This window comes from Varanus komodoensis, unplaced genomic scaffold, assembly GCF_004798865.1.
Source record: "Varanus komodoensis strain SLA01 unplaced genomic scaffold, ASM479886v1 scaffold2, whole genome shotgun sequence".
NCBI classification, from domain to species: Eukaryota; Metazoa; Chordata; class Lepidosauria; order Squamata; family Varanidae; genus Varanus; species Varanus komodoensis.
Genome location: NW_025335568.1, coordinates 8925437 through 9069615, shown reverse-complemented (window position 1 = coordinate 9069615; position 144179 = coordinate 8925437). Strand labels below are relative to the sequence as shown.

The 144179-nt window shown below is 44.9% G+C and overlaps 2 protein-coding genes across 7 annotated transcripts; one reads left to right on the top strand and one right to left on the bottom strand.

Annotated features, from left to right (window-relative positions):
- Positions 1-57461: 57461 nt before the first annotated feature.
- Positions 57462-78129, bottom strand: MRPL1 (mitochondrial ribosomal protein L1). 3 transcript variants are annotated; one of them, XR_006414627.1, is made up of 10 exons: positions 78065-78129; positions 76838-76931; positions 73258-73507; positions 71141-71224; positions 70039-70110; positions 68277-68388; positions 64990-65090; positions 62148-62229; positions 58305-60452; positions 57462-57899 (listed from the first exon to the last, which is right to left on the bottom strand). XR_006414627.1 is itself a non-coding variant. In XM_044429468.1 (9 exons), exons 1-9 carry the CDS (start codon positions 78099-78101, stop codon positions 60238-60240), a joined length of 1047 nt encoding a protein of 348 aa, XP_044285403.1. In that variant the 5' UTR covers positions 78102-78129; the 3' UTR covers positions 57462-60237. The 3 variants fall into 3 exon arrangements, 1 of the variants encoding a protein (XP_044285403.1); XR_006414628.1 differs by lacking the exon at positions 78065-78129 and adding an exon at positions 77577-78036; XM_044429468.1 differs by having other exon boundaries at positions 57462-60452.
- A 5833-nt stretch (positions 78130-83962) lies between these two features.
- CNOT6L (CCR4-NOT transcription complex subunit 6 like) lies at positions 83963-143549 on the top strand. 4 transcript variants are annotated; one of them, XM_044429455.1, is made up of 12 exons: positions 83963-84328; positions 115733-115854; positions 117407-117593; positions 118910-118995; positions 121133-121222; positions 122842-122910; positions 125103-125260; positions 127790-127944; positions 128933-129084; positions 130855-131082; positions 138372-138574; positions 140120-143549. In XM_044429455.1, the coding sequence occupies exons 2-12, from the start codon at positions 115743-115745 to the stop codon at positions 140330-140332; spliced, it is 1653 nt and encodes a 550-aa protein (XP_044285390.1). In that variant the 5' UTR covers positions 83963-84328; positions 115733-115742; the 3' UTR covers positions 140333-143549. The 4 variants fall into 4 exon arrangements, with proteins under 4 accessions (XP_044285390.1, XP_044285391.1, XP_044285392.1 ...); XM_044429456.1 differs by lacking the exon at positions 83963-84328 and adding an exon at positions 84568-84750; XM_044429457.1 differs by lacking the exon at positions 83963-84328 and adding an exon at positions 115132-115474.
- Positions 143550-144179: the final 630 nt, after the last annotated feature.

The following is a 144179-nucleotide window of genomic DNA, read 5'->3' as shown; positions in this document are numbered from 1 at the left end:
GATGACTTATTGCATTGTTAGCAATCCACTTTCCTTGAGTAGAAGAGCATTCCACAGCGGGAAATTACACCTCCTACTAGGAAAGGGTGACAGTTTTGTTCAGTTCATGTTTTGATGCAAACTTACCTAATTTACACTCCCTGAAGAATCCAAATGCAGCTGAACCCTGAAATCAGCACTTTCCCAAACACTGAGAAAGTTCACCTATTTAAAAATGTGCATATTAGGAAAAAATATGCATGAAACACACCTGCTGCAGGGAAATGGGTGCTATAAACTATGGAGGGAATGCAAACATTTGAAAAAATATGCAAAAAATGCATATGGTAGGAGAAATGCACAGGAAAAAACTGCTTCTATTTTCATGCAGTCTTTTAAAATCGAAGGTTCCCAAGTTCCCAAGCTGCTGTGGAAACTGGATGGAACAAACTGCCGACACCCAACAACTTGAGTAAAAGTAATCCCATCCCTACCTTCTCTTATGTCACATCCTCCTCTTAGTTGATCCAGCCAAGTATTACCTGCTCGTCCCTCTCCAGGATCTGAGCTAAGATTTTATCAAGGTCAACCACCTGAGTTCTAGGGCTGCTGAGGAGTGAAGCCAGGAGACGCTCCATGCCAGTGAGCAATGAAAGGCGCACACGCAGCAAAGCGAGATAAGCCAAGCAGCTTTTCCGGAAAGGACCCAGGGACCTTCAGAGGATATAATGTAATAGAGATTTGACAAATGCAGCCCATCAGGCTTCCAGCTTGCTTTCCCCGCCAGAAGCAGGCTGTTGCCAAAGCAGAGGCCTCAGCAGAGAATGATGCGACGTTTTTCAATCTGCCCCTGAAGGCCAACCGCAGGAGGATGCAAGAAGGGCCCTTCCAGGGCAGACTGAAGAGGTGCTATTTCTCTTATCAAGGTCTGTGCTATCTCAGCCGGAGCCATTTGAGGGTCTGCACCCCAGCAGTGGACAGGACCAAACCCAAACGGCAGGTGAGACTCTTGCCCTTTGTCCAAGGTAAAAAATACTTGGAATCAGATCCTTATCGTGGCTACCGGTCCTGATGGCTGGCTGTTTGCTGCTTCCACTGCCTGCCTATGTGTCCTGCTTGCTGGGGAACATGGGTAGGAATGTTCTCTCGCACTCACACCCAGCTTGTGGGCAACCAATAGGTCACTTTGTGAATGTGGTGGTGGACCAGATGACACTTGGTCCGATCCAGCACATCTTGTTCCTTCTGTTCCTTTCACATCCCAGGCAAGGTTCCCTCCAGAGGTATAAGGGGTGCAGCGGTGTAAAAAAATCAAGAACCCACACTAGGGCAAGTGAAGGGGCTTCCACGAGTCCAGAATGAGAGACTGGAAGGCCGGGGAAGCCCCACCCCAATCCTGTCCAATATCCAGGGAACAACTACAAGACTCCTGGAACTCCACAAACAGGAGATGAAGGCATCTTCAAGGCTGTCTTTCCCTCCACTTTCCTTCCAGGCAATCAAGACAAACAACAATTGCAGTTTTTCTCATGTTAAGCTGGCCGGCTAGGCTGACTTTGTGATACAAAAGGAGCACTGCAGAAGTCATTAGCAAAGGACACCAGCAAAGTGAGGATGCCAGTGACTGGGGAAAGACAGCTCCTGCTGAGAAGTGGGTTCCGAAATGAATCCCTCTCCTCCCTTCCTAACCAAAAGGGGTCAGCTCCACCCTCAGGGCGGTTCCCACCATTTCTGGGCCGGGTGGTAGGATACTACTCAGCTGCTCTGCCCCTTTGATCTGATACTGGAGTATGGGGCAGATCATGTTATATTCACCCCCTGTTCAATCGTGTTCCCTAGTTCTTACCAGCCTCTGGGCTTAGATCGGGGCCTGCTAGCCTTAGCATTTCAGCTAGGAATTACAACCCTGCCTCTTTTTCCAGATCTGATTCAGATTCTGAGGCAACAATGCTGGAATATTGCCTTTTGGGAGAAATCAAGCCCAAGAAATCTACAGCATCATCCTTTCATTCATATTCAGCAGCATAAGCTGCTCGAAAGATGGCATCGAACTGTCTTGACGAGTAACCACTGGTAAACTTATCCTCCACGTACTTCTCCAATCCCTTTTCAAAGCCACTTATAAGGCATGGATTACCACCGCATCTTGGAACAGTGAGCGCCGATTATGTATTTTCGTTTGCCTGCCATAGCTCTCCTGCTGCCAATCAGACTCTGTGCATGGGCATTTGGGAGACATCTCGCTGGCTACTGTGGGAAGAGGACGCTGGTGAGTGGGGTGGACCATTGGTCTTTCGATCCAGCCGAGCCCTTTTAAGTTTTTCTAAGCGGTGCTGAAGGCTGGATGGGCAGTGTTCTTAAACAGGTTGCTCACATGGATGCATGCCTTTGAATGCCTTTGTCGCCCTTCCGCTGATTAATGGATTGCCTGGAGTTTACATTTTTTTAATGGGTCTCAAAGCTGGTAACGGTCTCGTATGACAAAGACAGGGCACTTCTGGCTCAAGGACCAACTCGGCCCACAGTTGAATTTCTACTACTTTACTACCACTTTAATTATCTCCTGAATTAATAATAAATTCATAATATTTAAGAATCGTCTTCCCCTGGCCCACAGTTCACATATTTATAGTTCCAAATGAATGGCACAAGCAGAGCTAACCTAAAGCAGCTCTTAGGTTCCATTTCATGCTTCATCTTTTGGGGATGAAATCAACCAAGCAGAAGAAGAGAAGAGAACTTTAAACAGCCCTGCCATTAGTACAAAAATCCTGACTCTAGTCCCCTGCTTCCTCCCTCCAAATAAAGCAACTTTCTCTTTACCCTTCCTAGATATTTAAATTGGCTGTGAAGTGTGAAGGACCCCATGTGCTAAACTCAGGCACTTGCAGCCGTTCAAATTCAATATGCTTCCTCCCACCCGGTATAATTTTAATTAGTTCACAGCATGACATGATGCCATGATGCCTTCTCTCTCTTCCTCTCTCTCCTAGGTCACTTGAATTTAAACAAGTGACTTCCAAAAATCCCTGATCATAATCTTGCCCACAAGTGGCTTCCCACTTCAATTTCTTTGGCTGACACACTGCAATTAAGAGACCAGAAATAAGAAAAATGCAGCCCATAAAAACTGCGCATTATACAGAAGCGTGACATCGCAGAAAAAGAGGCTGGAGGTTATCTATGGTGATTGGGTATCCAGTGAAGAAAACCACTCCCTCACAGCCCAAACCTGGGCAGCATGGCTTGTAGGAGGGCAATGCTGTTGTTTTAATGTGCGGTCAAGTTGTCTCCGGCATATGGCAACCCTATAAATGAGCACTCTCCACACGTCCTGTCCTTCACAGCCCCGTTAGGCTCTTGCAAACTCAAAGCTGGGGCTTCCTTTATACAACCAAACCACCTCCTTTTTCGTCTTCCCCTCTTCCTTCTCCTTAAACGTTCTCCAGCATTACTGTCTTCTCCAATGACTTCTGCTTTCTCATGATGTGCCTGAAGTACAACAGCCTCAGTTTTGTCCTTTTTTGCTTCCAGCTCTGGCTTGATTTGATCCAGAACCCTTTTGCTTGTCTTGCTGTTGGTCCAAGAATTATCAAAGCTCTCCCAGCATCATGGTTCAAATGCATCCATTTTCTTCCTCTTCACTTTCTTCACTGTCCAGTTTTCACACCCTTACATTCTGATTGGAAATACAGTTTGGATGATTTTGGTCTTGGTCTTGGACCTCAAACTTGATGATCTTTTCTCGTTCTTTCACCACTACCCTTCCTAGTCTCAGTTGTCTTCTCATTGCTCGGCTGCAGTCTCCCTTCGAATTGATAATGGAGCCAAGCTTTGCAAAATCTTTCACAATCTCAATTTCTGCATTGTTGACATTAAAGTTGTGTGATTCTTCTGTAGTTATGATTATAGGAAGATTGTTTCCCCCTCCCATACCATCTGGGTTTGAGAGACACAACAAGCTGCACCCAGGTGCGAATTTTCAAATTGGGCACCCTTAATGGGATAACGCCCCAAATAATGAGAGACAAGATCCTCAAAGGATTCCCCTTTGCATTATTCATCTGCAAGGCGTGGGGGTGTGGAGCAGCGAAGGGGGCTCGCAGGAGGGGTCCATCCACTTGCAGGATGAATCGGGGCCAGCATAGTCCAGATGAGGTCATGGGCCAGAAGCTGCTCTCCCCTGCTCTGCCCCAGGCTTACTCAAAATTTGGCCTGGGTCACCCGCCAGTTGAGCTTTAGCTATTGCTCTGTTTGTTGGTTGCCCCTCAAAGGACCCAGGAGACAGTAGCCCCGAGGCCTCCAGTGGTAAGGCTGTGGGGGTCCTCCTCAGAATCCAGCACCCTTCTGTCCATCGGACTTCTTGTTATCCTCAGCCCTCACTTAGGAAGCAGGTTGAGGTGGCAGGAAGTGTACAAACACTCACAGAATTCCAGTCCTGCAACCAACAACCTCCTTCCGCAACTTATGCAGTGCAAAAACCACAAGGTATCCCATGCAGAGGGAGAACCCCAGTGGTGCGGCATTCACACAGCTCCCTTCCTGGCCAGCACCCATGCAAACACTGAGCACACCTGGTGCCAGGTTAACCTACGGCTGCAAGAAAGTGGGCGGGAGTCTGGGGAGCCAAGTCCAGTCCAGAGAATCCCTCAGCTTCCCCTTCCCAAAACAGACACCTCACACGCCCCTAGTCCTTGGGAACAGCTTTTGGCCCAGACCAGGCCCCCCGCCCCTACGGATTTTATCTGAGATTTTATTTTTTTACATGAACTGGGAGATTAGCATTCTGCCCTCCCCCACCATCCGCATCTGAGTGCAAAACGGCGGTTTTGTGTTTCAGAGCGCAGGCCTCACCTCTCTCTTGTAATTAGGTCACTGCACAAGATGCTTTTCCCTTCGTTTCACCTGCTTGCCTCCTGGGAAATGAGCGTCTGTGCTCAGTCGCGCTCGACAGCGCAGCCGATCCACGAAGGGACAGCCCTCCGCCTCGTGGGGACCGTTTCATGGGCGTGCTCCCAATGGCCTTCCGACATTTCAGCCGGGCCCCCCGAGCTGGCATTAGCTCCATGCATTCCGGGGGTCAGTCGTGGTGCTACAACCAATAAGGATGCGTGGGGCCTCTCTGGAGCCTGGTCTGCATCTGCCTATCAGACACCTTGCAGGGCGCATCCCTCGAAGGAAGAGAGCCAACCCTGGGAGACGTCCATGAGTGTCCAGCAAGTGGGTGCCTTCCCCAGCTGCCGTTCCAGGCAGCCCACCTCTCACCCCATTCACCCCTGAGGCAGGCGGGGCAGCATGTGGGGTACCGGGGTGCAGTGAGCAGGTGCGCCGGCCACCATGCTTATGCAGAGCATGGCGCTCCATTCCTGGTTGGCCCCCCACAAGCTCTGGGCGCACTTGTCCAGAATTTGAGCAGCTGCAATGAGGACGGAAGTCTAGGAAGCCAAAAACCAGGGAATCCAGTGGAATTTTTCCGCCCAAAGCCGATTTCTCATACTTCCCTAGCAACCAATGCCTTTATTCTTTTCATTCTTTATTTACAGGGAAAAGTTACAGCTTTAAAAAGTAGTGGACCACAATAACAGTGAAATGTAAAAGACAAAAATATTTAAAATTATAAATCTGCAGCTTGGCTTCCAATAGGGAAAAGCTTGTTTAAGAAAGAATGTCTTCGGAAGAGGTTGAAAACAAAGTAACACTGCTGCAAGCTCAATATTGGCTCAAGAGGACATCCACAACAAGGGACTTGCTAAAATCTCTACTTAAGTGATCCAAACACACCTCAGAACAACCTAGAGAGATGTTCTCTGTGGACCTCAGAGCCTGGACAGGCAACTGAGAAGGCAATTCTCAAATATCCTGATTCCAAGTTCTTTAGAGCTTTAAGCATCACCCAGAAAAACTTCAACTTGGTCCAACAGCAAATTGGTACCCGGATCGCTCGGCGAAGCTGTTACATGTTGAACCGGGGCGGACTTTGGTAGCTGCCCAGCTGTGATCCTTTGAATTAGATGCAGCTTCTGGACCTCAAGATTGAATTGCACTTGATATGGTAAGCAGCAGCGACCCAGCCTTGAAATGACTGGCACCTAGGCCAATGTGGCCTGTTATCCCTGTGAAAGAGCAGCCAAGCTCCATAAAAGGGTCTCTTGAGCCACCAAAACCGTCTGGTCCTCAAGCAACGAAGATGGATGCAGATGCACCACAGACGGGACACCTGTTCTTTTAGGAGTGCGATTCCACAGACGCTCAGGTGTGCTGCAAAGGTACGGGGGAGGTATGCACAGAAGCATTTCTGTTTTCCTTCCCATCATTCACTTTAAAAAATGAAGCACTGGTCTTTTATGTGTGTGCTATGTTGTCATATAAAATGGAATTATTATGAGATATTAAAATGTGTGTCTTAATCCATAAAGCAATTCTCTTCTGATTAATATACAAGATTATCCTAAATCCTCTTGGGAATCTTCCTTCATTTAGCACTTTTTCCTTCATGTCATCAAAACAGAGACGCTCCTGCAGTTGTGGCAAATTATAATATGCATTTTTATTCTTTTGAAGCAGCGTTTGATTTGAAAAATACTTTCTGCCTAACTCCCTATTCTTTTAATGTTTTATGTCAGTCAGCACATTACGGGAAAAAGCCCCGCATCAAATAAAAAGCATTTGTGAAGGGGTTAGTCATCATCATTATGTTCATAACTTCTTCACTGTGAGCAATTCATTGAGCACTTTATGGTAAGATTCCTGCCCTTGCTGGCAGGGCCATGAACAAAAATCCAGAGATGTTGAGATGACTGGCTTTCATTTTTGACGTGGCGATCCACTCAATAGGAAGCCAAGGCCTTTTTGGAATGGCTGGTTCAACGCAGCTTTTCGAAAATACAGCACCAGGATGAAATGTTCCAAAAGGTTTCAAGTTTCTTATCATTCCTCAATATTTCCAGCGAAACTCACCAACGTTCCTCAAAGTCCATCTTGCAGCTCATTTTGACTTGAGTCTCTATCAAATTGCAAGCTTTGCTTTATTCTTTCCAGATGAAAAATCCATATGTATTTTCATGCATATGTGTTGAAATGTGCTCATCAGTTGTGCACATCTTTGAAATGCATGCATTCTTCTCCCTTTGATTAAAGTGTATTTATGCTCATTTTTTCAAGGGTATCCATTTTTCCATGTGTCTTTTCAAACAAAAACATGCCTTTTTAAAAAAAATACTGCAAATCACATTGCGAGCTCAGAAATGTACAGACTTCAAATGGCAGGCTGCATCCTAGACCACTGTAGAAGTGGATGGTGTGAACGGGATAAATCCTGATTGAAAACACCCTGGAACAAATTCCTTTTGCCTTGCCAAAATGGTAGCTGGAACTGCCGACACTTATATAGCCCCAAAGCAGCAGCCACAAGGGGGAGGTGTGAACAGGCTGGGGGGAAGCAGAGGATGCACTGGGGTGCATAGAACACCCAGCAAGAACTCGCTTGGTTTCAATGGCTTATACCATGCGAATGGGTCAGCATACAAGAATTCCAAATAAATAAATAAAATAAAATAAAATAAAATAAATAATGCTCCCTGACTGTGGTGGAGGGAGAGGGGAGTGGGAAACTGGGTAGAAGTGGGAACGTAATGGAACAAAATATTCCAGCGGAAGGCATGGCTGGCTGGCTAGCTGGCGGCTGAATCAAGTGGAACACTTCACTCACTGCTCCCCATTTTATGCAGACCTGGCAGCAGTAGGAACAACACAGTCCCAATCTGGCACTCCCCAGATATGTTGGACTATGACTCCCATCATTCTTCTGAACGGTAGGAGTTGCAATCCAACACATCTGAAAGTCATTGATTCAAAAAAGGGTAGGCTGTCTATCTGTAGTATTTTCAAACGCTCAAAGCACTTTGTGTACCTTAAAATGACAACAACCCTGTCATGTGGATCAGCTCTGGGAACCCCACATGGAGGAGGCGAAGAGACAGCAGCTTGCTTTAAAGATACCTGGGAAGTTCATGGCACACCAAGAAAAACACATCAGGAGAGTCCCAAGTCAAGAAAGGGGGCCCTGAAGATTAAAACAAATTTAAGCTGCTTTTTGTTAGGTTTTTCTCCCACCTCTTACGCCAAGAAGAAGTAGCAGCATAGATGGGTTTTCCACCCCACCTTTATTCTCACAACAACCCCAGTCAAAAGGGGGTTAATATACCTTCCTGAAGCCTCATTACTGGCAGTCAGAGAGCCTTAAACTAAAATATGCAGGGATGCTTGCTCCATCCCACGGGAATGCAGGCACGGGGGACTTTTCCGAAAGTGCATTTGGCCCTTGGGCCGAAAGAAGCTTGACATCCCTGTTTTGAGCAGTCGAAGTTACAAGCACAGCCAGGCAATAACTCCTTGCGAAAGCACTCCTCAAAGACAAACCTGCCAGCTGCTCAAAGGGAGCAAGAGGCTGGCCACTCATTTCTGCAAAGCAGCTAAAGGGGAGAGTTAAAATAATAACAGCAACCAAGCAAGCAAACAACTGTTGAAGGTTAAATACATTGGGCAGGTTCTGCTCAGAGGAAAAAGAGCCCGAACACAAGCTGACCCTTGGTATTTAGATGAGCGGCTCACGAAGTCAGGTGAGCGACGGAGGGTGCGGAGCCATAACTGTTTTCCTTGCAGGGCTCCTCTTGCCTCCAGTTACAGCGCCACAGGTGCCAGAGTATGGGAGGCTTGAAAGCGAAAGGGCATCCTTTCCAAAGCCCAGGTGCCCATCAGTAGGCAGACAAACGGGGGCCAGCACTTAGTCTGACCTTCACGGACTTCCTTTTCTTCTTGCTTGCATGCTTTCCAGTCACTCATGCTAACGGGCTTCGCAGCACAGCCAGCGCTTTCCTAGGAGCAGGGCCAAGGCCTCTCCTGTGACCTGTATAAATCTCATCCAGTCATGGATGCTGCTTCCACTAAACAGGGAGAGGACAACAGCATTCATAAGCTGGGAAACCTGCTCAGCTCTGGCTCCTCTTCTGAAAGTCCATCAGCCCCAGCGTAAGGGCTAGAAACTTTGGGGTGGAAAAGCAACATTTCCAGCATGTTGAATCTCACACTTACAGTGAATTTACACTTTCGTGCATGGCTGTGGGCTTCTGAGTACACACAGCTCTCTTTATATGGCAGGAGTATGACATAATTCTAATTTCAAAAGTCTTCTGCACGCAGTCAGAACAGATCTCCGGAAATTTTTTGTCGCTTTCCTACAAGCCCACTTCATTTAGGCTGGACGTGCACATGGTGGGCATGTCATGAGCGGAGCCAGCTGGAGCTGGGGGTCAGACTAGATGGCCTGGGAGGACCCTTATGACTCGCCTGTTTCTATGTTTCATGAGAAGAGGGAAAGAATGACAATGGGGTGACAAAAAGAGAAAAACAGGACTCCAGCCACTTTTGACCCTGGTCCTGCCAACCACTGGCTTCATCCCCATAAAAGGAGTGCAGCCCTCAACAGAAGGTCACCTACCATGAGTTACGGTTTGCAAAATCCACAAAAGTTTATTATTTTCATTTAAAATATTTGTATCCCACTTCTCAGCCAAAGAAGGTGGAGACGGAGGAGGAGGAGGAGGAGAAGGAGACTTCCATAGTAGTTGACTGGAAATCTAAAAGATGTAACACACAAGGAAGAAGGGATGGGGAGGGAAGAGGAAAACAATGAAATTGATTTTCAGCAGGACTAGTAGAATGGCTAAACCCCTGGATTAGTATAAGGGAGGTATCTGTGCTGCTTTCTTTCCAAAGGGACTGTGTGGGTGAGAGCACTAGTGCACACAGAAATATTTCAACCTTTCAGCCTTGGAACTAAAGGAAACCAACAAAGTGACAAGGTTCCCATCTCTGCTGTCCCATCCATGACTGCATCGATTCCACTGCAAAGCAAGAGGAATGATGCAAAACTGCAACACAGCAAGAAGGAGGGATTCCAGTGGGAGACAGCACAGGCCAGCATTTAGGGAAGGCAGGGGAGGGAAGCTCCCATCCTGGACAAGCTGAACTTAACAGGGTGAGCCTGGAAGCTTGAAACAGCAACATTATTCAAGAGCAGAGGCAGGGGGAAGATGCCCAAGTGATTCTCAGAGCGTTTTAAAAGCACGCGTGTGATTTCAACCTTCAGCTGTGAGATCGTAGGTCATGGATGCGTCTTATTAATACCTGTAAAATAGCTGCCTTCATTAAGCTAGGGGAAGGAGGCAGGCTGCAGAGGTCTCCTCTCACCTGGCAACCCTCCAGGTATGTTGGAGTGCCACTTCCACCATCCTTCCCAGCCAGCATTGGTTGGGGATGATGGGAGATACAGTCCGACACATCCGGAAGGTGCTGGGTTGGACGAGGGTCAGGTTAGCCACTGCTTCACATCCCAGGCTGGGGCAGCCATGGGAAACGCATAACAAAGGGCAAACTCTCGGCAGAGCTGGGACAGAAACACCAGGCCCAAAGCCTTCTGCTGTCTGCTGCTGCTGTGGGCTATGGTGGTGCATTCCCGAAAGGCCAGAAGCCTGGGCCGCGGGAACCCCATGAGGGCAACGAAGGAGGGGGACCCGGAAAGCAGCTGCTGCCGTGAGCACAAGATACCGGAGCCTGGCGCCTAGGCAGCCTCGCCCAGCAACGCCGCCATGTTGGAAGAACAGACGGGCAGCAAGGTGTGCCGAAAAGGGCCCACCCTGGAAACATCCTGCAAGTACTGCTTCCCCCGCACCTCCATCCCTGGGGCCGTACCCAGTGGCAGAATACATCATCTGGATTCCAAGCTCAGTCCCCGGCTAGGGCTGGAAAAACCAATACACAAACCCTGGAGAGTCACTGCTGCCCGTCGGCTCCAACAGTGATGGACCAGAAGGACCAAAATCCATCACCACCGGTTGTGCGGGCTGGGCTAGGACTGATGGTGAAAGCTGAGAGGCCACAAATTGCCCACCCTGCTGCAAAAAGCAAGGCAGATCCAAGCCCATTCTGGATTCCATCCTCGAATTAGCCTCAGTCTTCCTCCTGCAGCATCTGGAATAGTAACACTAACCAACCACGCAGGGTTGCTGGAAAGATTACTGGAATAAAGCATGTAAAATATTTTGGACGCCATAATATGGATTTCTAGGATTTCAGAACCATCTCTCTGCAAGGAAAAGGGGATGGCCCATTAGGATGCTGAAATGTGTTTCTCTTAGATGTAGTTTTGCACAATTTTCTGCCTAATATACAATGTTTTACAGTACAAAGTTTCCCCTCAGGAAGCAAGGTGTATATACCGTATTTTTCGCTCTATAAGACGTACCTGACCATAAGACGCACCTAGTTTTTAGAGGACGGATCCATGGAAAGCTTCCTGATAATCACAGGCACATTCCCCATCACTTCCCCATGGGCTTCATTAAAAGACGGGTTGCCATTTGAAAACACACACCGACCTGTGATTAACAGCTCTCACCTGCGCCGGGGGGAGGGCAGAGCAGGGCGCGCCGAGCACGTGCCGGCCAGGTGTAATGCAGCCGGGCCGGCAGCGTGCCAGTGGTGGTCTTCCGGGCGGCGCAGCGGCGGCAGGTCTTCCCGGCGGTGGGGGTGAGCAGTCCGTCTCTCCGTGCGGCCGGCAGGTTAAAGCCCGTGGCTCCTCCTCCTCCACACCACTCCCTCTGAGCGGCACAGCTCTCACCTGCGCCGGGGGGGCGGGTGGAGCAGTGCGCACCAAGCGTGTGCCGGCCAGGTGGTGCCACGTGGGGCCGGCAGCATGCCGGTGGTGGTCTTCCGGGCGGTGGGGGTGAGCAGTCCGTCTCTCTGTGTGGCCGGCAGGTTAAAGCCCGCTCCCCCTGAGCGGCACAGCTCTCACCTGCGCCGGGGGGAGGGCAGAGCAGGGCGCGCTGAGCACGTGCCGGCCAGGTGGTGCCACGTGGTGCAGGCAGCCAGCAGCGTCCCAGGCGTCGGGCGCACACATATTCGCTCTATAAGACGCACAGACATTTCCCCTTACTTTTGAGGGGGGGGAAGTGCGTCTTATAGAGCGAAAATTACGGTAATGCATTTCCCACCAATGTGTGTACTTTTATGCACGCTTTCCTCTAACATGTGTTTTGGTATTTTTTTATTCCAAGCACTGCAATGCAAATACCAAAGGAGAACCGTGTTCCTACTAACATATTGATTTGGAAATGTAAATTTGGTAAGCAAACAGAACAAAATCCATCCCTGCCCCGCTCCCCACCCGCAAGACTTGCAGACTGCAGATCTGATGATTGTGTGGGGGTGAAAGGAAAGCCATTAAGAATCTCTGCATCCAAATCTACCATCTGAAGATATTTTTTTCCAAATGGGAATAACCTGTCCAAACAATGACCAGATGAAGAACGGTATCGGGGAGGAGGGAGGTCCCTCCTGAATGCTCATCAAAATTCTGCAGCTACTCCATGGAAACTATTTCAAACATGAACCCAATATCCTTTTGTCTTTTTCATGGATGCTGTGATTATTCTGTGCCACCAGAAATTTCAGTCCTTGGATGATCCCATTTGGCTGCCACGTCCCCTGGTAATTAAGGTCATCTTGCCTCTCCCCCTGCCCCCCCCCCCCCCAAACAATCTCTGGATCTGTGGGAAGAAATAATCATCTCCCTGATCTTGTTATCCTCCAGCTTTTCCATTTTGATCAGAGGATGTGGAAGTGGAGACTCGAGCAAGGAAAATCCAGAAAATCTGCAGACATCGCCAAGTTCAAGAGCTGTAGCGCCCACAGAGTTGGACTGGGAGAGACAACAAAGATTTACAACATAATAACCAAACGGGCACAGCCTTATTGAAATAGATGGAGACTGTAACTGCTAAACAGCTTTCCCTTTAGAAGATGTTGCTTGCTTTGCTAAGGTATCTTTTATTCATCACAGTCAAGCCTGTGCATATTCTTTCTCCCTCTTCCTTCAGAGTTTGGTGCAAGAAAAGAAAAGGCAGCAGAATTCTAATATAAATTATGTAGATTAAACATATCGGCATATGTTTACTTCTTTTCCACCATTTATTTTGCAGCTGTACAAGACACAAGTTTCTACCCACTGGCCTCCTTAGTGCCACCTCACCTCTGCCATAAAACACAAACTTTAAAAGCAAGGGAGAAAGAAAACAGAGATGATCAGAATCAACATCTCAGTTAAATCTCCAAATAATGGTACACTGAACAAAGTCATCTCCCTCCAGATAAGAGAAAGAAAATATATTTGTAGACTGCAAACAACAGAGGGGACTGGAGAAGGGCTAATGTTGTCCGTATCTACAAGAAAGAAAGATGAACCTGGGAACTATAGTTAGTTTGACATCAATCCCTGGAAAACAATTCTAGAGCAAATTATAGAAAAGTCTGCAAATGCAATGAAGACAATGCAGTAATTACTAGATGCCAACATGGATTTCTTAAGAACAAATCCCGCCAGACTAATCTAATTTCATTTTTTGACTGGGTAACCTCCCAAATTGACTGTGAGAAAGCTGTGGACATAATCTATTGAGACATCAGTGAAGCCTTCAACAAAGTGCCACACGACATCTTGATTACTGAACTAGCAAAAAGTGGGCTAGGTAGATGGAGCCACAACTGGCTGCAAAATTGGACTCAAAGAGTGCTCATTGATGGGGCACCCTCAAAGTGAGGAGAGGTGCGGGCCACAGCCTTCCGTCCTGAGACCAGTACTCTTCATTTTTTATTCAAGATTTAGACTAGGAAGTACAAGGGTGTTGTATGTACATTATGCGTAACCACAAGACAAAACATCTTTCTCCTCCAGGTTGCACAGCCATTTTCAATCAAGACTCCACCTCCACCCACCCATCTAGGCTGGTGCCTTCCAGACATGTTGGACTACAATTCCCATATGTGCCAGGCTGGGGAAGCCTGCCACAAAAATGATCTGGGTAGTGGGGAAGGGAGGGAAGGGGAAAGGCAGCCAAGTTCCAAAAAAGGCAGAAGCTTGCAGATTTCCAAGTCATAGGAACATCAGAGGCCAGACCCTTGGTTCATCTAACCCAGTATGGTCAATATTTATTTATTTATTTATTTATTTATTTTATTTAAAACATTTCCATGCCACCCCCATTGCAACAAAGCCTCAGGGCGGCTCACAACAAAAACATACAAAATTATGCAAAAACCAAGTTATACACTAAAAATATTAAAACCTGGTGCATCTCGGCTTAAAAAATTTTTAAATCCTACATAATAAATTAACACTTAAAATAAGTTTTAAATAAAAAGGTCTTAGCCTGGCGCCGAAAAACAAATAACAACGGTGCCAGGTGGACCTCTCTGGGGAGCGCATTCCATAGGTGGGGCGCCACCGCAGAGAAGGCCCTCCTCCAAGTACCTATCCTCCTAATTTCCTTCACGGAGGGTTCCCGGAGAAGGGCCTCTCCCGCAGATCTCAAGGGGCGGCCGGGCATATATGGATGCAAGTGTTCCTTTAGATACCCAGGGCCCAAGCCGTTGAGGGCTTTATAGGTCATAACCAACACCTTGAATTGGGCCCGGACTTCAATCGGGAGCCAGTGGAGCTGACAGAGAACTGGGGTTATATGAGAACAACGCCCAGTCCCCGTCAGCAGCCTAGCAGCTCTATTCTGCACCAATTGAAGTATCTGGACCGTCTTCAAGGGTAGCCCCACGCAGAGCGAGTTGCAGAAATCTAATCGGGAAGTTACCAGCGCATGTGTCACTGTCGCCTTGACTGGCAGCAGCTCTTTGGCTTCAGAGCAGCTCTCCTAGCCTTACCTGGAGATGCTGCAGCCGAAACAGGTGCCTTGCCCTGCACTGGTACCCTACCCTCCATATGCACTGGGCTCCAGTCAGATCATTCAGAGCCAGGTAGCTGGTGTGTGAGAGCACACACACATACATGAAAAGAAGAAAACATTCACAGCAACCATTCCTGGACTGCTGAAGAGAGCTTAACCATTTCTACTTGCAAGACAGAAAAATAAGAAAGGCCACTGCAGCCTGAAGGTGGAGAAGACACATTGTTTTTAATGCACAGCTAAGGCAAAAACAACTCCCTGCATGTAGATAGCTAGTGCAACAGGAAAAGGGGCTGTTCTCCCTACTGTGCTAGCTGACTACTTGAGGAAAGGTTTGGTTTTATTTTGTTTTGATGAAGAGCAATTTCAACGTGACTTTCAAAAGATGGACGGGGATTGTGTGGACACTGGCCTTTCCACTCCACACAAGGCATACACTTTTGCCCTCAAAATCCTCACCTCCGGCCTAGCTGACAACCACAGACTTCACATGTCACAATCCTTCGAAATAGGAGGGCATGTTTCACTAATGCTTTTGGAGAAGCCCAAATAACTCCGAGTACACCACCTCCGCTTACTTTTTTTGGCAGAACCACTGGCTTTAAACAGGATAAGGTGCCTTAATTACAAATCTGTTGGCAAACCGCTTGGAAATTTGAAATTTCTTCACCCAAAACTGCAGAGATTTATATCTGGAATCCGCTGGCAGAGTAAGGAGTAGGAAGAGGACCCTCCTTGCCTTAGTGGGGCGTCACTGCCACTTACGGGAAAGGGCTACTTCGTCCAGTTCAAGCCGATGTCCTGAAACATGGATGCACCGTAGAAAAGGGCAGCTCATAAGCATGCATCCGAAGTGAATGACACCTACACACACTTCCCGGTGCCCTTAGCCAAGGACTTTCCCGCCTGGGAGCCTCACTGTCTTCATTCACCCCTGCAACCCGACTGCAGCCTACATAGGTCTACCTCTGAGGAAGGCTCAGAGATTGTCACTGTGACCCCACGCTCTTTGGGGAAGGACTCCAAATTCTACGGAGCTCTGGGAGCCAATTCTACTGGGAAAAGGCAGTTTTTCCCCTGGTTTGTCAAAGGATTGTCCTGTATCTGGAAGCTCCCTGTATCTCCAAGTACCCCAATCCCTATGAACAGAGTAACAGACCCCACCGGGCCTTCCAGACACCAAGTGACGTCACTAGATGTGTAATAAAGGTTTTGAGGGCCAGTCTGAGTGTGGCCTGAGGACGGGGAAGTAAAAAGGTAGAGGAGAAACGAAGAAATACATAAATATGTTTTGGAAAGGAGCAGCATAAAGACTTGTACCTGTTCCTTTTGCTTCCACTTCAACAACTGTCCAGAATTGCTCATATAAAGGCATTTTTATGGAATTCCCTTCCTGGAGGCTCACCAGAGCCCCAGCTAAAGCACATGCAGAAATATCGTAAAACTGTTTGATGATCTCTGCAGTGAGGCCTAATTTCTAAAGAGACATGGCACAGATAAAGCTTAACTGAAAGCCCTACCTCTTAATCCCAGGCATGCCCAAGCTGCCTCGGGATACACAGTGAGATTTATAATGTGTTTAATGCATGCTCCGAAGCAGTCTTACCATTAAGCCAGATAGTCTGGGGCCAAGGCGAGGCTTCAACAAAGACGAAGTTAAGCCTTAATTCAAATTATGCTCTGAACGGGGAGGCGGGGCATGGATGAATTCTCCCACAATGATTCCCCCGTAACCAGCCATTTGACCTTTCTGCTTTTCATCAATAAGTGAGGAATCTTAACTGAGCTCAGTGGGAAATCGGCGACCTTCTTAAGTCTCAAGTAGAGCCGCGTTGCTCAAGAACACCCAAGTGAAGAGCGTTATTAATCCAGGCGACATGAAACAATCCATTTCAAAATGCTGCAATCTCACATTCCGGGCTGTTCTCAGGAATCCCATCAGCCGAACCTTGACAGGCAGAACGGCCTGCGCATATTCGATTGATGGATGCCGCTGAGGGCGCTGCTTTAACCCCACGCAGCCGGTCCAGCCGAGGCACCTCACTTGAGATCTGAGGGAACGCAGGAAGCATCCAAGATGTCCCTGTTGCTTTACAGTTTATTGAATGCAATGGTGAATGTGGAATATAAACAAGCTGAGGGAACACTTAAGACTCTGCTTACCTGTGGCCACAGTGGTACCCTGAATAGGCCAGGGGATACTTTGCGGGCCTCCAAGGTTACCTGAGCAAGCGACAAATCAATGCTGAGAGCAAAAGGCAATGCTTCTCACCACCGATATTCTAAAGTTCCTTTCCCTCAGTGTTTTAGAGGCTCTAGCCGTGCTCCCTGGGTGACAAGTATGGAGGAAAAGGTCAACAAGAGGATTTTAGTTTCAACAGAGAAAATGTTAAAGAATGAACATGATCTTCTTGTTGGTATTTTTCCGTGGTCAGTACTTTACTATGGAAAGACCTCCAGGTTCAAACCAGAGAGGAGGCTTCAGTCTCTCCTGGGATTAATTTTGGAAGTTCTGAGACACAGGGGAGAGTGGGATGAACCTGCTTCAGTAAGGCAAACAGTCTCTGCTCACAGCAAAAGCAGCCCTCATCTAAAGACTGACTAGGAAGGCAGCTTCAAAGCCATTATCTCAAGTGCTCTTCCTAACAAACTGAAGGTCACAAGGCTTTGTTGTAGCTCCAAACAACTCTTCTGGCTTTTGGACATCAGGAAAGTTCACTGCATTACCCACCGAAGCTTAAACAACCTCCTTGACATCCTTCTTCCAGTAGCGGCCACCCAATCTCACCATGCATAGGTGATAAGATTGTTTAAAGAATGAAATACAGTAATCGAACAGGTCTTGCTTATAAACATTGGTGTCCAGTGTAGAAGCAGCCGAGAAATGCATTGCCATATTGGAGATCCAGGGAGTCTCTGAAGCATAAGGCAAGGTCCTCCTTGCTCACAGTCATTTCAAATGCAGAGGACTAGGAAAGGGAGACATCTCACACGCCTCTTTTGCATCGAATATTGTTTTTCAGCATTTGCCATGGTACCCACAGCACAAATGCTGAGGAAGCAGGTCCAGACCCATACAATCAATCCTCTTTATAATGTGCTACCTTCAGAATGACACAGAAAAAGTAGCCTACTGAAAGGAGAGTAGCTGGCAGTCGCCTATTCATCTCTTTTATTTATTTCGAGAGGAACTGCTGGAGATGGTGGTGCGGGGACAGAGGACAGCGGACATGAGGAGGAAGGGAAGTGTTTCACAAGGCTAAAGCACAGAAGTAATAAGCGAGAAACAAGCAAGCGTGCAAGTGCAGGGAGTTGATCAAACAGGGACAACCCGAGACGCCATTCTTAAGAGTCCATCAGAGCCACTGCGGTGTGCTTAAGAGTCCATTCCTGTTGCAGCAGCAACCCGGACTGGGATCTAAGCTCGCAGACTGTTTACTCTTTGTTCACCATCAAATATTACCATGCATTCCCAGAAGGTGTTTGCAAAAGCTGGGGGTTGCATGGGTCAGAGAACTTCAGGCCTGCAACTCTGGTCCCCAGCCTTCCTGGGGACCAAACCCAATCCAACGGTGGTTGCCAAGATGGCCCTTCCCCATCCCCCTGACTGCCAATTCTTTTATGGTCTCCTGGTTTTGGCATACTTTTTCTCCATGCTAAAATCTGAGATGTTTCTTCTGAAGCAAGCTATGGTATTTTAGGAACTTTGGCCCCACCTGGAGGAAAGGGGTCCTCTTCTCATATAACGGCCCTCCAAGGCTGCTGCCTTGGATTCAGAATCAGGACTGGAAGAAGAGGCAGGATTGGAATGCTCCTCTGGAATGCCAAGGCCAGCCGACCCAGAGATGAGAGACGTGACCCAGGAGAACCAGACAGTCTCAAGTTCTGAGGGAAACTCCCGCTGCGCATTCAGAGATGAGTGGGGCAGTTTAAACAACATCAGTCCAATTGTAAGGTTTCAGGTAAAAAAATGGAGACCAATTATTGGCGATTGGCCCATAAGTGGGAAGCGCCACCCACCAGGCAGAAAAAGCTCCCTTTGGTTCGAAAGGGAGGTGAATTGTTCACTTTTGAATCAACGTTGTACCATGATGCTGCATTTCCCTAATCACCCATATTCTAACTTCACTTGTGTCTGCTGTTCTTGACTTCTGCAGTCTTCTCCTTCTGAACGACAAGGCCAGCCTAGCTCATTAGCTTTATCGTAAGAGAGGATTTAGTTAGAAAGCGCTGTCCTGATCCACTTGGAAGGAGCGGGGAGGACCAGCACGTGAGGGCACCCCTTCTACCTGTGGCTCCATTCACCATTGAAAGGTGGCCCCTGAGCACCTGGCCACAAAGGGATTCCTGCCTTCAGGCAGAAAGAGATTCAAGAGACCCAGTAAAGGCATTTCAGCTGGCACGGAAATTGGATTGTGGGTGCTACCTGACAGTGAGGAAAGAATTCTCTCCTTAGCAACTCTGCTTTTAAAGAAGCAGCACAACACAGAGGGAGAGGAAAGCTCCTCGGCTTGAGGCCTTGGAAAGGCATTGCCAGTCCAAGTAGGCAGGGCCGGGCCCCTGGAACCACTGAACCAAGGACAACCATGCCAGACATCACACTTCTGAATGCAGGATCCCAACCCTCTTGGGAGCTCCCATGTTCACCAAGCGAAAGCAGAGGTGGGAAGGACACCAAGAAGCCGGGTTAACAGGAGGAAGAGGAGGGGTTAACTTTATCTTGCTGAGTATTTGTTTTTAGATTGGACTTGGTTTGCTGCTAGCTTATTGTTTTGTTGGTTGTTTTTATTGCTTTATTGTGTTTATTTCCTCCTGTTCTATTTGTATCTATATTTGTTTTATCTATATTGTATTTTAGTCCAGTTTGTTTATGGGTTTGGCTCGCTATTGTTTTTATTTTTATTTTATATTGCACTGTGAGCTGCCCAGAGAGCCTTTGGTTACGGGGCGGCAAACGGATGTGATAAACAATCAAATGAATGACCTCTCCCATGCCTGCTAAGTATCTCCTGCACATGTCCCTACAAAGGAATCAAATTTGAGCAAAGAAGCAGGCAGCTGGACAAGCCTGCCTTCTACCCTCTGATTCTTCATGGTAGGTGTTCCCCAGTGACCCCATAATAGTCACGGAAAGCTCAGCCACACTGGCTTTTTTACAAAGAGCAGGCATGTGTCTGCACGAGTCTCAGAGACCCCCGTCTGCTGCTCATGAGCAAGGACTCTCCACTCTCCAGTCCTGCGGGGTCCAGACGCAAACACATTCCAAGTTTGGGGGGCTAGTTGGGGTGTGCAAGGATTTCGTCTGGGGTTGGGAATCTATTGGCTTCCCTGAGCTTGGCCCGATTTTGCAGAAGCCCAGAGGCCGAGATGCTGGCAAGGGTTTGTCGGGTGCTCGCTACGAATCGAGCCCCACAGATTGTACAAGCTACAGTGCCTTTTGAGCTGCTGATGAGGATGCAGAAGAAGCTTGTCGGCTGAACAGCTGGGGCTCATCTCTCTTTGGAAGACCCGGCTGAGCACAAGAGGAAGCCCATGAAAGCTCAGTGGGACGGACTCCCATGCTATTATTGTGCTCCCACCGCACTGCAGGTGAAGCAACCCTGCATTCAGAAACAGGCACTGGCCTTCTTCAAACTTTTGTGCGTTACCTGTTTATCATTGGTTGATTCATTTAAAATATGTATATATTCTCTTCATCAAAAATGTATTCCTAGGCAGGTTTATGATAACACAACAATTAAAAATACATCCCCAATTAAACTAAAAAACACAGAGATAACAAGGAACAGATTCAAATTGTAGAGATAGATCATATTTTCAAAAGCCCATGTGAGGACAATGTTTCCGCCTGGTGTCTAAAACATCTGTTAATTTTTTTCAAGTTTTGTAACTCTTTGGGCTTCCTTGGGTTTCAAAAAAAAAGAAGACAAAATCACTATTTGTTTTTTATGTTGGCCACAGCACTCTGGTTTAAAATAAAAATTGAATTGCTTAGAGGCTCACTTACTTAGGTTCATAATAAGAACTAACCTATAACAAAGAGCTTTTTGGCAGCTTAAAGACTAACAGATTTATTTTGGCATAAGTCCTCATGAACTCTGTGGACTACTTCATCAGTTCCATGGCAGTGAATTTATAAAGTTATATACAGTACAAGGGAAGAGAGATTGTAAACAGTAAGATAACACATCTTGTGACAAGTGGTGGGTTTTGTTCCCCCAACAACAACCCAACCTTCCAGGTTCAAAGGTCAGACAACAAGCCAGGAACAGTCGGTGCCTTCTATGCAAGTCTGGAGAGAGAACTGGCCTGCAACTCCCAGCAAGCCCCAGTCAGCCATGGTGGGAGCTGTCGGCCCTGGCTCTGTCTAAACATGCATAGGATTGTGCATCTAGTTGTTGTGCTCAGGGGGACCAGAAAAGCACAAGCCACCAGAATGGCTCATTCTCACTTATTCATTAACATGCCATTTTAACAAACCATGGTTTGTTGAGATATTCAAACCAGGTCACTAGATACTCCCTTCAACATACCAAAGCTCTAACAAGCCAGGCCCCAGGTGTCGGTCTAGGGAGCTTGGGACTGCCAAACTTGTAATATCTGAAAGCAACACAGCGCTGGCAATCCCCACTGTTACTTTCTCTGTAAATTCAATCTATGGCTTCCCTGCCCCTCTTCTGCTTTTTGTCTATTGCAAACACTGCTTATCAAGGAGTTCATTTCGATCAGCTATTTGCTTCAGAAAGCACTGAAAGCTCTTGAGATTCTGAAAGCTTGAAGAAGAGGCATTTATAGCTGTGCTATTATTTTTCCAATATTGAAAAAAGCAATACCACAAAACCCTTTTTACTCACCTTCTGTGTAGACGGGCACGCCTGTTCTTCTTTCTCGTTAAACACACACCTTGACCTGGCTAAACCTAGCAAGTAATAACATGCAAAGAAATACCAATGCAAGAGCACTGGCGCCCTCCCTTTTTTAATGCGGCACTTCCTACTGAAGCTACCTGGTCCATCAGCCAGTCTTAGCATCCACATGAAAATAGTCCTTGTCTGTTATTTCCGCTGACCCTCCCTTTGTAAAGTCATCTTCTTTTTTTTCCTGATAGAGCGTTAAGAACGTCTGTTTCAATCTGGGAAGGAGAGGTTTCTTCGCTTCACCAGGATAGAGTACCAAATTTAGCCCTACTTGGTTTAGAAAAAAAATTACAAGTAGAGCAGGGCCTGGCATGATACTACATTTAGAAAATTATGCACAGTGTGGAGCTGCATGTGGACAAGCTGGATAAGAGGAAGCTTCTTCCTCTTGCTCATAATATTAGCATCCAAAACAGTCATCCTATGAGGCTAATTGGTGGGAGATCCAGGAAAGAGAAAGGAAATACTTCGTTACAGTTAAACTCTAGAATTTGCCTTAACAAGATACAGTAAAGCTGCCAATTTATGTAGGGCCAGACTGCAAATTATGCTAACCGTGTTACAGGTACTGCTGCGTAATCATTCTCTTCTTGTTGTGTAAACACATGCAGGCACAATTCGGATCAGGGCCACTGTGTTCAGGGAAGGGAAGGGTAAACCTCCCTTTATTTATATAATTTATTTAATATTGTATTATATAAATGATTCATGGCCGTGCACACTTGAAAACAGTAAAGAGAACTAACATGCAAAGCTATGCATCACAGGATTAGTGTAACATGTAGTTTGGCCCTGAGAGGAATTTAAAAGAGGATTAGACAAATTTACCAAAGACAACAGGATATGACCAGCAATGGCTTCTTCACCCGGGATTGAAGGCAGCATGCTTGTGAAAACCAGCCTCTGGGAAATATGCATGGGAAAGCACAGGGTGTTATCCTAGACACACAGACTAGATAGGCCTTTGGTCGGTCCAGCGTGGCTCTTATCTTCTTCATATTCCAAAATATGCTTTGGCATTTCTAACCATAGGATCCACACATGGCAAGAATGGAGAAGACCATTTCCTGAACACCTGAAAGTGCAACAGGCTGACACTGCACATTAATGTGGAGAACATGCAGTCCTCCAAAGATTGTAACGCTCCAACTCCCATCAGCCTCAGTCAGCAGAGCCAAGGGTAAGAGTCGATGTGAGCTACAACCCACCACCATCTGGAGGGCCACAAGTTGTCCACCCCAGAATAGAGAATACCACTGTGCAGATATGGTCTCTTTCAGCCAAGTGGATCAATTGTATTTCCAGAAGGTTGTTGGGGCATGCTGGGAGGTGCTGAAGGCAAAGGGGATAGGACTAAAATAAACAACCTCCCACCGCAGCATATTTCAGTCAAAAGGTCTGGTAAATCATCCTTAGAAGGATATTTCAACCTTTCAGAAGACACAAATTCTGGGAAACGTTCCACAGTTGTGGGAAGTGAGTTAAGATAGGGCAAGGGGGTGAAGAAACACCAGAGGGCTGCACTGGGATCATCCGAGACCCAAATTTATCCCCTGAGGCCCTGCAGTCCATAGACCAAAGACAGGACTCCATATAAGCTGTATTTCTGCGTTCAGTTCCTGTAGTGATGAGTCGGTTTCCATTATGTCTACCCACATTTGTAAAGCTTTGTGGAGAGTAACTAGCACTCCATCATAAGCGGAGGGTTGAAAATCCATCACTTAGGCTACACAACATGATGAAGGGATGCTCGGTACGTGTCTGGCATCCACATTGTCTTCCCCACCGAGAAAGACTGGAAGGGGAAAGGAAGAACAACAACAAAAGACCTGCATGTATCACCCACATGTCAACAGACAGCGATGACATCCAGACGTCTCATTTCTGCACCATCATAGCACCGGTATATTGCAGTACTTAGTGAGGCAAAATGCAGAGGAGAGAATTATCTGCTGCACGATTTATTAGAGTTGATGGAGTGTAGGCAGATTTCTCAATCGCCTTTAAAACACCGTGATGCTCCACAGTATATTTTTAATGGAAACAAATGCATAGAATCTGCTCCAGCTTTTCGCCAAGCCATCCTCCAAACACAACGCGTCGTAAATCAATTTCGTCTCGCTCCTCTCCCCCTGCATGGGAGAGCTTTCAAAAGGGACAATGTCAAAGTTGGGAAGCAACTGAGAATTCATGTTCCTAAAGAAATTTAACCCTAGAAGTGTTCCTAGACAGACAGCACCAACCAGCTTCCTGACCAAGAAAAGGGAATCCTGTTAATCAACAGTACTAAATTGATTTTTTTTTAATTCAGTTTGTATACTGTTCAACTGGCAGTCACCTTCACAGAGATTTCCAATTGTGGAAACAAGAATGAATTGCATGCTGAAACACCTGGAGCCAGACTTCAGACGGAAAAGGTTTGCATTCATACAGACACACCTAACTAAAATAACAACCAGAACAATAAAAACCTCAGTAAATTACATATTCCAATATGAATTAGCCAGCAGTAACATAAACAGGAAACTCAAATACTTTGGCCACCTAATGAGAAGAAAGGAATCACTGGAGAAGACCCTGACGCTGGGAACAATTGACGGCAAAAGAAGAAGGGGGCGGCAGAGGATGAGGTGGCCAGATGGAGTCAGTGGGTGGACTCCAAGGGATGGTGGAGGACAGGAGAGTCTGGAGGAGTGTTGTCCATGGGGTCGTGATGGGTCCGGCATGACTTTGCGGCTACCAACTAACATAAACAGGGTAACAGATTGAAGATGAAATGCTAACTGGAAGAGGCATGGGCTGGTACCTAAATGTATGCAATGTATACAATGGAGACAGAAGGTGTCTCTCCATGGAAGGGCACTCTACCAAAAGAGGACTAATACATAAAAAGGCTCTTTCCCTGATGTGTATCTCCTGCAGCAAAAATCATAGCCGCCATAGTGATTGTAATGATTGTAAGCCGTCCTGAGATGCCATGCATAAGGGACAGCATATAAAAGTTTTAAATAAATAAATAGTTTTAGATGGTTCTTGTTGCACATGGCATGAGCAGAAACCAATGGACTTCATGCTTGCCTCCATGTGCAGGAATGCTGAGGCCAATTTCAACACTCCAGCCAGGACTGTGGAGCCATCTTCCAGATCTCTGAGAAGTTAATTCAGTTATTCCACTAAATACTAGGGAGAATTTAGGGGAAGGGGTTCTCTCAGTCCAACTCTAGCACCCTTGTGCATCTCCCATACAGTCAAAAAAAGTTGACACACAGTCTGGATTTACGGCAAAAAAACACAAATCATCGTTCATCACAATTCTCTGTGGAGGGGCCTGGTGAGGAAGGTCCACCAGTCTCATCTACCCTGTGGGTTTCAGGTGCCCCGTGTCAGCTCTATGCAGATGTGACGTGAACCAACACACAAAAGGTCAAACAGCACCCGAGATGATGGCAGGCTGCAAAACTGCCCAGAAATGACCAAAAGATTAGGGGAAGGTTAGCGGAAACTTCACTGCACGGCAAACCAACCTGCCACGTTCCAGAGGCACTCATCAGAAAAGAGGACAACGATCAAGCATAAAAGGGCGTGCTGACCAAAAGAGGGCTCAACCAAGGAGAATAATCTCACAACTGGAGAGACTCACAGGCCAGGTTTGACCAGCATGCCACGGGTTCCATGCTGTGCTCTTGGGACATCTGCCATCTTCATTTTTAGACTAATTTTCAGTACGAATCAAGAAAGCGAAGCCAAATACCCCACCCCACACACAGACACACGCACACACTCACAGGAGCACCCATGGCCCCCATTCTTCTCCACCACCCCCCCCCGAAGGAAGGAGGTATGCTACCAAGCACGTCAGCCACTACTTTGGTTCAGGCAGGGCCATCCGAAGTCATGTTGCCAACTGAGGAAAAAACAAGATGGCTCAGCAAAGGTTGTGTGGAACACACTGCTCTGTCCTGCAAAACCTCACGGCCAGTTGGGACCGCCTGAAGCAGCTCTCTCACTTACAGATAAAGCCAACCTTTGCTCGGTGATGCTAATGAGGACTACGATGGCATCTGATTAACCTCTTTGCTGCCAACCTTTTACGGCATGCCTTTCCCCTAAGATTCCAGAGCCCAAACCTGCACGATATTCTTTGGCAGAGGTGGATAACCTCTGGACCACCAGATATTTGGACCTGTAGATCCTTTGCCAATGGTTATATCGGCTGGTAAGAGTTGCATGCTAAGCCATATATTTGACTACATAGAACTATTGTGGTGAGGATTGCATTTGCTCAACATTGGAGAAGCGAAGAGCCACCGACTGAAGAGCTGATCTTTTAAAAGATCTTGGATTGTGCGGAGATGGACAGATTGACGTTGTCTCTGAAGGAGAAAGAAGAGACCTACTTCTATCAAACTTGGACTATTTTCTATCATTGGTTAGAGAAATGGGACTATGCATAGAATTGAATATGGTTGTTGAATGGTAATAAAAAAAAAAGTGAGATGTCGACCCAGTATGTCTGATGTCCTGAATAATTGTTGTTTTTAGTTTTCGGATCTATAGAGAAAATAATAAAATTTGATTAAAAAAAAGTTGCATGCTGAAACACCTGGAGCCAGACTTCAGACGGGAAAGGTTTGCATTCATACAGACACACCTAACATTTTCTTCAACAACATGGCTCATGGTGCTTTCTCATATATATCAGCAACATTTCATGTCATATAATCTCAGCTTTAGCAATACCAGCAGTCAACATAAAAATATGGAGGAACCAAAAAAAGAGGGAATTTAATCTTGTTTCTCAAAGCTTCAACATATTTAAGCTATACCACAAGACGTATTATACCACAGGGCTTGAAATAAATTATAGACACCTATAAGTATACATGTGCAAATGTCTCATTTATAATAGGTAACATGCATTCAATTAAAAGTTGCCATGTAATTTAGACATACAGTGTATTTATAATCAAATCTAAAGTAACAAAGCAAAGTTTAGCAAACACAGACCAGCCTCTTATTAACTTTCAGATCAATAAAGACCACAAAACTATAAACATTTACTCAGCTGCTAAGTTCTACTGTGTTCAAAGGAGTTGATTTCCTCAAAATTGTGTTTAAAGTCTTCATTATTTTTGAAGATTACACATGAACACTTCAGCATAAAATGCAAGAAAAGCAAAACTACAGTTGAATAGCGGCTGCACAATAAATGCTTGTTCAGTGTGCCTTTTATGGGAAGAAATATTGGGGCTCCCTTACTGTAAAATCTATGAGTCCCCCTCCCAACTCCATACACCTATCTCAGCTCTTCCACAAGACTATCAAACCCAATAGCTGAGGGGATCTTCCCAAAAGGTAAAGGGGCTGGGACCTCTCTGGTCTCAGTGATTTGAGGGCCAGGCTTTCATTTTGAGGAAACTAGAAACAGCTTCAAAGATGAAACCCCATTCAGTTAATAAAAGGAAAACAAATTCAAGGTGGGCACGGCAGGTAACAAATAACATTAAATCTGACCTACCTCAAATGATGACCCTCGGAAAACACATACACCTGAAAGACCAAAAAGGAATTTGCATTAGATGGATGTAAAACCAACGTGCTAAATTAGAAAGTGCTTTTTGAAGCAGGAGTTTCAAGGTCCATGTGACAAAGTGGTCCATTTGCTGCGAGGAGCAATTGGAACACCTACCCTGAGCATCAGGAAGACTCAAGGTTGCAGCTGGAAGGCCTGAACCTGGTGCCTGCAGGTAAAGATTCAAGCTGCACATCACCAACCACGCTCCGGTCAGAGAAACCAGCTCCAGGGGACCCCACCAGAACAGCAAAGACGCCTCTACAGCAGTGATGGCCAGAGAGGACGGTGTGGTCAGACCAACAGCACTCCTGCTTCATTCCACAGCTTTGACTGACTTCCAGCTGAACCAGCACCAAACAGCAGCCTTTTGGGACAGAGACTGAGGCCAGTACCCCTGCAGAGCCTCCAGATGCTCTGTCAAGCCCCATCGCTCTTCCCAGCCTTGCAACGGTTCATCTGCCTTCAAGATCCAGGCAGCAACAAGGAGGAAGGCCTTGGCCTTGTGCACCCTCCCTTGGGGTGGCTGTGAGGATGGGACCAAGGAGGAGGAGCAAGTCCACTGAGATAGGGAGGCCTCTAGAGTGGCCAGGTGTCCTAAACTACAAAGGGCAGTCTTCTTTGGGAAGGGCCACCTCTGCACCATTTGGAAGCATCCCCATTTGAGGAGGTGCCCAGTTCCAGTCCAGTTTTGAGTCCCCCAGAGTGAAGGGCGTGGCAGAGACTTTGGAGGTGCCCATTCACAGGTGCCCATCTTATCCTCACGACAACCCGCTGAGGGTCTCTGACTGGCCCAGGGAGCTCCATGGTTGAGTGGGACCAGAACCGAGATCTCCTGAGTCCAGTCCCGCCCTCATAACCACTACACCACACGGGCTCTCAGTGTACTGTATTTCTATCTAATGAATATTTCTCATACCTCAATTTGCATCACGATGTATAGATTAACATATGCAAGTCTAACACATATTGATGTCTTTGTTTACCCATTCTTTGGTGATTATGTGGTCCGTCAACCCTCTCTACCCACAGAAGGTCTGCCCAATTGCTAGGGCCACATCCAGTTTTGGGCTGCCAACACACACACACACACACACACACACACACACACACACACATAAGCTAACCCTTCTAGCTAACCCTAGACATGCACATGGTGGGCATGTCATGAGTAGAGCCGGCTGGAGCCAGGGGTCAGACTAGATGTCCCAGGAGACCCCTTCTGACTCACTCAGTTTCTATGTTTCTCCAAGTCTGGAACTGGGAAGGAGAATGTGGGATTGTTCCTGGTCTTGCCAACCTCCTCCAAACGCACAGTACAGCCTGCGGGTGCATCCCGCTCCACCGTGGAAGAAGCAAAGCTTAGCTGCAATAAAAAGCAGCAGGTGGTGGGAGAAAGACCCCTTGCTGGAGACCCTGGAGAGCTCCTAAAAACCAAAGACCACTCTCCCCTCACCTGATGTACCCCAAAAATGTTGTACAACAGGAGCCATCCTCCCCATGAGATGGTGGCTGATGGAAATTGCTGTCCAACAAATCTGAAAGGCACCGGGTTGGGGAAGGCTGGAGTGGACAATAGTGGGAGACATGGACCCTGGCATGGGGAAGCCTCCACTGCCCCTTGACCTCTCTGCTGGACATTCATTCCCTCTCCACTTCCAGCACAGCTTCTCTTCTCAGCCAGGTCCCCTCCAGTGGTGCTTGAGAGGCACCTGAAGGGAAGGGCATGCTCCCACACAGAGTCTTTCATTCGAGCAGCACCCGAGACAGTCTGAGGAAAGCGACACAATCCCATGCATGTCTCCTCAGGAAAAAATTCCACTGAATCCAGTGGAGCTTATTCCCAAGCACTTCACGGCCTTTGCAAGAGAATCCAGACAATCTTGTCTCTTCTCTTTCCAGGGTGGCTTCTTTCTGGTCTTGGTCCAGCCTTGGGAATTTGGGGCTTCAGACTTTGAGAGGGGAGAAGTGGGGGTGCTCACCTCAAGGCCACTCTCCCCAGGTACTGAGGCAAGCTCTAGGAATAACCAAGATGTACAGCTGTTGGGTGGGGGGCAAAGACGAGGCTGGCATGACTCTCGACCCCATGACGCAGAGTCGGGAGAAGAGGGCTAGCCAACTAGAGAGACGGCTTACAGAAAAGAGGCATGCTTGCTTCCAAAAGGACACCCCCAGACAGAGGGGGCCCAGACACAATCTGGTTGGATTCCAGAAGCAGTTGCTAATTTAGGTCAAAGACTACTCTGTGCATGCTCAGAGATTCATTCTGTGGTGATTGAGTTCATTGGGTATACTTTGGTCAGTAAGGAGCTTTTGCAAAGGTACAGTCTGTTGCTTCGTATGGGTGAAGGAAGGAAAACCGAGCTCAGGACACCAAACAGCAAAGAACCCAACAAAAATGAAATGTGCAGACCGATAGGCTAAAGCAAAGTTTGGGAGTAACTGAGGTGAGAACATCTACATCCCTTTTTCAAACCTAATTTTTGGCATTTTTTAAAGCATCATTTTCTTCCTCAAAAATCAGCTTTGTCTTGCTGGCCCACCTCCCGCACCCAGTAAGTGCAAAACAACCCTGCGTCTGTACATACACGACTTCCGCCAGAAAAAGGCCCAAACATTCAAAGCAAGAGCAGCAGGGCAGGACACAATCATTTTCAAGGGACAAAAACAGCAATGAACGCCCATGGTTGATTTGGAGGTAATTTCATTTCTATGGGACTGAGAGCATGGTTTTAATATGCTTTATACTGAGAGTTAATTTTAACCTGCATTCTTTTTAAGTTAGAAAGAAATGCAGTGTTTTTTTCACCTTTTCCAAGAATAACAACATTAAAAATCCAATTTAATTTTAATAAATCATCCATGTTATGCAGCCTGCTTCAGGGCTTGCAGATCCTCAGCCCCTGCACCATTCCATCTTCCTGTTCTCTACGGGGAACCTGGCTTCTGCCCTGCCATTTGTGGGCAGGTGTTTTTCCTCCACTTGGATGAACAGTGAATGAAACGTGGAAACAGAGAACTCCACACACTATTCAGGCGCCTGGGAAGGGGAAACACGGCATACAAAGTGCCTCCCCCTTAACCACCTCCTCAAAAGCACTTAATGCAGACTAGTTGGGCATTAACAGCCTTTAACCAGCCTGTCGTAATCACAGGGTCGTTAAAGGGTGGGATTTCTTTTCTTTTCTTCTTATTTGAAGGAGCCATTACTGGCGAAATGGGAATTTCTAATCAGTGATTATGAATCGGAACCACAGGAAATAGTTGTTATGCTGGATTAAATCAATCTGAAGGAAAGACAGCTGCATTCCACTGCTTTTATTATGCCCATTTGCAAAACACCAACATTCGAAGTAGCCTTGCGCCAGATAAGGTGGCTTGTCCATGGAGCCCAAGTCTGTCCATTCCAATTGGCAGCACATGCACAGAGACATCTGGCAGAAAGAGGCCTGAACACGTTACCTGCTCTCTATTCCTTTAAATCAGGGATGCCAAGTTTTAAACGGAACCTGAGACTTGCCATCTTTCATAAGACTCATGCTGGAGCAACCAAGGTTCCATGAATCTCCTACCCACCAGCTTTATGGGATGACCCTAAGTTCCAGTATCCTAAAAAGACCCTAAGTTCCAGTCTCCGCCCCGAGGCTTCGGTGAACGGGGCGGCACAGAAGTTCCCTAAATAAATAAACAGCAAAAGGACTCTCTCTCCATTTACCACACATGATCTTATACGCCCGTATCATGTCTCCCCTCCTCTCCTTGTCTTCTGAGCTAAACAGTTCCAGCTCTTGGAAAATGGTTCCTCACAAGGATTTGCTCCACCCAACCCCTTCCTCAATTTAGGCACCCTTTTCTGCACTTTTCCCCAAATCTACAATTATCCACTTTTAGGTGACCGGATCTGCACCTGCACCTAAATGGGATCACATCACAGATGGGCCAGTAAGATCAAGGCAGCTTTGTTCTGAATTCCATTCCAAAATATGCCTCCCGTGGAGTTTTCCCTTTTTCAAAGACTGGGTTGAGCTTTTCATGGAGCAGTCCACACAATCCCAAAATCTCTCTCTGAGACAGGTGCTGCTAGCTCAGATCCAAGCCATTTATACCTGGAATTTTCATCCCACTGTACATCACTTTAAGCTTACTGTTACGGAACTGCACTGGCCATTTTGATGCCCACTCTCCCAGTTTGGAGAGATCTTTTGGAGCTCCTGACAATCCATTTTTGCTCTAATTGTTCCGCTTACATAAATTTGTTTACCTAAATAACTTGGTACCTTCAGCAAACTTGGCCACTTCATTGCCAACTCCTAATTCTAGAGCATTTAAAAATAAATTGAAAAGAAGTGATTCCAAAAGGAGCGTTTTTCTCAAACTGAGCTAGTATTTCGTCCATGTCACAAAGAAGAAACTGAGAGCTTGCAACTTGGCCTAACACAATAATGCATTCCTAAGACAGCTTTAACTCAGGATCCCAAAATCCAAGACCAACCGACATTCTGCCTATGGTGCTATGCTGGATTTTGTGCAAACTGGATCCTTTTATGAGCACAAGAAAAGTCATGCCGAATCAGACCAAAGGCTGCTTTGCCCCATCATTCTCTTCACACAGCCCACAAGTACTAAATGAATGTGATACCAACGGGTAAACGTAAATGGAGGTAGCAAGTAGCCATCAGGACCAGTAGCCAAGGACAGCCTTCTCCCCATGAAGTTGTCTAACCCCCTTCTGACGTGACCCAAGTGAGTGGCCATCTCTGCCTCTTGCAGTCATGAATTCTGTAATCTAACGAGGCGCCGTATGAAGAAGTATTGTTGGGAAAGAGAAAGACAGTTGCTCTCGGCGTGCCTTCCCAAGGCCTCCTGAGTGGGACCCAGAGGAGGAGCAGGGGAAGGTCTCAGAGTGTGGGCCAGTTCCAGATGTTGGGATGAGAGAAGCGGAGGTGCTTATCTCAAGGCCATGCTCAGCTGGTGCACAGGCAGCCTCTCAGAATAACCAAGAGGTGCAGCTACCAGAGGGGGCTTGGAATGGGGAGTTTCCCAGAGACAAAGTGGGTACGGCTCTCAACCCCATGATACAACATCAGCAAAAGAGGGCTACCCAGTTAGAGAGCTGGCATGCGAAGAGGAGATGTGTCCATTTCCAAAAGGCCCCTCCCAAAAGGATGGGGCCCAAAAATACTCATAGAGAGAGTTCCTAGAGATAAATAGCCAGTGTGGCGTAGTGGTGAAGAGCATGGGACTGGGACTCAGGTGATCCGGGTTCTAGTCCCCGCTCGGCCATGGAGCCAACTGGGTGACTTGGGCCAGTCACAGACTCTCAGCCCAACCTACCTCACAGGGTTGTTGTTGTGGGGATAAGATGGAGGAGGAGAATGATGTAAGCTGCCTTGAGCCCTTTGTAGGAAAAAGGCAGGATATAAATCGGAAAATAAATACTAGATTGCATTCAATGAACTGCTCAATGCTTGCTCAGAGACTCTTTCTGGGTGTTTGTGCTTCTGGAAAATGAAGAACTCTTTGAATGAAAGGATTGTTGCTTTTAAGGTATGAAGGGAGGAAAGGTAGCTCCCAGCAAGGACTTTCTCAGATCCGTCCTGAATCGCCTACCATTTAACTTCCTGGGATAACCCCATTTGGTTCTAGGATTACAAAAGAAGCAGGAAAAAATGTTCCCCTGCCCTGTTTTCCACACCACAGTTCCTGATTCCTTTCGGCTCCTTTCACCCTCAGGCTGAACGCTACAGGGTCCCAGAGCTACCTTTCATCCCTGAATATCAAACAGGTAATCATGATGTACAGCATAAAATCACGTTTTGATGGCTGAGGTTAGCAAGCAGAGCTCCCGAAGAATGAAGGCACGGGGAATTTTGACAGGCATCATGTCAGAACGTCCAATTCCATCAAGCCTTCCATTCCAAACCTGTTGCATGCCAGATGCACTGTTCATGGCATATAACCATAAAAACTGCCTTTCCAGATCAAATCAGAGTCCTTCGGCTTTCACGTTTCCCTTCTTTCCCAAAGCAGCTGGCCAGAAGTGGAGCCAGTGACTTGTCAATTATTGCTACCACTTCATATGCCTCTGAACGAAATTTATCTCCCTGCCTCTTCTTTTTTCCGTTTTCAGGGTTAACAGTTAACAGACCTGACCTTCCCGAATGAGGATGCATCTTACATGGCATCCCCTGCAACTTAATCCTCATTAGCACATTAGAGAATTTCCTTTCCATTTCCCTGTAGACAGAGAGTCTCTTCACTTTAAAAAATAGGAAATACTCAGAGCACAAACAGCGGTGATTTTAAGGCTTAATCATAGTCCCATCATGACTACAAGAATTAAAAAATCAAAATGGTTTGCTTCTACTACTCATTCTCTACTTTGTGCTGCAGGAGAGCTTTGTGAATGCCCTGGACAGACGGAGAGGCAAACAAGCGAGTCCGAGAGCAAACCAAGCCAGAGCCTTTCCTGGGAGCAAAAGTGGAAAAACTGAAGCTACACTTTGGACGCATAATGAGAAGGAAAGGCTCCCTGGAGAAGACCATCCTGCTAGGGAAAGTTGAAGGCAAAGGGAAAGACCAAACAGAAGATGGCTTGAGTCCATAAAGGAAGCCACAGCCTTGAGCGCTGGAGGGCTTTAAGTCACAGGGTTGCCACAGGTCAAAGACGACTTGATGACACACGGCAACGGCAGCAGTCTCTGACCCCTTCATCACCCCCTCCTTTTCTGGGTGCTTGTTTGCTTGCTTCCCCAGTTGCAGGGCCAGTACCAGAGCCAGTGTTAAGAGCACGGGACTGGGACTCAGGCGATCCGGGTTCTAGTCCCCGCTCAGCCATGGAGCCAACTGGGTGACTTTGGGCCAGTCACAGACTCTCAGCCCAACCTACCTCACAGGGTCTTTGTTGTGGGGATAAGATGGATGATGTAAGCTGCCTTGAGTCCTTTGTAGGAAAAAGGCAGGATATAAATCCAAAAATTAATTAATTAATTAATTAAATAGGGAAACTGGCTGTGGCGTCCTGGACTTCAGCCCCAAGATCTAGTCCCATCTAAATCACTACTAGTGAAGAAGAGTTGGTTTCATTTGCTCAGTCTGTACATGCAACATTCGTTCCTGTATCAACTCTACATGATTTGCAGCAATTCAACAAAACAATACGCAACCACAAACGGTCCCATACGACAAACTCAGGGACATAAGAACCAATTTAAGGATCCATTTAGTCCGGTATTCTTGCCCACAGGAAGCCCACAAGCAGGTCAGGCGTGAAATAGCACCCTGATACCCATGCTCCCCAGCAACTGGAGCACATAGGTGCACTGTCTCTGATACTGCAGGAGGTGTATCAGTAGTTGTATAAGTATAAGCCCCTGATAGCCGAATCCTGGCCAATCCCCATTTAAACTTCTCCCTTAGATGAAAGCAGTGCCGGCACTTCATCCATCTGAGCCAAAGGATTATCCCCGCAAGATCCTCTCCTGCACCATACCATACCATGTCCTAGGATCAAGCGGCTTTCCCTTGCCTCTGGGCACGCCTTTGATGAGCTTTCCCAAGCATCATCACTACAAACAGGCTGTCCAGGGCCTTGCCATCCACCCAAAAGCAACACTTTCCAATGTGCAATCCTGCTGCGCATCACCAGATTGGAAGAACTCAACAGCCACCGATCATCAAACAACGTCTATGCCCATGTGGAGCAGCTCCGAGTTCCAAAGCAGTGCGACTTGAAGCACAAACACCCATCTGGGTGTGCCTTTCGGATGCAGACCTGACCATGAATGACTGTGGAAGGGTTAAATAGGTGAAAGAGTTTTTATGCACAATTGAACTCCCAGGTTCTGGTGCCAGGCAATCCCTGCTTTTTCTCCTCAAGGCAGCCCTGAGATGACAATAAATCCTTCTACTCTCCAAAAGCAGTCGGAGAATGGAGGTGGGGTAAGGAGTTTAGAGTGGAGCAATGTCAGCTGTAATGTTTATCGCCCATTGCCTTGATGGATTATTTTCCCAACAAACCAGATGTCTAAAAACCGGTGCTGACATAACTCCTGCAGGCACAAGCCCTCTCCACACAGGAACCGCTTCACGCACATTACCAATGTCCAACAGCGGTAAATGAAAAGTTTCATTTCCTCACAGTTCCTGGTTCCTGCAGAAAGGGTGCCAAAACCTTTGGCTAATTGGCAGCTTCCAGATGTTAAGCTCACTTGACTTTGAGAGCTTTCGCACACATCAGTAAAAGCTCCTCTGAGCCTCTTTGGTTTCTGCGTGTATCAATGCTGTTAAAACGCATTAAACGACTCCAAGGAGTCTTTCCAAACAAGAACATGTTTCTAGATGTTAATGGGTTACACAGGTGGCAGAGATGTGGAAAACTGTAGAGGCGCCTGCATTTTGACATGCTGACATTCACACGGCATCTTGCCCATGTGTGCCATGCATTTAACCCTCTTAATAATTTAGAAACGGGATGATGCGAACTGTGGGGTTCAGAGAACTGTGTTTCAGCCTACAGCGTTCAACCACCTACCTGCCAAACTGCACTTCCTGAGGGGATACTGAGTTTTGAAGTGCATGGCTCAGAAATGTTCAGGCCACAGTAGCCATTCCTGTGCAAGTTACACAGCACATTCGCTATCACGAACTGAGCTGCTTTACGGGACACATTGCTCCTGTTTGCATTGCAAGATGACGGACGACGGGTTCAGTTGCTACTGTGCCTGTGGGCTGATTCCTGGACCCGGGGAACAGCAATGATCCCTGGTTCTATCGCTACGCTCCCAGGAGGACAGGGAAAGAGCCCTGCCTGGGAAAGGTACTGGCGGTCTACTTTCCCTTTGTACCTTGATCCGATCCTACAAAGCACATCTTTACCTTCTCAGACAAATGGAATGTAGAGCTGGGCCACTGAACAGATTGGTTCTTCCCTAATTTCAAGGGGCTGAAAAACATCAGGGCCGGCCCTACCATTAGGCAAAGACAGACAGCTGCCTCATGTAGCCATGAAAAGACAGCGAGTCATTTAATTTTTCTAGGGTCATAGAACGCAAGTCTGGCACTTCCTACACACTACACATTAGACAGCTGCCAACCTTCCTGGGCTTTTAGCACCTACTGAAAACAAACTTTTCCCAAGAATCATTCCTGGGAAAGTAACCCTGACTTCTGCATCCAGTAACATCATATGGCATTTAGTTGTGACCCCAGACTGTTCTCTCTTGCACAGCCCTTTAAAATGTCTGTCAATGTAAGTGACCCATTAACAGGGTTAAATGCGTGCATTGTTATGTCCTGGGGACTGAGGGAGTGCAGAGAGGCACAAGCAGCAAAATATCATGGGCTGGTCCTACCACGCTAGCTTTAAACTGGCCTTCCCCAACCAGGTGCCCTCCTGATGTGCTGATTTACAAGCCCCCTGGCTGTGCTGGATGGGGATGATGGGAGTCGCAGTCCAACACATCTGGAGGGCAGCATCAGGTTCTAGAAGGTTGCCTGAGGCAGATCTGTTGACCTCAGGGGCTCTGGCTGGTTGGAACGGGGGGGGGGGTTAAATCCAGACCGTGCACCATTTTTATTTCTTTATAAAAACAGCCTCCTCGCCACGCCTGGTCAAAGTAAGTTGAGCAGGGCAGGAAACCCTCGCCCTGGAAACTAGCTCAGCGGCACAAGTTCTTCCCAAACGTGAAATCGATGAGGTCGATTCACTTTTCGCTTACCTTCAGCCTGACGGAGCAAGACGGCAAAGGCGGCGGCCAGGAGAAGGAGACGCGTCCACGCTGCCGGGAAATCCATGGTCGAGCAGGGGCTGCTCCCAGGCGAGCCCTCTTCTCCCCACAGGGCTCCGCTCCCTCCCTCCCGCTCTCCCTCCGCGAAACCGGCGGCAGGCTCCTCGCCTGTCAGCATGCAAAGGCGGGGAAGACCGGAAGACCCCCCGGCGAGCCTTGGGGTGGGGGCTCAGCGGCCGCGGAAGGGGCGCAGAAGCGCTCGCAAGGCAAGCCCCCGGGGCTCCCACGGGGAAGGGGCAGAAGGCGGCGGCCGCGCTCGCTTCGCCGGAGAGGGACCCCGCGGGAGGATCTCCCCGGCCGGGCGAGGCGCAGGGCAAGCGGCGGCCGTAAATCAGCCGGCGACGGGCACCTTTGCGCCGAGGGACGGAGAGGGAAGCCGCCGCCGCCGCCGCGCCGCTCGCGCTCTCGCCGCGAAGCGGGCAGTGCGCGCGGGGCGCTTCTCAAAGTTGTCCGCCGCCCTGCAAACTTCCCCCGGCCGGGGCGAGCGCCGGCGCAGCCCCCATGCGTGCTCGACGCCCGGGGCAAGGAGAGGCGCCTCGCCCGCCCCCGGCCCCTGCCGCCCTCCCGCTTTTGAAGTCCGCTTTGGCCACGCGCTGACGTCGCCGCCGGCCCACCCGCCCACCCACCAGGGCGCCCCGCAGGGGGCCGGGGCTCCGGCCGACGGACACGCGCCGCCCGCGATGCGCGGGGGAGGCTCCGCCGCCGCGCCCCCGCAAGCCCCGCCGAGCCCGAGCGCGGCGTGCGACCTTCCGCGCTCGCCCGCCTGCCTTTGCGGCGCCCGCGGAAAACTTTGGGGCACGCCCGCTGCGGCCGCAGCCGCCCGACCTCTGCCGCCCGGGAAGGTGGGCGCGGAGGCGCGCTGCGGCGGGGCGGGCGCGGAGGACGGAGCGGTCCGGAGGCCGAGGCAGGCGGGATGCCCCGCGCCCACACCCCCTTCCCGCCTGCTCCCCGGCAGCGGGCGAGCGCGTGCGGCAGGGACCCAGACGCGTGCACACGCGCGCCCTCCCCGCCTTGAGCTCCCGATCTGGGCAGAGGCCCCCCCTGCGGCGGGAGCGTGGAAGCCGAGCGAGGCGGGCGCAGGAATTGCACTCTGCAGTTATTTGCGAAGGAGGCACACACAGCGAGGGATCTCCAGGGCGAGCAAAAGATTAACAGAAAGCCCCCGCTCCTCGGAGCAGAGGCAGGTCCTTCCTCCCGCCCCCCACCCCTTCCGATCGAGCCCCCTCCCTCTCGCGTGCAGCCTCAGTGCAAAAATGGACCCGGGAACGGGGCTGCCGAGGAAGGCTGGCAGATTCCAGAGGGTCACGTGGGGGGAGCGAGCGCGCGCAACCTGATCCCCCTATTCCCGCTGCAGAAGTTTATGTTCCGTACTTGCCTGCTTTTGTCTGCGATCGGGTCGCAGCTGGCCGCGGAGAGAAGGGGAAGGAGGGTCGCGAGCAGCATCTGGCCAGGTGCCGCGGACACACCCTTGCACCACCCGGGAACGGCCACGGCGGACCCTCTGCGAGAGCCTGGAGGGGCTGGGTTCTGCGGTCTACAACTCGAGGAATCTTTCCAACCGGGGCACTAATTAGTGCGTTAGCACACCACTCTTCCCCATGCGTGGCTCAGCTTTGCAAGGCGAGAACTCTGGAAGGAGCGACCGCCAGGCTTGTGTGGTGGGCCCCCCGCCCCGAATTGATTTATCAGAGCCACGAGTGCCAAAAGAAGGTGCTTTTTCTCAGCTTGATTGCCAGGCAGGAGGCAGTTTCCAAGGGGGCTTGCTGTTGAAGAGAGGTTAACTGTGCCTTTCCCACGTGCTTCACCCTCCCCTCCCAGAATCTCATGCATAACAATCAAGCTTATGGGAGGAAAACCCTTGTTTGGAAGGATCTGGGTCAAGGAGCACATTCACTGAATAATTTGTTTTTAGTGAGATTATTTGGATGAGAAATCGTTTGGCTGGCTTTGCCTCCCATATTTCAATAAACATAGCTTTTTCTATATTTGCATATTTAGATATAAATTAGCATATTCTGATTGTGTGCAGGTTTGCCTCCTCTGGACCTGGACCTCAAATCATTGAAGAGCCGAGTTAACACCCAGCATGGACCCCTGCAGTGCACTGGACTAGATTTGGACGTAGGTTTGCTACGCAAATCAAGCCAGGTGCCTTCCAGATGCGTCGGGGTACCATTTGCAGTAACCTGCCACCAGCCGCAGAGGACACCAACTTGGGAAAGTCTGATTCAAGCCACAAGCTTGAACGACCTCCATTGCCTCAAAAGCAAACAAAGGAACGCAGGAGGGGCCATCGTCATGAACACACAAGTCTGCACAGCACGAGCCAGAAGGCAGCTCTCTCAGCCCCACATTGTCCAGGCCCTGATCCTCCAATCTCCCTGAGAAATGCAGGAAGAGGGTACCACCCGACAAAGGGACGTCCTAGAGACGTTCAAGTCCAAGGCTATGGCCGTATCCCAGCAAGTTCAACGATTTCCTACCCAAAATGCACGAATCAGGCGCTTGGGCATCCGATTATATTTGGCATCCTTCCCTGCAGGGCCAGGGACCCCCTGCATCTCTCCTCTTTCGCTCTCTTTCTTTGGGCTGCAATGGCTTACAAGCGAAGCTCTCCAGCTGTGCCCTGCTGTTCGCTTCGGCAGTGGGCCGGCCACTGTGATCCAGGGCGTCAGGCCACTTCCGAGATGCTCCTGTGCAGCCACATAGTGGACACACAGACTCTGCCTTGCCCTGGAAATCTGCTGACTTGTTAACACAGATGTACCTAAACACTTCCAGCTTCTCTCTCAAAGCCAGTGCCCACAGAGTTTTGTGCAGTCCTCACATGTATACACGCCAGTGTATACACACACACAAGACACAACAGATGGACATCCAGTTTCTGGTAAATATCTCCCGTGTCCACCATCTCCCAAGGCAGACCCAGCTTTTGCCACAGGAAGTGTCTGCTCAGATTTAACTGCAAATGGTGGGAGAGGGTTCTCGGCATGCCCTTGGGAGCAACAAGGAGTGGGCTTGTTCCACCTTCTGCATGACAGCTCTTCAGATGTTCATTTGAGTTCTAGCCCAACTTTTTCTTTTTTAAAGAACGCAAAGCGGCTTCCATCATTCTCAGTCATATCTCTGCAACAACAACCCTGTGAGGTAGGCTGTGCTGAAAGACTGGCCAAAATTCACCCAGACACAGACTGGCCAGAATCACCCAGTTGGCTCCGTGGCTGAGTGGGGGGGGGGGGTAGGCAGAACCCAGAGACCCCAAATCCCAGCGTGACACTCTCACAGAATTTCATGGAAAGAGAACGCTCGGGCCATCCTTTGCACACTCCTGGAACAAGAGGGAAGGCACAGGAGTTTGCAGTGAGATGTGGTCTTGGACAGCCATTGCCGTGTGCTCGCACAGGGCCTTCCCAACGGGCTGGGCCCCCCAGGTGCTATGGCAACAGAGGTAATAATTAACTCTGCATCACCACCAACCCCAGCTCCTCGCTTGGGGTTTCCCTCCCTGCTTTGCAGTTCCCCCCTCCATCCCTGAAAAACACTCTGCAGGCCTAATCCCCATTGCAGGGAATAAACAGTCCTGGCAGAGCAAACTGTCCCTTTTGGGGAGGGGTTTTTGCCGTTTCAAGTTTAATAAACAAATCAATTATTTCCCCCCTTGCCGCTGCGGGGCTTTAATAAATAAACTGTTTCTCGTGTAGCAAGGCATCCATTTTGGATATTAAGTACATGGTCATTAGCTCTCCAGAGAGAGCCCAGAAGTGAATTTTCATTTCTTTTGAAAATGCATCTAAGCATTAATGTCAGGGAAATAGAATCACATCGCCCCTGCATAATGGTCTCCTGGTAGAGCATGCATGCTGCTTAATGGAAAATAAATGTCAGGTCAAATCCAGGGCATCTATTATCAAGGCAGGAGGTGCTGATCCTGTGCCAGGTCTGAATTCCTAAGACTGACTTTGACTTTCAACTATATCAAGTGAATGGCTGGCAAAGGATTGCCAGTTTTCATCTGGAATCCAGCTTCAGCACACAGAACGGTACCTAAACCTCTGAAGTCGTTGCACTGAAATTATGGGACCTCCTGTATAGCTGCCTCCCCCCATAAATAAATAGAGAAATGCTGATCGTGTGGAATCAAAGATTAAAAGGAAATGAAGGCAACAGAGAAGAGTTCATAGCTGGAAGGAATTAGTAAACTGCAGTGAGGTTTTGAAATCTGGCCCTTGAGAAGGCTCCGGGACCTTTAAGGCAGCCTTGTGAATGACCACTTGTATGGTCCCCACTGGTGAGTAATTATTATCTCCAGGGGACCAGGCACGGACATTGCAACTGGAAGAAAACGGTTTCTTTCCTTCCCCACTTTCTTAGGATGTTCTTGTGCTACTTAGGGCTTGTGGATGTTCATGCTGGTAAATGGCTGTTTGTGAGCTAGTTTGTATTAAGTGCTGCTTATTAAAATTATTTATATCTCAACTTTTCACTCAAGGAGTTTCCACAAAAATAAAGAACAATATAGTCCTAAAAGCAGAGGACACCATAGTAGAAACTTTAATCAATACCATTATACATACAAGAGCAGTAAAACAATAAAGCAAAGGAAAACTGCACTGACAGGCAACTAAAATAACATTATCTTTCACCAAAAGGCTGTGGATTAAAATCACCTTCCAAGCCAGGGTCCATCTTATCTTGCAGCAAAAGGTAAGTACTTTCTGTCTTTCCCAGCCAGATACTCAGCATGGCCGAAAATGATGGAAGTTGCATTCTAACTCATCTAGAGGAGCCACGCTGGGAAAGGCTGACCTAAAATTTACAGTAGGGCACTATTCAAATCCTAATGAAGGAGCTAGAAAAGATGATCAAGCGTAAGGATGTTTCACTGGAGGCCAAGACCAAGACCATCCATACTCTTTTACTCGTGATCACTATGCATGGGTGTGAAAACTGGACAGTGGGAAAAGAAGACAGGAAGAAAATTGATGCAGTCAAAGAATGGTGCTGGAGGAGAAACATAGAAACTGAGGAAGTCAGAAGGGACCTCCTGGGCCATCTAGGCTGGCCCCCAGCTCCCACCAGATCTGCTCAGGATATGCCTATCATGTGCATGTCTAGCCTATCCTTGAACAGACTTTGCAAATACCCTGGACAGACAGAAAGACAAACAAGTAAGTCCTAGATCAGATCAAACCAGAACCTGCCATAGAAGCAAAATCAACAAAACTGCGTCTGCCCTACTTGCCTGCTGAAGGCAAGACTCACTGGAGAAGATCATCATGCTGGGGAAAGTTGAAGGCAGAAGAAAAGAAAGACCACATAGAAGACGGACTGACTCCATCAAGGAGGCCCCACCCTTGGATTTAGAAGAGCTGAGCAGGCCATTTCGGAAGCTTTCACTGATGGGGTTGCCATTAGAGAGACCCAACATCCCATCACGAGAACCATCCAAATCATGTTTGACCACAGGAAAGGCATGCAGCTTCTAGTATGCATCAGCTGGGGAGGGGGGAGGTTTGTCAGGAGTTAAAGGGGCTGGTGGGTGTTGGGAGCTGCAGGAGTTATTTCTCTCTAACTGGGTAGGAACACACCCTTAAAATAGTGTCTGTTTTTGCCCTAGGATTACAGTTTTCCCCCAGTACTCCACCCCTCTTTATTGAAGGCTCCTCTCTCAAAAGCAATGCAGGGAACAAAACCATAAGCTTAATGCACTGTGGCTACATTGGTAATTGACCGTTTGCATGATGAGTTGTGGTGCTTTAGAACAACTATTTCTCATTAGCAAGCAGCAGGCTATATTAATTGCAGCAAGGCAAGAGTGGAGACAACTGGGACAGCAATAAAGAGCACTACCCATTTTTAAAATATGAAACTCCATTAATACTTTGCATATTGCTTAGAAGATGAATTTCCTCCCATTCAGGAGTAAATCTGCCATTCAAAATCTTATTGGAATTTTGGAAGAATTCAAGCTGGTTTAATAAAAGGTGATGCCTTTTCTTATGTGTTGTGTTTCATCCAGTGGACTCAAGTCTGCCTCCCCATTCTGAACAGCATCAAAATATCTCTGTCTCCTATTTGCTTGCCTGTTCATATGTTTTAGCTCAGAAGTCCAACATCCGGCGCCTTCTGCATGTACTGGATTGCAATTTCCATCATTTCCACTGTGGTGATGAATGAGGGTAGCGGCAGTCATCTGGAAGCCACCAAGTGGAGGGAGTCTGGTTCAGCCAGATGTAAGACTGGATCACTGAAACTTAGAGCCCCTGAATAACTAGGGGTTCTAGTCCTCTCTGTTTTATTCATGGGCTTTTAAGAAGCAGTGTATCAAACGGGGACACTCCTTATATGTGTCGGATCCACTTTCATTTTCATTAGAACCCAGAACTCCACTCCAGACCCAGGTGCACAAATCATTTAATGCACAGATCTACTCCTGGTTCCCCTTCCACATTCTTGATGTCAGCAGCCTGATTTAGGAGTGAAAAAAGCTTTGTTCAACTCTCGGGATGTCAGAACCCCTCGCTGATTTCCTGCAGATTTCCTGCTAGGAGAGCCCAACCTACCGCCTGCCCTCTCCTGGCATAAATAATCAAACTGTCAATATCACAGAGTTCAGAATTCGCTGACTTGAGAAGAAGAAATGCTGAGCAACGGATGCAGATGAGGATTCCCTGGCTGTATAAACATGAATGGCTGATTCAGGCCACTGTTGCGGAATCAATATACTGAGGAATAAATTGGTGTATCTCTTATGGCTCTCCCTTTGCTCCCTCTTTTCCAAAAAAATCTCCTGTTCCAGCAACTCCAGATCACTGCCTTCTGATTGCACTGCTGTCTTCCCGTGGTCCGTTCTTCCACGCCATCTCTCCATCTTGCCACCTGCCTCAATCCTCTTTCTCTTTGCTCCATTTCGTTCTCCCAGCAGGTCCCTGCACACATCTCGCAATTGCCGGAGCTCCAACAGCTGCAAAGCGACAAGCCCAGGATCTGCTGCTTGAAGACAAATGTACCGGGCATCTAGCAGCGGTTTCGTGCTGCTGGGGAGACGGACTCCGCCGTTTCTGGCTTGGCGCTGCTAACAAAACATGGAGACTGTTAAGGCATGAATAAGGCCCGACCCACTGGCTGCACATTGCAAACAGTAATTGCAATGCATGTGAGCTTGAAGAAGAGGGCAAGAAGCAATTAGCCTGTTAAATACACACCTGGCTCTGTCTCTTGCTTGTCTCCATTTTCGTACGGGTTCTCAATGTCACTTCTAAACGGGGCGCTTAGTGAATATGCCCTCAGCGGACCCTCGTATCTCAGCCACCTCACCATTCGCTCACCTCAGTCTCCAGGCCCAAACCACCACATGTCCAAGAGGGCAGGGTGGCTGGGGTCCTACTTAGGTTGCACCCTTATTCTTGATAGGCTGGTCATCACAGTTCCACATAGTTGTTGTTTAGTCGCAGAGTCGCACCTGGCCCATCATGACCCCATGGACAACGTTCCTCTAGGCTCTCCTGTCCTCCACCATCCTCTGAAGTCCACCCAAGCCCACACCCACCACCCCAGTGACCCCATCCAGCCACCTCATCCTCTGCCATCCCCTTCTCCGTTTGCCATCAATCGTTCCCAGCATTAGGCTCTTCTCCAGGGAGTCCTTCCTTCTCATTAGGTGGCCAAAGTATTTGAGTTCCATCTTCAGTACCTGGCCTTCTCAAGAGCAGTCAGGTTGATCTCCTCTCGGAATGTCCGGTTTGATCTCTTTGCAGTCCAAAGGACACGTAGTTCAGTGTCCTTAACTGAATGGCCCTGGTGCTGGCCTGCATACATTGCATTATTCAGAAAAATGGAAAGGAAGCAGAGAATCCTGAATTTGGAGTAGAATTCAGTATCCTGAGAAGTTTTTTACTCGAACAAAAGTCTAAGTTGCTATTCCTTGTTGCTGTCTAGTTCTCAGTAAAGATATGCAAGCAATGCTTACTGTGACCGCCAAAGCCAAGGGGGACACCATGTGTGCATGTAGGGGGTGCAGGGGCTGGGAGCATAAAATCTCCAGCGGGTGGGATTGGGGTTTGGGGTCCTGATTTCTCCTTTCACTGACCCTCCTTCCATGACTGACTGCTCCTTACACACCCCACCATGACACAGAATTCTAAAATTTACACACCATAGTTAAAAGCCTCAGAGAGTAGAAACTGTTCATACGTGCTCCATTTGCAGGACTGAATTCCAGTGGTTCTTTGGTGCAGCGTTTGAATTGCTTAGGTACAGACAGCTCTTCTGTGTGCGGGGTCCAATCTTTAAGTTTGCCTATCTGCCCCTCGAGCCATTCGCTGGGATGCATTTCGGTCACACCTAAAAAGCAGTGCATGAATGCGACACACAGGCCTGCAAACGTGCCTCGTGCGGGGAAGCTAAGATTGATTGCAACTCAGCAGCGTGTGCAAAATGGTGAGAGCCCTGTGCTGGATTCCGGCCGTGTTTTCCCAGGGAAAAGAGAGGAATAGGCAGGGCCAAGAGGGGCACGGAAAAAGTCCTTGTCATCAGCAGTCCTGGAAGAAAGGTTCTGCATGGACAAGCAGGCCACTTAAGACTCACCTGACAAGCCCCTCCGTGACAAAGACAACCTGCTTTTTAATAGCAACTGTCTGCTAAACCGGAAGGCGAGCAAAAACCTCTTTTGTCTGGCTGTTTTCCTTGGCACAGGACAGACATTCGAGATAAGGTCTGAGTCTGTCGTTGCCACGGGCGGCAATTGTGCCTGTCCTAATTCGCAGCTTTTGGAAGGAGAGCGAAACGAGACCAGCAGCAGAACATGGCAGCCCCGCCTTTGAAATGGTTTCCCAAACACATGTACCTGGGCACTCGTCCTGCCCGCAACTAACCGCAGGTGGGTTTGGCTGTTACGGATGCCTGTGCATGGCTTGGGAGCATTATCAGGAAGCATGGGGGACCGCTGTGTTGCAGTTAATTACAAAACAGAAGGAAGGCGTTCAGTTGTGATTAAGTCACCCAGGTGGTCCCAGGCAGACCCATGAGGCTGTACACTGGGCTCGGGGTGGGGGCGGGCGGGCTATACCCAAAGTACTGCTTCGTTTTTCTCAACGTTTTGACCAGCAGAATGTGCAAGGGCAGATTTGCCGAACGGAAGCCACCAGACTAGGGCTAGGCAACCCTCCAGCTCTGGGCTATCATTCCCAACTAAGAGTAGCTGGGGACTATGGGAGTTGTCATCCACAACACCTGCGGGACACCGGTTTAGCCTCTCTGGTAGTTAAACAAACTTAGGAGCAGAGCAGGTTCAAAAAGGCCCTTGTCCCCAGGTCCTTGCATGTACAAAGCATGCGGGATCCACTGTTTGGATCAAAAGGATTGTATGAGGGAAAGAACAAGAGACATAGCTTGCTGTCTGACACTGAATCACACCAGTGGGTTGTCTGTCAGACTTGTAAGGACTGCCCCTCTTTCCTGGGTCCGGACAGACTTCATGCTTGTGGGACTGCCTTTGTTTCTGTCATCAACCTGAAGACACCAGCTAAGCCAGATAGGAAAATATGGTGGCTCAGCACATAGCCTAGCTGCCTGTCTGTTGGGAAAATTCAGATAAATCCTGGCAGAAAAACGTTGCTGATACGTGCCTTTGTGTTATAAAATCAAACCTGTGTTCCTTTCTCAGAAAGCACCCCAATTCCAAGCCAGGTTACTGTTTAGCATTTGCTGTTACGTTAAGGAGTGGGGCCTGATGGCTTCCCCAGGAAGCTGCCAGGGCTATTGGTTTGCGGATCAGTAAGGGCTGCCAGGTCAACAGCATTGCAGTCACCCTCATTTGCATGCCAAGACTCACAATAATCCTATGATCATTATGTTAATATCCTGCAATCAAATGCCATTGCATTGAGCCCCCTCTGCAGACCTCTCACCTTCTTCTGACCGTGGCCAGGGCGACTTCTTTTATATTTTCTATTTTTTATTTATTTTATATTGTTAATTTTAATTTTATATTGTTATTTTTGTATTTTATTGTGTTGTAAGCCACCCCGAGGCTTTGGCAAGGGGCGGCATAGAAACGTTCAAATAAATAAATAAATAGATAGATAGATAGATAGATAGATAGATAGATAGATAGATAGATAGATAGCCTAGCTGCTGGGCCCATGTGACTCAGAAGCTATAAAACACTCTGTATATGTTCTAAAAGCTGGTAGTTGGTGGTGGAGACCACTACCCAGTAGCATGCTGTCCTAAGTAACTGCAGGGGGCCTGGGTGATCTCATGCATACAGATGCTGGGGTTCAAGGTGATTCAGCTTTCCTCGTGTGAGTCCTGGTAATTTACTCTCACCATTAGTAAAGAGACTCTGACGTGTAATATCCCACCTTTTTCCTACAAGGAACCTGAGACAGCATACATGATCCTCCGCCTACTCTCCATTTTATCCTAACAACAACCCTATGAGGCAGTTGAGGCCGAGAGTCAATGCATGGCCCAAAGTCACCCAGGGAATTCATGGCCAGGTGGGGACAAGAGCCCGGTTCACCATCCAGCACTTGAACCCCTAGCCCACACTGGTTCTCCAGGCAGTGTAGAGCTCCTGGCAGGGGTCCTACCTGGGCATTCCTTGAGATGTTGGAGAGTGTCCTTGCGGTTCCAGGAAACTGCACAGAGAAGCCACAGCTCAGTCCGCATGACGCGACTGACCCACAAGGGTAAGAAATCACCATGGTTTCTCATGGCATGCAAATCCGGCCAGTGAAAAGTAAAAAAATAAAAAGGTGCACGATAGAGAAGTATTGAGTGGGGTTGGAGCTCGCTTTCTGGAAACATTCAAGACGTATCTTCTGCTTATGAAGAAATGAAATATTTTTGAACTGAATTATACAGCAGGCTGTGTGCATAACCTTCTTCACTCCCACCTCCAGACATCACATATATCCTTTTTCCACATAAATCTATATTCTACAAAGACTTTTAGGTGCTTATAGGAGCTAAAACAGAAAAATATACCAGCATGGTCAGAGTACCCCACCTGCTGGAAAGTTGCTTATCCCTTGATGAATGAGAAAAGCCAGCATGTTTTGCGTCAGGTTTCTGGTGCCTAAGGCTCCAGTACTGTCTGGATGGGTGTGATGACACGGAACGCTCGTGAACATCACAACTGTCCAGGGAACAAAGCTGTCAGAGTATCTTTGCAGCCTGGCTTTCTGTTTCGCCTGCATTAAAAGCATGCCCCAGGTGAATGGACAAAAATAGCAGTAACATTAGGACTGGGTGGAGGAAGGTTGAATTATATACATTGTTCTGAGCTCTCCAACACATTCCTTGGCAGAAAGCTTTCAGATTATTGTTTATTATAAACTATTTTATCAAACTAGGTACTAGCGAAAGAACAAAATGCTGTTTGTCTTTTGAGTGCATAAAGAAAAGGCAGAAATATTGGTGGTTTCTTCAGTTCTTACTGAAAATGAGTATGCAGTTAAGCTTGCCAGATCCATCTATTATATATTTTCCCCAGCAATGTGGCTCTGTGATGTTTTAGATTATGTAATAAAGCTGTCAAAAGGCATTATCTGGCAATATGAGCTGTCACATTTTACCTGGGATTCGTAGGACTTCAGAAGTATCAACCCCAGTTAGGGTCAAAACAGAAGAACCTTTGGTCCCCCTAGTCCAGCCTTCTGTCCACACCGTGGCCCATCAGCTGCCCATGGAAACCTACAAGCAGGACATGAGTCCACAGCACTCTGCTGCCCATGTTCCCCAGCAGCTGATGTGCACAGGCACACCACTTCTGAAACTGGAGGTGGCATAGAACCATCAGGTCTAGTAGCCATGAATAGCCTTTCCCCTCCGGGAATTTCTCCAGTCCCCTTTTAAAACCACCCGGACTGGTGGCTACTACTGCACCGAGGGAAGAAGGATTTCCTTTGCTTCGTGGGATCACTCCAGGTTCTAGTACGGGAGAGAGAGAGAAATGTGCTCCTCTTCACGTTCGCGCTGCCCTGTGTCATTCTGGACGCTTCCATGCCGTCTCCTTTTCCTTGCCATTTTTCTAAGCGAAACAAAGCCAGCGGATGTGACCTCTCTTCGGAGGGGAGTCGCTGCAGCCCCTCCCTCACACCTGATGTGATCCTCAATGCATCGCCAACAACTGTATCGGGGGTGGCCGAGCGGAGGCTGCGGAGCCGCATGCGGCTCTGAGAGTTTATTCTGCGGATCACCACCTGGGGGCCCCACTGAGCACTCGCCTGTCACTCACAGGCACCCATTTGTGACTCTCAAACATCTGATATTCATCATATGGGACTCTTGCATTGAGCAAGTTTGGCCACCCTGAATTATATCATGGTTTAAAGGCATGTAATAATAGGGATGGAGGCATTGGGGCTGCAGCTAACTTGAAGGGGAGGGTTAACCCTTCCCTGTGCAACCACAGAACTTAGAACCTGTCCCATGTTCCGGGTGGTCTTAGGGGAAAAGATCCCATTGGTGTACCTTTCCTTTTTCTCCTGTATTTTACTCCAGTATGAGACACGGGCAAAAATGGGGTTGTGGCAGGGCAGGGAGACTGTAATCACAGACCCGTGCTACGGCCATAATTAAAATCATGTCCCTTCCCTGTTCCATGCCCACTACTATTTTTTTTTTTTTTTTTAAGAAATGCAATTAGTGCTTAAGAGTGCAGGATTGGGGCTCAGGAGATCTGGGTTCAGCCATAGACTCTCAGCCCAACCTACCTCACAAGATTGTTGTGAGGCTAAGATGGAAAGGAGGAGGAGGAGGATTGTGTAAAGCATCTTGAATTCCTTGAAAGGAAAAAAGGCAGGATACAAATATGCTAAAGAGCACACAGCCTGATTTCTAAATTGGTCCATAGGAAATCCTCTGAAGAAATAAGAAATGGATAAGGGTTACCCCAAGCATGCTGAATTCAGCAGGTTTAGAGGTATAAGATCTGGCCTGTAAGATCTGGGTCAGAGGTCCTTCTTTGGGAGCCCTCCTTGAAGGAGATCAGAAGGGTGGCTACCCAGAGGAGGGCCTTCTCTGTTGTGGGGCCCCGGCCATGGAGTGGACTCACCAGAGAGGTGTGCCTGGCACCAATGCTTTTTTCCTTTCAGCACCAGAACAAAACCTTTTTATTGCCCCAATATTTAAAATGTTAGTGTTGTTTTTAGCATCGATTTTATATTTTATGCATGATGCTGTGTCCTGCTCATTTATGTTATCGCCACCCTGAGACATTCTAAAGGGCAGGATACAAAAATTCTAAATAAATAAATGTAAAAGTTGTGATGTTTAAAACTGCTGCATTGTGATTTCCATTCCCTGGTAACAGGGAAAATACTTGGGGTAACTGCACCCCTTGATGAATGGCACAGGACCCTTCCAGGTTGCCCAGAAGTCTCAACCCTCCTTCAGCCCCAGTTCTCCCACAACTATCAACAGTTGGTTGGTTTGGGGGCTTTGGTGCATTGCACCCCCAATTCTGAAACACTGAAGTGCCCCCCATGGGCTAGATACTGGCCACAACTGCTTTAAGCAGAAATATGCAGGCATTTGTGTTTATTTGGGGCAAGGACACTGAGATGTGGCCCTCAAGAGAATTCAGTCCTTTGGCTGAAAAAAGTTCAAGATTGCTGGGTTCTTCTCTGACCCGTGGGAACAGCTTCTCGTGCAAGGCCCACAAAGCAAAGTGTGCTGGGTTAGTTATCAAGATAGGACAAAGTTCCCAAAACATCCGGACAGCACACACCTGGCCAGATGCAGCATGTCTCCCCAAGATGCTGCATCCTAGATTTTCAGTCCAACTCTTCTTTAAAATCCCCTACCCTGCCGCCTCCTCACCACCTGGGCTCCCAAACACCAGCCACCTATGCTTCCGCCAATCCCTTACTGCTAGCATGCGAATAGCAAATCCGGGGGGTGAATGTGGACCAGACTGCAGGCCACACAGCTCATTGCAAAATGCAAGAGAAGTATCGGCATGCTTGGAGCAGTCCCAAAAGCTGCAGAAGTATCCCCCCAAATAGCTAAGAGTAACCCCTTCCCCCAGTCCTGTGGGTCTGAGCATGCTCTGAAGCCATGACTGTTGCATGCTTGTTGGAAACAAAACAGGGGAATTGGGAGAGGGAATATGATGTTCTCCTTGGAGGAAATTTATTTTATTTATTTTAACTTATGAACTTATAAGTTGTAAGTTTCACTTTCACTTAAGTTTCATTTAACTTATAATTTATTTTAACTTATTTTATACTGTTAACTTGTTTTATATTGTTAATTTATAGTATTTTAATTGATTTATTTGTAAGCTGCCTCGAAGCTTCGGCGAATGGGGCGGCATAGAAATTTTCTAAATAAATAAATGCAGGCAGGAACCTTCCACAGCGGGGCTGGGAGGAAGGATATACTGCAGCATTTCGTTGCAGGCCTCACTTGTAGGGTCCTTTTTCAAAGCATTGTCTTCAGGACATTCATGAAATGAAAACCTAGCCTAGCACATGGACACAGCTCTCTTGCAGCACCCAGATTAATAAATTATAAGCAGCAAACAATGTAAGATCAATGTATGAGGCACTATTTTTTCTAAACTGTCAGCCAGGTAAGCTAATAATGTTCAGTGAGCCAAAAGTTGTCATCCCACAAAATGACTTTGTTCAGCGCTTTCAGAAGCGACAGTCAAAGACAATCATTCCCCTTTTGTCTTTAGTACAATTCTTTCCCTGCATTACTATCAGCCATTAATTAATCTGTGAAATTTCCCTTACTCAGTACTCTGAACTTAATTATTTTGGCACAGGAATCTTCAAAGAAAAGTGCTTCATTATTGAGATTCGCCTGCCACGTAGAAACCCATCAAAAGTGGTGTGCAAACTAAAAAAGAAAAACCCACCACCACCAATATTTCTGCTGCAGAAACGCAAGAAGTGATTCCTTGAAAGTTCTTTATTCAATTCTCCCTGACAACTGCAGCTAAATCTTTAAATTCAATCTCTTTTAAATGATGGAGGCTGGAAACGGAAAGTCCTGTTACAGGTAGAAAGCTGTGATAATTCCACGTGTTGGACTGAGAGGAAGCTCAGGAAGGTGCTGAGAAGATTCACCTGCACATGTGTACTGTCACTATTTTCTGCCACTCCTCCACCTGTCGCAATGCACCTGTTCTGGGCAGATGAACAGGTGGGGCCATCCAAGAGCTGGTGAATCAGAGCTCAGCAGCCACCGGGGTTGGCTGAGCAGCCTCAACAAGGGCCTGATGTTGCTGATCCCGAATGCATGTGGCCCCATCCAGTTGAGGAAGATGATTCAGAAGAGTCTAGAGCAGACCTGGGCATCGTACGGCCCGCGGGCCACATCCGGCCCGATGGCTGACCCTTACTGGCCCATGAGGTCACTGGCAAATTAAAAGTCGATGCAAATCTATATCGTCGTAATAGAGATGCAAGCAATACAACTGCACTGCTTTTATTTTGAAGGGTCTGCTAAATTGAATTGAATTTATTGCTTTTCATGTAATGTTAATGTTTTTGTGAATATTCATTAAATAGTGTTGTTCTGTGCTCCACATTTTCATTGTATCATTGTAATGTTTCATTTACTGTTTTTATAGAGATATATGTTGAGCAGAGCTGTAAGTGTATTGGTCCGGCCCTTAACAACTGTCAAAGTTTCTCATGTGGCCCCATAGGAAAATTAATTGCCCACCCCTGGCCTAGAGGATCATCTTTGCTGTCCTTCTCTGCACCTTTTCCAACTCAACAATGTCCTCTTTCTGGTAAGGCGACCAGAACTGAACGCAATATTCCAAGTGTGATTGCAGCAAAGATTTGTACAGTGGAAGTAAGATTTTGGCAGTTCTATTTTCTTCTCCTTTCCTAATCAGGCCTAGCATGGAGTTTGCCTTCTTCACAGCATCTGCGCACTGGGCTGACATTTTGATCCAGCCGTCTACCGCTACCCCAAGCTCCCTTCCTTGCTCACTCCCTGCTAGCTCAGATCCTATCAGCATTTACCCGAAACTGAGATGTTTACCCTTGCAGACACTAGATATTACGGGGCTCAGTGGAAACTGAAAACATTGCCATTGGAAACATTGTCTGACTTGGTGTTACCCAGCTTCCAGCCCTAATAGTATCACTTCTTGATGGAAAAGCATCAGGCAACCTAATTTTACTTGGTTAGCATTTTGGAATCAGGCAACTAGCTCCTCCAGTCTTAACTGCGCCCCCTGTTGGTCGCCCTGATTCCCTGCCAGTGATTTCTCCTGCTACCAGTGTCTTGCCAACAGGGCCCAGTCTCCCCCCCACCAGTTGCCCCAATGGGCCTGATTCATGGCTCCTCTCTTCCCATGACTTCTATGTAAGGAAAGAGACATTTGGATCAGAATCGCCAAACTGTGCGCGGCTCTCAGGACCGCTGCTTTAGCATTTTGCCGTAATCACAAAGCATACAAGTTATGTTCAAGTCAGGCAAGGAAAGCCAAACGTAGATTGATTCATTGAAACATGGTATCTGGAACGAGAAACCAGCAATGGATTTTAATCCATGTTCTTTGTTGCTTTAAGTAGCACAGCTTTTCTGTCCCAACCTCCCCATAACATGTTTGGCTTCAACAGAGATATGGCACTCATTCAATCTCTCTTAAAAATAATTTAAAAGCTACAGTTAGTTTTCAGGCAGGAAATGATTTAAGAAGAGTACGATATATTTACATACATTCCTATCAACTAATTAAAAATAAACAGACATTCTACATCTGCTACGTAAAATTTTCCTGTTTGATGACTAGCTCAGAACAAATGCACACAGTTTTAATTTCAAAGACGATGCATGACCTTAGCTGTTGTAATCCGATTCGCTCTTTTTAAAAAGTCGTATTAATAGATTTGACATCCCAAATGTGTGGTAGCTTGGACAGGCATAACTGCAGGACTGCAGAACATTTGACAAATGCGGATGGGTGGGACCCCTTTCCTACGGATAGAGCAAACCCCGATATTGAGAACCGTGGGGTGAACTGCAGGTCAAGTCAAGGCACAGTGCAGGTGCATTTTAATTGTAAAGAAAGACATTGTAAAGAAAGAAAAAGAGTTATCTCAAAACAGGTTGTCCATGTTTCTGGGGGCCAAGTCGCAGGGAGAGGGTGTGCTTTAATCAGCACAGCTGAAGTAGTGGATCCTAAGGGTGTGAACTACTGTGGCTTGTACTGTGGGAATCAGAGTGGGAACCAGAGTGTTTTGTGAATGGATGCATCACAAGTGCTAGGTGATCTGAGTGAAAACAGATAAGAGATCACGACTTGCAGAGGAAAACCAATGTAACATGCTTACAAATACCAATGGTGTGTGTGTTTCAACTTGCATCGCTAGAAATGAATCCTGAGGCTCTCAGGGTGTAGCTCTGTGGCCATTCCACTGTCTAATACTAGCCAGGCAGGGGTCTTGTGAATTGGTCCGTATGCATGGAGCCGGCTACCACCACCCCATTCATTCACATTTATATCCCGCCTTTTTTTTCTTACAAAGAATGCAAGGCGGCCCACATCATTCTCCTACTCCTGATCTCAATCTTATCCCCACAACAACAACCCTGTGGGGTAGGCTGGGCTGAGAATCTGTGACTGGCCCAAAGTCACCCAATGAGCTCCATGGCTGAGAGGGGACTTGAACCCAGATTGTCTGAATCCCAGTTCCACAGTCTTAACCACTGCACCACACTGCCTCTCCTCGAGGGCAGATTTGGTCCACACTTATAAGCCACTTCTTTGCCTAGGGGCTCTAGCTTGCCCAACTCAAACATGGGGGGTGTTTATGATCCAGCTCCTCCCCGCGTTTCCCTGCCAATATCCCAGGGGATACTCCAGAGCCCTGAGAAGAGGGGAGATGACAGCTGCTCCAAGGTGCCCCCAGAGCACTTCCGGCAGCGGCCAGAGGTACCCCAGTGGCAGCAGGGGTTAGCTGCTTCATGCTGGACCGCCTCAAGAGAAAGAGCTGGGCGCAAAGCAGGGGCTCTCCTGTCCCCTTGCTGCAGATGGCCCCTGCTCAGCTGGGGGGCAACCATGCCCAGGAATGGGGCTGAGAGGAGAGAGGATCGTGCCCTCTCCCCCCTCTGCCTGCCTGAGTGATCGCCGGACAGGGCAGCTGGCACAGTAGGTGGGGGCTGCCTTCAGCCGGGCCCCCTCTTGGGAACCCCCAGCTGAGCACGCTTCCTATTGCACCATTGCACCTGCAGAAAGGAAGGAGAGGCATGTTTGGATGGGGCTCCCCAAGAGGAGGGCCAGCAGAATGCCTTGTGCCCCAAGTCCCCCGCCCTCAGCACCCTGCCTTGGCATGCAGGTTCCTCAAGAGAAAGCCGAGCACAGAGCAGCTGGCTCCCACCCCTTGCACCCGGATTTCCCCTCCTTGGGCTGCACCAACAGAGCGCAGGGCAACAAACCTGCTATCAGCTGCAGACGGCTGTGGCTTTTCAGTCTCACTGCGGCCCAGCATGTCATCTGGGCTCAGACAACATGCTAAGCCACAGAATGTCAAGCGAACCCTGGAGGAAGCCACGGATTCCCGGTGTGGGTCCTGACCATCTTGAACCCATCCCAGGGGATGTTTCACAGCCACACTGGTTGAATGTGTTGTGACTTCTTAGAGGCTGGAAAGGTGGTTATACTACACGGGGGATGGTTGCCATCTGGTGGCAACAGTGTTTAATGCAACAAACTAAAGGCACAGAGCTTATCTCTGGGTATTTATTTCATTTCTGTGCTTGTCAATAGTCCATGCTCTCCAGAAAGTTTCCACAAATTGCAACCCAAAATACAAGATAACACAACATATCATATAAAATCAAGCTCAGGATTTTTTCTAGCCTATAGGTTGAAATAATGGGTAATAATGCTTCTCCCTGCACCAACCTGCCATGGTTCGGCCAACCACCAGGGGCTGAATATTTAAAATGGTCACCAGCACACACAACCCACCTTGTGTAGCAGTGACTGTGCAAATCAGGCCAATGTTGTGCAAGCTATCCCTTGTCATACAGGGACTGCAGGTGGCGCAGTGGTTTAAACCGCTGTGCTGGTTGATCAAAAGGTCACCGGTTCGAATCTGCACAGTGGGGTGAGTTCCCATTGCTCCGTCCCAGCTCCTGCCAACCTTGCAGTTCGAAAGCATGCAAATGCACGTAGATAAAAAGGTACCACTTCGGTGGGCAGGTAACAGCATTCCTTGTACCTCGGTGCTTAGTCATGCCGGCCGCATGGACACGGAGACTGTCTGCGGACAAACGCTGGCTCCCTCGGCTAGGAAACGGAGATGAGCACCACTCCCTAGAGTCAGGCATGACTGGACATAACGTCAAGGGGAAACTTTTACCTTTATCCCTTGTCATAACACCTTGCTCTTGAATGGGAAATGAAGACCCATTACCTTTACAAAGACCGCTCCAGGTGATGAAAATGGCTGGAAGTAGCTAGACCAGCCTTTATGTTTGGACTCTTCTTGGGAGCAAGGGTCCAGGACATGTCACAGCAGATGCTCACACTTCAAAACTGAACACTGCACCACAATGGGGCACTTCACGGCCTGCATTGGTCAGCTGCGGAGCAGTTTTTACTTCCCCAAACAACTCCCTTCACGTCTCTGGGTTATCTACTTCTATCTTGTTGCACTTCTGCAGAAGCGAAAGGAAATCCAATTCATGTGCATCACATCCCAGCTCTCTGGAGCTCCCCTGCTGCTGCTGACCAGGAAATATACTTCTGCGATCACATTTGAAAAACAACCAATGTTGCAAGGCTCGGAAAATTTAATGGCACTGGCCATTCAAGGAAATGTGTCCACATGCAAAACTGCACACGATTTGCTATTCCCGAAATAACGTCAGCAGTGATCATTTTTCACATCTAAATTGTTGTCAACGCAGACATTTTGGGCACATCCACACAATCTCTCTTCCTTTAATGGAATGTCAAGTTACCATTTAAAATAAAAATCTTGCACCAATTTATATCTCTGATTCAGCCCACCAAAAAGAATGTCTAGGTAGAAAGCAAGCATTTCATCATTGCTGTTCATCTACCAAGGACTGTTCATCTGTCATGCCAGGGTCTACAGCAGAACGATCACAGTTCATTCCATTCCGAATATTGAGAAAATATCAACAAAGGCTCTGAAGAAATATTTTGTTGCCGGTGCTGCAATTGCAAATGAAAGCTAAAACTTGCAAACATTGACCAAAACCTTGCCTAAAAAATTCAAACAGTGTGTTGGGCAAATAAGATCATTGGTTATGCGGCTCTTTCAGTGCACAAAGGTCAAAATTCAGGTGTTGTAGGTGTTCAGACACTCAGAATCATAGTACAGCTGAAACACATAGTAACAGACTGAATTTGGGGGTCCTGCAAGAGACCCCATTGCCAAAAAAAAAAGCATGTAGCATGTTTCAGGTGTGATGGACTTTTAATTGATTCAGCAGATGCCAGTTCCTTCTTCCTTGGCTGCTGGTGGCAGGAAAGGAAGCCCAAGCATTCCATGTCAGTGCTTCTGAGCCAGGCAGTCCAAAAGAACCAACCCAACTCCATTTCTAGGGTAGCCATATAGTCTTTCTTTACAGAGGGTAGTTCTCTCTTTGGAGAGATGCTAGAGAATTGTCCTCTCGAATTCTGGTTTAATGATAGAGGACCACCAGACCTGTGACCTAGCAACAGTTCGCACTCGAGCGGTGGACGGAACAGGCAGTCGGCTTGCAGTCTTCCATGCCATGACGAGAGGCACTGTGTCACCCTTCAGCTTCTAAACATATGCAAATCAATGGTTCCTTCTGCCCCCTCTTTTTGGTAATGCATCTCCTCTATTTTGGTGATTCAGAAGTGACTATGCTGTATGAACAGGAAAGGAAAAGTCTTTGCTTTAAGATGGTTCGTAAGCACAGGGCCAGCTGGACAGGCTACCTCTGGCCTCTCCAGAAGGCCCCAAGTTTGCCTGAGAGCCCTGGCCCCAACTGCTGACCGAGCTTCCTACTTCCCCCGCCCCCCTTCGCAACCAGTTTCCTAGTCCCTGCCAGGGAAAAGCATCCTCGCACAGGATGCTGTTCTTGCATAATAAGCACCGCTGGCTTTGTGACAAATGCAGTCGTTTTATTCTCACTGGGCCAAAGAATGTTTTCCTCCCTCCATCTCTTTCATGCCGAACAGGCTTTGATATGGGTTTGTTTCGGCAACAAGTTTCCTTCCCGCCACCCTTACATAAAGCCCAGTGTTGTGGAGCATCCGGGTGATACTTACCACAAAACTTTATCCCAGAGCTGTTCGGTTGGCTTTTTGGCCATCATGATGCTGTTCGCTTAAATACGCTTTCCGATAAACATGGCTCTGCACTGGGGGATTCTGCAGTACGAAGGTGAGCTGAACACTCTTGCAATGATGGAAAGAAGTTCCAAGTGAAATTTGCCTGCCTGGGGACTTGGTGGATGCCTGAGGCCTTGTTAGGCTGACATGGAGCAGGAAGGGTTTGAGAAGCCCAAGAATGCCTCCAGCCAAGTAGAAAAATAGTGAAGAACAATGACCTACAATGTATCTCTCGTATGTCCATTTGGGAGCCACATTCATGGACTGCTACAACTTCTAACCAGAACAAGCCCGAAATGCAGGACTCTGCATAACAAAATCCCAACAGGCAAGAATGCATTTCCTTCACGTATTCTATGGTAGCTGTAACCACATGCTGACAACCAATCACATCCTGTAACATCCCTTAAATGCCTATCAGTAAGAGGTACATTAGATGAATAATTTTAATAAGGTATCCAAAATAACTTTGCTAGAAATCTTACAGGGAGGACCCCTCCTCCAAAATTTCCAGGAATTTAACATCTCTAGTTTTCCTACAGAAGTCTTTCCAGTGCATAGTTTTCAGAATTTTTTAAGAAAAGCCTTAGTAGTAATATATGAACACCTTCCCTTAAACATTGAAAACATAACTCTAAAACAGACCATTTAATAATCGAAAATTATTCAAACTTTTGGGAAGGGAAAAAGATCCTTCAAAATAGTTTTTTCCTGACTTCTTCCATCTCTTCATTTCGCTAACGCTAGCCTGTATATCCCACTGTATCCTGCCATGCCCTGAATCACACAAACTTGTCTTTGGCTTCCTTTTTAGACTATATATTCCCTGCCTGCCCATTGCAAACTTTCCATCTGCTGGGACCAGTCCTTCCAAGGAACTGGAATGCAGAGAAGCCAGCACTACCCTTCATTCTGAATGTATCCATCCTCAATTCCATGTTGCAGGTGTGAAACCAAGACCAAGAAACAACACCTTGTTCAAAGCCACCCCATGTGTGGATTGAATGAGACCCAAAGTTACTGAAGGCCCTTGATACTGCTGAATTTAAAGATTTCCACCTCCAAGATCACACAGAATCTGAGACCAGCAACATCCTGTGCTGCGATGCCTTGGGTGGTGGGGGAATTCTTAGACAATACAGGCCTGGTTCAGACATCAGAACAAGCCACTACAGCCAGCAGACATTTTTAGAGGCAAGTTGTGGCAGGCTGTGCTGAAGCTTATGGCATGTGAAATGGGTTACTGTTGTGGTTAACCACCCCCCTCCCACAACCCTAAAACAATCCATGGGTAGAATTAGCTACTGCATGCAATATAATCAATGGTAATTTGATGATGTGCTTAATTTAAAACCAACAAAAAAGACTCCAGATATGCCACTGCAGAAGCAGTTAATGCTGCATCACACAATGCTGTACCTTTGAAAACAATGATTTTGGAATGCAACTACTTCCAATGTTAATTAAGCAAATGAACAGAGATATCAAGAGGGAGGCAGAAGCATCTCCACTCCATTTTTCACAGGAATGTGAAGTCCTTCCAAGATACACACATGCAGACTGAACGTAGATTTCTCATTTGTAATTAATAGCTGCACGATATCCAGGGAACCAGTTATGAATGCAAAGCATTTTTCGTGGTCAATTAATACCACAAACATCTCTCTTTCAAGACTGGACAGTAAATGAAAACATTGTTCAAATGTTTTATCAATTGCTTGCTCAACTTCAAAAAGCCCTGATGGGAAGGGGTTGTGAGTTCTCCACAGTTTTAAGTCCTACATTACTAATCCATGTAAGCAGTCACAAATTTTCACCTGTACATTTTTTGTACAGAAGGAGCAATAAAAACATGTGTGCAATCCTGAAGTTATCTGGATGTTTTCATTTCTCCTTGGTCATCATTGTCATCGTCCTCTTCTTCTTTTGCTTTCTCATCTTCCTCTTCATCTTCCTCTTCTTTTGCTTCCTCTTTTACCTCTTTTACCTCCTCTCTCACAGCTCCCTCAGGGAGAAAGCGTTCAAACTTTACATCTAAGCTTTCGCTGGTTGCACCCCGAATAGACAAACATGTCACAAATGGGCCTTTGGAAAATACAGAAGGGAGTGGGGGGGAAATCCAAGTTACTACTTCACTGCTCCTAGCAATATAGACTGGGTTTGCATAACCTGACAACTCATTCTAGGTAACCAGCTTCAGTACGCTGCCTCGTCTCCCAAGCCCAGACCACTTCCTGAAGAGTTGGCATTTTGGGGCAAGAAGCTTGTTCTAGAGGTTGTTTGACTTGCAGTGAGCTGTGGTGTCATCTGCACTGAGGAGTCCAATTTCACTGTGGGCTAAAGGAATTGGCAAGAGGGGCAAAAATTCCTGCCACTCTTCATGATCTCGCCCTCACTGTTGCCAGCGGCTCTCCCTCCACCATCAGCTTGGAGCTACCATCACTGCCGGTCACCAATTTTTTTCAGCTCCTGAAAACTGCGTGACTATTTCACTTTTAAAGTTTTTGTTGTCAGTTTTTCCACAGGCGCACACTTAGGGCTGTCTGATAGGCATTGTCTTGCCTTGTAAGTATCAGCTTTCAAAAGGATGTGGAGCAGGTACCGGAATGGCAAGCTTAGGCTTTATACAGGCTAATCTGCCGACAATGCCAGGGTTCGATTGCCCACCTGGTAAGGTGAAAGTCTAGGTGCACCAAAGTGGGGCAACACTTAGCAATGGAATTCCCAGGCTTTTAAGTGTTGAACTGACAGCTCACAGTGCCTCCTCCTTTTCAACACCACCCTGGGTCTCCAGCTGCTGCAGAAAGAAAGATGCTCACTAGTCTGCTGCTGCACTTCGAATAATGTACGTTTGGGGAAGTGGCCTTCAACACAAATGTAACAGCTCGCAAGCAAGTGGAGGGGAGAGTGGCACTTCTGCAGCGACTGCTCCACTACAGCAAGTGTGCACATTTCCCGTTCAGTGCCCTGCCCTTAATTTGATGTAAATTTCTCCTCCATTTGCTTGCTATCTATTAAATGTGCATCTATTTCTCAGTACCCCAATATATGCATTTTTTAAAGACATGTCAGGGAACCACAGTAACTACTGCAGTAAAAATCTTCCAAAAAGGAGACTTGAAAAGCACTAGTGCAGGTGTTCAATGAATGCTGAAACCTCCTCCAATTTTCACCCAATTTCACACAGATGGGATGTCGGGGAAAATTCTATTATCAACAAACATTAGCTCTATTTCCTGCTGTATATTCTTTTTTAAATGATTATTTTCTAATGGGATCATAACAAAATGTATATTGAGAAATTTCAATACTGATCAAAAGAAATCTGCTTTTGACATTCCAAAAGCAGTCAGAAGGAGGCAGGGATGGGCAGGAAGAAAAATTCATTCCTAAAATTCGCAAATATCCTTCTAGACATCTGGACTGTAACTCCAATAGTCATGTAGGTAGGAAGGAAGGGAGCTAGGGGCCAACACTTTTGGGTGGTACCCATTTAAGGGTTAAAAAAAACTTCCTTGGGGTGTGAGGGTGAAAGAACACATGCACCAGTACGTACAAAGCAAGGTAGCTAGAATCAATTTTATTATTTAAGTATATCCTGTCTGCCATAATACTATGTACTACCTGTTAATGGTTTTTATTGCATGGCCTGGTAATTTGTGTGGGGTTTAATCAAGCAATTTTTACTCCTCGGTGTAAGAAATTACTCCTCCTTATTCATCCAAGTAATATAATTAGCCATTATTGTCAATTAAGAGACTAAAAAAAAGAGCAGCTTACCATATTTCAGAGGTTTGTATTTACAAACGTCCTTAATAACTGCATCCAGATTGGCAAGTATCTGATCATTAGGCATATCAAGCTGAAAGGAGTTAATGCAAAATTAATGAAGCAGAAAACATTAAATGCTGCCAGATTAATAAAAATTGCAGTGGCTGGGGCAAATATTTAATCAGCATCCCAGGCTTTTTTTAATAAAAGGAAAAACATTTCCTTCTTTGTTCAAGATGTGAAGTACTGTGAGTGCCATTATCATTATCATTAGCTCAAAGATATCCTGCTGTGAAAAAAGCAGAAAGCATCCTTAAGCTTGTACTCAACCTCGACCACTATAAATGTGCATGCACGTGCATTCAATCCCCATGAGAGCTGACAGTTGCGGGACAGAGGTTCAATAAATAAAGCCAGTCTGCTGAGAAATGGAGGAATGGATATGCAGAAATTTGACTCAATTCTCATTTGAGTCCATTGTGGATTTCTCCAGCATCCTTAGGAATGATGGCTGTCCTCAAGGATAACAGCAGAACGTAAGAGAAAGTCAAGCTGGTGAGACAGAATTGAAAGTCACATCCATCAGAGTCCCTGTTAAACCAATGATGGAAGACGAAACACATATTGTGCAGAGAAGTCAACAGCCAGAAACTTCTTGAGACCCTAGGTATTGGATGGGATATAAATGTTTTAAATAAATAAATTTCAGGGTTTTTTGATATAGATTAATTAAGCTTTGAGTAGCTGAGGCATGAGTCAGCCACCCTGATGAATCTGTACACCGAAGCTGGGGTTGTATCATGCAAAGTTGGCTGGCAAAGTTTGAGGACTAAACAACCCTTGCATAACCCCATAAAAGTCCATGAATTAGGCCAGGACTGTTTGTTTATTTTATTTATATCCTACATTTGCTTCTTTTAAGGAACTCAAGGCCACTTACATAATTCTCCTCCTCTCAATCTTATCCTCACAATAACAGCCCTGTGAGGAAGATTGGGTCGATAGTCTGTGACTGGCCCAAAGTCACCCAGTTGGCTCCACGGCTGTGTGGGAACTAGAATCCAGATCCCCTGAGTTCCAGTCACACACTCTTAAGCACCATATCACACCGGCTGCTCAAAACTGCCCCCCAAGCAGTGTTGATATGACATGAGAACCCCCGGACAGGCACTGTACGTTCATAATGGTGGCCAACATGCACTCCAGCTTCTTAAGGGTTACTTGACTCACAAGGGTCTGTTGCGTCACCCAAACAAGGTCTCCAATTCATTGCAAAAGGCTGGAAAGTTCAATGGCAGGTCAAGTAAGTCACAGTGAAAGATCCACTTCTTACATGAGAGTGAGAGTTGATTGTTTGTGAAGGAAGCAATACCATTTCAAATGCTTAACCCCGGAATTGATACTCCAAGGGATTTCACAGGCAGGTGCCCATTTCTATTCCTATATTAGAACGGACGATGAAAACCTGGTGTGTTGTAAGGCTGAGCAAGTACAATAAACCTGGAACCAGAGGCCATTCTCTGCAGAGGAAGCAAAGCCTTGCTTTGCAGAAGAAAGGCCTTACTCCTCTCCAATGCTCAGATGAAGCTTCCTTCAAAGAATATGCCTGCTGGCAGGCAGACAAGAGCTCCACAAAGAGGAAAACAGCAGGGAAAACAGATACATCCCCTCCTTTTTAGACTCACTCAATGGAACATGGGCAACTGTGTCTAGGAAACTGTCAACATCCAACAGTATCTGTCGGAGTATATTTTGGACATCCAGCAAATCCCCAAGCAACCAGGCACATTTAAAGACACGAGGATGTTAATGCAGGAGGTACCCCCATCCCAAAATCCAAGCAGTACCTTAAAAGAGAGGCATTCCCCATCCTCCTATAAGAAGGAATGCTAATTTTAAGATGATGTACACTTATAAACTGAATCTAGTTTATGATTATTTTTACCCATGTGCAGTTTTAAGGAATAAAGACTGCATGATTGAAGCAAAAAGATTACTTAAGCAGGCAACAAATCTAATTCTAGGCCACAATATTCTCACAGGTAAACAGAAGCTGTCATCTTCATACTGGATGTCATTGTCACTTTGTATAGCCTGGTTTATAAAGGCAACTTACAGAGATGTATGCAGAATAGATCCCCACTTACACCCACATTTTGGCACAATATTCTGCAAATGAATGACCCATAATTTGAGAAATACTGTTCTATGCAGCCTATTACTCATCCCATGCCACAAAGACTGCACAATTTATTATCTAGAGGTTTTTAAAACTTCCTTCCAGGATAGACTACACCATCCCAGAGCAGTCTATAACAGACAGCAAAATATTATAACAAGAATAAAGAAAAATACTGCAATCTTTAAAAATATTAAGAATGCAAGGAAGCCCTGCTGAATAAGGCCAAGCAAGCATTTAGGTCAGGGTACTGCACACATAGTAGCCAACAAATAGGAGCTGAGCAGCAGCTCTCTCCTGCCCGTGTAACCCAGAAACTGGTGTTCACAGGCAAAGTGCCTTTAGCATGGAAGACAGCAGGTAGCCATCAGGAGCAGTAGCCCTAAAGCAAATTAACAACACGCTGTTCCTTAACATCATGCAAACTGTGCTTTCTGTGTATTCAGAAAGGAAGCCTCTTACATTAACAAAAAGTTCTGATTTACCTGACTCCCCATAACCAACTGCACCACCCTGCCCTTCTGAATGACCCATTTCAGAGCGTTCCTAAAAAGCTACAAAGCAAATGAAGAACTAGAGCACTATCTTTGTCCATATTTTCAGTAGATTATTAACTCCTTAGAACAAAAAAATTCAGCTGGGTTAGTTGACAGTAATTCTTGTGAAACTTACTTTTGCAATTGGAGTTCGGATCATGTTAACATTTTCTACCCTGTATTTATGGCACAGTGTGAAGAATTCAAGCATCTCGATAATGTCGTAACTAAGAGAACCTGATTCAAAGGAAAACCAAAGACAAATCAAATAAATGAAGCATGATCCATCAAAACCACCCAGTGTTTCCACCGTGGGGGGAAAACACCTTGTGTGTGAAAGGTGTTCTCCCTTTCCGCTTCTGTGTTGCAAAGTATATCACATGTCACAAAGAGGATGTAAGTGCCAAGCATCCCCAATTGCAAATAAGGAATTCTGTATGTGCAGCAAAGCATCAGAGCCAACACTTGTAAGTTTAATACACTCCTGCTCAAGGTAAAACCAAGAGCCTGGTTTTCACATTTACAGTTTGCAAACCAATTCAGAACCTTTTGATAGAGCACCAAAAGTGGTTTTTCCTCCCATTTTTCCAACCCCAGCCTGAAAACCCCTACAGTAATAGAACATCACCACCTCTCCCAATATCCCAACAGATTTTGCTCAGGCTTTCTTCACCACTGCAGTGGACATGGAACCCTAAAGCACATGTCAGTATCTTATATCCAGTTATTAACAGGAGACTTGTGTGTGTGTGCATTGAAGGACCTCTTGGTTAAGAAAGCACAGAGTAAAAAGAGGTTTTTACTCTTAATGTGCCTGACAGACAATCGAGCTCATCAGGGTACTTCTTGTCCCTCTTGCCACCTACTTCCTTCTCAGGCCTCCAGATGGTATCCCAGAAGGCACCACAGGGAGGAATGAGGGCCTTTTCTTTGACAGCTGTAATCACGAGCTCAGTTCAGTTCGCTGTGGCTGCCGAGCATACCCTGTTGTGCAAACAGGGCTCATACTTTAAAGAGCAGCAGAGAAGACATGGGGGCTGATCAGGCATTCTCGCCTCCTGCTTCAGAAGGTACTGCTAGAGAAGGAGGGGGTGCCTGATCCAGGCTCAGGCAAAAGGAGCAGGGGGAAATCAGCTCAGCAGCGCTGCAGAAAGGAGTAAAGCTGCTCAGCAGATTTCCCTCTCTGCTGCCCCTTTCGCATGGCAAGGGCAAGAATCAGCTGGATGGTGGGCCTGGTTAGAGGCTGCATAGCTCAAACTCTTCTCCAACAGACTCCCATGCTCACTCTGGCTTGCTGGAGAGGTGTCCCCAATCCCGCACCCACAAAGCAGGTTGGGAACACCTTTATGGCAAGCAGAAGCAAGAAAAGAGGACAAGTCTCCCCTCCCTCTCGTCACTGCTGCTTGCTGGAAAAGTGCTTGGGTGGGCTCGGTGTTGGAAACACCCTTCCACAAGCAGGAAAGGGAAAGGGGGGCATGCAAGAAATCTACTGAGGCACGAAGCCTTCAACCAGACACCATCCCCAAGCCGATTCTCACCCTTCCTGCACTCACACGCGTGAGGGACCTCCTTCCAGGGTCCACGAGAGGAGGAACAAGAAGGAATATGCTGAGTGGTGCTAGAGCAGCTCTTCAGGGCGGGAGGTGGGCCGAGTGGGGATGCCTCTGACAGCTGAGGAAGAAAACAGCTGCCACTGCAAGCATTTGGCCAGAGCAGCAATGAGACTGTTCTTGTCAGTGCTGGCCATGGTACCATGACGAATTCTGTTTTCTAGGCTCAGGCAACATCACGAGCTGTTATGGCACTGAGAAGCCACAGAACAAACCAAATACCACAATGGGCTTCAGACAACACAACAGACCTACAACGGTAACATACCCACCGTGACTGGCTATGCCATGTGAACCTGCCAACTCTCTGTGGAGTGGTTAAGGACAAACTCTGTCTGACTCACTCAGACAGAAGCTGAGTTATTATTTTCACTCACACTTTAAAAACTAATTCTACTATACCAGTCCCAACTTCCTCCCTAAACATTTTTGTTAATACAATAGACATGACATTTCAAAAGGAGACCAGAAGGAATTTGTTAAATACAGGTCTCCTCTGGCTCTAGCATTTATCTGGTGTATTTTCCCTCCTCTTCTGGCAGGCTGTAATTTATTCCAAGGATCTAAAGAGCACAGTATATTGCCTAAAAATATCCTATGGAGACAGCGCAAGGCATGCAAGAAAAGCACAAGAATAATTCCTTGCTTCAGCTTATCAGTGCAAAACAAACCTGGTAAAAAAGGGGGTGATAGGACTCCATGGTCCTTCAAGGGGAACAATCCTTCCGAAAGAGTCACAATGGAAGCTAATCCAAAATACCTGGCATACTATTCTGGAAGTTTACAATCTCTGTCTGCTCCTTTATCACAGAACAGTCTAGAGGAAGGATGAAAACTTGGAGGCTCTTTAACCATATCTGTCCCTCAGACCAATTTTATCTGATCCTTGGTAGCAATACATCAAACATTAAATAAATATGTGATAAAAAGAAAACAGGGAATGAGTGTCTGTGGGAATTTCTTTGTCTTAGGGCACTGTACAAACTTCCTGGAAAAAGCAAAGGACCACAATCCCCTCTTTCAAGAAGCACATTAATTCCACAGCCACACTGCAACTGATGATGCTCTATTTATGCAAAAAATGTGACAGTAACAATGACAAGTCGACAATGGCCATCCATGAAATGATCCATAGTTCAGGCCCCCAGAAGAACACAGAGAGAACAAGAATGCCCGCCCCCAAACATGGCAGTTAACCACTGCCGATCTGGAACAGAGAATACAGCGGGCGCATTCCTGTGACACAGTGCTACGCTTAGCTTCCCTGCTTTCCGGGGTTGTGTGCTGGTGTGCCCCCACTTCTTCTCCTTTCAGCCCAAGTGTGCCACCATCTCCATGTTTAAGGTACTATGGGGAAATCGTAATAGAGAGCCGTGCAGTGCAATCACAGGGGATGCGGATGTTGCTTGTTCACCTTTCTCCACTCAGTAGTGGCTGGACATAAGGCACCCTGCAACAGGCCCAGGACGAACATACCCAGGGGTATCCATGCCCGACTTCATTCAAACACTCTTCTGTAATGCAGGTGTAATGTGGAACATGCTTTTTACATGCACGTTTGATACTCAGCCCCACTAAGTTCCATGAGGGCTACGTGCGGAAGAGCGTTTACCATGGTAGTGTTAGAGGAAGAGGAGGCAAGTTGTGGGAATCCAGCTGTTTTGGCTTACAACTTCCATCTTCCCTCACTACTGGCTATGCTGGCTAGGGCTGATGAAAGCTGGAGGCTGAAACATCTGGTGAGACAGACATTGCCCACCCTCAGCTTTGATGCTTAAGAAACACAGGCACACGCACACACCATGGCCCTTACCATTTTTGGTCTTTGGGAACTTTTGCTTCAGGAAGTTTCTTAAAGGGGAGAGCTTGGATACCACAGAAGGCACAGCAACATAAAAATCTGCATTGATTTCACCATTCAGAATCTGAAAGTTCAATATTTGCATATATAATTATGCCACAGCAAGCAGGAATAAGTAATTAGAAGGCAGAACACCTGCTTTTTCTTCACATTCCCGTCACTGCTAGAGATAAGAAAAATGAACGAAACAATTAAGATCACATGGCTCATAAAACGAATACATAAATAATAGAAGTGTACTATGTTTGTCTCAACACTGAAGCAAGGAGGATACAGATACTCTTTAGAGCAGAATAAGAACAGCATCGGAATTATCTAAGTGATGCTGCACCCAGGTGGACTTACACTTCTCCTCCATGTACTCTACTGTCCCTTCATAATAGTGTTTCATGAGAAGAGTTCCTCACAGGGATACACATACTCTTCCATTAAAGGCAATGATCATTGCAATATTTCAAATTCAACTTAGAGTCAAGTCGCCCGCTCATAGTATACAGAAATAAGGTAATTTTCAGCAATCAAGAACCATTCAGATATGTCACATACATAAAATCTCAAGAAGAAAATCCACTCAATCAGATACCAGGAGTGCTTCTAAATGGGACTTTTACTGTGCAATTGCCTTGTCTCCCTCATGGAATTTTAGGGGATATCCGTATATCTTCCATTTGTAACTTTCCCTTTTTTCCCAGTGCTTCCTCCATCTTTTTCTTACCAAAGAATATGTACTAAGGAGGCAAAGATTAAATAGTGGCACAATGGCTTTTGATAGGTAACACTAGGAATCCTGTTTGGAAGGACCCTGAATAAACTCCTATTTGAGATTAATTTGCAAACACTTAATTTGGTGTGCAATCTTTTATCAAGATGGTTATCTCATACATAAGCATCAACTTTCTGACAGAGTTTGGCCTGTGTAAGTGCAAAAATAAACTAATTTTCTTCTTGTTTGAAAGGAGAAATTCTGTTTTGTTTGCAGAGCTGATGATAATGTTCATGCCCCTTCGGCAGTGAAGGCAAATATTTACTCTGGGCACTCCCAGTTCCAGGACAAAAAAGGCACCATGGAACGTCCTGTTATTTTCTCCACAGACACAAAGACTAGATTGTAGGAAATATTATGATACCTTCCATTTAAAACCACAGACAACATTCGCTGAAAGCCAGGCAGAGGACTCCTCTGCACAGGGAATAAATAATTTCCAAACACTCACCTTTTAAACATGACAAGATGGTATGAAAGAAAAGGGCAATGCATTTTGTACATAAAAATCTTCAACTCTGGTTCCAGAATCTAATTTAGCAGTAGGCAACCACGTTCCAAAAAATAGCTAACAAGCATAGCTGAAGAAATGAACAAGTTGAACCATTGCTTCCAACCAATAAAACCACGAGAGGCCATTTTCCAATCGGGAACACATTTCTTTCCTTGGCCAAATTTGAGGTAATCCTCCCAGAGATGTACACATCAATTTCATTCAGTAATTGAGAAATTATAAACAGATTCTCATTTTAATTGGCAGAATCTATTTCCACTCTTTAAAAAATTAAAAAAAAAGAAGAAATGAGGAAGTACTTTCAAAATTCCATTCAGAAACATCCTAAGTTCAGGGAACGCCTGGTGCCCCCCTTTACTAAAAGGTGCAGATATAATTTAGAGTCTAGACTTTTGAAGCTATTATTACAATATTTAATTTACATATATGTTAATTACCGGCTTGATTAATTCGGCCCCTCCTACAATTGCAGCACCATATTTGCTTGCTAGAGTAGCTTCTTCTTCTTTCTGCAAGGAAATAATTTGGCTTGAAGACACCAGAAATGAAGGACAATGTCTGTGGTACTAGCAAGATCACAAGGAGGAGCAGGGGATACTGCTGTTCTTGTCAGGAAGCTCTCCAGCCATTCCCAACAACCCGTAATATAATTCCCTTGTCAGGCTGACATCATGACAAGCTACCCAAGTACAAGTCATGCGCTCTTAGAACAGCTTGTTTGTGAAAAAACCACCCATGACAAAAAGAATGCTATGGTTCAGGTGTCACATTAAGTCACAACATCAATCCACTGTGACTTAGTGTGATTTGAAACCAGGTCACCACACAGGAGCTTCTGAATGGGCAGCCCTCATTGATTCAAACTATCTCACCTTTAGAAACAGGCCAAACTCTCCAGGCAAAATGAGTTTACTAACTCTCAAAGCCGAGAACAGGTTTTTTGGATGCTGGTGCCAAAGAAGTGGGGTAAGGAGATTACAGATCTGCGTGACCTAGCATTCTTGGCAAAAATCATAGCAACAAACAGGTATTGGATGATTCACTGACAATTAGCCAGGGGACTACAGTTGACTTTCTGCTCACCTGAACCTTATAAGGTTATGGTAAGGATTATGTTTATGAAGCACTTTGAACATTTATCATTATTTTTACAGAGTTCCACCATAAAGAAAAGGTCTTGGAAGTAAACACAGACTCTAACAATGCCCAAATAAGTAAACAGCCCAAGGGTTCTTGGGTGCGTTATCATCCAATCCATACTGTACCAAACACATTATGGAAGAAAAATACAGGTGCACAGAAGTGGTTGGGTGGTAAAGTTAATTCCCCAATGATAAGTTGTCTAATATCTGTCCACCTTTGCAACATTGATATTTAGGATGAAAGGGCGGAGCGGGAATGGAATGAAAGCAAAACATATTGTTTTTATTCAGGAATTCTGCACTGATTGGTATCTTTGAGATTGGTATCTTTTCACAGTCTGGAACAAATCACACAAAAGTGATTCAGAAGCTTTTGGCACAGTGCTTTGTAACTTACCTCTGTAAATGCTAAAACTTTATGGACGCTTTCTGTGAAACGATAAGGAAAAATAAGTGTACTATCAAATGGCTCCAATGTTTTCTGAAAAATAGAAAAAAGAGACAATAAGAAAATCTCAGATTATGTGGTTCCAGCAAGACGGGTTTACTCATTTAATATAGGTAAAATTAACTCTGAAAGAAACTTACCTACGGGAACTCTCCCTTGCCATTTTTTTTACCTTCCTAGCAGTAGCCCCTAACTTAGGAAACTCCCTCTCCGAGTAATGTATGGTTGCAGTGTTAAAAAGGAACATAGTATTAAAGAATACTGTGCTAGCTCAGACCAAGGATCCATCTACCGCAGCATTCTAATCCAACTAGCTGTCTATGGAAATCCACAGGCAGAATGTGCATCAGCACCCTCCCTTCCATGTTCCTGAGCCACACAGGCACACTGCCCCTAATACTGGAGGCAGCACATAACTATCCGGAATAATAGCCAATAGTAGCCTCAGTCTCCTGAATTTGTCCGATCCCCTTTGAAAGCTGTCCAAATTGATGGTCAACAATACATATTCTGGAAGTGAATCACATAGTTGAAATATGTGCTCTCTGGCCGAAATCTTCCACTAATCAGCTTCATGGGATGACTGCACTGACTGTAATATTATAAGAAAGGGAGAAAAATCTACCATGTCTCTTCTTCTTACTCACCTCTTTTCTGAGTTTTATTTAAAAACTCAAATAGCTTTTAACTGGGATGTTTGCCCCAGATACTACTGTGAAACTGTTTTTCTGCTATAGCTTAAAAGTGGCATTATTTTGCTTCATATTACGGGATATTTTGAGTTTATATTGTTTAGATTGATTTATAACATTATCTTACATTGTATTTTAAAATTATATTGTTAGCTACCTTGGATGGATATATTCCTGAAAACTGACTGAAGAACTCCTCTGCCTGTTGGGACAGGGAAAAGAGCTACAACTCCCAGCATGCCTCAGTTAGTAATACTGGCAGGAGAATGCTGGGATTTCTAGGCCTTATTTTCTATCTAAACATACATAGGATTGCACCTTTAGAAATATGTCCGATCAAGCAATCATTCTAGCCATTTTGGTTTTTCCCCTTACATTCCCAATTTGCAATCTATCATAGGTACACCTGTCAGGGCAGGTCAATCAGCAGAATCCAGTGAGGCTGCCTGCAACCTTTCAAATTCAGGGGATTACAGGCATACCATGGAGGGTAGAAGACAAAGGGAGCTGAAGGTTGATTCTGCATTTCTCCTACCCTGCAAAACACTAAAATGATTGATTTAAAGCTGTCAAAGTGCTTTGCCTTGGAACATCAGGAGAGGAGGTGGAGCATATGCTGATGGTACCTGTCTCCTCCCATTCCGCCTCACAAAAGCTTCAGTCTTTTTACACTGGCTGTAAGGGCAGAAGAGGGTGCTGCAATTTGGAGTCCCAGCTCCAGCTGGAGAGCAGCATTCTGAGGTAGGTGCTTGAATGATCCTGTGGTGGCCCAGTTTCTGTCTAGTAAAGGACTATGCCCTAAGAGTTTAAAACATATATTAAAATATCTATATTATATTTTATTGTATTTTATCTATGTGAGCAGTCCTGAGGCTTTCGCGACAGGATGGTATATAAATACTTTAAATAAAATAAGTTAAAATGAATAACTAAAATACACAATAGTCAAGATCCAAAGAACTCACTGGCTAGCTCCATGTTCCCAAGGAGACTATAGATTAGTCTTCTCTAATCTGATTACCATGCCCAACATTGCCAGTAACCATGTGTATCTTGGAAGTTATACTGCAGCACATTTGGAGGGTAACAGGTTGGAGAAAGACAGAGCAAAGTTTCTTAACAGCAGTGCAATAGTCACATGTTGGAGATAGGAGAATTCACAATCCCATGCAAATCCTTTAGAGCTCCCACCAATGCTCTAGGAACTACTTTCAGGATGTCTTCTCTGAATTAACAGCTTCTGAAACAATCATCTGTTCCTCGCGTATTTAATTTCAAAAGCCTCAGTTATTTAAAATTCAGAAATCATTTCAGTCATAAACTGTAAAAAAGAGGCCACTGCCACATGTAGACTGAGAGCACTTTTCAGCGTACCTTTGGCGTTGCCATATCCAGCGTGATATCTGCATACACCTCCTGATCAGGGGGAGTAAAGTCCAGTGGCTGAAATTTCTTCAACATATCTAAAGCAACTTCTGCCTCATAAACTGGCCGTTTGTAGCACCACGTCAAATACACATCATCTGTTGGCTCACTTGGTAACTCAGTTCTGAACTGTTGCTTTTTTTCCTTGGGCTTCGATTCAGGGGCTTTCTTTTTAGGGGGAATTTTATAGGGCTTCGCTCTTGTTTAAAGAAACAGAAATAATAAATGAAGCATCATGTCGTAATAACCATACTATAAAACCCATACACTCTTCAAATGACTAAAATAAATATTAGAGGTAACAGTCAGAGTTAAAACCAAAGAACACATGCAAAGGTGCTGTAGAAAAGAGGCACACAGAAAGCAGAACTCTAAGTGCTTTGGATTATAACTCCTAGCATACCTGACCATGCTGGGAAGGATCTGGTGAGTTGAAGTCCCAATCATCTGGAGTTCTGCCCTTTGCCTGACCTTGCTACAGAAGACTACCTTAGGCTGCAGTGCTATATGTAATTAGACAGGAAAGAATCATGCTAGCTGAAGAATGCTGTGAAATATAGGACTTCTGTCTGTGCATAAAATTGTGTCCTTAGTTGAAAAACTGCCTGAGTTTCAACCTTGTTTCCTCCACAGGGATTTTTTAAACTATTCTGACAGTGAACAGACTCTCTTTACACTCAGAAATAAAATCAATCTTCTGTCAATGGTAATCCAGGGGTGGCAACACCATTTTCTCATTTTGTGGATTTATGATAACATTTTAACTTGCCTTTCTCTGCGATAGTGTGCAAAAACACAAGGAGGTGTAGGAGGCCAGATAAAACAATAAAATAATTAAAGTAGCAAAAAGGAAAGAAAGTCAATCCAAACATAAGCAGTAAAACCACAGACTCTAAGAAGACTTCACTAAATGCATCCCCAAAAGAAAATAGCCTATTTAAAAGAGGCAATGAGGGGAACAAAGTCATTTCTTTGGACAGGTCATTCCGTAATTTGTCCAGATCAACATCTGGCCAAAATTTATTCCTGAAATTGAGCCTTAAAACAAACCAGTAGCCACAGCTGACACCAAATTAGGTTAGAATCAGTTCAGCACAGGGTCACAAAGATGGTGGCCAGACTGGGGAGGATGACATATGAGATGAGATTGAGGGAACTGGACAACAGGGAGACTCCAAGGGAATCTTTTAGTGGCTTATAGGTATGTGAGGGGATGTTGTGTGGAGGAGGGCTATGACCTGTTCTTCCCTGCAGTGGAGGGCAGGGTGTATTGCAATGGGGCAAAACTCAAGGAACCAGGCATCAGGTTGGATGTCAGGAAGTATTTCCTGATGGTTAGCATCCCTAGAATATGGAATGGGCTTTCCAAGAGAAGGTGGTTGAGGCCCCATCAGTGAGGGTGTTCAAGGAAAGATTGGACAGCCACATGTTGGGGATTACATGAGTGGAACAGGCTGGAGCTGGGAGTCAGAACAGATGGCCCAGGAGGCTCCTTCTGACTTGCTTGGTTTTAATGTTTCTGTATTTCGAATGGCACTCCTAGCTTTGGACAATGGTGAGAGCAATTATCTTCAAAATAGTCTCACACAGATAAGATTACCATTTTGTTTTGAGAAAAGGAGAAAGATGCAGAAGAGAAGCAGACAGGCAAATTAAAAGTGGATACAATTAATGGAGAATTCCGTGTTGTGGGTTTATGTTAATGATGGGCCAGCAAACCTGAAAAAGTTGAACACCACTGTTCTACAGTAGCTTTGGATGGTTTGTTTTATCCAAGTTGAATTCACTGCAACATATTTTTAAGAGCTGTCCAAATGATGCAGCTGTTTTCTAGCTCTTCCATTGGCATTTTTGCATTGCTGAAATTGCTGGACTTAATTTCTCCATTTCTTATTCTTATTAATGGTGAAGAAAACATGAAGTCAAACCTTTGATTGTATAACTTGACTCATTTGTGTTTATTTCATAGGACTACTTATAAAAGTTACATACAATTTAATTCCAGAACTGGTTTAAGGCACAGTAAAGTTGAAATGGAAAATAGCTTGAATTCCTAATTTTATGAATTCATTAATTTTCTTCTCTACAGTACATCTTTTGTACATTTAGGGTAGTGATTATTGTTTCCAGTGGGAGGATGACTAAACCGGAAGGGGAAAATTTGGACTCTCACCATGTTGGGCTCTTTTGATTTCACAAGGAACCAAAGTCTGAATAAATTTAAAATGAGTATTTGTACACAGAAGCTTTAATCCACCAAGAACTTTCTGTGTAAGATCCACTACAATGAATGGGTCCTGTGCAATAGAACAACTCTATAGGAAAAACTTAGAAAAGAGGAACGCCTAGGAAAAATTAGCTCTGTGTTCTGTTTCTAGAAGCTGCTATCCTTTACGCATATTTAACATTACATTTAACACTGCATTTATATCCTGCCTTTTCCTCCTCTTGCAAAGCACCCAAGGCAGCTTACACAGTCCTCCTATTTTATCCTCACAGGAACCCTATGAGCTAGGTTAGACTGAGAGCCTGTGATTGATCCAGAGAGCTTCATGTTTATGTGGGAAATAGAACCTGGGTTTTAAGAGTCTCAGTCCAACACTAATCAGTATACCACACTGGTTCTCATTGACCTATAAGAAAACAATTCTGAGTAAGAACAGATGTTGTAACCACAATGTGCTTGAAAACCCATTCACTTATTGCTAATATTCAGTATGATGAATTAACAGTTTTTCTCAGAGGGACTGTTAAGCCTCATTGCATATTCTTTTAAACCAGGGCTCAGAAACAGAATTGGTTAGCTTCAAGCTGAGAATGTAACATCTTAATCCTATCTATTAATTTAGCTACAATTTGTTCACAAAATGCAAGCAAAGTACTATTTTAGCAAATGACTGACCCATTTCACATATAACAACAATTCTTGGGCTAAACAATTTCTAGATTCCAACCTGCTCACCACTTCTGCTTTATGAAAAAAACTGAAGTAATTCCATCAGATTCCAGAACCAGTGATTGTTTAGGGGTTAAACAATCCAGAATTTATCCATGGTTTGTTGTTGGGTTAAACTCTGATTGATTTAACCCCTTTAATTAAGTGTTCCTGGGTTGTTAACTGAAAGCAGAGGCAAGGGGCATGCAGGTAGCAGAGTACTTGCTCCTGCTCAATCACAAAAAATCCCTAAAATAGACAACCTAGGAAATGCAATTACATGTGAACTAGGTTAACAAGGCACAGTTTACACTAATAACCCCACACAGCATATGCCAAATAATCCAAGATTACAGAAGATGCTAAACCTGTCTTTTAGTATAAATTATTAAAAGATTATCTAGAAATATATTTTTCATCTACTTCATTTTTATACTGCTTAATTGCTGAGGTTATATAGTTTAAATATATATTGCCCATTTAAATGCAGCTACTAGTGATATATTTGAGCCCAGCTCAGTATTACTATTTATGCTTTGATATTTCTAAATAGTTTTTACTCATTAACCAAATAAATAAAAGTTGTTTACTTACTTTGAAGCATAGCGTTGACTATTGGCAAAATGTGGAAGTGCTGCAGAATGCTGACCAATTCTGTAGAAAATTTGTCTAGGACAATGAGCTAATACTTTTAAAGACAGAAAAAGCAAAAGTTTATTTCTAATATTTGTCAGTTAAAAGCTAAGCAGCTAGTCAAGACATTTAACAATCAGTCTTCAATGAGCTTTTGTATGTGCTAGTAGTTTCAAGAAATGACCCAAAACAACTAAGGTACAATCCTCAGCACACTTACTTGGAAGTGATATATACTAAAAGCAATGGGACTTACTTCCTATTAAATGGGGCTGTGGCCTAGTTCTCATCCATACATCTAGTCTTGAGTGTTTCATACGTGAATGAACAAAATGTAGGAATAAAAAAATAGAAATTCCTCCACATAAAAGTCTAGCTGTCAGCTATGGGGCTAAACTAAAACACTTCCCATTGAAATCCAATCCTCTATTTGCAGAGAACATGTGGTCTAGATGTTGGACTGCAAATTGTGAGGGATGCTAGCAACTACAGTCCAAAATCTGTATATTCATATACATCTATATATAGTTACATTCCATATGCATGTGTTGAAACTGATATATTCAAATCTATGTAGCTTATGATCCCCCTTTTTTTGTTCTGCTGAAATTTTACAATAAAAGTCAATACTAACAAACAACATATGGAGGGCCATGTGTTCCCCCTTCCAATTAAATTACATTAAAAAGTGACACCGTACCTCTTCCAAGGTAGGAAGCATGGACCACCATGAATAAAAATTAAGATCATTTTACCGTCTTTGTTGTTTTCGAATAGAAAAATCAAGTAAATCAACATACAGGAGTTAAATTATCACTCAAGATGGGCTGGCACTGCATTCTGCCCCGTCGCTCTGTCTTTCAAATGACTCTGCCCTTCCTACAATTCCCAGACCTTTTCTTGAGAGGATGGCTGTCTTTCTTTCCCTCTCCCCCTTGGCAGGCCCCTGGCGCCTCCCACTCCCCACATGATGAACGACAATGCAGGAGCGCAGCTGCCTTGGGCATGGGTGGGCTCATCTTGCAGCAGTGCTCAGAGGCGCGGCCGAGCTTGCGCTGAAGCAGAAACCCACGCGCGCGTAGCATCACGAGCGCGGATATTTTGCAGGGAGGCTGGGCGACGCGAGGAAGAGAAGACAAGGCCTCCGACTGAACATACGTGCAACAGAATGTTGCTCTCAGCACCCACCTCTCCTCAGGCAGCATCTCCACACGGGCGCCGCCATCTTGTTGTCAGCGGGGAATGCCGAGCGGTGCGACGCCAAAACCGTCCCGGGTGACGCTCAGCGCCAGCTGGGAAGAGTTCCCGCGCTCCCTCAAATACAAGAGGAAACGGCCCGACGGAACGGGAATAAATTTGTTTCGCTAATGATAGACTGCGGAGTTGAGGCCTCAGCGTAACGCTCATTTCCCTGGAAGCGAGCCCCATGGAACACAGCGAGGCTTACTTTCCAGTAAAAATGCATTTGTCTCATCGAGCTCTTAAAGAGGGGACACGTTATTTCTCTTGACATTTCTATAACCCTTTCAATAGGAAACTGCCAACCCTTCCTACTAATAGCAGAGCCAGATCAGAAGAACATTATGTTGGGAGCAGCAAGCTTGGATGTCCCTCGGATACCATGTAGGTTGTCTCTTTACACAGTGTAATAGACTGTATCCTACAATGGCCTTGCATAGCTTCTATGGTGTCTTGTTCTCATCTTTAAGAGCCACACTGGATCAGACCAGGCGTGCATCTCACTAATCGCCCAGCGGTAAGGCGCTCTTCCCAGGGAGCAAGCCCCACTGGATGGTCAATGTGCTGAACTGAGCTATTCAGGCTGATATGCTTTCATTCCCATAGCACAAACCCTAACCGTATTTGCTCAAATATAAGTTGGAAATTTAGGATGAGGGATGCTGCTAGGTGCCTAAAAGATCTGGAGCCCAGCTCCATAGGATATCAATCTGTATAAAATGTCAATTTTGGTCATAGATGCAAATGTATAAATAATTACTAGGACTGATTTAAGTTTCACAGGACACAAAGTAAGTCAATTCCTTATCCGAGCAAAATAAACTATTCAATTAATTTGCACCATTACCCATATCATCCTAAACCAATCTAAAAGGATTTTTTCTAAGTTTAATTGCCATGTAGAAAGTGAATACAATGCCCTCCCAATCGGGAATTGTCCTTGAAAATCACCTTCTACATAGCAATTAGACTTTAAAAACCCATAAAAACCATACTTTATCATTACAATCTCTAGGGAATAGTTCCCAGGTCCTAAGAAACAGATCTGGATCAGGCTTGGCTATGCTTCTATTTAAAATCATGATATACTAAAGAAATATAAGGTATTTGATGTTTCAGCATACTAAAAAGCAGAGACATCACCCTGCCAACAAAAGTGCGTATAGTCAAGGCTATGGTTTTCCCAGTTGCAATGTATGGCTGTGAAAGTTGGACCATAAGGAAGGCTGAGCGCCGAAGAACTGAGGCCTTTGAATTGTGGTGGTGCTGGCGGAGACTCCTGCAAGTCCCTTGGACCGCAAGGCGATCAAACCGGTCAGTCCTAGAGGAGATCAGCCCTGACTGTTCTTGAGAAGGCCAGATCCTGAAGATGGAACTCAAATACTTTGGCCACCTAATGAGAAGGAAGGACTCCCTGGAGAAGAGCCTAATGCTGGGAACAATAGATGGCAAAAGAAGAAAGGGACGGCAGAGAAGTCGTGACTGACCCATTGTGACCTCATGGACAGCATTCCTCCAGGCCTTCCTGTCCTCCACCATCCCTCGGAGTCAACTTAATCTCACTGCTTCAGTGATTCCATCTAGCCACCTCATTCTCTGCCCAGGGCCGTGTTAACACATGGGCCTGATGGGCACTTGCCCGTGGGCCCCATACTAATCTGTGTATGTTAACCCTTGGAAAATTGGACAACTTCCAAAATTAACAGTAGTTGTAGTTGTCGTAGGGGCCCCAGTACACTGCTTTGCCCGGGGCCCATAATGCTGTTAAGACAGCCCTGTCTCTGCCATCCCCTTCTTCTCTTGCTGTCAATTGTTCCCAGCATTAGGCTGTTCTCCAGTGAGTCCTACCTTCTCATTAGGTGGCCCAAGTATTTGAGTTCCATCTTCAGGATCTGGCCTTCTAAAGAGCAGTCAGGGTTGATCTCCTCTTAAGACTGACTGGTTTGATCTCCTTGCAGTCCAAGGGACTCACAGGAGTCTTCTCCAGCACCAAAATTCAAAGGCCTCAATTCTTTGGTGCTCAGCCTTCCTTATGGTCCACCTTTCACAGCCATACATTGCAACTGGGAAAACCATAGCCTTGACTATACACACTTTTGTGATAATTAGTCAACAGTGAATAACTACTTTGAGCAAAATAAATATTAATCCTTATTTTAAGGATCAGTCTTTTTAAGACTTGTTCAGTTCCATTCTACTTTCTTCACCCACAGCAAGTACTTCACATCCACTAACATGCAAGAGACATGGCAGAATGAACATACAGAAAAACACCAATGCGTCTCATCCTATGTTAGCTTAATTTAGTGAAGACCATTAGAGCCTATGTCCCTAAACAGTGTCTATGGGCCATAGGATATTCTGGATTCCCAAATCTGAGGTTGTGGAGGTAAGAGTTTCCACCTCAGCGCTGGAAATACACACTGCTCACAGCTGGCCTCACAGAGAGGAGAAAGGGGACTTTTCAGGGGAAAGGGAGGAGACTTCACAGATCAGGGCATGATATATCCTGTGTCTTCTGCAGCTCCCTGCTCGCACTCCCACCCCACCCCCCACGAGCTCCAGCTAGATGGCTACTAGCAGAAACACTTCCATTGCTCCTCCTCTGCATAGACTTATGAGCATCTCAACTGGATGGACCGTAACAGACTTCAGTTAGACCGGGGTCCTCAAACTTTTCCACCAGGGGGCCAGTTGAAAGCTGCTGGTGCTGCGTGTGGGCTGGAAGGGTGGTGCTGGTGGGCCAGTGTGGGGGTGGCGCGTGCAGGCGCACACACTGAGGCAGGGGCAGGGCGTGCAGCGAGGCGAGGTGCAGGCGGGCGCGCACAGCGAGGCGAGGCGAGGCGAGGCGTGGGTGGGCACATGCTGTGAGGCGGGCACGCAAGGCAGCGGCTTGCTCGCTTGGAGGTCGTTTTCTCACTGCCCACACACAGGGCAAGGGGGGTGGCAGGTCCAGACGGGCATGGTGGGCCGGATAAAGGGGCATGGTGGGCCAGGTCCAGCTCCCGGGCTGTAGTTTGAAGCCCCATGAGTTAGACTAACACTGCCTGCAATCCATTGGGTACAACCCGTAATGGCCAGTAGTGTGGGAAGTCAATCGCAATTCTGCTTGCATCATTCAGCAGAAAAGTGATGATTAGCATTACACCATCACACCATTTGAAGCTAGTCCAGTCATTTAACCTGAAGTCAAATGAATCACCAAGCACTTGGTCTCACTAGGAATTCATGACCCTTTTGGTTTAGTTCAACATCTGCTTATACCTTCAGTGTTTCAGAGGTTGGCTTGAATTCAGATCAAGAAATTTTCCTCATGATTGTGGTTTCTGTTTTTTTCATTATACAGACTTATGCCTGGGTTTAATCAAAAAATCCACTCTGTTGAGTAGTACACTAATGGTTATTCTGTTTATTTTTAATTAATTGACTTTGCTTTTTTCAGAATGTGTTCAGTTGATCTACTCCAGATGTTGATTTGTAATTCATTACCTTAGTGCTAGAATAACTTTATGTGAGAAAATGGAACTAGTATTGAAAAGGGTGGTTCATCTGATCTGAAACTGGGCAGTTATGGATGAATACCTAGCATCTCTTGTCCCTCCTTCCTTGTCTGTGCTTTAAGTGTTTTTAAGGTCTTAATAAGGACAAATAACTATACTCTGGGATATCCAAACATGACACAGCAGCTAGTGGCCATCAACAAAGAAGGCAAGGCTACCAACACAAGCAAAGTCAGAGTAATGGAGGATAAGGACAGAGCCAATGACACTTACTTTAGAGGAGGAAATTCTGGTTCCGGATCACTTGAGTTGTGGAGGAGGGTAGGAATGATAGCCTGAACCCACTTGAGTTTCCTCCAAACTCCACTGTTTAATTATCTCCATGCACAACAATGAGGCCAAAGACAAACACAGCCTAGTATGAGTCACTTCCTGCTTAAATAATTCCCCTAAACATCATCTTAATAACAGTTCATAACTTATAATTATTTGGAGTGTTCCACTGATACCAAAGGGCAACTGTCACATGACTTTTGGTTTGAATAACTTTATATGTCAGTGGTCTAAATAAGATTTAAGAAGACTTTGGCGGTGTTTCAGGGGCTTTCAGTGAGCTCTGACAGCATGTCATTACCCATTTGTTGATGAATTCTGATGTATATAATACCGTCAATATGCATGGTGCACCTGTTAGTCTGCAAAGCAAAACAAAGAGGGCCATATTGCAACGTGCTTGCAGCCTAAATTCAACAAATGAAACAAAGAGAGGCAAAAGATATATTTATGTAATGCAGCTACAGTTACTTAGACTTCTTTTCAGCTGGGAATAAAGAGTAAGGGACAAAGCCATAAAGTTCACTGGAAAAGCAGGATCTCTGTGCAGCCCCCGTTCCAGTAAGGAGAACAAATTCCTCCAGGGCTGAGTATATGCTCAGAGGCCCCTTTCCCCTCAATTCTACATCCATCTTCAAGAGCCACTATATTACATCTTTCTCTGCTTGGTGGAACTCCAGGTTCTAGTAAAGCAGAAAGTGGATCCAGCAAACCTCATCGGTTATATCTGTGGTGTTATATCTGTAGCCCTACTTACATGGTTCACGCATGAAGATTATTCCATGAGGTGTTCCCCTAACATCATTTCAGTTAAACTAGTTAAAATCCCACTCTAATTGAAATGCTAGGCTTGTGGAATGCATGATGAGGTTTGTTGCACATGTTGGCACCATGTTTTAGTTTCAGACCCAATTTAAACATTACAGCAAAAGGGCAAGAACTTTCTAATGTACTTTGCTACCACACATCCTTTGCTATTAGTGACTGTGGGACTAGCAGAGAAGAGATGCCTGGACATAAGCAGCTTTGTACAGGTAGGTTCATTATCACTATCACCAATTCCCATCTTTGGTTAGCATCACATTTCAATCAATTCACAACCCAACAACAAACCATAGATCTATTCAAGGGTTCTTCATGGTTAATGGCCTGTTGGTGCAACTGGTTTCAGACAACATAGTCTACACTCAAGGAATGATTATGAGCAGAGTGTGGGTTGTTGAACCATGGGCTGTTGCGAATGACCATAGGTCATGGCGTTGTCTGAACCTGGATATGTGAACCACGAACCCATTGTTTGTTGTTGGGTTGAGAGCCAGCAAGGTATGGTAGTTAGCAGGACCCAGGAGATCCAAGTTCTACCCCCATCTGGCTGTGAAACTCACTGACTTTGGGCCAAGCCTGCCCTACCTCAAAGGGTGGTTGTTGTGAGGATAAAATGGAGGGGAAGCAGATTGTGCAAGCTGTTTTGAGTTCCTTGCATGAGGAACAAAGGAGGATACAAATGTAATGCTATCATCATCACCAAAATCCACACTCAGCCCTCAAGCGCAGGCCACTGTGTGCTTTGAACCCCGTCAATCGGGGTATTTTCCAGCCAGACTTTCCCAGGGCCCTTTCGAAGACCTGTCCATATCTGACACCACGGGTCGTATCCCGCCTTAGCCCAACACAGAAGTCGCCCCACTGAAAAGAATGGGACTAAACTGCGTCGTGACTAGCCTCAGTCCCATTCACTTCCATGGATGTACTCCTGCGTAGAATCGGCCTTGGGTACCACCAGGGGCGGCGTGTCTGAAAGAGGCCTCGGGGGTGTGCGCGGAAAAGCCCCGCGCCGGCCCTTTGCAGCGGCGCGCGAGGCAGGCCGCGAGGCGGGAAGGAGCGCGGCGGCCGCCGAGGTGGCGGCGCTGGCGGCGGCTCGGGCCCTCCCTTCGTGCCGTGTCACCGAGGCAGGCCAGGCCCCTCCTCCATTATTAATCCTCTGTGCTGCTGGCGGAGGAGAAGCAGAGAAAGTGCGGGCGAGAGACGCGGTCCGGCAGGGTGGCTGCCCGGGTCCCTCACGCGCACACCCGCTCCCCGGACCTGGCCGCGCCGCCGGCCCTCGCCCTCCCGCCGCCTCCGTCGCCCCCGCCGCGCACACACGTACACACACACACGCGTCCACACTTGATCGGCGCGCGCGTGAGCGTGTGCGTGTGCCTGCCTGCCTGCCTGTCTCTCCGGGGCTCGCCGTGTCAGGCCTGTGACTTCTCCGAGCCCGCACAGCGCCCGGCCCGGCCTGGCCCGGCCGCTGCCTCCTGCATGTCTTTACTGCCCTCAGCCCCGCCGCCTGAGCAGCCGCCTCAGCCCCCTCGACAGACGCCTCGCGTGCTGGATGCAGGTGAGCCCGCGCGGCCGCGGCAGGGCGGCCGCCCAGCGTCCGGGCGAAGAGCCCCGCCGCCCGGGGCATGACTGACTGACTAGCGGGCGGGCGGCGGCGGCGCGCTCTCCGCGACGCCCTGCGGAGATGGCTGCGGCGGGGCTGAGCGCGTCCGCCTTTCCGGGCCGCGGCCTGCAGCTCGCCGAGCGCGGCCTCTCCGTGCCGCCCGGAGAAGCGCCGGAGGGGTGGGGAGAGCCGAGCCGAGGCACGCCGTAGGCCTCGGCGCGACTACGGAGGAGCAGGCAGGGGCCTTCCGCCCGCCTAACATGTGGGGCTGTCTTGGCAGTGGCGGGGAACTGTTGTGTCTGGGTGGAAAGCGGAGCGCTGCGTACGAGGACGCGCGGCCGGGGGTGGTTGGGGCCAGCCCTGAAGGCTCGGACCCGGTAAGTGACGTGGGAATCAACAGGAGGTTTTGCCGCGAATTAAGTGCGCGTGTTGTTCTGGTCGTGCGGCCTGTGCGCGCGTTTGTGCTTGGAAAGCAGCTCTTGGGCCGCGAGCGTGTCGCGTCCAGCGGTGTGAAAGGCTGGAGATGTGCCCAATGTGTGGAGTGTACAGTGTACGACTCTGGTTGTGAGTACGGGAGTGCATTCCAAGCAACAGGTGTGTGTGTGTTGTACACATAAGCCACTTGTGTGGGTTGTATGTAGGGTAAGTTGTAATTATGATTGTTCTGTAACACTGCAGTGTGAATTATTTCACATATATATGGATATAGGAAACACCTTATTTGTGTGATCTGCAAAATCAGATATGTGAACCATAAAGACACACACACTCATTTTATTGCTTGTATTCAAAATTGCTAGATAGCCTACAAAAAATAGAGCAATATTAAAATTAAGGCCTTAAATGAGTTCTTAAAGATAATCTAAAACCTAGTCAAAATAAATAATTAAATCATGCCTGTCTGGTTATAATCTAAAGCTTTTGTGGTTTTAAAAGCACAGGCTGATGGAGTGGCAGGATGTAAAGGTTTTAAATAAAACTTGTTGGTGAAAGTGTGTGTGTATGTTCAGAGGATAACTGGTTGTAAGTTAAAGATGGCTGTACGTGTACTTGGAGGGATGTTAGTAGGTTTTGAGGACATTTGCACATACAAATGGCAACAAACTTGTTTTGCCACAGAACATATACTCAACAGAAAGTTTTAGCCAATCACAGCTTTCAAATGTCTGATACGTGCATTTTTTAAGTTTGGCCTGTCATAATTCAGAATTTATATCGCTGAGTGACTACTTCAAAAACTTCTAAATACAGAGTATTAAGAGCCCCTGTGGTGAATGTTGATCAAAGAGGATGTGTGCATGTATTGAGTGTTTTCAGGGAGTGCTGGCCTTATGAGTGTACAGAAAAACAGGGAAAGGTGGGTGGATCATCTAGAGGGGAAATACTTGTGGGAAGAGAGCAGTAGTAAGGAAGGAAGTTGGGTGTTTCACTAAAATGAAATGGCATATGGAAGACATTGAGGAAGAAATTGATCATATGAAGCAACAGAAGAGAGTTTGTGAGGGGGGAGGAATATGTAGGTGTACAGAGCACATCTAGGTTGTGAACACAAGGAACGTGTGTACATAAATGAGCTGGTATACTGACATGTAGACACTGAGAATCTGTTTCAGTATACCAGGATAGCAGTGAGCTTTGAACACAAAGGAGCTCTATTCTACTTTTAAAAAGTTAACACATTTTCTTACCAGCAGCTGGGATTGCTGTAGAACAGGTTTTAGTTGGTGCTGAAAACTGGATTCAAAAGAATTGTTTAGTGTGTTGGAGCTCACCTCCCACTCTGTTTTGTACTTAGTCTTTTGAGCAGGTTTGATTTCCTTTGCCATGCTTCTAGCCGCAACAATTTTGTAGTGGTACCCAGGGGAGTTTCTCAAATTGCCAGCTGTGCTCACAACCGGAAAAACTGAGTCCATCCTTGGAGTATATGTACCCCAGTATATGTACTGGGTGTATGTGGTACATCAGAACAAGCTTCCAAAACTAAGAGGTGCTTTGGAGCTCTTATTTGAAGCACGTCCTAGTATAGGTGCTGGGGTGCTAGATTTGGGCTACTGAGGTTTGGATCTCTGCTAACTGTGAGGCTCACTGCCAGTTGCAGGCATTCAACCAAACCTACTTCAGGTATTGTGAAATGGGAGACCTCCCATGCTTATATACGTTTATATACGTTATATACTTTTCGGCACCAGGTCAAGACCTTTTTATTCTTCTGTACTTTCAATGTTTAATTTTAACTATGTTTTTATGCTCAGTTTGTGGATTATTTGTATGATTTGAGTATATCTGTATTTATTGGATTTGAATTGTAAGCCATCCAGAGACCCACTGGGTATTGGGTGGGATAAAAATATCCAAATAAATAAATAAATAATCCTGGGATCCTTGAGGGAAGTGTGTAAATGGAAGAAAAAAAGCATGTCCATACCATTTAACAGAAACATGAAATTTCAGTCACAACATTGTGTTATAAAATGTTTTGCAATAAAGAACGCCAAACATTCTTTTACAATAAGGGTGTTTGGTGATTGTGCTGTTCAGGGGATGTGCATGTTTTCAGAAGGAAGTTATGATAATATCGGGTGTAAAGAAGTGTAAGTGTAAAGAAGCCACTGTGTGCAAGTAGTGAACAAGGGTGCAGTTCCATAGCCATTCATCTGACTCAGTATAATGCAAGAGCATGCAATGGGTGGCTCTCAAGATGTTGTTGGACTACAACTCCTGTCAGCATGAGACAGAACATGAAGGCTGATAGGAATTGCAACCCAACACCATCTGGAAGGCCAGACATTTTCTATCCCTTACTTAATGAGACAAATGTCTGATTAGTACATATAGCATTGCGCTGTGAAAGGCTGGGTGAGGGCAGACTATATGTGTGCATAAATAAATCCCTTGGTTCATCCAAATACACAGAATGTTTAAATTGTTGTACTTTGTACATATGGGCATTGTTCTCCCTGGAACTGAACTCTCACAGATGGTGGTAGGGAGGAAGATTTAACCTTGCTTCTGTCCTAGTGAACCTATGCAAGGTTTGGAGTTGCTGGGGGGTGGGGGCAGGCAGGCAGGCTAAAAACTTCTCCCCTCCCAGTAGTACTAGTTGGTATTGCTGCTTTGCACTGCCATTAAACTCATGGGAGCAAACTATCATGGTTGCCTTGAGGTTACTAAGAGAAGAAAGAGGCCTGATGTACTTCCAACAATTCTGTCCGGCATTTCTGCGACTCTTACTGGCATTTCTGCTTTGTGTCACCATTAGTGGGTTGGAAGTAGAGATTTTGATCAACAGATCCCTTGGGACACAAATAGGTTATGGTGTTACGAACACACATCTCTCCCTTTCTAGAATAGTGTTTCAAGCCTGTTAAATATGTATAGTTTAAAAACTGTCACTTTTCTGCAAGCAGAGCTTTAGAAATGTAAATAACTGGAAAGCCAGTCAATCGAGTAAGCATTTGATTTGCTCTCAGAAGTATTGCAAAGAAAAGAAAGAAGTTGAGCGTATTCTATAGGGGAGAAAACTGCAGCTTCTCCTTAACCGTATGCCCATGTGGATTCTTAATGTGAGGTAAATTTCAAATTGTAGAATTTGCAGTAAGCGTTGATATTTGCCTTGCAACCTTTTTGCTGAAAGTGTTCTGTTCTCCCTCCCTTGCCTCCAGTCATGCATAAACAGTAATACTATACAGTCAAAATGCCAAAATAAGGGACCCAAAATGCCTATTTCTAATGTCATTCTGTTAAGAGGAATAATGTGTTTTCTGATGTTTTCAAATCAGCGGTGCCTATTCTATACAGATTATTGGTGTCCTTGAAGGCATGTCCAAATGGAAGCCCAGCTAAATCCATTGGAGCCTTGGATTGGGTTTGCTGGACACAGTAATCCATCATGGGTAACTAGCCATGGTGGATTATTGTGGCCTGCAAGCACAGAATGTTTTCCCCATGGTGGCATACTCTTCAGGAACAAGCCCCTTAAAATCCATGGCTTTTTCTAGGGGTTTCACAGTGATTGAGTGCAGACCACACAATAACCCACCCTTGAGGTTTGAATGTGGGTTCGTGGTTGCTGAAATGTGGGTCATTGTGTTGTTTGAACTCAGCCACACCAACAAACAATAGTTTTTTAACCACAGACAACCAGTATTATTTGTGGAAGCTAGGGTTTATTTTGGGGTTTTGTTTTGTAAGTTGTTCATTGTTAACAAATCCCACTTTGTTGACACAAATGGGCATCATGATAACTTACCTTTCAGCAACACCCCACAGCTCACCAAGGAACCACACTTGATCAATTCTTGTGTGGGTCATTGTGCTTTATGAACCCAGCCACTACATTGTCATGTTATCTGAACTTGACTGCGGTAATTCCTAGTGGATTGAGGGCACTGGCTAGCAAGCTGGTTAGCAAGAGTAGCAAACCTCCACCAGTCTTACTATACAGTTCAGATGAAAGCCTCACGGCAGCATATTGCATAAATTACACATTTTATAAATAAATACATTCATAGTGATAGAGAGTTACAAAATCTTTGTAATACTCATCTTCATACATGTTCTTGTGGATTTATGCTTGTAAATGTAAATTTTAATATGTAAAGCTTCTGTAGAATATTGTTTAGGCCTTTTAAAAGAAAGCAATGCTTCTGTTTTAAGTTTGTTGTGGTTTTATTGCATTACTTTAAATTATATACTGCTTTGAAAATTTCAGTGGGCATAAAAGCAATTTATAATTTTTAATAAATAGAATGAAACTATGTACAATTTACAATGTTGTACTGATACACTGTTTTGTAAAATTACTTAGCATATTTGGCAAGTGGATCCAAATAACATATTTGAATTAAAATACACATTGTCATATTTAAGTGAAACCTTTGATGGAATCTGGCTTTCTGTAAATAAAATATTGGATCAGCCTTGAAACACGAAACAAGGAAAGCAAGTTCAGAAGAAGTTGGAAAGATAATTCAGAATGTAAACTCAGTAAGAAGGGATTTTTCTCTGTGTCATGGTTTAAAAAATAATAAAACAAATACTGGAAGGGAGGCTGCCAAGATGAACAATGAGAGATGAAGGATGGCAGGCACTTTAGTAAGCAGACCGAGTGGGTTTGCATTTTATAAGATCGTACCTGATGAAGGAGCCTTGCCAGATGCATTGTGCTTAGAATAAACTGATTATGCTTTGGTACCTTTAAAAAGGCATTCTGTGTTTGCTTTTTATAAAGAGTAATATTCTAAATTGAATGGACCAATTTCTTTTAAGCTGGGGAAAATTTACATTTGGTTCCTTTAATTACAGTACCTAATTTTATGCATCTGAATAGGCTGTTGGGTTTTTGTAAGCACTGTGGTTGCTAAACATACTTTTCAAAGTTTGTCTGAATGGGGCCCAGTTAAGTATGTAGTGGGCAGACTTCAGATGCCTTTCACGTAAGCTGACTAAATTCCTTTGTTTATCTGATTTTCCCTAGAGCTAATTATTGGAAGAAGTCTTAGACTGGCCTTGCCTTCCTAAGGAGAGGAAAAATACCAGCAGTAAATTTTATGCTCACTGCTACTTTAATGTTGTTTTTTGACTCTTGCTTCACTGCAAATTGTATGGATTTGCTATTTTTCATAATAATGTTGAAATACTCTGAGCAATCAAGGAAAAACTTATAATATAGCAAATCCTGCTGAATATTCAGAGAGGCCTGGAAAAAGCTGTAAGCAAAAAGTATGTGTCTTCCTTAAACATCTTATGAAGACCAGTAATTTCAGTCATTATTGTACCTAATTCTTGACAAATAAGGAATGAAACAGACAAATGGATGGATGCAAGATCTGATTTCACCTCTTGCTCCATCCATCTGGCCAGTCTGTTGCAAACACATAACAAGTCAACCTTAATACAGTGTGCTGGTGTAAAAATTGGTATTTTTAAAAGATAGTTATGTTGGTGGCCATAAGGAAGATCCCACCCCACATACCTTTAATTTAGAGAGCAATCCTATGGTCTCCAGGCAAGCATTCCAGGGACCATAGGATTCCCCCTTACAATGTCAGAGTGAGTTGACAATCTCAGTTCCCACCCCTTAACAGCAGTTGAGGAAAGAACTGTGCTGACTGCCCTATATGATGGGGAGAAGCCTGTGTACTGAAACCTAATGGGCAGTAGGACAGGGAGGCAAAGATCTACATCGTTCCTTCCACCCTGCATTGGATGATTAGATGCTTCCAAGTTTATGGGCTTCCACAGTCAGTGGGATTGTGCTGTCAAAGAATTAAGTATTAGTCCCTCTTCTGTTACAGTGCTCAGCCAGGCTCTAAAAATATAGTACTTTTAAATGGTCATTGCATTCTTAAGCTGCTCTCTGATTACTTTTAAAAGTGCTGTTTATATATTTCGAATTGTCATTTGGTATAACCTTAGCCTAAGGATTTTATGACAGTTTTTATGAGGATAATTTAATTGCTGAAATAAGGCTTTGCATGTGTCAATTACTCTAGGCAAAACACCCAACTTGGCCTGATCTTCCTATGTAAGCATTTTAACTTTGAGTTAATGATTTTGTTGATTAAGTTAAGTACATTAACTGCCGCAAGTTAAAACCATTAACTCTGCCAATTATAATGGTGTCCTTTGTATCTGCAGTGTTTGTAGATTGTGAGTGAGTGGGTTTATGACATAGAGGGAATATTCATGTGCAACAGGTGTTTCTGAGTAACTCATCCCTTTCTACAGAATGGGGATTAAAGACATTCAGGCTGTACACCAGCTGTAAACTGGCATCTTCCATATTCAGCTAATTTTATTTGAAATCCATTGGGCATAAATAAAAGCATACAGAATATCTCTGGCTCACTTGCACATGTTTGGTTTCCAGTGCCCTTATTTCAGAGCATTTTCCTTACATTGTTTTTGTCACTTATTTTGAGGGTGCTCAAGCCAGAGCTTGTGGGAACAGGTTCATCACCAGATGCAACATGTTCCTTCATGAGTGACCTGGGCACTGCATGCCGAATGTGAATCATGCCAAAGCTGCACACAAATGAATGCACTATATCATCCCATTCACTGACACACACTTGCACACAGAGCTGAAATAATTGCCCACAAGTAGTGCCCTACTTGTGTCCCCTCCAGTTCCTCTGCAGCCCTTCAACCTCGGCTTAAGAGGGTTGCCTTGGGCTGCTTTCCAGAGCACTGTTGGGGTGTTTCTGACGTTTCCTCGAGCGCTTATGATATGTGTTGAGCATTTTCAGCGCTTCCCAAAGTTCACCAAGCCCTTCCTAGCTTTAACAGAAATGACAGAAAACATGGAGAAGTTGGTGCTGCTATGGTTCCATAAAGAGCCCCTAGTGAGCCCCACTTGACTGGCAGTAATGAACTTCTAATGTTGGAGGATAAGACGGATCCTGGAAAGAGAAGCTGGGTCACTGGGAGGGGGTGTGGCTAAGGGAAGGGGGCATGGACCAGTGGGTGAACTGGCAGGCTGAATAGAAAGGCCTGGTGAGCTTATGGGCCGGTGTGCAGTGTATAGCCTGGGTGTACAGTGCATAGCCTTTTGTTCTCTTTCCATAGGAGAAAACACACATTTAAATATAACTAACGGTAATAACATCAGGAAAAATGCATTACTCTTCTATAACTTATTAATAGCCCAGCAGCAGGAACTTTTGTGGCTTTAGCATATATGTGGTAGTGCACTATTTGTGGACTCTATTTCACAAAGCTACTCTGATGGAAAAGATTGTATCTGCGGAATATCTTTGCGGCCATTACTGTACCGGTTCAGAGCTCATCACAGCTTTGGTGTTGGAAATTTTGCTCATGATTTCTCACGGCTTACATGCATGACAACATGCCTGATATCATCAGCTTGGTATGTGTTTTTAGGATAATCTGATACAGCAACCTTGCAAACTTGCTGTGCACATTTGCCGCATACACTCGCAGTCTTATCTGTTCATTTCCTTCCATGGAGATTAAACACACAATATCCTTTAATGATATGCTGTTTTCTTATTGAAACAAAATATATATTGCAAGTGCTATACTGAACACTCTGCATCCCAGGCAGTGATAGCGCTGGGGAAAGTTCAAATTAAAAATAGGTAAGGCTTATCATGGTTGTCTTTAATTTTATGGGAATGGTTTGACAGCTTCTAATCTCTTGCTACAAAGTTTGATTCCCAGCACACCTCTTTCCGAGTATTTCTTTTATAAGAAGTAGAGCCTTAAAACTTTTCAGAATAGTGCAGCTAGTCATAGATCACATGCACACAGCACAACAACTCCATGCTGCAGGTATGCTGCACACTGTGGTCTGTTTGTGGAACCACCCACAGTTCAGCTAGACAACCAGGCTCACTGCAGCTTATACCCCCTTCCCTCATGTCCTGCTGTGGAGACCAGTTTTGTCTGCGCTTCTCACTATGATTGCAACTCCTTTTCTGTCCATAGCTTCTTTTCCTTTTACCCCTTTTCTCATAGGTAATTTTTTGTGATCCCTGAAGTGACAGCACCTTCAGGGTGCCCAAGTAGCAAGTTTAAGTGGCTGTCACTGGTTTGCCATTCATTTTTCCTCTTACAGGTTCCCCTTTAAAACAGGGATGTAGACAGCGCTTACTCAAAGGTGTTTGATAGGGGCACATGCAGATTTTATTGTTATCAATCCCACCAAATAGTAATGCCTAAAACAAACCCTGACCCTAAGTAACCCTGGAAGTAAACCTGTGGGGACTTTGAAGGGTCCATCTCTTCAGAGAGAAAAATCTGCAGAGGAAAAAAGGGTAAAGGGAAAAACACTTCACAACAACCACAAAAGAGGTCGTGTTGATGTGGGGGAGATGGAGCCATGGATGGGGCCACGCCAAGGGGTTTTGCAGCTCTTGCTTAGCAGCTTGCTCACAGCTCCCTGTACCCATGGTGGAATCAGTCACCCTTGTTTGGATAATGCAACAATCCGTCATGGGCACAACAGCCTCTGCTGCAAGCCATGGATACCTACTAATCCAGCATGGTGAGTTTCCTGCAATGGGTTACCATGTTGTTAGAATCAAGAGAATACTGTGTAGAGACAATATACCATAGCATTTCTCAGCAAAGCTTTAACGCTTCTTTCTGAACCTTCTCAAAATAATTGTTTGAGTGTATAATCCAGTGCATTTTTAGTTAGGAAAATGTCCTACAACTCTCAGTGTTTGTTCAGTGTTGGAAATTGTAGCTCTTGTCTAATTGTCCACAGGATTGCACCTTGAAGTACTTAAATACTTGACAGCTAGGTCAAGATACTCAACATGACTTCTGTTGATTTTTCCTCCATCATCACCATCTTCACTTTTGTTAATACAAAAGCTAATTTATTTCTACATTCATTTTCTACCCACCAAGGAACTTGTGCGTTTTTTCCCTAAGTTTGGAAATGTTTCTAGGTAATACCTGAATTTTATGTTTTCAAAAATTAGAATCAGCCATTAGTTTTTTGTTTGCTTGTTTTTTCTCCATCACAGTGGCTCCTGGAAGAAAAGGTGTAACCTGAGGCCATTTCAATGCCCAATAAAGTCTAATTTGAATATTTGTAGCATCCCCATATTAAAATGGGGTTGCTTCCTATTTTAAGACTGTAACCAAATACAGGCTTGAAAATTAGCCGTTCTTTTCTGCCCTCCTCCCTTTTTATTTACCATCTTACCAGATGAAGAGTTCCAAAGAACTCTTAAGTTTGCACACTATTTTGTGATGTTGAGTTGGCCTAATGAAGATTTTTCCCAAATGCCAGTGTTGAAATTTGGCTGAAGGAAATGGTTGATCAGGCTATAACTCATAGATCAGTATAATGTATCACTTTTCATCAGTTACTAATAGGATTTGAATAGCTTTCCTTGACAGGCAGTTTGGTGGAGAAGTAAAGGACTGATCCAGCACAAGTCTATGAAACTTGTAGGAGCTTATTTCTCATCTCCATCCACTTGCTTTATGAGAGAACATGGAGTTAGCACAGTACTTGTAGTTTTTGTATCCCCTTTGCTTCTTAGGGTGGCTATACTTTATTTATTCATTTTAGAATATTTCTAGCCTCCCCTTCTCCATAAAAACATCACCACTGCCCACTTGGAATAACAAAGCAAGTTGCAGTTTTAAGCTAACACCTGCTTCAACTACAGCACCAGCCATAAGTACAATTTTGAGGGCTATTTAAAACTGCTACTTAGCAGACATGAGAAATGTTTGAAGCCTGTTAAGGGTGGTATTTTTTGTTTTTTATTTTTTTCAGTGTAATTCAGGTAGATCAGGGCTTAGTCACTCAGCATCTGCAAGTGCCAGCCACGATCCACCCTACTCCCATTTGTTGATTTTCTTAGAAGCAGGTAAGCTATGGTTACATCAATTCAAAATGTACTAGGTTATAAGTTCTTCATGACAACCGCACTTGGCAGGCTGCTTTTCGTAAGGGCCACAAGAATAGTGTGCATGTTATTTGGGATTAACATTTGAGGGATAATTAGTATAATTGAACAGTGTATTGTTTTTCCAGAAAAAAAGCAACACTTTTTGACATAAATTTGACATATACCAATTTTTTTCCAGGGAAAACAGTAACATCAGAACCTAGATACTGCAGACATCTTCATGGTTAATGCAAAATTGCAGTACAGTGATGACTCCCCAAAAAAGTATATATGAACATAGAAATATTAAGTTATGTATAAACTAGAACTATGTTTTACTAGCATTACTAAGTAGTTTCCTATTCAGCAGCTGTAAATATTTTTCATACCTTCTGATTTAGATAAATGTTACCTGAAACTAAAAACATAACTCTGTGTAACACATGGTAGTCTTCAGTAACATCAAGTAATTGGGGTAATATGAGATAATTTGTAGAGATATTAGTCCTTTCAACAGTTTTTCCTTACAAGTATGATTTTCCCGTCTTCAGTTAGCACTGGTCTGACTAAGGTAAAACACTTTTAAGTGCCATTGACTTCACTGGGGGAGAGGTAATCATGTGTTTATCATTGAAAACAAAAGAGCTTACATGTTCTCATCAATTTGTTACAATGAAAGCAATATGTGCCATATAGTCTTCTTTGCTATAAAAGCTGCATAATGTACTACAGAAGTTGCTTATACGTTTCTTTTTATGAACAGTGTATTTGAATTAAACACGGGTGGCATATGAAGTTGTTGATAAGCTGATTTATTGCAAGAATTATTTGGGATGTTTAAATTAGCTTTCGTAATGGTTTTGTATTGCCTGGAGATTAATGATGCAATGTCATGCAACTTTAGACAGGAAAAGATGCCTGCAACTCCCATCGTGCCCCAAATGCAGAAGAAATGATGCAGTAGGGAGAAATGATATGGAAAAAATGATATTGTCAGAATTTATAATTTCACTGTACTTTTCTTTTAACCCCCTTTTCTTAAATAGTTGACAGATCTTTTATGTGCTCCTTAGTGTTTCACTGTCATAAATCATAACTAAAACCTTACTGGGTTTTCAGTTCATCTCATGAGCAATATTTTTTCAACACTTTTGTTTGTTTGTTAGAACCATAGATTGAAAGGTATGTTTCATGGCAGGAAAAGATTTTCCCTTGTAAATGTTCGCAAGCATTTTAAACTTATAAACTTTCTATGACTGTGAAAATAAGCAAAGGTACATAGGGAAAAGTAATTCATCTTCCCCCAATTTAAATAGTTTTTAAAACCTGGATATCAGATTTATCTCCTCAGGGAATCCATTCCTTTTTGGGAATAAATAAATTGTTAAGTCTTCTTTCTTAATAAGAAATGTGGATAGGTTAACAATTCCTTGTATGATTCAATAGGAAATTCTTATTCCAACTGGATCAGAAATGAGATGTTGAAGAGGGATTTTCAAATTACAAATTAGCATCTGAGAAATTGATGTAATTCAGAAACTGAGTTTCAAATTTACACAAACATCTGTTTCAGTTCCACTTGGTTATAGAGTTTTAACTTACTGTTTTGTCTTATCTAGATTAACAAAATTTGTGTTGCGTCTTACAGCTGTATTGCTACAAATACAGGTTTAGCATTAAACCAACAGATTAGACGATTTGGCCATTATACTTGGGTTCCCAGTTTGTGGGTGCATATATATAATACTGGACTTCTTTGTTCTTGGCAGTGCTGTTGCAAATTACTTTTATAAGTTTGCTTGAATATACTTGGGCAGTGCTTTTCTCAGTATAGCTGATGTGTTCAATAGCCTGTAGATTGAGAGGCTGAGGTAGCATGTAAAAAGTATGTAAAGCAAGTGAAAAGCTGTTTATCTGCAAGCTTTCTGGAGCTAAGCCAAATTCTCTGGTGGATTTATTTATTATTATTATTTATTATTATTAAAACATTTTTATGCCGCCCCATTCGCCGAAGCCTCGGGGCGGCTTACAACAAAAAATTTAAAATAACATTTTAAAATATATACAATAAAATACAAATATACACTATAAAACAAGCCGCCCTGGCCAAATAAAATTCAATAATATTAACATTTAAAATACTGCTTAAATAAAAAGGTCTTCGCCTGGCGCCGAAAAACAAATAACGACGGCGCCAGGCGGACCTCTCTGGGGAGCGCATTCCATAACTTAGGCGCCACCGCTGAGAAAGCCCTCCTCCGAGTAACCACCCTCCTAACTTCTTCCATGGAGGGCTCCCGGAGAAGGGCCTCTCCCGCCGATCTCAGGGGGCGGCTGGGCATATAAGGATGTAAGCGCTCCTTCAGGTAACCAGGACCCAAGCCGTTTAGGGCTTTATAGGTCATAACCAACACCTTGAATTGGGCCCGGACTTCAATGGGAAGCCAGTGAAGCTGACGGAGAACTGGAGTCATGTGAACATAACGTCCAGTCCCCGTCAGCAGCCTGGCAGCTCTATTTTGGACCAATTGAAGTATCCGGACCGTCTTCAAGGGTAGCCCCACGTAGAGCGCGTTGCAGAAGTCCAAACGGGAAGTCACCAACGCATGTGTCACTGTCGCAAGGCAGTCATTCTCCAGATAGGGGCGCAGCTGATGAATTAGCCGAAGCTGGAGGAAAGCACTCCTCGCCACTGCTGTTACCTGAGCTTCCAGTGAAAGCTCTGGGTCGAGGAGCACTCCCAAGCTGCGGACCTTGTCCCTAAGAGGGAGTGCAACCCCATTCAGGACAAGGTTCAATTCACCCTCTCCGAAGCCCGATCCACCAACCAACAGGACCTCCGTCTTGTCTGGATTGAGCTTCAGTTTATTGGCCCTCATCCAGCCCATTACCTCGGCCAGGCACCGGTTCAGCACAGCCACTGCCTCACCTGGATTGGTGGAAAACGAGAGGTAGAGCTGGGTATCATCAGCGTACTGATGGTTCCGCAGCCCACACCTCCTGATGACCTCTCCCAGCGGTTTCATGTATATGTTGAACAGCAAAGGGGACAAAATGGACCCCTGCGGTACTCCATGGCATAGCTGCCATGGCGCAGAGCCATAGTCCCCCAGCACCACCTTCTGGAACCGGCCATTGAGATAGGAGCGGAACCACTGCAAAGCAGTGCCTCCAACCCCCAATCCCGCAAGCCTATCCAGAAGGATACCATGGTCGATGGTATCGAAAGCTGCTGAGAGGTCCAGCAGAACCAACAGGGACGCACTCCCCCTGTCCTTCTCCCTGCACAGGTCATCATACAGGGCGACCAAGGCAGATTCAGTACCGTACCCGGGTCTGAAGCCGGACTGCAATGGGTCCAGATAATCAGTTTCATCCAAGAGTGCTTGGAGTTGTCCCGCCACCACTCGTTCTAACACCTTGCCCAGAAACGGGATGTTGGCCACTGGTCTATAATTAGTGGCCATCTCTGGATCCAGTGACGCCTTCTTCAGGACCGGTCGGACTACCGCCTCCTTCAAAGGGGCCGGCACCCGACCCTCCCTCAGAGAAGCGTTAACCACTTCCAAGATCCAGGTTCCAATCCCGTGCTTGGAATCATTTATTAACCAAGACGGGCAAGGGTCCAAAAGGCAAGTGGTTGGACGTACTCGCCCAAGCACCTTGTCCACATCATCGGGCCGCAATAACTGAAATTCATCCAATAAATCTGGACCAGACGGCAGCATTGGTGTCTCCTTTGAAACCTCTGAATCAATAGTGGTGTCCAGCTCGTGACGAATCTGAGCGATTTTCTCCCTGAAATGCCTGGCAAAGTCGTCACAGCGGGTCTTTGAGGGTGGAATCAGGTCTTCCTTTGGACCTGGACGGACCAGGCCTTGCACCACTCGAAAGAGCTCTGCCGGACGGCATTGTGAGGAGGCAATGGAAGCGGAAAAGAATCTCTTTTTTGCCGCCCTCACCGCCACAGCATAGGCCCGATAGTGGGCTCTTAAGTGTGTTCGGTCAGATTCATCTCGTGATTTCCTCCACCTACGCTCTAGTCGTCTCCCAACCTGCTTCATCGCCCTCAATTCAGGAGTATACCAAGGGGAAGAGCGGGCTCTGCCCGGTGGGAGAGGACGCTTAGGAGCGATCGTGTCTACAGCCCTGGTCATCTCCCCATTCCACAGTTCGACCAGAGCCTCGACAGGAGCACCCATCTTGTCAGCCGGAAACTCCCCCAGGGCCTTCAGGAATCCTTCTGGATCCATCCGGCTCCGGGGGCGGACCCACATAATCGGGTCCGCACCCTTACAGAGGGAGAAGTCGCTCTCGAGCATAAACCTCACCAGGAAGTGATCTGACCATGACAGGGGAGTCAAGCATAAATTACTCACCCTCAGACCACCCTCTTCCTGCCCCGTCGAGAAAACCAGGTCCAGAGTGTGTCCCCGTTCATGGGTGGGGCCGGTGACATGTTGAGACAGCCCCATGGCCGTCATGGAGGCCATGAAGTCCTGAGCCGCCCCGGTCAGACTAGCCTCGGCATGGAGATTGAAGTCCCCCAGGACCAACATCCTGGGGGTCCTCAACACCAGGTCCGAGACAGTCTCCGTCAGCTCAGGCAGGGAGACTGTTGGGCAGAAGGGTGCGCGGTACACCAACAGAATCCCCAGTCTGTCTCGGTCGCCCAACACCAAATAGAGACACTCCAGCCCTGGTCTCGAAGGGACCGGAAGTCCCGTGAGGGAGATGGAGGCTCGGTATACCAAAGCGACCCCCCCTCCCCTCCCCTCCAGCCGTGAGCAGTGCTGGACCAGATACCCGGGCGGGCACACTTGGGAGAGGGCAACATCCCCCCCCTCTCCCGCCCAGGTCTCCGTTATGCAGACCAGGTCGGCCCCCTCATCCACAATCAGGTCCTGGATGAGGGCAGATTTGTTATTGACCGACCTGGCATTAAGCAACAGCACCGTCAGGCTGGAGGGGCGACTGACGAGACTCCCTGGCACCCTCTGGCTGGGAGCAAAACCAGAAGTAGGGACAGGTGTCAGCCATCTGTCCCTCCTTCTTCTATGCGGACACGTTAAGCTCCCAACGCTGTTACGTCCCCTGCCCATAACCACCTCAATGGCGGCACCCGTGCGCTCCCCAGGAAACATAAGCGGCAGCATGGCCAGGGACGACTCCATAAAAAGATTTAAAATACTACTAAAAACACACACACACACACACACACACTCACCCCTCACTCACAGCCCAGCAGGAGGGCCTACCATCGCCAAGCGCAAGCCCCTGGCCAGCCCCGCCCCCTGCTCGGCCACCTGAACAGCGGCGACCGTCCTTTGGCCGACGCCCTTTGTAGCCGCCGGCCCTGTGTCCCCCGCCTCGTCCGAAGCACGCCTGCCACACGTGCTGGGGCGTGGCGGAGCAGCCAAGTGGGCGGTGGATGGCGGCGCGGTCTTACGCGGCCAGGCAGCGGCTCCCCTCCGGCGCGGCGCGGTCTTACACAGCGAGGAGGCGGCCCTCCTCCGGCGTAGGCTGCCGGGCACAGTAGGTGTTGCTGGTGGCGCGCTCCTCCCGCGGGCTTTGTAGCCGCCGGCCCTGCGTCCCCCGCCTCGTCCGAAGCACGCCTGCCACACGTGCTGGGGCGTGGCGGAGCAGCCAAGTGGGCGGTGGATGGCGGCGTGGTCTTACGCGGCCAGGCAGCGGCTCCCCTCCGGCGCGGCGCGGTCTTACACAGCGAGGAGGCGGCCCTCCTCCGGCGTAGGCTGCCGGGCGCAGTAGGTGTTGCTAGGGTTGTGTCCCATGGCTAATTATATAGGCCATCTGATTTTGGCAGGATTGGAAATCTTGGCATAACTGATTTTAGAGGTACAGCATAACCTTTATCAGCCAAAACTATGATTGTCACTTGGAGCTTCTCATTACCTCAGCCTCCCTTATCGGTTTGTATGTGTCCTGCACACCTGAAGATTATGACTCCCTAGGCCCATTTGTGACTGTGTAGTGTGAATTATTGCACACTGATGAGTGACTATCTAGCTGCTTTCACATGATAGAGCCACCAGTGCCTTTGCAGTCTGCTCTGCAGTCTAATAAGGTTGAGCTTGTTTCTGTGTCAATGAATTTTATCTTTTTTAAAAGGTGGAAAGAGAACCCAAAACACTTATATTGCAGATTTTCACTAGTGCAAATGAATGAATGAGGAGTTGGTGGTATATACATCATTTTCTTTCTTAAAGCAAGCTACTTGGGTTTCAGTATTTTGTTATTCCATAGAAATCTGAGTAACTGAAGAAAGGATTCACTTTGTCTCTTCTGCTATATAGATTCAGTATCTTTCATTTGATTTCAGCTAGATGACCAAATAGACTCTTAAGTTGAAGTTGTAAAACAAAGAAATCTTATAAAGAAGTAAACTGTTTAACAATTTATGCTGAGGCTTTATAGCATATGTCAGCATAGTGAGCTGAACAATTCTTGCAGCTCTATATGTGCTTTAATAAAGAAAAAGTCGGCTGGTGTTGCTCTTAATTTGTAAGATACTAAAATGGGTGTCTAAGGTGTGCTTCCAAAGCCAGTCTTTGTTTTGTCCCAGTGCAATTGTAGCATGCTGTTTGTAACTTAAGAGGAGATCATTGCACAAGTTTGTATCCTGGCACTGAATTTACAGAAGTGTTTGGTATCTTTGAAACTGAAGACATCAGGTGATGCAATCTTTGTTGACAAAGCTCACCATCTTGATTTACAGACCAGCTGGCTGCCATGTATATCATCTTCTTCTGCTATATAGTTCTTGGTCAGACTTTTCAGACTTACAATTAGCTTTGCAATAGTTCCTGTTAGCCTTTGAAATTCAGATCAAATTCCACTGGGTAGAAAGGAATCTTTTTAAGCCTGTTCTTTAAATGGAGTAGCAAAAGAAACACCAAAATAGGGACAACTGAAGACAAAAAAATTATATCTTAAATGGGAAGTGACAAAGATTAATTTATGCATTTATCTCCTTCCACCCTCTGTCTCAAAGACTGGCTGTAATCTAGAACTCTGCATGTGTGATGAATAAGATGCCTTATTAACATGGAACAGACCAAAAGTATAATCTATGATGGCAAGAATGTTCTAGTCAATTCTTCTTCTTAGATTATGATTATGTATGTATGCATATATTTCCAGTTCATGCTGTGATAAATGTGACTAGCATGTACTTCCCATGTTGAAGCTGTGGGATTATATTTGGCTTTTGTTGAGTGTATTTCCTGTGTGTGTGAGAGAGGGGCTAATTTTGGAAATTTAAGAATTGACACAGGATGCATTCTCCAGCCAGTAGAATTTTCCACTTATGTATGACTTTCCTTAAATCCTTTCTGTTGCTGCTGCTGCTACTGTTGTTGTGGAAACTTTTCACAAAGCTTATGAAGGGCAGGACAAGACTAAAGCAAATTAAATACTAGAATAAAAACAGGTGTGCTAGTAGGACCTAGTGCCAAATTTCAGCTGCTCTAAAATAGTACATCTCATGCTTTCATCAACATTTGCCTAATACATATCCAAAGAGTAGTTTTTATCTCACTCATAAGCTGAAAAGGCCCCAGAGGGACTTCACAAAGATCAATAAAGCAGTTTCTGCTATTAGGCTTTACAGTGTAAAAGACACAGCACAAAAGGAAGAAGAGTTGTAAGGGAAGAGGAGGAAAATGTGCAGACTAAGGCCCATCTGCTTAGAGTGCTAATTTTAGGGTGCTTCTATATGAACTTTACTCCTGCAAACAATACTTACTGATTTATGTAATTGTATAGGAGATCCAGAGGACACCACTTTCCATTGATTACCCTCCTCTGTTTTCCTACAGGAGGGTTTTTGTGTCTTATGTATTTTTTTCTTACACAGAAAAAGAAAAAGGCTGAGAAAGCTGTACAGTGCTTTCTGACTGTTAGCACAAATGGGATATCTGGATATGTGTGCTGCTCAGTATATTGTTTTATTTGTCATCTGCTGTAGAGATTCATGCTAAACTTGGGCAATCGAAAGTGGATATCCTAGGGATTCTTTTAAATTCTACTTCTTTAGTCAAAGTACAACTGGGAAAATAGCAGATGTGCAGTCTGGGACAACATGCTAACAGCACCTACTGTGAATTTTCACAGAGGGAAATGTTGCATCTGATACATCACAAGGCAAATTTTTTAAAAATGGAAAATTCATTTTTAAAAGGTACTAGGAAGATTTCATGGGCAAATTAATGTGAATCAAAGCCTGTCAAAATCAACAGTTAGAGCGAGCTCATAAAATATTGTGATAAAAATAACATTGGTTTTTAATGTGTTTCTTTGTTGTAGCTTTCTAGCCACACTGTATAGAGATTTATTTTGTTCTGACAAGTAAGCATAAAACACCTGCTCTTTTTTCTTGGAGTTAAGTCTGGATATTGAGTCTGGTCTAGTGTTTAAGAGGCTTGTGGACCAGAATAGCTCATGTCTGCAGTAACTTATAACTCTAACTTACTGGGAAGTAGCATGTAACGCTGACCAAAGTGTCTACAGACACATGTGCTTTCCCAAGAGTTATTTTTGTATTGTTTATTATACTTGGTATGCATTGGTCAAGGTGGGTTTTGCAGAAAACTTCCCATGGGAACACTACCAAAACATCAGAGGTAATGGGAGATTGTAGTGTTTTTCTTTTACATATGTATAGCTGTCTCTTTGTGGTATGATTTCAAACTGTGTTTGTGTGCCCTGCTTATTATAGTCATGTTTTAAGTAAACAGTTTTACACTGTCCTGGCTTTATGGCATTTACATAAAGCAGGCAGAACAAAACTTCACTGAAGTCTAGATACAATATTCCATATGCAAACATTAAGGCCTAGTTCACATGACTGACAGAGTCCACTGTGGGTTGTTTAAAACAGAGTGAAGTATGGTGTGAGTTGATGAGTGCCAGCCAACATTTAAACAATCCTTGCAGAACTCTGCAACAGACCACAGGGGACAGGACAGTCACACAATCTACAGTAGCCAGGTTCAGACAGAAAAACGTATTTGGGGATTGAATATGCAGAATGTTAGGCAGCATGCACCATGGCTTACCAAGGGTTAAATAGCCCCTGGTAGGCTTTGTGGGTTATGTAAGTCAAGTCTAAGTCAAATGCTTGGATTGCAAGCAGATGCAGGGGTGAGACAGGGTGACAAAAATCCCCATTCACCTTTACACATACAATTTGAAATACATACAGGAAAACTGCACCAAAATCTTGTTACGCTATTTTAGGTATTGATATCTAGCCTCTTGGGACAAAGTGTTCAGAAGGCAGTTTTCAAAACAGCATGAAAATACCACAAAATATAGGAAAGGGATTCCAGGGGCATGGGCCACCACTGAAAAGACCGATCTATGCTACCTACCATCCTACGTTCCCCTAATATCAAGCCAAGGTGGATATGTCTTTGAAGTGAATCACAGCCATTGGATAGGCTCATATGGGTGTAGGGCAGGTGTGAGGAATTTGCAGCCCTCTAGATGTGTTAGTTAGCATAGCCAGTGGTGAAGGATGATGAGCCAGAAGTCAAAACTCTTGAAAGGCCACAAGCTGCACACCATGTCACATAACCAGGTCCCAATTTCTTTAGGGATTTAAAGATCAAAAACAGAATGTTAATTTGATTTTAGAAAAAAACTGGCAGACAGTGTAATTGAAATAGGATGACTTTAATATGTGCTTTCCCAACCTTTGTTCTCTAGATTTCAATAAGGGCATAAAAAGAGCTCAGCGTGCTTCTCCTCCAGCATTCTGTTCAATTGATGACCCAGCACCTCCCCAAAGGAAACTCACATGTAAGACCTGAATGCAACAGTACCCACCCATCCATGTTCCCCAGCAACTGCTGGGTTGAGGTATACAGCCTCTCATGCTAGAGGAAGCATATAGGCATCACAGATAGTTTTTTCCTCTTTGAATGGATTCATTCCCCTTTTAAAGCCATCCACATTGGTTGCCATAACTTAATCTTGTAGATGTGAATTCCATACGTACTATGACGAATTCTTCCCTTTTATCTTTCCTGAATCTCCCTCAGATCAGCTTCATGTGATGATCTCAGGTCTTAATATTCTGAAAAAGAGAACAAGTATCCACTTTTTCTAGTGCATGCAGAACTCACCAATTTCTCAATGAAAGTATCCTAGATGTTTTAACCCTTTCTCATAGAGCAGGGGTCCTCAAACTTTTTCAACAGAGGGCCAGTTGACAGGTGCCAGCAGTGGCCATGGTACTCCTTTCCCTTGATTCAGATCCCTTTTCTGCTTTCTTTCCAACTTCATAATAGATTTATTTAAATTGAACTGCATTTGCCATTTTGAAACACATTTTGAGACATCTTTTTATGTAAACACCATTTTAAGAATTAATTTTTAGATTTTTAGATGTAACGGTTGCATTTTATTTTATTTATTTTATTATTTTATCCATTGTAATTTTTTCATGATTGTGATTTATTCTCTTTTGTTTATTATCAGTTTGATGTTATCCTGTTAGTAATGATTGTATTTATCATGATCTATTCATTCCTATTTCTTATATTATGGATTGTATTTTTATTGTTTTGATTTTATACTCTGTAAGCCATCTTGAGACGTTTGTGAAAAGACGGGATAAAATGTTTTACTAAATTAAATTTTACTATACCAGTGATCTCTTGGGCTTCATACTACCTTTCCCAACTTGTGGCATACATATCATCTGAGCTTCTCTTGTTGTGGTTTTGAATATTCCTTAAGTGTTTTGAAAGGATTTAACCAGCCTGACTTCCCCTTTCAGCTTCCCTTTTACCAGTACCCCCATTTTATAGAAGTTTCCTCTTTTGAAGTCACATTTGACTGTATTGTAACTCTTTAGTAATATTCTACCTAAATGTATATTAAATTGGATAGTACTCTGGTTACTATTTCCAACCAGTTCAACAGCATTTGCATCCTGTGATGTAAATTAAATCTGTGGCTTGCCTACCCTCTAGTTGATTTCACAACTAAGTGTTCTAGGCCACAGTGTTCAAGGACATTGAGATTTGACCTCCTTGTCAGAACTGGAACATGCATTATCCAGTCATTGTGCAGGTAGGTGGAGCCACCCATTATTTCAGCCCTTTTTATTTTTTTTAAGACCTCCCTAATTTTATTCTCCATCTCCCCTTGAGCATTCTGGTCTGGGGGACAATAGCATATTCCCAAGACTAAATTAGTTTTGGAGCCAGATGATGTCACCCACAGCGCTTCAGTTGAGGAGTCTGCACCATTTAGACTATCAAGTCTGTTGTATTCTAGGCCATCTTTGATGTACAGAACAACACCTCTTCCAGTAAATGCTTCCCTGTCATTCTTACAGAGTTTATATCCAGAGCTGATTGGATATAAGGATCCTACTAGTTCACTTGATTCCACCAAGTTTCCATAATGCCCACTATATCTAGATTCTTCTTAATAGTCTCTGTGCATTATTTCTATGGGTTCTGCGCTTGCATGGACCCTCATTTTTGGAAACTTAAGCTGAGGAATTTAGCTTGGGAACCCTCCTTCACTGTCCTGTTCACAGGACCCTAGCGGGTTCCAGCCTATTCCATCAGTTCCCCTTCTATTGATGTTGTGGTTGCCTTATTGGAAATTTTCCTGTCTGTTTGGACTGTGTTCTTTCTCACAGCCAAGGGTTGGGGATGGTGGTGTGTGTTTGTCTCATTTCTGTACCATCCCATCCCAAACTCTCTAGGTGGTTTCCAGCAAGATATAAAACAAAAATATGTAATACAATACAAATAAGATGAAACACTATATTAAAATTAATTTAAAATAGCTTTAAAATACAGTAAAAATACAATAAAAAGACCTGGCAAGAAGAATTGCCAGGATAAATCCTCTCAGGCCTCAGATGACCAAGGAGGACTTTAAAGGCTTCTGCATAGAGGATTGTCTTGACCTGGTGCTGAAAAGATGCCATATTTGGCAATAGGAACATTTGGGCCACATTTGGTTGTTGCTTAGTTGCCACCCTCTGAGGGGTTGAGGGGTTGGCACTTGGAGGAAGGCCCCAAAGATGTGCCTGTGACCAAAATTATGATTATGCCTCTCAATACTGATAATGATCCAGAAACTGCGTGGCAGTACTTGGTACTCTTCTCCAGAACCAGTATCCTCTCTTCCACCATTTCCAAGGGCCTCTCTGGTTGCAACACATCCTTTTCCACCTCCAGCCATAAGTACTGAGCCATTAACGAGGGCAGGTTTATCCATCTCATAGTGCGCACTGGGATCTTTATCTGTCTTCTCCAAGTTTATCATCGATAGAATGCCTCTCCTATGCCAGGGGCATGTGTCAGCATTTCAGACTAGGCATCCTGCTCTTTGGTCAGCCCATTGCTGTCTCCATCTGATGCTGCTGTGAGCAGTCACAATTCTGGCTCACATTCTGAAGACTTTGAGGTTTTCTGTGATCAAAAGTTTAAAGTAGTACATTTCTTTAATGCTAGAAATTGAGCAACCAGCATGAAAAGCAAACCCAGTCTTTGACACAGTTTACACCAAGGGAGCAATTCCAGTAGCAGTTCCTTTTCTGCCAGCTGTGCTACAAACTGTTCAGCGATCATCCATAACTGCAACATCAAAGCATTTGTAGAATATGTATAGGATCCAGGAAGAGGATTCAGCATGTTCCCTTTTCAAACAAGGCATTCTCAACTCTCCTATATGGCTTCAAAGCCTCCAGTGTTTGCACAGAAACATCCATACACAGTGTCCCTCCCAGATGTTTCTGGCATGTGTGTCTTCTGCTATGGGACTTGACTATCATGTTTCATTATATGGTTATGGGATAATTTCTCTCTGTTCTACATTCGAGCAATTAGAACATTTACATTTTCATCAAGCTGTCTGTATTGCTAATGACCAAATCTCCCTATGCCCCCAAGCCTTCCCAAGCTCTCCCTCTTCCTCAGAATGATGCCCCCCTTCCCCAAGGCTGAAATTCTTCATGATAGCAGAGCTATCACACAGTGATTAGGACCCTGCTGTTAGCTCCTCGAAAATAGCTCCTCGAAAATCACGTTCTGCCACCTCCCAAGTTCTCTTAGATTCTACAGATCAACTACTTTGCCTTCAAGGGAACAAACTTGTTCTCTTAGAGTCAGGAGCTCACTGCATCCAATATGTGTATACACACAATCATGTTCTGTCCAGATAGTAAATACTCATACATGTGGCAGTCAGTTCAATACACTGGATAACCCCCCCCCCCCGCTTTTGGCTTTCTGCCTTCATAACTCTCTTTAATGCTGTTATTGGGTTTGTTTACCTGGGAAATTTACATTGCTAACTAAGAGAAAGGGGGGATTTACTTACAGTAACATGTTTATAATTACTGTATAGGGCAACTCCCATAATCCCCAATTAGCATGCCAATGATTTGTGCTAATGGGAGCTGTTGTCCAACAATATCCAGTGATTAAGGTCTAGCTCCTGCTAACATCCTGTGGCTGCACCTAGGCCAGAACTCACCTGAGCACATATCTAGAGCCACATGGAACTAAAAGCACCTTGAGATTAAGGGAAGAACAGCTGATACAGGAAGCACCCATGTCCCTTTTCTGATGCAGAAGTGCTTTGCAAAGGGAATGCTGCTGGCTTGTAGTTTTTCTTTCCAGTAATAACATGAGTTGATGGGGGACTGGATTGGTAGTAAAGTTCTCTAGCATTAATAACTGACAGCTGTGAAAAAGGAAAGAAGGTAGCCATTGTGCAGCAGAGGGAATGCCAGTACAGTTCTGGACTTTCTCAGATTCATCTAGATAGAATCTTGGGATTGCTTTGCGTAAAAATCTTTCAGCATGCTTTTTACCTTATTTAAGAAAATGGTATGTACACTCCCTGTGAAACCATAATTCGTTTAACACAAATACCTATGTATGCACTCAGAAAATAGCTGGAGCTGGCAATGATTTCCTTCCACATGTACACTTAATGAATGATACATGTTTTTCAGTGATATCTGTGTAGGAAACCATCTTTTAGTGAAGCAGCCCTTATATAAGTAATTACACACCATATATTTTAATACATACCATCCCATTTAGAGTTACAATAAACCCTGCCTTTTTTAAAAAGCAGGGCTGGAAAGTTTGCTGTGACTCATTTAAGGTGAAAATAACAATGGGCAATATCCTATTGTATGTACCAATAGAACTGACCATTAGCACAATGGACACTTAGCACTTCAAAAATAACCTTGAAATGAGCTGGAATGTGGCAATTCAGCAGATTTCAGAAGGACTTGTTCTGACAAAGACAAGAAACAAATCTGAATTGCTAATTTGGACTGGCACAAGTGGTCGGTCCTGCTGGAGGAGCACAATCAACAGTAGTAGAGCGGCCGAGTGGATATTTCCCAGAGATTCTTTTACAGATCCTTTAAAAGGTTTTACCAATTTATTATAGCACAAACCTTTGTGGGCTGTAATCACTTAATTCAATGCATTGACGAGGGACATGTTTAGACAGCACATTTTTAGTTGCAGTTACAACCATGGCAGTCCTCCACTGTCAGTTCACATGCCCTCAGGAGTCTCAAACCCCTGTCTAAGAACCTGTCTGTGAGGTTGGCTGTGAACACTTGAGTGAATGTTTTAATATAGTCAAATATTGATAACTTAATGTTATTTATTAATGTGGTCAATCAGCTAAGACAGAAATGTGTGTTGATAGGACAGGAAAAAAGGCCAGCCTGAATCTACCATCCGGAGCTGCATGGCAATCTGGGCTCCCATCACAGCATCCTATGTGGGTACGCAATGAATAGTGTGTCCTTTGCAGAATTAGCCTTTTGAAGAAGCAAAATTGAGTTAGGTCAACTGTTCCTTGGTCACCCCTTTTTAGAAGTTTTCTATAATACCAATTTCAGAAAGGATGGGCATGTACATTGTTTTGGCAAGTGCATTTTTTGTAGTGTGAACAAAGAAATGAGTTGTCTTCCTTCTTGGAGGCAAGCTTTTTTAACTCAACAAGCTGATCAAGATATCTGGGAAGTTGTTTGTAAATGTCCTCTGGTAAGCTATCATTCATCTACCATGAATGTCCCTTCACGCCAACCTTACCATCTCTCTCAGACAGCCTTCTCCATCCTAGTGGCCTCAAGATATGTTGGATTCAACTTCCACGAACCCCTGCCAGTTTAGTCATCTGGGAAGGCTGCTGTAGGGATAAACAAGTCTGGAATGCAAAAGGATTCATTCATTTTTTTAGTCTGCATTTTGCACTTAGACAGGGGCTGGAGCTTTCATGTTGCTTAAAGTAAATACTTTTTAACACTTGAAATCAGTAATTAAGATTTAGAGGATAAACATTAATGATTTTTAGCTTGATATTGCCCTGTTCATTGATGCTTCTGATTACAGTCAACAGCTGCTGATTCACCGAAGAATTGGAGGCAAATACTATATATGTCCATAGGACTTTGCCTCTTTTTGTTTTGCATATTCATCTTTAAACAGAGTTTGTCTGAAGACTGGAAGCTGCTATGTGGCGCTTTTGTAATGAGCTCTGCAGCTGTTCTGCTTTGTAACTTTTGCTGTCTCCACATAACTGTAAAGGAATTAACGCTTTTCTTTATTTTAATGGGAAAGTACTTAAAAGCTAATTGCGGTTCTATCAATTAAAAAAGCCAGCAAGCCTTTGCAGTTGCTTTAGTGCATTTCAAAGCCATGCTTGCATTTACTGGACTGAGTATTGTCCAGTTTATGCATTTGCTATTGCAGTCAAGTTTTTTTTCCGTAGGGCTGCAGTCCTATGCACATTTATCCAGAAGTAAGCTATACTGAAATAGTGGTATTTCTTTCTTTTTAAAAATATATTTATGTTTTGCTGTGTGTTACACAACAAAACCTAAACAGCATAGTGAAAAGAGAGGGGAAAAGTAAGGTAAAATATTACAGTTTTCTTACACAAGATTTAAAGAAATCCATCACAGTAAATACATATGTTACATATACCTACATATTTTGTATGTAGCAAGATATAATTGTGCATAAAGTTCAACAAAGGCAACCCAAATATCTATATATTTGACCATTTGTAAATGACTCCTAAAGGCTACCTGTGCAAAAATCAAAAATTTCACTAAGTCCTCCATCCACTGTGTAATCACCAGTGGCCTTTTACTTTCCATTGTTGTAGTATTAGTATTTCAGCTATTAAAAGGGCATGGAAAATGCATTTGTGGTTACCTTATATTAAATTTCAAGATAAGGTAGAATATTAAGAAGGACATTGAATATTAAAGAATGTGCTGTTACAAAATTTATCTAGGTTATTGCCCTTTTCTCAAAAGGAAAAAGCCATTGGACATTGCCAAAACATAAGAATAAGATAAGCATTAGAAGTATTGGACTTCTAACACTTGACTGATTTAATTAAGACCTCATCAAAAAGATGTGGTGTTCATAATATTTGAAACATTTACGTAATCCTTTGAAATTGATGACAAAGAGAGACACCATCGATTGGACAAAATGGGGTGCTCCATTTATTATTCCATTCTTGCTTAAGATCCCGTTTAGTACATTTATCCACTGATAATAGATATTTTATTAGCCTAGGCTGTGGGCTGATGGAGCTCTTCAACCTCAGTCAATACTTTCAAAGGCTCAGACAGCTCTGAATCTGTGCAAGCTAGATTCTAGGTCAAACCCAGATTCTCTGGCTGGCAATTTGCAATAAGCACACAAAGTAGAAAATAGCAGAAAAAAATTGTTTTGGGGTGCTATCAGTTTTTTGTAGGAAGCTTGCATAGGAGTTTTTTATTACTTCTTTGGTATCTGTTGTTGGAATGGAGACTTGAATGATGGTTATGTTGATAGCTTTTTCACAAATTTTAAGTGTTATGATTTGGTGAGGCTTTGCATTATAGCCATTTACTGCTTGCATGACAGCTTGCCTCAGTATTAGAGTTACTCTGTTTCTTCAGAGTTTGTCATTTCCAGAGTAAAACATTTTGTGTTTTCTGATGGAAAATATTCCATTCTAGTTCACTTTAACTCACCTACACCAACTACTGTGATGTTTAACTAAACCATTTCTTGCTTTACGGTTTCCAGTTTGCCTTGATTCATACTTATCACTTTCCAGGTTCCAGTTGTATGTGTTGTGCAGCATCTTTCACCTCTGTGCATGGCAGCCACTAGACTTCCTGTCAGCTGTGATCTAGTTGCGTCATTAGCAGCAACACTATTGCTACTTGTCCTTTGCCCTTCCTCAGTAGCTGATTGAGTGCCTTCCCACCTGAGAGTCTCAATCTTCTGACAGTATCTCTTGTTTCATTTTAGATTGTTTCATCACAGGGTTTAAAAGTAAGCATATTCAGAAGTAGTTTACCACTGCCTTCTTCTGCACAGTCCTAAGCAGAGCGTCACTGCCACTGTCTGTAAAAAATCCTCTGCCAGTGTTGCTTTCAACCACCGCTGCTGCCCAGTAGCTGCCCTTCAGGAGTTTCTTTGACCCAATCACTATTACAGATAGCCCTTCTCTTATGCTGATGTGAACATTGCAGCTGAACAGGGTGGGGAGCCAGTGTGGTGTGGTGGTTAAGTGTGTGGGACTGGGACTCAGAAGATCTGAGCTCTAGTCCTTCCTCAGCCACAGAGCTAACTGGGTGAGTTTGGGCCAGTCACAGACTCCCAGCCCAGCCTTCCTCACAGGATTGTTGCTGTGGGGATAAGTTGGAAAGGAGGAGAATTATGTAAGCTGTCTTGAGTTCCTTGGAAGGAAAAAATGTGGGATGTAAATCTAATAAAAAAATAAATGCATCTTAGTCTGGTATCTCACCTTTGCTGGTTCCGCTTTGGGTGACCCTGCTAGAAGACTAGCCGAGAGACAAAGGCTGGCATCCTGGCAATATTGCTCTTGGTTTATCTGGCACTCACATCCCGGCAGCTTATTAAGATATGCTAATAGTAAATGCTTCAGAAATGAAAAGTTAGTGGCACCCTGGATAGAAGAGTGCAGAGATAGAAATGTATTTGTGGTTAGGCTGTGGGATAGCAGGCTTCTCTTTACCAGACAAATACAGTAGTCCCCTGAAATTCGTGGGGGTTGTGTTCCTAGAGCACCCGCGAATTGTGAAAAACTGCAAATTTTGAATATGGTGAAGGTTCATTGCCAGAAGCCTTAGAAAAGGGGTCCTCGAACTTTTTGAACAGGGGGCCAGTTGAAAAGTGCCGGTGAAGGGCATGGGCCGCCAAGGCGGTGCAGGCGGGGGGCACGGGCCAGGCTGGGGGGCGGCGAGGCAGAGGCAGGCATGCACAGAGATCGTTTTCTCCGAGCAAGTCCAAACTGATCTCCTTGTGCTCGCAAGGAGATCAGTTTGGACTCGCTCAGAGAAAACTATCTTCCTGCGAGCAAGCCGCTGCATGGTGAGGCACCAGCTTACTCTCAAGGTTTGGACTCGCTCCAAGAAAACCACCTCCTTGTGAGCAAGCTGCCGCATGGAAAATTCCTCGAAAGACTGAGGCCACAAACGCTGAACCGTGACTTCACGGGGATATACTGTGTGCTCCATTCATGTAGGTACTCTGTGGAAACGACTTTGCCCAATTAGTCTTTAAACTTTTGTAACTTTTCTCAGAAAGATACGTGCAGAGTGGTTTACAGTTGCTGGCAGTGCTTTGTTTCCTTTTGTGATGTTGACAGCAGTGTGTGAGAAGCCACGTAAATACGTGATAAAATTGAAGTTTTGAGATGTCCAGTCTTGGAACAGGTTTCTGTCCCTCAGAACATTTTGTGAAAAGGAGGATTTTGGCAGATGTAGCTTTTCTCACTTCATATTGCAACACTGCGCTTGCAGAAGCGTTTCTTTCTCCAAGACAGTTAAAGTCAGAGGATCTTGTGGGTTCAGAATTACAGCAGCTATTTTTTCAAAACTGATAGCTTACATGCGCCCCCCCCCCCCGGATATAATTCTGCTTTCTAGTAGAGTACAACTGTTTTGGCAGTTTATGTTTCCAATGATGTCCTTGGAAATTCCTAGTCTGGAGTTTTAATTTTGTCTTCATTAAATACAAATGCCAACTAACTGTTGAGATAGATATTTTCTGGGAAGGTCATTTGGACATGCTTCAGCTAAATAGAGTCACAATGCATACAGTTAATCAAGACCTTTGTGTGGACACACAGAAGCAGGCATATACTAGGGCTAAGAGCATTAGTTATTGAAAGAAAGCAACATAATGTTTAAATCTATTTTTAAACTAGCTTTTTAGTCAGAGAACCACCAATCCTTTGTGAATGGTGCCTATTGCTAAGTGCAAATGGCAATAAGTTTGCATATCAACTTTTGCTGATCGTGCACCAAATATTATTTTTCAAAGAATAAACTATTTGTCTATGACAGTTTGCAACGAAGAATTGAACTGGGAAATGTCCACCAACAGAGTAGACAACCTCCTTTTCAGACTTGCAGCTGCAGACTCTTAAGACAGCAGCCCTATGATACTGGCAAGGGGAAAAGTCTATTGTAATTGGAATTAATTGGTTACAGTAGGGTACAGTAGAGCTTGGCTCTATCAATTTCCTTGCATTTTTACCTGTTAGGGCCTTTCCTACAGGATAGAGAATGACAAACCTCTTTCTCCTACTGGGTTAGAGTGTGAAGCTAGAACTGAGAAAGTGAATGTTAGGGTAGCCTGTGGAATTGAGGGAAACCAGTGGCTACTACTAAATAGCTGATTGTTTGGGGGATGCCCTCATAGGTTCTTCTGCTCTAAATAATTACACATTTTAAACAATGGGAAATTATGAAAAAGACCCTTAATTTCAGAATTCCTAAATATGAATAGGTCACACTTTATGTTAAGGAGTTTATACTGTCACCCTGTCCTCTCCACCACCCTGATTGGGACTTTTTTACTAGAGGAAGTAAAAATGAGAAAAATTCTCCATATCTTAGTCTGGTATGTATGTCAATATTGAAAGAAAAGTATTCTTTACCAGTTTGTATATTTGTTAGACTAAGGAACAATACAATTAATTATGTGCTGTATTCCAAGGTTGGAATGCCTTTCTATTTAAATTACAAGTTATATTTAAGCCACTACTTGTCAGTGAAAAGAAAGTAGCAACCTCATTCTATGCCATAGAATAGCAGCTAAATCAAGGCATCATGATAGATTTTAAAACATGGATGGTAGCCCTTAAGCACATTCATTCATTCATTCATTCATTCATTCATTCAAAACATTTGTATGCTTGGGATATGGGACATTGTAAACCTTATAAGCAAATATAATTTAAATTCGTTCATTAAGGTGAGATGATACTTTATGAAGTAACTTGTGGCTTGTTTGTTTTTTAAACATTGTTTATGAACAAAATATGGCTTCAGGGTTTGTTTGGGTTTTTTTTTTGTCTGCTTGTTTAGTCTGATTCTTACTTCTCCAGCACTGGTTTAGGGGCCAAAGTAAACATGGCAAGAGCAGTTCTCTGTGTTTAAACTTTTAACTGCCCCAGTTGAATAGAAACTGGGAGGTGGGGTCTGATTTTTAACCGCAAAATTGTTGAACAGATGAGGGGTACTAAATGTTCCTTGTGTTTTTCACTTATTTCACTGCAGTTCCTTTCCCTGAGCATCTTTGGTCCAGTTGGAATCACTACTGTTTTCTGAGTGTGGCTGAGATCAAAAGTACTTGGAGAGACAATTTTCTGGGAGGTGACTAATGGGTTGGGGAGGATTCTGTATAGTTCATGCCCATGCCTCTTCTGCCCTTATTCAAACTCACCCAAATTCTTCCTTTTTTCGGATAGGACCAGTGCTTTGCTTAAATACATAGAATGGCTGCCATCAAGTCTTGTTTTGCCTTCAATTAATATAAGATTTCTGCTAAATTTTTGTGCAGGAGTTCAGTTTGATGGGTCTTTTAATGTTGGGAGATTTGTTTGTAACTTCATTTTCTGGTTCACTTTTCAGACTAACAGGGATGCCAAAGGAAAAATATGATCCTCCCGATCCTCGCAGAATTTATACCATCATGTCAGCAGAGGAGGTAGCCAATGGGAAGAAGTCCCATTGGGCAGAATTGGAAATCTCGGGTGAGTTACCAGGTTGAAGGTGGTGGATTTCAGTTCCTTTAGATGAGTTACCCACCTGCTTAATAAGTTTGTGAATAGTTTGTTACAACCTATTATGATATCATCCATAGGAGTCTTACAGTCAAAATGCCAAGCATGGGTTTTGCCTTCAGTCAAGTTGTTTCAAGATCAAAGTGGATATGCTCCATGAACTAACAAAAAAAATCTTTGTAGGAAAGGAAATAATAAAAAACAGAGATGTGCAATGCAGTGGGGTTGTGAGAAACAAATAGAGAAATTGGCACAATGTCAGTGGCTTTTTCCTCCCACACTGCTGGACTTGAAATGGGAAAAAAAACCCTTTTTCATTAAAAAAAAAGTTTACAGTAATATTTTGGGGAAATTGGGGACACCCTTGTGAATTATAATTGAAATGTATGCTTGCAGAATGAAATGAAAGTGAGGAGTGTTAGCTCTGTGCCTGTCCACTCATCTGATAGGAAATCATTCTCCTCCAATTCTAGCTTCAACATCTCTTGAAAGATTGCATCTTTATTCAGCAACTACCATAATAGGCAATTCTATTTCCCAGATCTATTCCTAATATTTCTGCTTTTCTGTGGGAGAATTTAAAGATTTTCATGGCAGAGGGTAGAAATAACAATAATCAGTGCTTTTTTGTTCAAAAAAAAAAGGTGCCAGAACTCACCTCTTGGGGTCACACTTTTACTCTAAAAAAGATTTTCAATTCACCAACTTTTTTTTGAAATAAAGAACTTATTTCCATTTTGCACTTAGCCAGTCACTCTCCACACACATAAACATAATGGTCGCTGCCGGCAGTAAGCACTCAGCACGCGACCACAAGACCAATCCCGAGCCGAGCAGTGTCCCAAGCCGAGCAGCGCCCTCACAATCAGTGCAGACACACAAGCAGCCCATAGGCACTATGTTAATGATTTTTGCCGCCGACCTGCTATGCCCAACAGGGCGATTCACAATCACTTGGAAAAATCCATCAAAAAAAAGGTGCTGGAACGCCGTTTTGGTGCATTCTATGACAAAAAAAGCCCTGACAATTATTTGGTTTTGATGTCTTTGATAAAGGTTCTTCATTTCCTTTGTCAAGCCTAACTTACAAATGTTTTGGCTTATAGCCCCCCTTACTCCTCACCAGATGGCAGTGGTGGCTATGGCTGATGGAAGTTGTAGGCCAAAGCCACACATTCTCACCCCTCTTTTAAGTGAAGCAAAGTCTCTAGCTGTAATAAACTGAAACCGAATAGCGACTTTATTTCAGGTTATCATTAGCAAATACTTCTTTCCAGCTGCTTCTCCTACACATGTGCATGCATTTGCATAGAAATCATAGCAAATAGATTATTCAGACTATTAGAAAAGTATTCCCTTTGGTGTGGACTTAGTTGTTATGTGTGTGGCTTGGCTTGATTGATTCCTAGGTTACCAGCACATGTCTGATTTTCTTTCTTGCAAATTTATGCCTTTATGCTTGTTGGGCTTGTAGAAAAAGCTGCCTAAATGCTTAACATGGTGTACATGCTCTTCACTTTAGGTAGAGTGCGGAGCTTAAGTACGTCACTTTGGTCGCTAACGCACTTGACTGCTCTCCACCTCAATGACAACTATTTGACTCGCATTCCACCCGATATTGCCAAGCTTCATAATCTGGTTTACCTGGATCTATCATCCAACAAACTCAGAAGTTTACCAGCAGAACTAGGAAACATGGTATCTCTCAGGTGAGGGCTCTTGTTGTCTCTTCCCGAACAATTGCAGAAAGAATTTTGGCTGCAATTTTAGTCTCACACAATGGTAAAACTGCTCATTAAACTGTATTAAAACTGTAAAGTTTAATCCAGCTGTTGATTTAAACAATTTATATACTTGAAATTCCAGAGATCATTCTAATAAATGTTTAGGTTTCTTTTTGCAAAACGTTGGATGGGACTGCATGGTACAATGCTCATGTTCTGGCAGTTTGTGTTGAGAAATTTTGGTGGGGCAGCAGACAACATGACAATGGGTATGCTTTGCTGTATGTTACAGTGTTGGAATGGGTGCTTTCAACTTTGAGCAGCCTTGTAGTTCTAGCATTTGTGTGCCCTTTCTCCAACACAACACTTATTCTCAAAGTTAACAATATTCATGGCACATACTGCTAACCAATGTTTAATTTAAATTTTCTTTTGTTGCCCTACCCATTGTTCATCTAGTTGACAGGTGAATATACCATGATGGGTTTTCTCAATGCCTCTCAATGCCTTTATTTCCCTTATTTACTGGCTCCCTCTCTGTATCCCAACTGCTTTTGTGGCACTGCAGTAGTGGCATGTAAAGGAGTTGTGGGGCGGGGGGTTACCACTGTTGTCCACTGCCTCTGTAGCCCAGCAAAACAACCCATTAACAACCCATGATTCTGGGTTCACATGTAATGGCAGTCTGTGGTTTCAAAAACCCACAGTTTATAACCCAACAACAAAATATGAGTTTTCTTCATGGGTTGTTTGTGTTGAACAACCCAGAGTTAACCTATAGTTCTGGATTCACTCATAATGACAACACACAATTCAACAAATCATGATTAATTATTCTTTGTACAAAAGCTCTTCCTTCGTGGTTCAGAGGGAAATATGAACTTGGATCTTAGAAAAGAAGCTGTGCTTTCTTTCAGAGTTGCTTTCTAAAAATCTGAGAAGTAATGTGGAGTAATTACTGATCCTTGAATGCCCTCGTCTCTTGCTCTGTGTAATCTCTTATCTCAGGATGAAACAAAGGCTGGTTAGGACAGCTTGACTGAGTTGCTGAAAACAGCTTAGCAAGTAGAGATATACTTAGGAATTATTGTCCCTTCCCAATATAACTGATTGCATAAATTCTTAAGCCTTGTAGTGGTTACTCTTTTGTGGGCAGGGCATTGGTTTATGTTGATGTACACAGTCTCTTCTCTTCCTCAGCTTTCCCATCTCATTACTCAGAGAAATAGAAAAAATGGAGTGCAAGAACATACATTATCCTTTTAAAGATGACTTTAATGAACTGTTTCCTTTGATTTTAGGGAATTGCTTTTAAATAACAACTTGTTACGAGTTTTGCCTTATGAACTTGGACGGCTCTTCCAGCTACAAACATTAGGTTTAAAAGGTAAGCGATATATTGCATCTTTTGTATGCAGGCACCCCCCCCCCCCGTGTCACCTAGATTCCCTTTTCCTCACCTTTGCCAATGTCTTGGCTTCTGTTTTCATAAAGAAAAGAATAGGAATTGGGGCAAATCTTGTTGGTAGTTCAGGTATTGGATTTCTGTTTTGTTTTTCCTGTACTTTATCCAGTAATAAATAAATAAATTTCTGTTGTGTGTTTCCCTTTTGATTTTGCTGTGCTCCTTTTCTTGCTGAATCCAGCCCAGGCACTGAGGTGAGGCATTTTACATTGCTATCACCTCTTCCTCAGTGGTTTTATGGAGAAGCATTATAGAGAAATTTCCTTTGTGGAGCGGATTCTTGATTTTTTTTTTTGCTTATGAAAAGGTGCTAATGAGTTATTTGCATTTTTAAGGACTTTGAAATAGGGAGAGAGTGGGAGTGCTCCTGCATGTGTGTTTTCTCTTTGTTGGGTGCTGCCATGCTGCTCTTAATAGTACTGCACCTCTGTAACTGTGAAAGATAATTACAGCAACATTGTCTTCCAGCGAGGCATAGGTTAACACATTTGTATTAACCAGAGTGCTGTGCTTTTGGAGTCCTTATTACGATGTACAGTTCTGAGCCTAATGCTTAAAGGAACAGCTTGTGTCAAGAGTGTGCACGGCACTAAGGAGCAGAGTGAGGGCACCAAACAGCAAAGAATCTTGGTGATAAAGAAACTGCTTTTTAATGGGTCAGGTCATTGCTCTGTACACCACAACTTTTTAAATTCTGACTTTAGCAGTGGCTTTTCAGAGAACCAGGCTCCTGTTCCCTAGTCTTGCAGTCCCTTTCCTACCAGGTAGGTAAGGGCAGGAACCAATATAAAAAGTGCATCACTCATTTTGGGGGAATCAAACCAAGAGAAGAAAGTATGCAGCTATAGGAGGCCATATACCAGTTCTTTGTTGACTGTGAGCATTATGGGCATTTAGATGCAGATAGTGGACCTCCTAAATTGTTTTTTATTTGAAACGGTTCCCTTCAGGAGGCCTTGCAATATAAAAACCTCCCTTTTACGCCATCTCCTCTTTCATGACGGTGGGCAGTTTCCTTCTATCAAATGAAAGACAACAGACACCTGCGAGATTGTCAAGCATGTATTTCATTAATGTCTGTCTCCCACCTGGATGGTCCAGAATGTTGGAGGTGCTGTTGGCACTTGGCCTTCCCTGGAATTTTTCCTCACTTCCTTCAAATCCCTCCTCACACCCCACTTTTTCTGAACAGCCTTTCATTTATTTCTTTAATTCTGATTTCTGTAATTAGCCTTTGAGTATCTGTAGTAGTGTATGCTCCTGCCTCCCTCTTTTTCTTCTCCACTGCTTATTTTGGTTTTTAAGTTGCCTGAGAGAAGAATCATGCCTGTATTGAATGTGTAGCTCTCAAAGCGCATTTATTATGATGCTGGTTTATTAAAAAGTAGCATACCAATCTCTGTTATTAACAATAAAAGGTGCATATTATTTGCCATTGGATAAGAGAACAGGTGGGTTCCGTTCAGCCCAGGTTCCAGTATTAGGAGGGAGAGAAAATCTTATCCACATCCATTTCCTCCATTCCATTCATAATTGTGTACAGCTCTTATTGGTGTGTGCCCTCTCCATCTGTACTCACTTTTTTCCTGTGCTAAAAGCCTCAAACCTTTTTGAAGAAGAGACTTCTTCCATACTTAGTTTCTGGCTTTGCCTTGAGAAGAGAAAGGCCTCTTCATTGCTCCTGAGCCCTGTCTAAGAATGAAGCCTATTTCTTGCGCTTTCTTTCCCTTGCAACTGCTTTTTCCTGTATGCACTGAAATATTTGACCCAGAATTTGGGGGGTGGGTGGGAGAAAATGCCCCTCGAATACTTTCATGATCATCAGTGTTTGGGTCAACATATTTTTTCTGGATAGGGATGGGGATTACCATGTAAATATAAGGTGGCAAGGGGTTGACGTATTTCATTTTAACTGTAAAAATTCTTCACTGTTGTCTCAAGTGGCAGTGGAGTTGCAAGAAATGAGATGATCCTGTTGTAGTTAGTGCTGATTTATTGGAAACGGGAATATAGTACAGTGCAGCTGAACCTGATGTTAAACACCATGCTCTGCTTGCAGGCAATCCTTTATCACAAGATATTCTCAGCCTGTACCAGGATCCAGATGGGACACGGAAATTATTGAACTACATGCTTGACAATCTAGCAGGTAACAAGTGTTTGTTTTTGCTTCAATGCTAGCATACTTTTCAGTTATAATTCGCATAATTCTCCAATTTCATCAGAATGAAATAATCATCTTATGACCAGATATGTGTGTGGGGGGTTATGTTGTAAGTATTTGTCAGAAGGGGACAATGCACACTTAAACATGAAGTGTCTGACTCTGTAGGAGCCCTCACTCTGAGGAGCTGGCTAGGAAGGAAGGGGAAGGATTTGTCCATTGGGTTCCCCCCCCCATTTTTTTGGACAAAAAAATAATTACAATACATCACAACAATAATAATATAACAAAAACACAATAAAAAAAAGTAAATAAAGTGCCCCCACCACCCTGGAGACCAATGCTACCACCATTCACATACCATAACAATTAATAATATATAATATACTTCAATTATTTCCATATCCCTTCAAGAAGTTCATATAATCTTGATTGGGTTTACAGCCTTTGCCTTCAATCAGTAATGCTTTTACAAAATCTTCCCAAATTTCATTATATTTATTTGCTTTCATTAACCCTCTTTTAATTTTTATTTCTGTCGTCAGTTTATCATTAACTACCATGTTCCATATTTCATTACACCATTCATGCCTTTGCAAAACCCAATTCTGTTTCCAATCCATGGGTGAGCAAATCCAGCTTTCAACTATAAATGCTGAATGGAAGAGGGGCGGCGGTTAGGTGTTCTTATTCTTAAAAACCAACAGAGCCCACTTCTTGCTCTTATCTCAGAAAGAGAGCACATGGGAGGTCCTTCTCACCTTGTCTCATCAACACGACTCCAACTCCGCTGCAGCAGTTTCAACTAACTCTGAGTACTTTATAAAGGCCCTCTCCCTTCAACTCCTCCTGCTAGCCCTGTTTCTTGTTCCTGCCAAAGAACACTGGTGTTACTATTTTCTCTCTTTCCAACTGTACGTCAGCATCCAGACTCTTTTTGTGCCTTTCCTCGCTTTCCACACACACAAATGGTGGTCAGTTACCTCACCATCTTTTGGACAAATGATCACAGAAACGACTTTCTTGCTGCTTCATCTAACCTCCCACAAAGTGGATGCTGCTGTTGCTATGTCTTTGGTCCCTGTTGCTTCCCCTTCTTGTTTTGCTTGGCATCTAAATTCCAATGAAGGGGACAAAGGAGCCCTGGATGACCAGTGACTGTCCCAAGTCTTGCACAGGCCAAAGCACTTGCTAGTGCTTGGCATAGAATACATGCAGGTGCGTGCCACGGCCAAGCTTCCGCTCCAGCCTGAAGCGGGATGCAGGCCGCTGGTATGAATCCTGCTGGTTCATCTTTCTTCATGAGGGATGTTGCACATCCTTGTTTGTTGAACCTCTTACGCAGCTGCTGATGCTGGTGTGGGAACATTGATCTGATGGGGGCACAGTGATACAATCAACATTCCCTAGGTTTCTGGTTGTGGCATAAAATCCTGGGGGCCTCTGGAGCTCAAGTAGAGATAAACTATGCAGGGACATGACTGGAGCTACTTGATTCTTTTTTAGATTCTGTAGCTCAGTATGGATTAGATTCTGTAGATCAGTATGGAATATTATCGGGGATAATGGGGCATCTAACGTGCTATAATGTTTTAATATTTCAGTTCATCCGGAGCAGCTGCCTCAAAGGCCATGGATTACATTAAAAGAAAGAGACCAAATTCTGCCCTCAGGTGACTATGCAGGAATCTTTCCTTCAATTCAGAGTGAGCCGTTTGGGGGAAGGGGTTGGGGAGCCATTTTTGGCCGCCTCTGCCACTTTCCCACCACAGGCTATGCTTCTGCTGCTGGCACTGTATAGGAGTCTTTGTTTACTATTGAATTGGGCAGAAAACCTCTATGGTAAGTAGGCCAGACATGGCTTGTACTCAAGCTAAATTTGACCTTTTCACCCATAAATAGGTCAATTTTAGCTTGAGACAAGCTAATTTTTACCAATATACTTTTCTGAGATGCTGAGCAAACACTTTGTTTTGCTATTGCTGCAGCTCTCACCAAGTGGTCACATGCAGGATGCCATGTGGTGTGTTTCCCACCCGTTCTTTAGCTTGTGTCACTGAGAGAATGTCCTGCTGCCCGCAGGCTCGCCTCGATTATTTTTGAAAGAATTTCATTCTCAGAGTTGTTGAGACTGGCTCGAAAGTGTGCAAGTGAGGATGAGGAGATGATGATGTCTATGATGATTATTGTTATTAGGACCATTCTTGCTTGTCAAGTTTTACTCCATTATGATAAGCACAGGAATGTTCAGCAGCCCCGATTACACAGTCTGCCTGCTTTACTTCTGCTGTCTAGCCATTGCCTGAGGCAGAAATAGCAAGTTCTCAGGAGGCTCTGGGAGGGGACCGCAGCAGGCAGGGAGAGCTCAACCTTTGTGGGACCCCTGAAAGACCCCAGGTGGGCTCTTTGAGTTTGCACTGTAGCAGCAGCAGCAAGGGAAACCAGCAAGGAGGGCCAGAAGTGGCAATAGCATGGTATCAAAATGCTCAAGCAAAGCCTGTTCGAGTTGTCTAAATCCATACATGTATCTGCCGCTTTTAATCGCCAGGGAACCTGCTCCCCAGCACCACCAATGTGGAAAACGTTTCTCTGTTGCCATTGGAGGGTTCTTGTAGAAGTGCTGCTCATGGCCACTTAACCAGCCATAGGGAAAGGGGAGGCTGCCATAGGATGCTGTGCTCCCTTCTGCTAATCAGCTGCTTAGCAGATTCTGCTTTTAGAGGCTGTGTTGATGTTCGTTGTCACTTAGGTTTGAGAGTGTCACATTGGCAACTGCCCGTAATGCATTTAGACGTCAGTCCATAGCCTCTAGAGTAGCATTTAATAAATAGACCAGGTAACACCTCAGGACACAGGTTAGTGGAATCTTCATGCTTAAAGTTGCTGTTAGAGTTGTAAAATATAATTGCCGGCAGGCAACTGGTTTTACTGCAGTGGAAGAGCCCATTTGTATGGTATGACTCAGTTCTGACTCTGCAGTTTTACCAGTCTGAGTGAGTGGTCCTAAGCATGTATAATGTCAGAGGAGGGTTCTCATGCAAGAGTGCAGGTCTGCTTCCTAAGCGGGGCATACAGAGAAAGCTAGAAGTCCATCACACAGGTATTTGTGTGATCTTGCACACTTGTCCCCTGCTGATGCCCTAGGGATATGGGATTTTATTTGCTATTATTTAAATTTATAAACCACACCTATAGTCTCTCTTTCTCTGTCTCTCTCTCTCTTTGTATAACGTGAACTGTATATATAACATGAACATTAATGTCTGTTCACAATGCATCAGTCTGCCTTTTGAACCTGATAGGTTTTGACCTGTTCTTAGCTAGCTGAACAGTTCTACCGACAGCCAACTGTACTTTGTTTTAAAATGTATCTAGTAGCCTCTAATTTTACTGAAATGTACAAAATTATGTGATATTGATAGATATGCTAGAAACTCACCAAAGTTCTGATTGATAACAGTGTCTCATATGCACACATCTAGGCCGTGTAGGGTTTTTTAATTTATGCTAATATTTCAACATGAACAAAGCCATTTTCCAGGTGATAAAATGGTGACTACAAGCAAGTGTGTACTTGACATGTTTAAAATAAGCCTTCATTTAGCATGTGGAGGAGATTTGATTTTTACAAGTACAATCCTATGGATATTTATGTGTGGAGGGGAAGCCCATGATTCCCAGCATGCCCCATTTTAGGCCTTTTCCCTGTCAAAACATGCACAGGATTCCACATTGAACAATTTTCTGGAGGCCTCTTGAAAAGCGTCCATTTACTTCTTACTGGGGTGAAACACTGTGTACTAAATGTTGAAGTGAAAGGTACCTCATGTGCTAATCAGCAGACCTTTGTTTTCTTTTCCCCCAGCCTCATTTACCGTCATGTGTTACAACGTGCTGTGTGATAAATATGCCACCAGACAGCTCTACGGCTACTGCCCATCCTGGGCATTAAATTGGGAATACAGAAAAAAGGGAATCATGGAAGAAATTATGAACTGGGATGCAGATATAATTAGTCTTCAGGTACACAAAACACAATTCTATGTTTTGCATCTGAAAGTAGAAGGAGTATTTTTCTGTTAAAATGCTGATAGCAAGGCATCTCCATGGATTATATCTAGGGCTGGGACAAACCTTGTTGGGATCTGCAGGGTTCCTGTGGTGCCTGACCTGGTCTTCCAAGGCAAGCCCAAATGGAAAGGACGTCCGTGAACATTTGCAGAGCAGCCCTGGTTGCACAGGCGGCAAAAGGTGGCTGCAGCTGGTGCAGCAGGGGGCTCGGTTGCAGGGAGCTCGCCAGTAAAGCAGCCTCTCCCGACTGCGTGCAGCATTCCCCAAATGGCGGCTGCTCCTGGCACCACCCCCACAACTACGAGTGCTGAGCAATGCAGCAAGCAGGTGCTCCTCTCACACAGGAGTGATGCGACGGGGAGCAGGGGGCGGGTGGCTTCCCTGGGAGCAGCTCTTCCTCACATGCCACAGTGACACTGCTTGCGCTACCCACGGAGTTTGACTCCTGGTTAGCACCTGACAAACACTGAGAGTGCTTGCCAGGAACTAGGACTCGAAGCTGCCGTAAAGCAGATTGGAATCCAGGGAGCCGCAGCCAGGGAGTCCAATGGATTCCTACCCCGGATTTCCCTAGTGCATTCTTCTCTTCCTTGTGGTCTCTGGTATCCCGTGGCCTTCTGCACATGTTCTTTAAATATATGCAAGATATATAACAAATGTCATTAATGCAACAATGGCAAAAGATTAGTGTAGGGCCAGTCTTTCCCCCACACTTAGGCAATTTCATAGGGTCATTTGACTCCCAGGAAATTGGGTGGGGGAGGGGGACACTTTTCTGAGAGTTGTCCAAAATCGGTTAATTTTAATCAGGGAGAGAAGTAATTTGCTATATTTTAAGACAAAATAGAAGAAGGGCTTTTTCGTCCTTCCCTTAACAAGGCAGTGGGGAGTGGGGACTGTTCCACTGTTTTAGGCAGCAGCAGAGCTGAAATTGGAGCAGCCTGGAAATGTTTGCATAGAAGGACCCAACAGAGATTTAGTGTCATTCTTGGGAGCATGTGAGGGGCGGGGGTGGGAGGGCTGCAAACACTTCTGTGTACTGTAATCTGCACTTCTGAGAGCCTTTTCTGTTCTCATCCTGGAACCAGCATAAAACCATTTGGTTTGAGCTGGTATTATAAGGAATGTTTACACTGCAGGATGGATGGATAGATAGAATTATCCCTCTTCCATGACCCTGGAAATGAGGATTGTAGATGCATAGGAAACAGCCTTGTATGAAGTCAGACCCTTGGTCCTTCTAGTTCAGTACCTTCTGTATGAGGAGTGGAAAAGATCAGAAGGTTCTGGAGACAGTTTTTGATCCTTTGAACCCATCAGGGGCCACATACTTCCTGCCACTGAATTACAGCCACCATCCCAACTCTACAACGGTGCAGTGGCAGTTTGGGAACTGACAGCCACAAAAAAGCCCAAGCGGAGGTGAGCCTATTCACTCCTCCTCTGTATGACTGACAGTGATTCCTCAGGTTTTTAAACAAGGGCCTCTCCAACCCTAGTTTGAATTGCTAGAGCTTTGTGTGTAAAGCATGTGTTCAGGAACGTCCCCCGCCCTCTCAGCACACACACACACCACCAAATGCTATTGGCTGGCAGTAAATTTTGGGCAAAGACTGTTTCTTCCTAATTCATGAAGGAGCCCACCTGCGACAAGGTGTATTGCTGACCTAAGCTGGTTTTCAAAAGAGAATTAAGCAAGTCATTGAGAAGAAGACTATAGATTACTACAGCACCCTCCTCCCATATAACCTTGCACATAGTTATAATATTTTTGGAGGTGCTACCGCCAAAAGAGGCTAAGTTACTGGAAACGCAAGAAAGGGCTTTCTCTGTGGTATCACTCCAACTGTGGAATTTCCACTCTAGGTGATTAAGACAGGTGGCCCATTTCCCCATTTTAGGATGAAAAGTAGCTTTGTTCCATGGGGAGTTTAATTGCTTGTAGTACCAGGTTGACTTCATTCTCAGAAATTTCAGTGATAGTTTTGCTGTCAGTTTGGTTTGTTGTCTTGAATTTGTTGCTGTATTCTTTTTTGCATTTTGCACACTGCCTTGAGTGGCTTTTGTGGCCTGAAATGTGAGCTATTAATATTTTGATACCTAAGAATGACTACAAATGGTTATTAACTAAGATGCCTATATAGTTTCTTCAGTTTAAGAGGCAGAGGGTGCAACTGAATACCATTTATGGGAAAATAGCAGTGGGGCTTGTGAGTTTCCCTGGAGCATCTGGTTGGCCAGTGTGGGAAAAGGGTTGCTGCACTATGTGATCTGATTCAGCAGAACTCCTCTTCAGTAGCTTTAATATGAGTAGCTTTTCCCTGTGCTGTTGTAGATGACTTGAAAAGCCCTGAGGCCATATGGGAGAAACCAGCACTGTGCATCCTTCCCCACCCCAGACAAAATAAAAAAGCAACCCATTTTCCTCAGTGCACATTTCTTCCATGCAGACCTAATGATGTAATCACTATTTATTTCTAGGAAGTAGAAACCGAGCAATACTTCACCCTCTTTCTGCCAGAGTTAAAAGACCGTGGTTATGATGGATTTTTTTCTCCAAAGTCACGTGCCAAAATCATGTCTGAGCAGGAGCGAAAGCATGTGGATGGTTGTGCAATATTCTTCAAAACAGAAAAGTAAGAGGCTTTCATTTATGTGCCTGAAATAGAGCATGAAATACACCAGCAGTGTTTTAATTACAGTTCAGAATTGGTTCTTGTGGTGTTTATGAAATTGGTATATGTACAGGCAGTCCCCAGGTTAGGAATAAGTTCCATTCCTGTGAAAATGGAAATTCGTCTTTTAGTTAAATTTGTATTTAAGGAGGATCAGGTAGTTGGCCCTTCACATTTGCAGGGGTTAGGGGATCAGAACCCCAAGAAAATGGAAAAACTGTGACTATCTGTACCCCTCCAGGCCGCCCTTTTGCATTTCCCTCTCTGGATGGGTAGGGCAGGGAGACATGCTTTTGAGGCCTCCCTCTCTCCCTTTTCACTTCCTGTTTCTCTGTGGTGATGATGATTTCTTGCTGTGATTTTTTTTAAAATATAGGCTTTATGGCAGTTTGTTCATAAGTACAGGTTGTTCATAGAAACAGAGAAACAGAGCAAGTCAGAAGGGGTCTCCTGGGCCATCTAGTCTGACCCCCGGCTCCAGCCGGCTCCGCTCGTGACATGCCCACCATGTGCATGTCCAGCCTCTCCTTGAACACCCTCACTGATGGGGCCTCAACCGCCTCCCGGGGAAGCCCATTCCACACTCTCGGGGTCCTGACTGTCAGAAAGTGCTTCCTGGCATCTAAATGGAACCTTGGTTCCCTGCGCTTGGCTCCGTTGGAGCGCGCGCTGCCTTCCTCTGCAGGGGAGAACAGGTCCCTACCCACCTTTGTGTGACATCCCCTCACATACCTGTATGTCACCAACAGATCCCCTTCATAACTCAGGTTCATAACTCAAGGATTGTCTGTATTTAAAAATGGGGAAGGGAAGTTTTTGTGGTTTTCTGGTGTTTGTTTATTTCTCATAAATAGTAATTCATACAAGAAAACTAGTGTGTGTGTTTTTTATAATTATTATAACGATAAATTATGTATAAATACTCTGTTGTTTGGACTGGGCATTTCAGGTTCACCTTGGTGCAAAAGCACACAGTAGAATTCAACCAAGTGGCAATGGCAAACTCTGAAGGATCAGAAGCTATGCTCAACAGAGTGATGACGAAGGACAACATTGGGGTTGCTGTAGTGTTGGAGGTGCATAAGGAACTGTTTGGAACAGGTGGGTGTGTCGCGCAATTTTTAATCAAAAATGATAAAGACCGTGTAAGGCATGCTGGGTTTTGAAAACTCCTTCTGCATAGTAAAAGCATCACTTAGTATGCGGTTATGGCACAATATTAGCTCAGTAGTTTGTTTTGCTGAAGCATTTTCCAAAACGTAAGTAATTCTGCAGTTATCATCATTTTCAAAATTATTTTTTGGGGTAACTGAACAAAGCAAATGGGATGCTTTCCTTGGTGAGGCTAATGTAAGGATGGCAGGGGAACTGGATTGGATTGCTCCCCATGCCATTGTTTAATTGGTGTGAGTTTTTTGTCAGCCAGCTTCCAAAACTGGAAGAGCACTTGACTGAGAAGGAAAGAACTGGGAAGGGGTCACTGCCCAGAGAGAATTTATGGGTGCTGTGTGTGTGTGGGGGGGGCAGCCCTTCTTTTCTTTATAGCCCCCATGTCACATTATCTACCAAACTGTTTTTTTCTAGTTCTTGTTGGAAGAACATCTAGCTCTGCACTTAGTATTTCCTGCTAAAAGTTCAATGCTAAGGTTTAAACTTTGCCTTGCATCAGTGTATTCTATTCTGTGTTGAAAAGGATGCAAAAGAATGGGCAGGCATGGACTCGGAGCTTCCTTGGCTAGGAGATGCCTTCACTGTACTTTTTGAGCATATGAAGTCCCCTTATTGCTCTGTTGGTTCATCGAGGGCAGTTTTGCCCAGACTTGTTGGCCTAGGATCCCTTCCAGTGCAGATGCTGGAATTTAAGCCTGCTTTTCTGTACATGTAAGGCATCAGCTTTTCCATGGAACTGTGCACCTCCCACCTCAGCACCATGACGATTACTGTAGCAGACACCCATCTAGGAAGAATAGAACAACTGAAGAGGCAGGCTGTTCCTGCAAGGCCCCAGATTCAGCGGAAAGCTTGGCGCTGTGCATGGGTGCCATGTAGGAGCTGGTGTGAAAGAGGCAGGCCTGAAGGAGCACAGTTGGTCTGATGGGTGCGCTGCTATTGCAGGCCCTCTCTGTGGGAAGCAGAGTAGCTGTTGATAGACCGGCGAGACAGGAATGAATCATGGTTTGTCCAAATCATGCTCCATGTATCCTGTGCAGGCAGTGAGTCCAGCAGCACTTGCTCAGTGAAATGATGCACAAGAGAAATAAGACACTTAGAAACAGAGCAAGTCAGAAGGGATCTCCCGGGCCATCTGGGCTGACCCCCGGCTCCAGCTGGTTCCACTCACGACATGCCCACCATGTGCATGTCCAGCCTGTCTTTGAACACCCACACCGATGGGGCCTCAATGACCTCTCGTGGAAGCCCATTCCACACCCTCGGGGTCCTAACTGTCAGGAAGTGCTTCCTGGCATCTAAATGGAACCTTGGTTCCCTGCGCTTGGCTCCATTGGAGCGCGTTCTGCCTTCCTCTGCAGGGGAGAACAGGTCTCTCCCAACCTCCATGTGACACCCCCTCAGATACCTGTATGTCGCCAACAGATCCCCTCTGAGTCTCCTCTTCTCCAGGCTGAAGAGACCCAGTTCCCTCAGTCTCGCCCCATACTGCATCCCCTGCAAACCGGCCACCAACCTTGTGGCCCTACACTGCACCAACTCTAACCTGGCTATATTCTTCCTGTAACGAGGGGCCCAAAACTGAGCACAGTACTCCAGTTGCAGACTCACCAGAGTCGTATAGAGTGGTACCTTTCTGTGGTTTTTGTATCAGGGGAATTGAGTTAACTTTGGAGTTTTAACTGTTCTGTTTGACTCTAGGTATGAAGCCACTTCATACTGTGGACAACCAGCTGCTTATTGTAGCAAATGCCCATATGCATTGGGATCCTGAATACTCGGATGTAAAACTTGTCCAGACTATGATGTTTGTCTCTGAATTGAAAAGTATCCTTGAGAAAGCCTCTGGCAGGCCTGGAAGCCCATCAGCAGATACCAACTCCATCCCACTGGTGCTGTGTGCAGATCTTAACTCACTGCCTGATTCAGGTATTTGGAAGTGGTTGTTTTGCTTCAGATTCGATAGTTGTACTGGTTAGAAATCTACTGAATTGTCCTCATGGTTTCAAAGTTTGACATGGAAGAAAACACTCCTTTTCATTGTTTTACGATTCAAATAGTATATTTAATTGGTGGGTTTGTAAAATTAATTTAGGGCAGGGATATTAAGAGAGGGAAGGAGCATCCTATATAACTTCTTTCTATTCCAGTGGCTCTTCAAATCTCTGAAAGGTTGAGCAGCTCTCAGTGACTTAGGCAACAGTGGCAATGCTCTTCCTCTACTTTGGAGTTTTTAATCTGCTACGGATGTGTGTCTAATCTAGATGATTAGAACTGTGTGTTAAGAGTAAAATGGATCGCTTTTCACAAAAGCTTTTCTAAGAAATGTTTGCTATTGGGTGGTTTCTTGAGCTAGGAAAAGCACAGAAGGAATCCTAGAGCGGTATTCTTGAGCTAGAAAAAGCACAGAAGGAATTGGATTCTTGCTACATTGGGCTTGCGTGTAAGATTAATATGCACAAATTAACAACTGGTTAGAAAGATGATTTCAATAACAAGAAATCATAATCTTTTTAGGGAAGTGCCTAGCAGAGTAGAAGGAAAGGTTTGGTAAATATTTTTAAGAATTACTAAATGTCATTCTCTTAGTACCAAACAAGATAACACTAAAAATGGCTTTTGATTTAAGTCAAAAATTATACATTGACATGGGAAAATGCAGTCTTTAATTCAACCAATTCTTGGCAGGTACAGTGTAGGCAGAGCGCTTTGTTTGTTAGATTTATATTCCTTCTTTTTCTTTTTAAATAACTCTTGGCAGCTTACATCATTCATCTCCTGCTCTCAGTCTTATCATTGAGTCTGCCAGGGATAACAGAAGCAGATAAATTAAAATGGTTCTTCATCGTGGCCTCTGTGCATCACACATATGGGTTCTGCGCCTGCGCAGTGCCTCTGGCCGGAAGATTAACAGCTAACGGATTTTGGCGGGAACTCCGCTCCCCCTCCCCCCTAGCATCATATAAGGAGCGGAGTGTCCGCCATTTTCCAGTCTTTGCGACTGCCGCTCGTTGTGCCTCGTGCCACTTCGCTCTCACTTAGATCATTACTTACCTTCTCGCTTATTGAAAAACTTCCCTTTTTCTTACCAAGTTATTATTATTATTATTATTATTGTTATTATTATTATAATTATAACATTTCTATGCTGCCCCTTGCCAAAGCCTCAGGGCGGCTTCCAACACAATAAAATACATTGAAATACGATAGAACATAATAAATTACTACTAAATACAAAAATACAAAAAATACACTGAGATACAAACATAATAATATACAATTAAAATTAACAGTATAAAATAAGTAAATAAAGAATATTCCCTCGTTCCTGTTGCTGTTAGTATTTCACTTACTTCTTTGCTTTTCACCATTTTTTCTCTCTCTTGTTCCTAAAAAAAAAAAACAAAAACAAAAACCCAGAAATATTACTTTCCCGCTTTACTATCTCCTTTTTTCTTCTATTACTGTGATGATGCAACGGGTGGCATTCTGCAAGTGCAGGAAGTGTGGCTCCAAAATGCCCGCCGCGGACCCGCATGACCTGTGCCTCCTTTGTCTGGGGGAAGGGCATAGGACTGATAAATGCAGCCATTGTTTGGCCTTCTCCAAACAGGCGAGGAAGAATCGGGAGAACCGCCTCCGCAAACTCTTGTGGGACCAGGCTCTCCTCCAATCGGACCAGCTGGTGGCTAAGCCTCCCCACTACTGTGGCCCCACCCAAAGGCCGTCCAACTTGGGTCAACCTGCCGCAACGCCTGGCCTCTTCCTCCATTGCTCCGCCCTCACGCCCTTCTGAAGAAGGTGCTCATACCATGACAGATCAGCCCGTTTCCCTACCAAGGAAACAAAAGGAGAAGAGAAAGCACAGCGATTCGGACAAACATCCTGTGCATAAGAAGGCCAAAAAAGGTAAGGCGGGCAAGCCGGTTAAAAAGCCGAGGAATCCCGAGCACGCAAAGCATCGCCACTCGGGTTCGGCGACTTCCTTGATCCTGACCCCATCCACAGAACCGACCCCCTCGGTCCCGACCATCCAGGTGGCTATGAGGGTTACCCCCCCAGGCTCACCACGCCGATCAGCAGCCGAACCTCCTCTGGATCCACGGCGTGGTTCCATCTCAGATGGGGAAATAAAAGATTCTCCACCGAGAGCTCGGTCACCAACGCCAATGCCGCCTGTCCCTCTGGATACCGAGGTCGCCATCTCTTCCCTGAGAAGCCGCAGGAGCCGTTCCTCAGATGCTAGATCCAATGACTGGTACCATTCCAGATACTCCTCCGCTCCGAGACGGGAAGAGTACCAATCCGTGGCCTATTACCCAGTTTCCAGGGGACGATCTTCGCCGCCAGCTCCTCGGGATCGTTTCCATTCAGCGCCCAGAGACGCCCTGAAGGCTCCATCTAGAGAAAGTGGCAGATCAGAGTCGCCAGGAGATTCTTCGTGCACCACCCCCCTTCTGGATGGAATCTGATGAGTCTGAGGCTGACTCGACCTCGCCAGATGCAGCGGTTACTTCGCAGGGCCTGGGGTCACCTGAAGAACCGTATATCTCTTTCAATGAATTGATGGCCAGGTTAGTGAGGTCGCTCGACATCGAAGCCCACCAACAACCGGGACCGAGCACTGACCGTTTTTATGATGTGGTCAGGGGCGAACGATCCACATCTATTGCCTTGCCGTTCATTACGACCCTATGGCAGGCAATGACTCAGCCATGGGACCTCCCAGCTCACCCACAACCGACTTCACGTAAATATGAGTCTATGTATCGGGTTCGGGAGGAAGACATCCCATTCCTCCTCTGTCACCCCAAGCCGAACTCGGTTGTTGTAGAATCCTCCCAGGGCCGGGAAGCACATGGACACACCTCGCCTCATGATAAAGAGGGAAGAAAAGTTGACTCCCTCACCCACCGGGTATACGCAGCTTCAGGCCTTGGATTACGAATTTCCAATTATGAGGCGACCTGGGCGCACTATCAATATTTTCTTATGCAATGCCTAGACGCCATCATTGACACCTTCCCAGGAAACCAGGGTGAACTTGCAAAAACCTTTGTTAAGGAAGCTATGCAGGTGGCAGTGCAACAGCTCTCCGCAGTGAGGCACCATGTTGATTCTGATTCAAGGTCGCTTGTTGGTGCCATTTCCCTCCGCAGACATGCCTGGTTACGTAATTGCAATTTTCCAGACGAGATGAAGCGAAGAATTGAGGAGATGCTGTTTGACGGATCCGGTCTTTTCAATGCGAAGACGGATAGCAAACTGAAGAAGATCCATGAATCCAGAATGACGACCCGTCGTATGGAACTGCAATCCTTGCCTCGACGAAAGTGGTCATGGTCACACCCACAATACCGCCAACAATTTCAGCCTGGTTCCATATGCCAAACTCAGGCTACACCCTCTCCAGCTGTTCTTCAACGGGATGTTCCGACCACAGACAGATCCACCTACCAAACGGATTCGACTTCCGGTCTCCGTTCTTCAGTCCCTGTTATGGTGGCTAGAACCAGCCAATTTAAATGTCGGTGTCCCGTTTCGACCTTGGAACCGTACAGTGACCCTCGGTACTGACGCGTGTCTGCTGGGATGGGGAGCCATTTGCTCCGATCTACGTACCCAAGGGGTATGGAGTCACTGGGATTCCAGGAACCACATCAACTTCCTGGAACTTCTTGCCGTTTTCAAAGCCCTGCAATCGTTTGAGGACGTACTTCTCCGCCAGGTCGTCCAGGTGACCTCGGACAACATGGCTACGGTCTTTTATTTGAGCAAACAAGGGGGAACCCGGTCCCAGAAACTAGCCCGCCTGTCCATGCAAATTTGGGACTGGTGCATACCGAGAGGTATCACTCTTCTAGCAGTACATCTTGCGGGCACGGACAATGTAGACGCAGATCTCTTGAGCAGACATATGTCGCGGTCACACGAATGGGAACTAGACCGTCGGGTTCGCGACAGACTGTTTCACTGCTGGGGTCAGCCAGACATAGACCTGTTTGCCACACAACAGAACAGGGTATGCACGAACTATTGTTTGAGAGCAGGGATAGGACATGGGTCGTCCGGGGATACCTTCATGATCCCCTGGAACGACATGGCTTTTTATGCTTTCCCACCGATTCCCCTCATCATGAGTGTTGACAAAGATCATTCATGAAGGGGCCACAGGGCTACTAATTACCCCATGGTGGCCACACCAGCCATGGTTCTCAACTCTCCTTCACATCTCTCGGGAGGATTTTCTCCAACTCCCTCTTCTTCCTTATTACCCAGAGGGAGGGTGCGATCCGGCACCCAGACTTGTTGTCGCTGAAACTGACTGCATGGAGGATCCGATAACCGTATTCGCTGCACCGGTGTCAATGCCAGCGTCGATCCCTACTACCTCTACTTCACAAACTTTACACCCAGATCTGCGATATATTCTCGAATCTGCGTTAAGGCCATCCACTAGAAAATCGTATGCAGCGAAATGGCGTAGATTCTCTAGCTTTGCCGAATCCCACTTGTTTCTGGCATCCTCGGCTTCCGTTCAACAGATTCTTCAATTCCTCTTCAAATTGCATCAGTCTGGACTTAAACCTTCTTCCATAAGAGTATATACAGCGGTGATTTCTCACTACCGTGGAACTGTACACGGTTTCTCCATTTTTTCTCAACCTTTGATTAAAAGATTTTTGAGAGGATTGGGTAACCTCCATCCAACAATAAGGCTCCTGATGCCCAGTTGGAGTCTTTCAGTAGTTTTACAAGCACTGACTCGACCAGCTTTCGAACGCATGGCGACAATTGATGTACACCTTGTCTCATGGAAGACTGCTTTCCTCGTAGCAGTTACTTCAGCCTGTAGATCTTCTGAACTTTGTGCCCTTAGGGTAGACCCCCCTTTTCTGAATTTTCATAAAGAAAAGGTAGTTCTACGGCTGGATCCGTCCTTTCTTCCGAAAATCGCTACTTCGTTTCACATGCAGCAAGAGATTGTTTTACCAGCCTTCTTTCCAACCCCTTCGAATCCGATAGAGAGATCTCTGCATATGCTGGATGTTCGTCGTTGCTTAGCCTTTTATAGGTCCAGGACTGAGTCTGTTCAACACTCCAGTAGACTTTTTGTGAAATACTCGGAACATGACCGAGGCTACCTGGTCACTTCCCAACGACTTTCCAAATAGATAGTGAAGACAATTGTTCTGTCTTACCAGTTAGCTAAATTGGACTTACCATCTACTCCAAGAGGTCATTCTACAAGGGCTGTTGCTTCTTCTTCGGCCTTTGCATCAGGGGTCCCGATAGAAGACGTATGCAGAGCTGCCACTTGGGCTACCCCGTGTACCTTCGCCAGACATTATAGGCTCGATGTCCGTGCCAGACAAGATTGCTCTTTTGGCAGGGCTGTTCTTTCTTCTGTTCTTCGTTGATGACACCTCCCTCCTCCAGTTGGGGTAAGCTTGTTATTCTACCCATATGTGTGATGCACAGAGGCCACGATGAAGAAGAGCAGGTTGCTTACCTGTAACTGATGTTCTTCGAGTGGCCATCTGTGCAGTCACACAACCCATCCTCCGACCCCGCTTGGTGTCATGGGTGGTCCGACTTACTTCTCTTCGATGCTAGGATCTCTTTAGGTATTTGTTGTACCACTAAAATTTTGGTTCTCATGTCATGATGACAATAACTTTATTAAGGGAGCAAATGTCGGTCTTTCAAAGACTGGAAAATGGCGGACACTCTGCTCCTTATATCATGCTAGGGGGGAGGGGGAGCGGAGTTTCCGCCAAAAACCGTTAGCTGTTAGTCTTCCGGCCAGAGGCACTGCACAGGCGCAGAACCCATATGTGTGACTGCACAGATGGCCACTCGAAGAACATCAGTTACAGGTAAGCAACCTGCTCATCCACCACATTAAGCTTTCCTGATATTATAAATGCATCGAGCTGTTTCTAGACATACAGCCCAATCCTATGTATATTTATATGCCGTTAACAAGAAACTCCTCAATGTGTTTTTGCATTTCCTACCTTCTGCCTTTGTCTTCCCCGTGCAAGATTGTGCTCCCCTTTGTTTTCCTCATTTGGACAGGTCTTCCATTTTCCAAAGGTAGGCTCCTTCTTTCTAATAGCTTTCCCCAGGGTTCAGATTAAAAACAGCTCTGCCATGTTTTAATGATTAGTGTCAGGAGCCTGGTTCTATTTTGATTCAAGTGGAGCCTGTCTCTCCTGTGCAAATCGAAACCCCCTCTTCTCTGCAAGCACTATCTCATCCACACATTGAGACGCCTCAGCTGTGGTGACTTGCTGACCTTGCAAATGAAACAGGTAGCATTTCAGAGGAAGCCAATTTGGTGATCCTAGATCTCCACCTTCAACCTAACAACATACATTTACCTTCTAAGACCTCACAGTTACAGTTTCTCACATCCTTGATACCAACACAGACCATAACCATCGACTCCACTCCAACATTATCTACAGGATTATGTAGATGGCACATAATACCTGCAGCCTTCACACCAAGATGGCCATTTACCTTGCTGTTTACACACCCATTGCAGGCTCCACTATCCATGTGTCTGACGATCAAATCATCCACTACAGTGGTTCCCCTGTGCCCAGAGGCACATCCTCAGTACGAGGTAGAAATTGCTTATCTTCCAAGCAATGGGTCCCTTCCAAGAGATCATTTCCCTTTTCTTGAGAATGATGCCCTCCTTTCCTGAGACTCTTATTATCTATGACAGCAGAGGAGCTTTTGCTCAGAAATGGGGCCCTTGCTATTTGGTCCCCAAGGACTTCTAACTTTAGCAGTTAATTCTCCCTGTATATGTACAAAGACTTAGGCAGGTGGGGTAAAGTGAGTGAAGAAGTTCATGCCCTTTTTTGAATCAGTATCATTTCCCTCTCTGTTGTTTGCCCAGAGCAACTGCTAAATGGTCAGTTGCAATTCGCACAGTAACATTAAACAGATAACCATAATTTCCCTTCCGATTACAGGTGCAGTAAGCCCAGCTGGAGGGGTTATTTCTCTAACAGCCAGCTGGTTTATTGCCTAGTTAAACAGGTGGTCAGAAGCTCTCAGGAAGATATTTGCAGTGTTAATTTTCTTGCTGCTGGTGTCAGTCATCATGCAAACAGAACTGTAGAGTTGAAATCATGGGGAACGAAGGATTGCATTGGCCTTAAGCAGCAACAAATACACTGTTTTGTCTTACAAAATAGGTGTTGTGGAATACTTAAGCAATGGCATAGTTGCCGACAACCATAAAGACTTCAAGGAGTTGCGGTATAACGAGTGTCTCATGAACTTCAGTGGCAATGGGAAGAACGGGGCTTCTGAAGGAAGAATCACTCACGGCTTCCAACTCAAGAGCGCTTATGAAAACAACTTGATGCCTTATACTAATTACACCTTTGATTTCAAAGTAAGTAGTGATCCAAGTAGTGAAATAATTCAGAAAGGGTCTGGATAGGAATGTGCATCTGTCTTTCACAGCTTGTCAAGTGTCATACATTCCATCGTCCTCTTATTGCTGGGGTCAGATTTATTTTGGAGATGCGCAAGAACTTCGTTCTGCTTGTGCAAGTGCACTTCAGTGTCGATACATGCTCCACAGTTAATCTAACGTAATTAATGTGCATTAACTAATGTGTAGTCTCACAAGTACACATTAGCATAGATTCTTCCCCAGAAGGAAAAATGATCCCCTCTTTGGTAGAATCCACATGACTCAGAAAAGTCTGCTACAGAATCCACATGACTGATTCATGGAAACCCGAACTCATTTCACTGCGTTGCAGATGTCTCCAATAACCCTGGTTGTAGCCTCAGAAAACTGCAATTCAGTAAAATCCTCACCATCATAGATGGTGAGAAACATCATGCAAAAACTTGCACAACTTAAGGGTAGTTCACTAAAATTATGCAAGAGCTTTGCTCATGAATGTACTATTGCACTAGTACGCAATATACCAGTTTATTCCAACTTTGCCTCATTTCCCTACTCCCCTTGATCATGTAAATGTTGACATCGTTAGTCACTTCAATGAATTCATTCAGTAACTGGAATATACTGAAGGTGAATTAATAGACAATCTTTAGAAGAAAATCCGTGAAAAATACAATACATGTTTAAATCAATATGTGGTTGCCAAGCAAACAGTGATCAACTTGCAGCTGCATCCGTGTGTGCAAAGAGGCACCATCTAGGCCGGGAAAGGCGCAGAGTCTGGGTACTTCGTTTCTGTGCCTGAACCCCCATTCAGGATGTTCTAAAGCTGGTACTTATATGTTGTCGGACAGGGATGGGAAACTTTGGGCAGTTGAGTGATCAGTTTCTAGCTATCATATCACCCTCTGGAGAGCTGTGGTCTCACTTCTGCTGTGCTGCTGAATTTTGCCGTGACAACCCCCCCCCCCACCACCCCATACACACATGCATACATGTTTGTCACTAGAATTCAGCAACAAACGGATACAGAAACTCAAGGAGCCCGCATGTAGCTTTGAAGACAAGCAAAATGTGGTGCTTTTGCTGCTGCAGCAGAGGCCAACCTGGGCCCTATGTTGCCTACTCTTTATAGGTTTGGCAGCCTCACCACTGCTGTGCTTTTCTGCCTTAAAACATGTGGAGGGCACTCTTGTTCTTCTGAACTTAACCGTGGCTATGGCTGCGGAGCTTTGATTTGCCTGCAGCTTCACAGCATGTTCAGAGTTACTCACGCGCCTTTCCTACTTAGAGCGACAGTAATCTTTATTGCTTGTTAGGCTGGGGTAGCTACAGCAGATCCTGGCAGGCATGATTTCCGTCAGGACCCAGCCACTTCTTGCCCTCCCCTCTTCCTGGTTCAGCAGGAGGGGATGGAGGCAGCCTTGTGCTTTGAAAATGTGGGCCATGTCAGTGGCCTTTTGCAGCTTATTTTGTTCACAGGCTCTTGTTCAAATCATCTCTCTCTCTCTCTCTCTCTAGGGTGTGATTGACTACATTTTTTATTCCAACACTCACATGAACGTCCTCGGTGTCCTGGGGCCTTTGGATACGCAGTGGCTGGTTCAGAACAACATCACCGGGTGCCCCCACCCACACATCCCCTCAGACCACTTTTCACTGTTGACCCAGCTTGAGCTCCACCCTCTGTTCCTGCCTCCCGTCAATGGCATCCACTTGCCTGCCAGGAGGTAGTGTAGCCCAGCCCCTTTTGCGGGCAGAGACCTGTTGTTTGTTTATGGACCTGTACAGTTGTAAATCAAAGTATGTAGGAGTGAAGTATGGCCAACCTTTTAAAAGCTGCTGCTTCGAGCTCCTTTCATTACGTGTGCTGGTGATACAATTTTGCACATTTTGGTGCATATTGGTACCATTTGGCACTAGGGCTGGAACCAAAGTTGTTGTTCGTTCCCTTTTTCAGGTTTTTTTTTGGTTTGTTTTTAATATATCTGAACACACACACACACATTTTAAACTGGCAGGCTTAATTTGTTCCATTGGGAAGCTGCCTTTATAAATGGACAAATCAGACAGGAGGGTTTCCATATAAGTGTGCAACTATAGTTGTGACTTTATTTAACATGCTAACAAAATGAGTCGTTCCTCGTTCTCCCAAGTCATCCTCATTTTTATAAAGCATTCTGAAATAGCTAGATACAACTGGTGTATTGGTTGGGAAATGTTTGTGATTGGGAATAGCACTTACCTTTTTTTGAACATTATTCACAGTCAGACTGCTCTTCTTCTCTCCCCAGAAAAATTAAAGTGGAGAAAAATGACCTGATTGTTTTAATTCCAGAATTCCTTCCATGAAGAATTTGCCTGTGAGCAAATAATTGTATATAGGGCCAGTTTACTTTATGGAGCCTCCCATTCCAAGATCAGGAACAGTTCACATCCTGTGGGAGCTCCATCGAAGCAAATGGAGCACTACCACTTTTTCCACTCATGGATCTCCAGTCCAGTGAATTGCTGTGTTTGCCATTCATTCTAGGGCTGATGGTAGGAAAGCTCCAGATGTATTCCAGCATTTCCCATGCAAAGCTCTGAAGAATGCCTGCAGTATGACTTTGAATTACTTACTGTGTGGCCCAGGAGAGCAAACCAGGCAAATGTTGACCATGGAAGGGTGAACCCAACACTTAAGATTGTCTGTTTTACATTCACTCAAAGGGCAAATACCTCCCAACGTGATCCACGGGTGTTCCACTTCCCCCTCCTCTTTTAAACTGCAGTCCTATCCTCACCTTCCCAGTAAAACTTACAAGTTGCCAGCCGATCAGGGCTATGGGGCATGGAGCACACCTGGCTCCTCCATGCATGAGAAATGGCTTTTCTGGGTGCACTTTGTCCCAGCTGAGAGTGAGAAAGTGTTAGCCATAATCATTCCTCAGATCATTGCTTTTCCTGACCCTAGTCACCAAAGAGCCATCTCATGCTTTTTATGATCTTTTTTGTTTCTCTGTTTTTTTTTTAATCAAGGTTGATTTAAAAATAAAATCTGCTTGTTAATTCCCAACAGTTAGTTGCTTTCTTTAAGAGGTACTTGGATTTTCTTTTTTCTTTTTCCATGCTCATGGTGGCCATTTCAAACCTTTGTCCCTCCAGAGATCAGAAGAATCCCAAGGCCATCTCTTTTAAAAGTATTGGCTGCAATTTGCCCTGCTGAATAGCCCGTTCATTGTGGTGGGACTGGCAGAATGTCACGCATAGCCTATTGAATTATTTGAAGGTTGCTTAACCATAGCCTTTAGTCAATTGAGCCATGCTTTCCATTTCAAACGTCAACAACAAAGGCAAAATGACAAGAAAAGGTGTTTTTAAGTTTTTCTGTATTCTGCTTCTTTGCTGCTATATAAGATTCCTTGAGCTTATATTTTAAACTTTTCATGCACTTTACTGTTTCTAGTCTCAAAATGTGATATTTTTAATAAATGAGAATTTTTTTCCATTATGTGAATGAAGTTTTTTAAAAAGCTTATATTTGTCTCATTCATACACTTAAAAAAGAAACTGAGAAGAATAAACAGTCTAAATTAGTTATCTTAAGGCACTGTCTGTTGTATAAATTGTGTACCATAAGCTGTCTTTTCCCTCCCACTTCCTCATTTGCTAGTTATGTAAAAATGGCAAAGTAAAATTTCAATTAGGCTAAAGTAGGAAGTAGTATTTCCTCTTTTGTTGTGGAGGACTGAGTGGAAAGGAATGACTCGCTTCAGTGAATACCACAATTCACTTTCAAAAGTGCCTACAGCTGGAGAGGCTATTGCCTTCGTTCATCGGAGCTGGTTCTTTGTTTGAAAAATTCAGGATGCAGCGACACTAAACAAAGAACATGGGATTGCAACTGAAAATGGCAGCCCCAGATTGGATCCCCAGTTCGTAATAGGTAGCAAATTTCCCCCCCACATCCTGCTGTCATTTCAGCATTTCATTGTGTGCTTCCTTGCCCTCACCCCACGTCATTGACTTCCTTGGGTAGTGGAGGGAAAATATTTGACAATATGACATGAGCACACAGAGCAAATTGTATTGGAGGGAGGGAAAGGGGGACTTCCCATTGAACTAATTAATGTTTTCAACAGCAACCCCTTGTATCTTACAACCTAGCTCCATTGAAAGTGTGAAATTGGTTGTGAAGCACGTTGGAAGTTTTCTCCTTCTTAAAGAAAGCATTTTCTGTCCTACTCCCAATATTGGGGCAAGTATCTCTTCTGATATACCTCAAAAGTGTTCCACATATGGCCATGTACGTATATAAATTAACAAAGTTAATTACAGTATAGTACTGGAAGGTAGAATCGCATGAAAAACTTAATTTTGACAACATTCACCTTTTCAGTGTGTTTCTGTAAGGAGGCAAATCTGTTAGGAGGTTCTCCTGTTTCTGCCTCATTGAAATGAGCAAGAACTGCAACTTTCTGCTCATTTCCATCAGGCTTGGATGGAAGAATGTGCTACTGGATTGTGCGCCAAATCATCTACTGTATCTTTACTTTGGAGGCGTTTTTAACCTTTCCTTTCCCGCTCTGGAGGTCTGCACTATTTCCCTCCTTCTCTTCAGTGCATGTTAACTAGCAATGTGAGCAATATTTCCTACCATACTTCACTCCCAACTATTTTTTGAGATGTTTGTATAAAATGGAGTTTAAAAAAAATTGCCTGTGATTGTATATGAACTGCAGAGGAGCCAGTTTATTAAATAATACAAAAACACGCAATCTTTTGTAATGTCGTTGGGGGCGGGGGACGAAATAAAAGATATTGGGAAACATTGTAAACAGCTTAAGTTCCTTTTTATTTTTACTTTTTTTGCTCATTTTGTTTTTAGTTATACATAACCAAAGCAATCTGGTATTGGATGGTGTTGAGTTTTTCATTAACTGTTACAGGAAAAAAAAAATCTAAAAACACTTTTGCAGATGTGGCCTTAGTTTTTTTCCTTAATCAGTTACTACATTAGCTTCAGCCCAAAGAAGTGCAAGGCAGAGATTTCCAAGCTGGCAGAACATGTGGCTTCCTTTTTTTCCAAAAGGTTCCACACCTGCTTGCAGCCTACTGGTTTCAAGAGTATTTTTGGAGCAATGGCACTGACTGTACATGGGCAAAAAACACAGTTCCATGTACCATCCTCGTCAACAGTGCAGTCCAAAGCATCTGAAAGGCACGACTCCTGGCATTCCTGACCATTGGCCTTGTCGTTTAGGGCTCATGGGAGCTGAAGTCCAAGATATCTGGAAGGGACCAGGTTTGCGGAGACTGATTCACACATTCACTGTATGTAAACAGACGTCTTCTCCAGATCAGGGGCATTGGGACTGGGGTTGGGTGTGTGCATCCTCTTAACAGGGATGTGCATTTCAAAATAGTTTGCTGGATTCTCCATATTGAGTCAAAATAATCAACACTGCACACTGTGTGTGCTGAGATGAGGGGCTTATATCATCCTGACTGTGCCCCCATCCCCTCACCACAAGCCCATCCGTGGCTGCTTTGATTCTGCTTGTGAGCAGTACCTGGAAAGGGTACCACAGTTGCTCAG

What these genes read in the sequence shown, in the direction of transcription:
- CNOT6L (XM_044429455.1), top strand. Translation starts at nt 115,743, where the DNA reads ATGCCAAAGGAAAAATATGATCCTCCCGATCCTCGCAGAATTTATACC. An exon ending in CAGATATAATTAGTCTTCAG is followed by an intron (nt 125,261 to 127,789) that starts GTACACAAAACA and finishes ATTTATTTCTAG; the next exon opens with GAAGTAGAAACCGAGCAATA. An exon ending in TAAGGAACTGTTTGGAACAG is followed by an intron (nt 129,085 to 130,854) that starts GTGGGTGTGTCG and finishes GTTTGACTCTAG; the next exon opens with GTATGAAGCCACTTCATACT.
- MRPL1 (XM_044429468.1), bottom strand. Translation starts at nt 78,101, where the DNA reads ATGGCGGCGCCCGTGTGGAGATGCTGCCTGAGGAGAG. An exon ending in AGTCAACGCTATGCTTCAAA is followed by an intron (nt 73,508 to 76,837) that starts GTAAGTAAACAA and finishes TCTTTAAACAAG; the next exon opens with AGCGAAGCCCTATAAAATTC. An exon ending in ATACAAACCTCTGAAATATG is followed by an intron (nt 60,453 to 62,147) that starts GTAAGCTGCTCT and finishes TATTTTCCAAAG; the next exon opens with GCCCATTTGTGACATGTTTG.